This window comes from Spermophilus citellus (genome assembly GCF_964194105.1).
Source record: "Spermophilus citellus genome assembly, chromosome: 8".
NCBI classification, from domain to species: Eukaryota; Metazoa; Chordata; class Mammalia; order Rodentia; family Sciuridae; genus Spermophilus; species Spermophilus citellus.
Window position 1 is genome coordinate 2508409 of NC_138189.1, and position 122479 is coordinate 2630887.

Sequence of the window (122479 nt, forward strand, 5' to 3'; positions counted from 1 at the left end):
AGGCACAGAGAGGTGGGCACTGGCCAAAGGAAGCAAGAGAATGAAAAAGGTATCCTGGCCTAGCAAGGTCAAAGGAGATGGCTGAGACAGGCTGGAGAGTTTCAGGAGAGGTGGGAGGTGGCTGGTGACACAACCAGGAAGGGGCTGGTGGGGTGGGGTGCTGCCAACCTGCTTTCCTGCCCCTCCCCTCAGGTTTCAGGGCACAGACTCGGTTCTGCTTTGGACAGTTAGTTGGCCCCAGTGTCTCAGGGCCCACTGCTTGGCAGAGCACACCATGGCCAGTATATCTGCCAGTACCGCATGACTTGTGGAAACTCAAGGCTGATGTGCGAGATGCACACTGACAAATGCAGGCTCTGCATTTGCAGAGCCTGGTGGTCATTCTGGAAGCACAGAAGGGGAATATGAAACCTGACTTACACTCATTAGTTGTATACAGACAGTGGGGCTGAGAGTCATGGCTGTGCATTGGTGATGATGATTTAATATGCAGCCCAGGAGGCTCTACCTAGCCAGGGTGGAATGCTGTTTGCCAAACTGAAAAGATCAGAACCCAGCCACTGGGGATTCCTAGGCTCGATTTCCCCCCATATTTAGATATTGCAGTAAAAGGCCCAGTGGACTGAAAATTTTTGAAAATACTTTGAGCAGTCACTACAACTAAATGGGAATAGAATTTCTAAAGAAACTGTGATAGTGGAGGAAGAAGACAAGCAGAGGGACCAGGGGCACCGTCCCAGTCCTGGGCCCACTTTCCCTTAAGATCTCTTTGGGGTGAATAAGGCCACGTTGATCTGGACAGGTCAGGGCAGAGGGCGGAGAAGCCGGCGTAGAGAAAGGCGGCCCGCAGGCCCAGCAGTTCTGGCGACCCGGGCAGGAGCCCCCCAACCCAGAGCTGCCCCTCCCCCGGGAGGCGCACCCAGCCTCGCCCTGCCGCCCGAAGGACGTGGTCATCGCCGCGCTTCTGGCCGTAAAGACCCACAATTCCCATCTCGCTGCCCTCACTGAAAACTAAAGGCATTCCTGGAGTCGTCCGAGCGCGCGTCGGGGCGGAGAACACCGCGGCAGCGGGCGGGAGGCTGGGGAGGTGAACGCTCCGCGCCGGGACAAGCGCTCCGCCTCCGCGCGGCGGAAGTCCCGCCCCGACCCAGAGGCCCCGCCCCATCTCTGCGGGGTATTCCCTCTGACCCCGCCCCTTGTGGTCCGGCTTCCCGTCTGCTCCAGCCCCGCCCCCGCCTCCTGAGGGCTCCCCGTCCCGGAGCTCCACCCCTCATCGCCCCGCCCCTCGTGCCCCTCCCACTGGCCTGTCCCGGAGCCCCGCCTCCCAGGAGCCCCACCCGGCCAGTCCCGCCCTCCCGAGCCCCGCCCCTCGCGGCGGCGACCGTTGGCGCGTTCGGCCCGGCGCCTGAGCGGCAGCGAGCGGCGCGGCCCGGTAGGTGTGGGCCGGCGCGCCGCCTCCGCCCTGCTGTCTTCCGCGGCGCGCGCCTGGTCCCCGCCGCCGCCCACCCGGCTGTTCCTGGGCCGCCGCCCGCGCCTCCTTTGTTCCCGCGCCTCCGGGAACTCGCGCGGCCCGGGGCGCGCGGGGCCGGGGCGGCGGCCGCGGGCCTCAGCAGGGGGTCCCGCCGGCCCGACGGGGAGCGCTTCCGAGTTGGGGCCGGGCCGGGGCCGGGGGACCGGGACTGGGCCGTGCGGGGTGGAACGCGGCCGGGAAGCTGGCCGGGCTTCAGCGCTGGGGTCCGGTCCGGAGTCTCGTTGGACTTAGCGGGCGGCCGCATTGTTTGGGCAGCGGCCGTCTCCAGGGACCCAACTCTGCGAGTGCACTGCAGGAACGCAGGTCAGCCGTCGCGAGGCTGGGGACTGCGGCGTGCACCGAGGGGCTCAGTGCGGCCGTGTGGCAGAGGGGGCTCAGAGTGGGGCAGTGTAGACAGGAGGCTCAGAGTGGGTCAGTGCGGTGTGGACAGGGGGCTCAGAGTGGGGCAGTGCAGTGTGGACAGGGGGCTCAGAGTGGGGCAGTGCAGTGAGAAGGGGCTCAGAGTGGGGTAGTGCAGACAGAAAGTTGTGGAGTGTAGACAGGGGGCTCAGAGTTGAGCAGTGCAGGCTCAGAGTGGGGCAGTGCAGACAGAGTTGTGGAGTATAGACAGAGGGGTCTCAGAGTTGTGGAGTACACACAGAGTCAGTCCCAGACTTTTGGAGTGTAGTTGGGGAGCTGGCCCACTGTTGGACCATCTGGCCTCTCACCTTCCTGGTCAATTTGCCCAGGATGTGCCCTTGGGCTGGTGGTCTGCTCTTGTGTACCTCCATTTCCTCTTTGGCCTGCTTGTGAGGCTGCTCCAGGGTTGGGAGGCTCTGTCCCACCTGCAGCATGGTCCTGTCAGTTATTTTCATAGCAGCACCTTGGGGCTCTGAGGCGTGGGAACCTGTGGGAGGTGCCTGTGGCTGGGCTTCCTTCCCAGGCAGGCAGTGGCGGGCAGTTGGCTGGCAGTTCACAGAGAAGAGGCACATGCACAGGGCAGGCTGTGGTGCCTAAGGAGGGTGGCTGGCGGCAGGAGACCACCTTAAGAAAAGTCTTGGAAACCCTGAAGGGAGTTGAGACTTGAACCCAGAAGTGATGTGGGGAGGGCAAAACTGATTCTAAACTGGAGAGACTGTGTTTACATCTTTAGAAACATTGGGAGCTTTCTCCCCCTGAAAAATTGGAATAAAAATGTGCACCTTTCCCAGTGGTTTGGTGGACTAGATGAAGGATATCAGGTGCACAGGGCTGACACAGGACCTGAGTTTTAGGAGCACTTCAAATGGAGAAGCCATGCTGACTGAGGGGCAGGGCTTAGGCAGGGTCAGTGGGGCAGGTGTCCCTGCACACCTGTGGATGTTGAGGGCGGGTGCATGTGGGTCTGGGTCTTCTTTATATATATTAGTTGTAGTTGGACACAATATCCCCATCTTATTTATTTATTTATTTATGTGGTGCTGAGGATCGAACCCCTTACACGTGCTAGGGGAGTGCTCTACCACTGAGCCATAACCTCTGCCCCTGGTCTTTTTTGAAAGCTGCAAGTCCAGACTTTGCTGTGATATCTCTTGAGGCTGGAACCTACTCTCAGCCAGGTTCAGACTGTAGCCTGTGACTGAAGACAAGCAGGGAGGCTTCTGTGACAGAGAGGAGCAGAGGCAGGTGAGACAGGGCAGTGAGGTGGGCAAAACCAAGGGGTGAGGAAAGGCTCCTGACTTGGGCTGGAGGTGTGGGGGGTTGGGAGAGGGCAAGGGTTGGTGCTGGAGGGTGCCAAGGTGCATTGTCATGGGGAGGGTCACCAGGTGATGAGGGAGGCACTGCCTGGGTCCTGCATGCTGTAGGGGAGGGGATCCAGGGGTGGGGCTGGCTCACTTTTTGCCCTCTATTTTAGAGTAGGGTCTCATAGAGGAAGGGGCTGTTGCCAGCATGAGAGGCTGTGGCGCTGGATGTTGGGACGGTGTGGTCCTGGAGACGGAGGCCTGGAGGTGTTGGCTGGGTCCCAGCAAGCCTGGCTGCCATAGGCAGGGACCTATGGGAAATCTGGAGGTGGAGATTGAGGGAGTCAAGGCTGTGCTGAGTCTCAGCTCTCAGAGTAAGGAAGGAAGGAAAGTCTCAGCTTATCTCCTGGGAAGGTTGGGGTTGTGGGTTTCTGATCCATTGTTTTTTATTTTTATTGGTTTATTGGTCATCTGGAGTGGGCCAAGCAAAGCGTCCTGCTGAGAGAGAAGGGCTGTGTTAGTTGTTAGTTACCTGGAGCTTTCTGGGCAGCTGGCGCACACAACATGGTGCAGGCTTGGAAGTTTTGCGCTTCATTTCAATTTGTGGAATTCCTGTAAACATTTTGTTTACTTTGTAATTAGCACTTGTATTAGTTTGCTGTTGCTATAGTAAAGCACCACAGACTTAGTTGCTTAAAACAACAGAAACTTGTTGGCCAGAAGTCGGAGCTTGTCTCCCAGGCACTTCCCCTGGCTCTGGGAGAACCCCTCTGTTTTCCTCTTCATGGCTGGAGGCTGGCCTCATTTCTGGGCTCATGGCTGCTTTGTGTCACGTGGCCTTCTCTTCTGTTTTTCACTTTCCCTCTGCCTTGGTCCTGTCAGGATGCTGGGATTGCATTTAGGACCAACTGGATAATATAGAATCCACTCCCCATCTTAGGATCCTTAATTTATTCCCATTTGCAAGGTCTCTGTTGTCCTAAGAGGGAACATTCACAGTCTCAGGGAATCAAGACTGGGTATCTTTTTTTAATAACCACTTTTATATATTTTATTTATTTATTTTTATGTGGATTGAACCCAGGGCCTCACGCTTATTATTATTAGGCAAGTGCTCTGCCATTGAGCCACAACCCCAGCCCAAGGACCTGGGTATCTTTAAGGCTCCTGTTTAGCCCCACTCATCGCTCCTGATGCCATTTTGAATGTTCCTGTGGTTTTCCCCCTTCTGTGTGGAGGGTGCATGGTCTCACTTGCTTTCCTCTGATTGGATGGGTCTGTCAAGGGCCCTGCCACACCTGCACTGCCCTGCCCTTGAGGGGAAGCTGGATCCTTCTTGGAAACTGGTGTCCTAGGAAGATAAACCTTGTTTGGGACGCGAGTTCCAACTGTGAGGGTCCCTGCAGTGATCTGACTACTCTTTTGGGATGTGGCGGGGACCGTCTCCTTTGGCAAGCTGATGAAAACAATCTTCTTCCTTCAAAAATGAGCTCTTTCCCCGGGCATGTGCAACTTGACTTATGATTTTCAGGGAGCACTATTCCATGGAGGTGCTGGTGTGGGCTCTGGGCAGGAGCCCTGTGTGGAGGCCCTTTCCCTGCATTTTTTAAGGTCTGTGTTAAAGGAATGAGAAAGGAGCACGCGGTTTGGCCTTTCTATTTTTCTTTCCTCTTTCCTTTTCCATGGCCCTGCTGTCCCCAACCCTGTACTCTTGGGGGTGTTCCGATGTGCTCCCTTCCCCATCTTTCTCCTCATTCATGCAGTCTTGAGAGGTACACACTGAGGACAGGCACACGCTACATGCCACTTACATATATTTTTCTGTTTTCTGTGTGTCACTGAGCAGCAATTTGGGTTTTCTTTGCAGGACACTTGGCAGAAAGCTAAGTTCCTGGATTGAAAATCAAATGTTATTGTTTTGTGTCACTTGCCCCAGCCCCCAGAGATGCTGTTCTGTGTTCTGTTTCCTTTGATATCTCCTGGGCTTCGAGCTGCCCTTGTGGAATTTACTTGAGACTTGTCTTTTGCTTCCTCTCACAGGTGGAGGGAAACATTAGCTCTCTGCCCACCCTCCTTTCCCCTGTGTCCCGTCTGTATCATGTCACCTCTTTTGGTGAAGTTAGCCACCATCACCCACATCTTCATGACTCTTAAGGACTGCTCATTCCTGAGCGGACCAGGACCCTGGGGCACAGTTTTCTTTGCACATAGCCCTGTGCGTGTGTGTTGCCAGCACTGATCTGTCAGAGCTGGTTTTCCTCATATCCCCACACTAGCCACCCACTGCTTGTGTTGCTGGGAGACCCTTCCTGTTGCAATCTGTCCTGATTTCTCGGAGACCTTTGCCCACCTGTCACCTGGGGTTGCCCTATGCTCTCTTCCTCCATGTTGGGTTTCTTTCCTGGATTCCTCTTCTCTGCCTCGGCTCACTCATCATTTTGCTGAAGTTCTAGTCTTTTGATACCCAAGGAACACCACATAGATTTTTTTGTTCTTGATTTCAAAAACATGTTTATTTTACTCTCCAGTTACCTTTTAGTTTATCTGGGTATAGAATTCTAGATTGGGCTGGGGATGTAGCTCAAGCGATAGTGTGCTCGCCTGGCATGTGCAGGGTGCTGGGTTCGATCCTCAACACCACATAAAAGTAAAATAAAGATGTTGTGTCCACCGAAAACTAAAAAATAAATATTAAAAAATTTAGAAAAAAAAAAAGAATTCTAGATGGATGGCTGTCTCTCAGGATTTTGAAAGTGTTGCTTCACCATCTCAGCTACCTCCTTTCTGAATTGCTTCTTACTCTGTAGTCTGCCCTACCTTCCCAAACTCCATTCTCCGACTCTTTAAGCTGGGGGTGATTGTGACTTTTTATTTGGGCTCCAGTTGTTTGTACAAACACATCTTACCTGTGTAGCCCTATTTTTGGAGATAACTCCCTTCTAGTCCCTGCCCGATTTCATAGTGTTCTCGGACCTTTTTTGTGTGTGTGTGTGGTGCTGGGGATTGAACCCAGGGCCTTGTGCATGTGAGGCAAGAAGTCTATCACCTGAGCTATATATATCCCCAGCCTACTCTTGGACCTTTTAAGTACACCTTTGTGTCACTTAAAGGGAGACATTCTGAGAAGCAGGTTGTTGGGTGACGTGTCCTACAAACATCATAGCGTATACTTACATCAACTGAGTTAGCTACCATGTCACTTGGTGCTTTAATCTTATGAACTACTGTTGTGTAGCCTTGTATTGACTGAGACGTTGTTATGCAATGTGTGATTGTGGTTGGTTTATGTATTTTAGCCCTGGTTTGAAATTGGTGTAGCAGCATGGGAGAATGCGTGAAAATTTGTCAACTTACTAATAAACCTCTTGGCATTTTGGTTAGTAGCCAGGCCTTGGTCTTTGGCAGTTTTCTTGTTTCATACCTGGAAAGCCAAACTGGGAATTATGCTGCTCTTGCCTTAAAGAAAGCACTTCCTACAGGCTTGACTTCTAGGTCCAAAGTGGGGTCAGAGTGCCTTCCCAGGTGTGGGTGGCACTGTGCATTCTCTTGTCTTCCTTGGACACAGTCTCCTTAAGGATAGGAACTGTGGGTGGTTCGTTGCCTTTCCAGAGGCAGACAGCCCTTGGACTCTGGCTCTGTCCAGGCTTGCTGAGAGCTGAAGGGGAGACACAGTCAGTATCTTTAGATACCCTGTCTACACCTGCCCTCATCACCTGTCTTACCTTGGACAAGCTACTTTCCCATGCCACAGTTTCTGCCTGTAGGGGAGGGCAGGCGTGGTGTTGCACTCCTCTAGTCCCAGCTACTTGAAAGGCACAAGCAGGAGAAGCATTGAGTCCAGGAGTTTGAGGCCAGCTGAGCAACAGAGCAAGACCCGGTTCCAAGGGGTGGGAGGGAGGGAAAGAGGGTTAATAATAAGGCCTCAGTGGGGATTAAATGGGTAATGTGTGGAAGATGGCAGGGGTAGGGCTGACACCAGGGAGTTCTTGGAAGGCTTCTGCTGTGGTGCTAACACTGGGAGTGGGCATGCCCTCCAGGGTGCCTGGGCCTTTGCTGAGCTCCTTGGTGTCAGGGAGCTCCTAGGTGCCATGCTGTGGGAGATGGCAATGAGTGTGACTGTCCAGAGCTGCAGCCCAGGGAGCATTTTCCCAGGGAGGCACTTTGGGATGAGGTGCCAGACTGCCACTAGCCAGAGCCCTTACTATGCTAGGCACCTGGAGTCCAGCCCTGGGGGGAGTCAGAGCCACACCACTGCTGTGGACTTAGCAGTTAGCAGCTGGGTGGCTTCCTTACTGTGGGGGTTAGCAGTTGGTCCAGGAGCGGGGGAACCCCCTGAGTTCATCCCTCATATGAGTTTCCTGCATCTTTTGTCAGGAGGTATCAGGAACTGGAGGCTTAATCAGCAGAACCTACCTCATCCTAGTTCTGAAGGGCAAAGGTGTCCACAGGGTCGTTTTCTCTCTGAAGGCTTGAGGGAGGACTCTTCCTGCCTCTTCCAGCTCCAAGTGCCTCTAGGTATCCTTCGGCTTGTGCTTGCAGTTTTCCAGTCTCTGCCTCTGTCTCCACGTGGCGTTCTCAGTGAGGCCTCCCTCTGCTTCCTCTTAATATACTTGTAATTGCATTTAGTGCCATCCTGGATAACCCATGGTTATCACCACTTCTCAGGATCCTTGACTTAATCCCAGCTGAAAGACTGTTTTCAAATACTGTCACAGTTCATCCCACTACTCTGCTTGGACTGAATCATAGTGGGACAGGCCTCTTGCCTAAGGAACCTCCTCTGGCCACCCATGTCTCTTGCTCCCATGGGGTCTTGCTGTGTGTGCTGGACAAGCTCACAGCTTATCCTGCACTTGCTTGATGGTGCTTTGTATGTTTGCAAAGATCTTATTGCTATCTTGAGAGCAAGTAAGGTGCTGAGAGCTAGGGAGTCCCTTGACTTCTGAAGGCGCCAGGTGAATAGTGGCAGCACCTGTTTTCCCCTGGGATTGGTAGGGGTGACTAGGTGCAGGTGGATGGGTGGATTGCTAGGTGGTAGGTGGCCTCAGGTGAGACCCTTGTATTGATGAGGACAGCTGATTGGCATCTCTCCTGGACACTGGGCTGAGGAGAGGAGGCTGCGGTGGTGGCTTTGCCTGCTCCTCTCCTGTCCTGTGCTCACCACCATGCATTTTGTGCAAGGAAGCAGGTGGGAGGCGAGTAGTGAGATTCCCAGACAGGGGTGATGGGGAAGAGGCATTGCAGCCTTGGCGCACAGCCTTGACCCTGGACTTGCGGGAGGAAATCCTACTGCTCACACTTACACTAAAGGGCTATTAATCGTTTATCTGAAATCAAATGTGACAGCACAGCCTGTGTTTTTGTTTGCTAAATCCATCAACTCTATGTATAGTTCTGTTTTTCACAGGTCTGAAAACCACAAATAGAAATAAAGAACAAGCAGACAATGAAATAAAAACAAACAGGAAAAATTGGGATGGTTTACCTTTCAGTATTTCAAAGATTTTGAAATAGTATTTGTTTCTGGGATCAAAAGTAGCACTGTGGTGCCCTCAGCTGTAGAGACCATGTCCTGAAAAAAACAGTGGCTTCAGTATGTCTCTGTCTGTCCCGAAGCTTGGTGGTTGCCAGGCTGAGGCCCAGGCAAGTGCAAGGGGCTGGCGGGGTGCTCATGCCAGCATGGGCCCTGGCTGGCTGCGGGTGGATAGGAGTTGGGAGCCTGCTGCAGCCTTGGTGTGTGAGCCGGGTCTGTGTGCTGCAGCCTCTGCAGTGGGAACTTCTGAACTTCACAGGATTCTGAGGTCTTGGGACCTTTGTGGCTTGTGTCCTAAAGTGACCAGATCTTCTGGTTTCTTGTGGCTGACAGCTCCTGTTCTTGCCCACAGGAATGGTCCTCCCACCCTTGAGGGTACCTGTGTGTACCCATAGCACTGAAGTGGAGAGCCCTGGAGGCAGTGGTTCAACGCCACGCACAGCGAAGCATAGTGCAGGCCCTGGTCTGCAGGCAGGTGCTCAGCAGGGTGTGGAGAGAAAGGGAGGTGGAGGTGGGGGTCTCCGGGAGAGGTGCAGCTGAGCTGGGGTGCTAGGGTGCTGGGGAGGAGGAAGAGGGGTAGTTTCAGAAGTCGTGCAAATGATGCTCTCCTGCTCGTCCCTGCCTGTAGTCATTGGGCATTATGGTCTTGGCCTGTTCGTCTGTGTTCCCCAGTGGCTGCTGGACCTGGAGGTGGGGCCATTTCTGGTTGTCTACCTGGTCTGGACACAGAAGCCACTCAACAGTTTGACCCAGTGAGTGGGCAGAAAAGTCACAGGCCATGAGGAAAGGGTCGCTGTGGGAGGCATGTGGAGGGTGGGCGTGGCCCAAGGGGGAGAGGCTCTGGGAAGGGTCGATAAGCAGTGGCTATTCACCAGAGAGAAGGTGAGGACAGGGGTGGGTGGTATCAGGTGTGGCCACACTGAAGGAGAAGGCTGAGGACCAGGCCCCCTAGGCTGGTTGCCAGGGGCCCACCCACCCTCTCCCACTGGCCTTCTCTCCTGGCTCCGGTCAGAAGTTCGGCTGCTGTCTGCCTAGCGTGCGCTGCTTTTCTTGCCGTAAAGGAGACCCTCATGAGTCCTTGGTCTGTGGGAAGCGGAACCTAATGTCATTTACCAAGTGTCTTAGGGAGCCCAGCACATGGAGAGTCCTGCAGTGACTGAGGAGAGTCCCGGCCAGGCTGGGGTCGGGCTGGCCTGTGGCAGGAGCGCCTGGCCACAGTGGATGCTGGTTTACCCTGTGCGTCTGTCTGTCTCCTGACACTGCAGACGGACGCCATGTACCATCCATGCTGTATGTGTGAACCCAGTCAATATGGGGTCATGTAGTCGGGGTCTTTATTTTTCTAATCGCCAGTTGTCTTGATTTTTATTTCTTTCTGTTGGATCAGGGAGCTTGTACATGCTTGTTTCTGTGAATTAGTTAGACTTTGGATTTTGCTTGATGTAAACTTTACATTATAAAGGGTTAGAATCACTCGGAGAGATGTAAAATTTAAATGTTTTTGAACCAGAAAAACAGAACTTTGTAATTTAAGATAGTATCTTTTCTGCGAAATCTGGACTTTCTTCACCCAAAGAAAAGTGCTGGTGGGTTGGAGCTGGTGAGGCTTCCTGGATTAGTGCTGGGGTCCTGTCTCCACAAACCCTGCATGCTGGGCCTCCACCAGGGCCCTGGGCACTCGGGAGTCGGCCTCTCCTTGCCTTGGTTCCTGTGCCGCTGGCTCGCTTGACTTGCTCTTGGGGGAGGTGAACAGCAGGGAGCTGAGCCCCCTGAGGAACAAGCAAAGCCACCCGTGATGTGCTGTGGATGAGGTTAGAGGGGCCAGCTAAGCTTGGCCAGTGCTTCCGCTTTCTGTATGGATGAGTGCACCGTCAGTGTAACTGCTTCTTCGCTGTGTTATTTTCTGAATTCCACTCCCTTTGGTGTCCCTGGGCTTTAACAATGGCAAAATATTCCCAGAGAAGCAAGACCTGCTTAAGGCTACCTGTCTTTAGTTTCTCTCTCTCTCTTATCTCATTCTCGAATTCATGTTTCCAGGCTTCGTGGTTTGAGAACTGCTTTACTGTTTGAGTGAGTTCTTTTCTTTCTTTTTGGCAGTGCTGGGGATTGAACCTAGGGCCTTGTGCATGGGAGGCAAGCATTCTATGAACTGAGCTACATCCCCAGCCCCTGGGGACTTTAAACATGAGTCTCCATGCTTCTCTTTAGCCGTGGTGGGAGGATGTCTGATTGGGACTGACTTGGACAGGGCGGATGGGGCTTGCTCTGGGAGACCAGAGTTGAGGCACTTAATAAACACGTGTCCTGGCACTTGGCCTGGACTGTTAAAGCCTAAGAACTGAAAGTTTTAAAAGACCCACACAGGGACCTGCCCGGTGGGTGTGCTGCATGGAGCACTGCATGTGGTGCTCTTCTGCTGGCCTACTCCCAGACCCAGTCACTCATGTTCTGCTTTGAGATATGAATTTGTCAAGGATATTAGCCCAACCCCAAGAAACAGGGAGTAATTTCTTTCTTTCTTTCTTTCTTTCTTTCTTTCTTTCTTTCTTTCTTTCTTTCTGTTCTGGGGATTGAACCCAGGGCCTTGTGCATGCGAGGCAAGCACTCTACTACCTGAGCTACATCCCTACCCCCCAGGGGAGTAATTCTTGTTGGTAGAGATTCTCAGGGAGCTTGGTGCATTTGCCTATGTGCTTGGTCTAGGGTGTGCTGTGCATTGGTTTTCTTTTTGGTCAAATGGGATGCACACTCAGGTGGTGAGACTGAGATTGGGGTTGACCAGGCAGCTAGCCAGTAGCACATCCTGGGCCACATCTTCCACTCTGTCGTTGGTTTGTTTCTGGTGCATGCAGCATGGTGTCCTTGGTCATCACAATACAGACATGATTTTGGGGAATGCTTTTTTATTTTTTAAAATTAGAACTTTATAGTTATACATAGTAGTTAGGTTCATCCCAATAAACTCTTACATGCATGGTATCCAATTTCAGTTCATGATCCCCTCTTCTCTCCCTTGGGAGAATGCTTTTGAAAATACCCAATTATGCATTGCTACCTAGAAAGAAATACACTATTTTTATGTGTTTATAGTAGGAATGGTAGCATACCCAGTGGTAATATTCATATTTTGCATTGCAAGCTGCATGATCTACTTCTACACAATAATTTGTCCACAAAGAGCAACTGCTAGTAGCCAGTGCTCATTAGCTCACAGTGTAGTGGTCAGAGATCTCCATGAGGCCTTGGTGAGGCTATGGTCAAGGTGATGGCCAGGTGGTAGTGGACAGGAGCCCTTGCAAGCTCACTTTGTGGCTGTTGGTGGTGACAGGAGACCTGCCTCTGGGGTTGCCAGCACTGCTGTTGGCAGTCGTCCTGCCTCGTTGGCTCCTGGAAAGGCGTCTGTTCCTTGTCATGCAGGTGTCTTATTAAGGCCGCTCAGAGCCCTTTGGGTGAGGGAGAGGATGAGCAAGACAAAAGCCACAGTCCTCTTGTAACCTGATCTTGTGAGGGACATCTTATCACAAGATAAGATGGCTTCCTTCAGCTTGTTGCTAGGCCGGCCTTTACCCAAGGGGAGGGCTGCCAAGGGCAGGATAGCCCTCTTCACTGCTGGTCCCTCCCGTGTACCAAGCACGCTCCCTTGGGCCCTCCCCTGAGCTCAGCTCAGTCTGCTCAGGAGTGGACCGGTGATCTGTAGATGAAACTGAGGTGAGTTATCAGCCCACCCACCCACACCCAGAATACAGTCATGGTGGACACAGAATACCAGTGGAGACCTTGATGCTCAAGTGAGGCACAGTGGGAGGTCAACAGGAGTTGGGGTACAGGATCCTGAAATCCAGACTTGCTCGTTGGAAGTCCCTTAGACCTCAAGGTTTGTGAATAGTGGCCCCCACCCAGCCTTCTGTCTTTCTGGTTCCCCTCTCCCATCTGTCCTGCCGCCTCCTCAGAGGTAGTACCTGTTTGCAACTGAGCCGTTTTCCCAGCCTGCTCTCTGCCAGGAGAATTTTCAGAATTCAGGGGCTGCTTTCTTCTGGTGCCACTCTGACCCCTCACTTACAGCTGGCAGGGTCTCTGCAGACATGGTTTTCCCAACAACCTTATAGGTCTCCCACAGATTTCCTTGGCGACACTCTATCAGGCCAAAGCTATGCCCTGGACTCTCCTCCAGATAAGCTCTCTGCATGTGGCTCCTGCAGGGAGGAACAGTACCCGTGAGCTTCCTGTAGGCCCCACTGGTGATGTCCTTCTCAGCTTGTGCTCCTCACAGTGCGCTGCTACCCTGAAGGAAGGGCTTTCCTTGGACAAGGCCTGCTAGAGCATGAGGGCCATGGAGGCCATGGGCCATTCAGAGCAGGGGTCGGGTGGCAGAGGTAGATGACAGTAATGTGCATCTAGAGAACATGTGGACAGGAGGAGACGTGCAGATGCGCTTCCCAGGGGGATGGAAAACAGGTGTGGTAACAGGTCATCTTTGCTCAGGGTCCCCTCTCCTGTGCCGTTGAAATTCTGTTGTGTGATTGGGTTTTAACTGGGGGCTTCTGCCCTGCCTTGCTTATCCGTCTAGGGTGTCACCTGCTCCTCTGTTTCTGGGAAGGCAGTGCTGTCTGCACATGCGGGTCACATGCAGTCAGCAGCAAGGCAACCCAGTGGGGTAGGGAGCAGTCTGGCTGGCTGCCCCAGCCCTGTAGCACTCTGCTGTGTGCTGGCTGGGAGCATCCTGGGGTGGGGTGGATGGGATCCACAGCTCCCTTACTGGTTATCCTGGCAGGTGGGCTGGCAGCATCTGTTGGGTTCAGCTAGGTAAAGGGATTAGGGGTGGTGGGTGGGGTTTGAGGATAGAGAGTGAAGGTGGGCCCTAGCTTCCTTTCTTGGAGGTTAAACGTCCCTGTTGCTGTAGGCTCCTGGGAAATGTTCCCTGGTGGGCTCTCATAAGTCTTCTCGTGTTTGGTTCCCCTCCAGCCTTTCACTGTTTTCCGAGTGTTGCTGTCAACTTGTGAGCTGGGAGCCCTGTGCTCCCTGCTCCCAGCCTCATGTCCTTCAGGCGCAGGCTCTCCTATGGTGACCATGTAGTCCCCACCAACCTTTGGTACTGGGCCGTGGCCTTTTGTGAGTCTCCCGCACACAGATCGTGAGGGGTGGGTCCCCTGAGGAAAGTCTGCTGTGGCTCACAGCCTTGGAGGTCCCAGTCGGTGGTTATTGGGCGCCACTGCTTTTGGATCTGTGGCGAGGCAGCACATCCTGGCAGGGAGCGTGATGGAGCAGCGCGGTCTGCCTCGTGTGTCTGGAGGCAAAGAGGCAGGAAGGGGCTGAGGTCCCAGCACTCCTCTAAGGATACACCCCAATGGCTTCACTTTTTCTTGCTAGGCTCTACCTCCTGAAGGTTCCACCACCTCCCAGTAGCACCATGGGCTGGTGGTCAAGCCTTTCCCACATGGGCCTTTGGATCCAGACTGTAACATGGACAAAAATAATAACTTCTGACACATGGAGAGATCTAAGAACATTGCAGCCTAACTGGTTCTTGGAACACCCCTTCATTCCCTGGCTCAACAGCTGCAGATAGAGAGTACTTGCTCAGTGCAGGGATTTGCTCGGCCCTCACACACTGCTGTGGATTCTGTCTCAGTCCCTTTTCCACTGCTATAACGGAAATACCTGAGGCTGGGTGCTCCGTAAGTTTAAGAGGTTTATTTGACTCACAGTTTTGGAGTATGAAAGTCCAGGTTCGAATGCCCCATCTGATTGGCCTCTAGTCAGGATCTTCTGACTGTCATAACATGGCAGATGACATCATATGGCAAGAGAGGAAATAGGAGTGGGGACTAGGTTTGCTCTTATGACAAACCTGCTCCCCCTCCTGCCTGTGACCCATCACCTCTCACTTGGCCCCACCCCTTAAAAGACCCATTACCTTTCAATAACTTTGCCCTGTGGAGTTAGGCTTTAACATGAGTTTTGGTGGGGACAAACCACATTTAAATTAGAGCAGGTCTCTAGAAACCCTGAGGGGACCACATATGCACATGTGTGTACATCAGGGCAGGGAAGCAGGGCACTGTGATTTGAGTCTGTCAACTTGTGAGCTGGGAGCCCTGTGCTCCCTGCTCCCAGCCTCATGTCCATGTGGAGTGGGGGTGGGAAAACATTGCAGAGGTGAGTGCAGAGGAGGTGGGTGATGGGGTGTGAGCCAGTGGGCTCTCGCTTGGCTTGCTGCCTGGTTCTCACTGTCCACACACTGCCGCCGTGTGCTCTGCAGCAAGGGCCCTGGGGGCGGGCTGTTGCCTCTGTTGTTTCCCTTGTGCCTAGAAGAGTGCCTGGCACAGAGGAGGTGTTCATACTGATGTGGGGTGGATGTGGGCACAACAGCTGGCTGTGTCATTGGAACCCTCTGAAGCGCTCCTGGGCACTGAGGGCGTTGGTGCTGCATTCATACCTAAGAAGCTGTGCCTGACAAGAAGCCCTTTAGAACCACTCTGTCATCTCACATTCCAGGTCTTTAGAGAGGCAGGTGGTACTTTCCCTCCCTGGAGCATCTGGGCCCCATGGGCATGCTGGGGAACTGGGAGCTCAGCAGCACTGTGGGTGCTGATCAGGTTCTTAGAGTTGCACCCCTTGACTGAGCTACCTTGAGAAAGGTTGGTGTGATCAGGAATCAATAGGAAGACTGTTCTGGAGACAGTGTGTGTGGGCACCTGTCTGTGGCTGCTAAAGGAGGGGCTGTAACCTAGTTGAAGAATTGCTTCTGCTTCATCTGCTGACCCTTGGTGAGGGGCATGGGACAGGGTGTGGTCAAGCTGCGGCAGACCCCAGCCCTGTGCCCGCAGGGCCAGCATGGTTCAGTGTGGATGAATAAGACAGTGGCATCAGTGGGAGCTCCAGGATGAGAGCAAGTCCGTTCACTGTCTCAGCAGTTTGAGCAGGACAGGTGCAGACACGAGAGGTGAGTCGGGAGCTTCCCAGCTAGAGGTGGGCATTGCACTGAGGCGGGGGTGGAAAAGCTGCGTGTCCAGCTGCCCTGCCCTTCAGGAGCTGCTGGAGGTTGGAGGCCTGGGACCGAGCTGGACCATCTGCACTACTTACCCAGGGGGTCTAGGTGTGAGATGCCTGGGGAAGTGTGGGCTAGACCTGGTGCTTGGGGATGTGCGGGGTGTGTTCCTGCTGAAATTCCCTACCCAGTGCTTCATCCTTTGTCGTCACCCAGCAGACCCTTGGCATCTCACAGGTGGCCTCTGCTGGGGCCTGGCCTGCGTGTTCTCAGGTGACTTGTGCCCTCTTAGAAGGTCTGTTTTGTGGGACTTTTGCTCTCTGGATATAGGCAGTCCTGCCTGTTCATAGCGCTGGGAGGTAGGCTGTTAATTTTTGGAGCAACTAGTCAGGCAGGTGTTATTGGGCAACCACTGATCATTGTTCATAAGTTCAGTGGTCAGTGGCCCCCAACTGGTCTCTGCAGCCATGCAGCCCTGTTCCTCAGGAGCAACCTGCTGCTGGAGGCTTGGCAGAACTGGTGGCTTGTGCTGCTCTTCTGTCCCTGGGGCCTTAATGCAGTGGCCTGTATCCTTGCATTGCAGGGTGGGGAAGGGGTTTCATTCACTGATTGGGATTACCCAATTGTTTCTCCTCCACACCTTCTTGCATTGTCTCACTTTGAGCTTTGGGGGACACCTCATCTGAACCATAGCAGAATTCAAAAGAATGGTTATGAAAATGATCAATGAATTCCAAGAAAATAGGGAGAAACTAGTGAATGGATTAAGGAAGTCGGTACAGGAGGTGGATCTTGTGGTGGCCTCAAGATTCCTCCACCACTTTTTGGGTTTTTCTTTCTCTCAGCGCGCTCTCTCTCTCTCTCTCTCTCTCTCTCTCTCTCTCTCTCTCTCTCACACACACACACACACTCTCTCTCTCTCTCTCTCTCTCTCTCTCTCTCTTTTTAAGTCAAATGAGGCCAAATATCCTACCAAATGCTAGAAACTGGCTTTAATTTTGACTGCTGTCAGGTTCCCAGGGAGAATTCTGTATTCAGCACATAACCTCAATTTAAATCAGACAGCCCACACCTCCCTTCCCAGTTTGGGGAGCCCTCTGACCGCCTTTCTAGGTGAACGGATGCCTTCCTTCCCAGGAACTCCCAGGTTGATCCCCTTGGTCTCCTGTCTCTCTGTAATGTCCCCCACTCCTGGCTCTGGGCTGTGCCTTTTTTTTAATGTTGTGGTGCTGGTGGTTGAACCCGGGCCTTGTGTGTGCAAAGCAAGTGCCTCACCTCCTGAGCTGCACCGCAGCCTGTGTGTGCTCGTGACCTTCCTGCCCTGTGTTTGGATCAGGTGGTTTCTTCCTTGTCTGGAGGCCTCTTGGCGTTTTTGTTTTGGTCCTGGGGACTGAACCCAGGAGTGCTCTGCCACTGAGCCACATCCCCAGCCCTTTTTATTTTTAACTTTGAGACAGGGCCTCACTAAGTTGCTTAGGGCCTTGCTAAATTGCTAAGGCTGGCTTTGAACTCACCTCCTAAGTCGCTGGGATTCCAGGCATGTGCCACTGTGTCCAGCAATACTTTCTCTCTCTCTCTCTCTCTCTCTCTCTCTCTCTCTCTCTCTCTCTCTCTCTGTAGTGGGAGTTGAACTCAGGACCTCATACATGCCAGGCAAGTCCTTTACCTTCGAGCTACATCCTCAGCCCAGGATGGCCTCTTCTGGAGGCTGTGTCCTCTTGCATCTGCGTGTGCTTAGGCTGGGGAGTGCTCTCTGGGACTTCCCAGGGCCTGGTGCCTTCCTCTCTCTGGGAAGATGACCATCATCCATGGGAACACCAGGGAGGGAGCATTTGGACTCATTTGTGCTGTGTGCTGGCGGGAGATAACGCTGAGGGAGAACTGGCCTTGGGTGCCAAGACCCCCCAAGTGATGGGAGAGCTGGGCCCCATGCTAGAAGCCCACCAGAGCAGGAGCAGCAGTAAGACGGGGAGGAGGTGGCGGCAGGTGGCATGAGAAGGGCAGGGAGACTACATTTAGGAGGTTGGACAGGGTTCATGTTGCTGTGAGGAGAACAGAGAAAGGCCATAAGGCTGATGGGGTGAGAGAGTGACTTCAGAGGGAACCTAGGGCCCACTGGCCAGAAGCCCCACAGCAATATCTGCTCAGTGCAGGACTGGGAAAAGCCATGGTCAGTTCCTACAGTGTGGGGTGTCCTGGGTGGGTGTGAGGGACATGGGGTGGGTAGCAGTGTTCCTAGCTGATGCCTGGGATGCTGGATTGGGTGAAGGGGGCCTTAGAGTGGGAGAAGTGAAAGGGTCAGTGGGGGACCCTAGGACCCTAGGTTTCCTGGTGGTCACAGGAAAGCGCACGAATGGGGTGAGGCTGTGGTCACAGAGTGTGTGGCCATGAGCAGAGGACAAGTCCAGAGGTGGGAGGCTTCCCGAGTGAGGAGGCAGCTGTCTGGGCGGGGTGGGCTGCAAGGCAGGGCCCCAGCCAGGGGCAGGGTGCTTCTGGCAGAAGGCGTTGGTGTAGATGCCTGATGAGGTGACAGCAAGGGGGCAGCAGCACCAGGGTTGGAGCTTAGAAGAGACTCCTGGGCCGTGGGGAGGTGGTCCCTGAGGGTAGGAGCGGGGGACAGGCCTTGGGTGGGTGGCGTGGGGGGCTGGGAAGGGCTGGGCTGCTCTGTCTGGGGAAATGGGGATTCTGCTGAGCTGCAGAAGGGTCAGAAGCAGGTGGGGTGGGCTGGTTCTTCCCTCAGGGTCACAAGTGTCACTTGCCTCCAGGGTTTCTTGTCTGGGCTGAGAGGTCTTTGTAGGAAGGGACTGTGTTCTTCATGTTGCAGCCCCAGGCCTGGCTTAGTGACACCATTGTATGGTAGGTGGCATGTCTGCTGTTGGGAATGTGTGGCCAAGGAGCTGGTCCCCAGGAGATTTAAGAGGACTGTCTGCTGCAGGTGTTTGTGTCTGAAGGGATAAAGTGTGCAGAAGGCATTGAATATCGATGACAGTTAAATGGCCTGGAAGTGGCCTCCTCATCCCTTGGCTGAGGCCCGTCCTGAGACTTAAGAATCTGCCAGATTATCCCCTTTGGCACCATGTCCTGCTGTGTCCTGGCATCCTCCTGGTGGCCTCCTGAAGATGACCTGGTGGTCAGGTCTAGCTGGGCCAGACAGACCTGTCGGGTAGGGATTGAGATTGGGGCCTCAATAGTGCTCTTCAGGATGGCCCAGGGACCTGGGGTTAGGATCCAGCTGCTAGATGGGGTGGTAGGGGACAGGGTGGGTGGACACAGGGATGGTCAGTGTCTTCTGTGTGTGGTGTGTCCCTGGGGACAGGTGTATGTCTTCCTGGTGTTTGTGTGTTGCCCTATGGGTGTTGGGTAGATGGCCAGGGTCAGCAGCTTTGACCATTGCTGGATGGTGGTCGGGACACGGGTCCCAGTTGGAGAAACGGGCTTGGTAGCACCTGTGCTGACTGGGCCAGGCTGAGGGGAGGGACCAGGGAAGCTGACATCACCCTGTGCTTCAGGTCCGATGGCTTCTTTGCTCAGTTGACTCTTGTAGTCTGGTAGAGAAGGCATAGGCCTCCTGTCCCTGGATGAGGTAGGTGAGGCTGTGGTCACAGAGTGTGTGGCAGTCACCCTGGGAGCGGCAGTGGCCTTGGCGTATTGTGTCTGCTGTGGGTCGACTGGATTCTGGGATGTTTTAGGAGGCTGTGTATGCTGTTCCCACCCCTCAGGTGCCGAGACAGCGTAGCTTATCTGGTGGCTGAAGAGCACAGATGTGCTCTCCTGCAGGTCCCAGCTCAGTCCGACCAGGCTGGAATTAGTGTGGGCAGGGCTGGGCTCCTCATCCCTTGGCCGGGCCCGTCCTGAGATCCCTCCACCTGCCTGTCCTCTGATGGGTCCTCTGACTCCCCTCATGGAGACCTTGGGATTACATGGGGCCTCTTGAATAATCAGGGGGGTCCCCCATCTCAGACCTTCACTTGATTGCATCTGCAAATCCCGTTGCCACGGGAGGGGATGTGCATGGGCACCGGACATTAGGATGTAGACCTATTAGGGAATGTTATTCAGCTATTGCACCCCTTAAAAGATCCAGCAAAGAGTCCTCAACACACTTATTGATAACTTTACTAAATTTGTTACCTTCTCTATTTCTTCTTCCATCTTCTTTCTTTTTCTTTTTTTCTGTTCCTGGGGCTGGAACCTCGGCCCTTGTGGCTGCTGTGTCCTCTGCCACTGAGCCACACCCCCAGCCCCAGTAGGTATGTTCTTACTGATGAATACCAATCAGTTAAATGCTTAGTCCTAACATTTAAATTACTAATTTAGCACCATTTAGATATTAAATAATACAGTATTTGTAAATAAATTGCTTTTTTCACACATACATTTCAAAAAATGATTTTGTTCAGAGGTGCATCCTGAGAGTCCATTGTCACCAGAGGCTGCTCCTGAAAGCATCTGATCATGCTCTTCCACCCTCAGCTGGCTCCCAGCTTCTGTTTATGACTCTGATACTGGAAACTTTATCCCTAATCACAAGAATCCCTTCTAACAACAGATTTTTAAGTCATGTTCCATGTTGTATTCTGGAGCTTCACAACGCAGCCACTGGCTGTGCTGGTTTTAAAGGGTCTGGTGCAGTGGAGAGTCCTCCTGGCGGCTGAGATACATTGAGAACAGGTGTGTGCAGGCTGGCTCCCAGCTGGCCTCTGCACCCTGACTGATGAGAGGCCCCTGCACCTTAGCGGTCTGTGTAGAAGGTGAGGTTTATGCTGACGCCTGCCCCACTTCTGGGAGTCTGGAGGTTTGGCCCGGACCCTCCGAGGTGCCCAGGGGACCAGCCCCAGTGAATGCCCTGGACACTGAGTCTCTCCTGGGCTCCCTGGTTGGCACTTACACACACCGTCACAGCTCCTTGCTGGGGAGTCAAGCATGTCCCCAACCTCCACCAGGAGGGGACTCTGGACATTCACCTGGGCTCCTGGACTTCGCCTCATGCCGTCTCCTGCTGTGGATTTTGCTTGGAGCCCCTTTGCTGTAGTGAGTCATAGCTGTGTGTGTGCCTTTGTGCTGAGGCCTGGGAGTCCTGGTGGCCACTGGCCCTGGGTGGTCTGGGGACCCTGACGCAGGTCTGTTTTCAGTGATATGCAGTACTTTGAGTGATGAAGTCCTGCCCTGGAATAATTAAATTAACATTATATTTCCTTGCTTGTTTTGGGTGGTTGTTTTATCTCTTCTGTTGAGTGTCTTCTGTAGCTTTATAAATCGAGGTTGTTTTAAACTAATGTGTTTTCTGCACACAACACTTTGTTCAAAAAAGTTAATTGTGGGAGGATTGTGGGATATGAGAGAACATAAGTGACCCTGTCTCTTGAGGGAAATGCTTTGAGGGGATTCACGAGCAAATCAAATGTTGGGTGGAGCCATCTTTAGTGCCTTGACCCCAGGACAGCCCTGCCACCCAACGTGCACCCTTGGTCACACATGGCCCTCGGTGGCTCCTGGGAATGTGCAGCGGGGCCTGTTTCTGTCCCGACCTACATTGGGGCTAATCTGTGGAGTCCTGCCCGAACCCCTCAGGGGTCACCTCTGGGAGGCACTTCACAGCTGAAGGGAGGGTTCTCAGTCCGGCTTTTTTTTTTTTTTTTTTGGTTAGCACAATACCTTTATTTTGTTTATTTATTTACTTTTATATGGTACTGAGGATCGAACCCAGGGCCTCGCCAGCCAGGCGAGCGCTCTACCGCCACAACCCCAGCCCTCAGTCCAGCTTTGAGGTGCAGCTGCATGAACTCTGCTGCTCCCTCCTGTGGGATTCGCATGGCAGCCGGGCGGGCGTTCCTTGTGGACTCTTTCTTCCTCAGTGGTGGGGATGGCCTGCTGATAACGAGTGTTTTCTTTCCTCCTAGGGCCTTGTCTTAAGAGGAAATGTGGTAGCCTCAAGCACCCCTGAAGCATGGATCCCCGGGCTTAGCGACATGCTGTCCGTCTTGGGAGCGCCTCAGGATGTACAGGGCTGGCGAGCCAGGGAGGCGCGTGCGGAGTGTGGAGGTCGCCCGTGGCAGAGCCGGCTACGGGTTCACCCTCTCAGGACAGGCGCCTTGTGTGCTCAGCTGCGTCATGAGGGGCAGCCCCGCCGACTTCGTTGGCCTCCGAGCTGGAGACCAGATATTTGCTGTCAATGAAATCAACGTGAGAAAAGCCTCTCACGAGGACGTGGTGAAGTTGATCGGGAAATGCTCTGGTGTCCTGCGCATGGTGGTTGGCGAGGGCGTCGGCCACCTGGAGTCCTGCTCCAGTGATGAGGAGGGTGGACTTTATGAGGGGAAAGGTTGGCTGAAGCCCAAACTTGACTCTAAGGCATTAGGTATCAACAGGGCAGAGAGAGTTGTGGAGGAAATGCAGTCGGGTGGGATTTTCAATATGATTTTTGAAAATCCAAGTCTTTGTGCAAGTGGTTCAGAGCCCGTGAAACTGCAGCAAAGGTCCCTGTCGGAGTCTGCCGCCCCACGATTGGACCCAGGCTTCGAGGCACTGAGTGCCCCGCGTCCCAGCAGGCTTTCCAAGGAGGAAGTGTCAAAAGTCATCAAGGACGACTCGGTTTTCAGCGTAGGACTAGAGGGTCACGATGACTTTGGGCTGGATGCGAGTATTTTAAACGTGGCCATGGTGGTGGGCTATTTAGGCTCCATCGAGCTCCCTTCCACAAGCTCTAACCTGGAGTACGACAGCTTGCAGGCCATCCGTGGTTGCATGCGGCGCCTGCGAGCAGAGCAGAAGATCCACTCACTGGTGACGATGAAGGTCATGCAGGACTGTGTGCAGCTGTGCACAGACAAGGCCAGTGTGGTGGCAGAGTACCCAGCTGAGAAGCTGGCCTTCAGTGCTGTGTGCCCAGACGACAGGCGGTTCTTTGGGCTGGTGACCATGCAGACCAGTGATGACGGGAGCCTGGTGCAGGAGGAGGAGGGTGCCCTGCGGACGTCCTGCCACGTGTTCATGGTGGACCCAGACTTATTTCATCACAAGGTCCACCAAGGCATTGCGCGCCGGTTTGGGTTTGCCTGCACGGCCGACCCTGACACTAGTGGCTGTTTGGAGTTCCCAGCGTCCTCACTTCCAGTGCTCCAGTTCATCTCTGTCCTATACCGAGACATGGGCGAGCTGATCGAGGGTGTGCGGGCCCGGGCTTTCCTGGACGGGGATGCTGATGCTCACCAGAACAATAGCACCAGCAGCAACAGTGACAGTGGCATTGGGAATTTCAACCAGGAAGAGAAGAGTAACCGGGTGCTCGTGGTAGACCTGGGTGCCAGCTCGAGCAGGCACAGCCCGGGCAGTGGCCCTGGGTGGGAGGGTGCAGGCGGGAGGGGCTCTCAGCCCTGGGGTGTGCCCTGGAATGGGGCCTTCTGCCGTGACCCTGAGGCGGTCTCCCCATTTGAGGCTGGTCCCCAGACGGACAGGTTCTGGGACTTAAACAAGCATCTAGGCCCACCCTCTCACATGGAGGTGCCCCCAGCCTCCTTGCGGAGTTCTGTCCCTCCTTCTAAGAGGGGTGCTGTCGGTGCTGGCTGTGGTCTGAGCCAGCGGTGGCTCCCGGTCCATGTGCTCCAGGAGTGGCAGTGTGGGCATGCCAGCGACCAGGAGTCATACACAGATTCTACCGATGGCTGGTCCAGCGTCAACTGTGGAACACTGCCCCCTCCCATGAGCAAGATCCCCGCAGACCGATACCGGGTGGAAGGCAGCTTCACGCAGGCCCCACTGAGCTCCCAGAAGAGGGACTGGCCCAAGAAGACCTTTGGAATGCAAAACATTTTTGGGCCCCATAGAAATGTTAGAAGGAGCAAAGAAGACAAAAAGGTAAGCCTGCCGGGGTAGTGCAGGTCAGATACGCTTGGTGGCATAACTGGGCCTTCATATCCCGCGGCCTCTGGCAGGTGCCACAGTGTATTCGCTCCGCCTCAGGCAGCAGGCAGACTACATTGCCCAGGAGCCCTGGCTCTCCACGGCTCTCATCCTCCTGCTGCCTGGGCCCTGACGCCTGGTCAGCAAGTGGCATGAGAGGGAAGGTGACTTCTCAGCCTGGGCAAGGCCCTCCTCCTGTTCCTCTCTCTGCTGAAACCCTCTGCAGGCTCCTGGCTGGTTGGAGCCAGAGCAGGTGTGGAGCGGAGGCCTGGCTGGGGTGCCACCCTGGAGATGGGATGTTGTTCTCACACCTGAGTCCCCTCCAGCCCTTGGGATTTTCTTGTTATGAAATACTTTATCGAAGGAGATGAAGGCTCTTCTGTAGTTTTACCTCCCCCGAGAGTGACTGTGGGAAATGCTAGTGTGTCTGAGGACAGACTTTTTTTTTTTTTTTTTTTAAAAGAAAACCTGTTGTAGTCCCATGGATTTTCAACCTGATTTTTTTTCTTTTTATTTTCTAAAACTAAAATGAAATGCATGTTTAATAGGTTGTTCTAGTGGGGGTCTTGTGTTTTCCGGTCCCCGGCAGCTGTGAACCCCAGATGGGACTCTCAAGGAGGTGTCCTCTGCCTTCCTTGCAGGAGCACTCCTAGGGCTGGCCTCGGGGAAGGGTCGGGAGGTCAGGGACTGGAAACTCACTTGAGATGGGATGTTGGTGGTCTCTTGGGCACATATTTAAGAACATGTTCTCCATTGTTCTTATGTAAGCGAGAGAGACACCCAGAGCCGCCTGGCTTTTTGTGGCGGTGGTGCCCTTGCCCACATCCCAGGAAGCAGGGTGGCCTAAGCACAGGACAGTGTCGTGCTTTGCATGATTTACGGTCCTCAGGATGCCTGGGAGACACACATATCCTTGTCTGGTTAGCAAGTGAACTGACTGACCCTTGAGGCTCAGGGAGGTCAGTTAGTTGGGAATCTTTCTAGTCTGTCCCCACTGAGCCAGCTGCCTTGGACAAGTGGGGAGCAACAGCCCAGGCTGGACTGAGGCGGGAGGATGGAGTGCCTCTGGGGAGCTGGGGCATCAGTGCTGGACTCAGGCACAGTGCCCACTGCTTTACAACAGCACCAGTGCCTGATCTCACCTTGGCAGGAATTCTCTCTGCCATCAAGCAGGTGGCTTTATTTCCGTCTTACTGGCAAGGAAGCGAAGCGTCATGAATGTTGAGAGGCTTGCCCACCGCCGGGTGGCAGTTCAGTGCTGGCAAGTCACCCCCACCCCCGAAGACAGCCCTGCTGTGAAGCAACAGGAGCAGTTGGCCTGGCCACAGCAGAAATGCCCTGTTGTTTGGGGGAAGCGGACTGGTCGAAAGGGGCACGCAGCTCTCAGAGAGGAGGACAACTCCTGCTGACCCAGAGGAAGACAAAACTCCAAATTCTGACGTCCCATCCGCAGTTTCTCACAACATTTATAGGCTGTCTAGAGTCGTAATGTTCTAGTCTACCTGCTATATGGTTGTGCATGGGGTTTCTAGTGGGAAGCCTGTTTACAGAAGCAGAGTGGGATAAGGGGAAGAACTGGCTGCCCCTAGCCTGGAGCCTCCACAGGTGTGCTTACACTTCAGAGGGGAGTAGTCAGACTCCCAGGGGAAGTTATTTACAATCCAAAAGGTAGGGATGGGGTCAATCAGACTTCCTGGAGAAAGACTGGGAGAGGGGAGGGGAACTGGGCCCTTCCTTCCCAGGCTTTGGTTTCTCACCGTCACATTTTATAAGTCCACTTCAGAGCCGGGTCTGGTTTGCCATCCCACTGTGTCCAGCTGGGCTCTGCTGTACTTTCCCCATGTGTCTGTGCCTTCCACTTTGCTAAGAGGGTTTCTCATGTCATCAGTGTGGTCTATTCCCACAGCCCCCCAGTGGGGAAGCTTCCAGGGGTAATGGGGTGGCCATCAGATGGGTCCTGATGTCCCTCCAACAGGTGGTAGTGACCGGCTCATATAGTGAGGCCACCACAGATGCAGGAGAAGCAGAAGAGAAGCCGGGGACTGAAGCAAGGGCCTGGACATTGGAAGAGCAAGAGGAATTAGAGAAGGGAAGGCGGAGATGCTGGAGACTGTGGACGCGTCAGGCGGCCAGGTTTAGCTGCCATGAGTTCCTGTGGGGGCTGCGGTGGCTGGAGAGCATCACAGTGCACAGCGTAGGCTGAGTTAGTTTGGTCTAGCCAGGAGAGAGCTTGACAGAGGCTTGATCAGGGGAGGGCAATATAAAAACCGGGGGAAGGTGGGCCGCTGCTGAGGGAGGGAGGAGCTTGCTAAGGCCAGAGGCATGCAGAGGGCTGAGTTTGGAGAAGCGACCAGGAAGAGAGAGGGAACCTTAAAGGAGAAGGCCCTGGAGGGCCGAATAGAGTTCCGAGGAGCAGCATGGCTGCACGGTAGTGATTGAGTGCTGGAAGGGTGGAGGGCCTGGCTGCCAAGGAGGAACTGTCATCCAGAGCGACATCTCAGGACCACCGTATGCCATCCACCCACCACCACCAGGAAAGCAAAGCCCAGGAGGAAGGAACACCCACCCAACCTGGATGCTTCCTGCAGCCCCTCTGTTGGCAGAACCCAGCGAGGGGAAGGGAACAAGGTGGTCAGCCAGGCCCAGCTCGAGGATCAGAGGCTGGGCAAGGAAGGGAGTGTGGGGTGTCAATGATTGGTACACACCCTGTTTGGCCACACAGCATCCATGCCCCTTCTGCACACACTAGGTCTTCCATACACCAAGGTTGGCCTAGGTGGACCCCCAGGACAGGACACTCTTGGCGAGGACACTTGCTCCTCAGCTCTGCCCAGCAGTTGGCTGCCAGTTGTTGTGTTGTCCTGTGACTCCTCTGAACCAATTCTGTGAAGTGTGTTCTGTTACGTGTCCACAAGGTTGGCCAGCTCTGTGGTCAGTTCTGTGGGGAACTTCTGGCTGGGCAGCCTTGCAAGCTCCCGTGTTTAGTGGGTCGCAAGGGTACCATATCCAGGATGGCTGAGCCCCAGGCTTAGGCGGGCCCTGCCAAGGTGTTCTTTCCTTAGGCACTCTCTCTGAACCGCAGATAGCTGACCTCCGGGGAATGGGTCGGTTTGAGTTGCCCAGCTGCTAGAGTTCAGGTGGAAGGCAGAGGTGGAGACTACCATGAGAGCCGGCTCCTCCAGACTAGTGCCCTTCCTCCCTCTCCACCTGCTTGAAACACCTGTGTTAGAGGGGAGAGGAGTGCTGGAGGGGTGGGGGCAGTCAGGAGGTGGGTGTGGGAAGACTCCCCTTAATGTCCTAAGTTCTCTGTGCCCCAGCAGAACCTGCTTCTTATTGGCTCAAGAGTATATGAAACCTGTCTCACCTGGGTGGCTGGAGTGGACAGGACTGCCCTGCAGGGCAGGAGAGGGGCAGAGGGATGGTCCTGAGCTGAAGGAGAAGACACTTGGAAACCCCTGTGGGTCCCGGGGGCCCCAGGTCCTGAAAGGAGGGTGCCCCGTGCCAGCGTGAGTGCGCTAGCCTGCACTGGCTGTGTGGCCAGGCTGTGGAGGGGCAGTGTGCGGCAAGTGGGGCTCCACAGAGGGCTGCGTGAGCAGTGGGCACTCGCCCTCACAGTAGTGGAGCGTGGGCCTCCCGGGTCCAGGTGTGGCAGGCTGGCTCCTCCTGAAGCCACTCTCCTTAGAGTGTGTGTGGTGTCTCCCCATGTCCTCACAGAGTCCCTCCTCTTCTCATGAGGACACCAGTCAGACTGGATGAGAAGGCCACATCTGCACATAGTCACCCTGGGTTTGGGGTCAAGGTTCAACGTGTGGATTTGGGGGAGCACAGCTCAGCCTATCCTGTCACCCCTTTGGATTGGTTGAAGCCATGTCTTAAAGTGGCCACTGCCAGATCCTGAGTGACAGCTCTGCTTGTGTCAGCGGCAGGAGTGATGTTGGAGGATAAAGTGGGCAACGTGGGTCCTGACGGCAGTGCTGGCCTGCCCTGTGACAGCAGGACTGAGGTGCCCTGTGGTGTTCAGGCCGCACTTAGAGTCCCGTCTGCTGGAACCCCATGAGTGTGGGGAGCTGTGGCATTAAACATCAGAGAAGGACTTAAACATGATCTAATAAATAATTACAAACTAGAGGCGGCTGAAAAATGAGCTGGCCTCGCTGCTGACTTGCACATGCCTGAATGAGATCCACGTCAGATGTGATGCTGGGCTTAGAGCTAGGGATTCAGTTTGAATTATATAAACACAGGCACATTTTAACATTATGCTTTTAGCATGGCTGCGCCCCAGTCTGCTGTGTTCAATTGAGGACAGCAGGCTGAGCCACTCTGCCCCTACGCATGTTGCTATGAGAGGAAGGGAGGCCAGCGTGGAGAGAGGGAGGCCATAGAGGAGCCTGACCTGACCAAGAGCCTCCCAGGGTGTGGAGAGAGCAGGTCATGACAGCAAGCCCTGACTGGTGTGACAGTCTCAACACCCTCAGGCCATTTTTTTTGGATATCTTTATTTTATTTATTTTTATGTTGTGCTGAGGATTGAACCCAGGGCCTCCCACGTGCTAAAGGAGCACTCTACCGCTGAGCCACAACCCCAGCCTCACCCTCAGGCCATTTTTAAGTGAGCATATGTATATATGTAAATATATGGGAAAATGGGAGGGACTACTTCAGATCAGTAACAGTGGCTACCTCAGGGATCAGGGAGAGCTGGGAGGGGACAAGAAGCTCTATCTGGTATTGGTTCTGTTTTTAACAATGGGACTGTGAACATGTTTAATTTATTTAAACATCCCCTTGGAGAAAAAAAAATAACTGTTTTTCTTTTAATTCTTCTAATAAGAACAGTTGGCGAGCCTTGGCCATAGCCGTATTCCTAGGCATAGCTAATTACGGCTCTCAGGTATCCACCAGGAGAGTCCTGAGTGTACTGACAGCTGGTGTGCACTAATGGCACCGTGAGAGCGAGTGTGGAAACAGATGGTGAGAACAGTACCTGGAGAGCAGCGAAAGACCACGCCCCAGTCCTTGCTGTGTCCATCTCTGGGGAAGGGCAGCTGTGACCCCCACCTGTGTGACAGTGCTCCCTGGGTGGGGCTGACCTGCCCAGGTTTCCTTCCAGATGCCTCAGGGCTGTGTAGGAAGGGACTGTGCGTGTGCCTGCGCCCCATTGTCTCTGGGCCCTGAAGCACTTGGCTCAGAGTTCATCCTGCATAGTGTCACGGTGCCCCAGATCATGGAACGGGAGATGTGTTGGCCTCTGGGACCGTCTGGTGCCTGTGCAGAGTGCTGTGTGAGGGAGGGCATAAAGGCGGAGCAGAAGGCATGAGCCTTTGCTGACTGGAATCAGAGCGTGGGGCTCCCTTGAGGTGGGGGGAAATGAGCACAGAGAGGCGTAGGCAGAGGGTGTCCATTCACCTGGTTTCCAGAGGTGAGACTGTTCAGAGCCAAGGGGTCACTCCATCCTGCCAGAACCAGGAGAGTCTGTATTTGAATCACAAACAGTATATTAATTGGTTTTGCTGCTTCTTGAGCCATGTCAAAATGCCTTCATGGTGCAGTCTGCAACTTGATTTCCCCCACCCCCTGGTACTAGGTACCCTACCACTGAGCTACATCCCTAGTCATATTTTTTTATTTGTACCAGGTATTTAACCCAGGGATGCTTAACCACTGAGCCATGTCCTTAGCCCCCTGTTAAAAAATGTTTTTTTGCGACAGGGTCTCCCTAAGTTGCTGAGAGCCCCATAAGTTTCCCAGGCTGGCCTTGAATTTGCAATCCTCCTGCCTCAGCGACTCAGCCACTGGGGTTACAGGTATGCACCTTCACACCTGGCCAGCTGTTTTTATTTTGAGACAGGGTCTTGTTAAGTTGCCCAGGCTAGCCTTGGACATTCTAACCCTCCGCTTCAGTCTCCTGAGTATCTGGGGTTACAGGCCTAGGCCTGTACCTCTGAGCCTAGCTGCAATTGGATTTTTCATCATTCAACACAGTTTCAAAGATGAGTCTGAGGTAGTATGTGTGGCTGCAGTTTATTCTCTATGTAATACTACGTTGTGTGTGTGCCACACACACACAAATTACTAGTAATACTGTGCCATCTCTGGGGGTGGTTGTCAGACTCTTAGCTTTGTGCCCATCCGACAGTAGTGGGATGGCATCTCGCCATAGCTTTGATTCCATTCCCTTCATGGTGGAGGTTTGGGCTTCCTCTTTACTGAGGCGCCTGCTCAGTCCTCTTGCCCATTACCACAGGGTGGCCTCGTCTTCATGGGCCGTAGACACTGGCTGCTGGTCCTCTGCTGACAGTGCTGCCCATGGATTGGTCCCCAGTCTGTCTCCTAGTGTTTTTAACCCCCTGTGTGTCTTGGCAACCAGGAGTTCTTAATTTGAATGTAGCCAAGTGTGGGAGCCCCTTAAAGTTTTCTTTTGTGTCGTTAAGTAACAAACTTTTAAAAAAATTTTTTAGTCATTGATGGACCTTTATTTAATTTATTTATTTGTATGTGGTGCTGAGAATTGAACCCAGGGCCTCACACATGCTAGGTGAGCACTCTGCCTCTGAGCCCCAGCCCCGGCCTGTAAATAACAAATTTATTACTACCCCGAGGTCAGAAAGGGCTTCTTCTTTTTCCTCCTCTCAGGCAAGCACTCTATCTCTGAGCCACCACCCCAGCCCCAAGTAACAAACTTTTTTTAATATGTATTTTATTAGTTGTAGGTGAACACAATGTCTTTATTTTATTTTTATGTGGTGCTGAGGATGGAACCCAGTGCCTCACACATGCTAGGTGAGCACTCTGCCTCTGAGCCCCAGCCCCGGCCTGTTAGTAACAAATTTATTACTACCCCGAGGTCAGAAAGGGCTTCTTCTTTTTCCTCCTCTCAGTTTCTTGGACTTGATGATGCATGAGTACCGTCAGTGGGATGAGGGAAGCGCTGTCTGTGGAGGAGCAGTTGTCCAGCTCTGTGTTCGTCCTTTCCCCAGGTCCCTTGCTTGCCCTCTGCCAGAGACCCCATGAATATATGTGAGGGCTCTGTTCCCCGGTTCTCTCTTCTTTCCCGTGTGCTTTCAGACACCATTACAGCTTTCTACAAAGTCTGTGTGCCCAACAGGCAAGTCCCCCCACCCCCCACCCCCACCTCACAGTGGCTCTGCTTGGGCCACAAGCCCTGTGGGCATCCTCACGTCCACTGCAGCTCCATCTGCAGGTGAGTTTGGGATGATCGACATCTGTAGGGAAACAGGCCTTCCTCTTTGTGAAATGGTATCCCCTTGGTTTTGGTTTTCTCTGTTTTCTTTCAGAAAACATATGATTTCCATCATGAACACCCATAATTAAAGGTGCTGTTTAGGGTTATTTACTCCTAGGTACCCTACATAATTTCGCTGCTACCTTTATGAAACATTAATGCTAGCTCTCATAGTCTAAGAAGTGCGTCGGTCGTGACTTGGTGTCCAGTCGCCTGGCTGAGGGTTAGGAAGTTCCCTTCTGTTCCTCTTTGTTAATACTTGTTTTTATGAATAGGTGTTTACTGTTAGCTTTTCTTTCTGAGTAATTTTACATTCCTTGAGATGGTGTGGGTTTCCTACGTTTGATGCTAATGAGGCAAATTGCAAGGATAGTGTTCAGGTGTTAGACCATGTCTGCACCCTGAGGTAGGTGCCCTTGCACCAGGATCTTTTCACACCCTGGTGGATGGGGATATCTCTTTTTTAAAGAGATACAGACAGATTTATTTAGAAAAGCAGAGACACATTCAAGGGAGAATGTGGACCAGAGGGAGAGACTACTGGTTTGCTAATATTTTTTAAAATCTGTGCTTATGAGTGAGACTGTAATTTTCACTTTTCTCCTTGCCTTTGTTTGGCTTTGGTATCAAGGTTATAGTCTCATAAAATCATAAAATTAATTGTAGGGCTGAGGTTGTGGCTCAGTGGCAGAGCACACGTGAGGCACTGGGTTCAGTTCTCAGCACCACATAAAAAAAAATAAATGAGGATGTCTTGTTCATCTACAACTAAAAATATTTAAAAAATTAATTGTAGACTTTCTTTCCCTCTCTTCTCTTCCATTCTCTCTCTCTCTCTCTCTCTCTTTTTTTTTTTTTTTTTGGTATATTAGATATTTTATTTATGGGGAAAAAAACCAAAAACCAAAAAACAGATGCAGTAGCTCACGTCCATAATTCTAGTGACTTGAGAGGGTGAGGCAGGGGGATTGCAATTTCAAGGCCAGCCTCAGAAATTTAGTGAGGCCCTAAGGAACTTAGTGAGATCCTGTCTCAAAGTAAAAATTTAAAAAATCCTGGGGATGTAGCTCAGTGGTACAGCACTTGCTTAGCATGCATGAGATCCTGGGTTCAACCCAGTACCGTAAAAATCCCAAAGCAACTGCGCATGCACACATGTACGTGCACACACACACACTGTTATAACACATAAACATGTGAACACACACATGCAGGCACAGTCACACTCAAAAATACACAGCGACTCACACATAGGCATGTGTACTCACACACTTGTACATAAACACACTCAGGCACTCACAAACACTAGCACACACTCACAAGCACAGGTTCACACACACACATTGACACACATCCACACAAACAGTCCTAAACACATTCAGGCTCACATACACTCACATCATAACACATACTATATAATTCCAGACACACTCACAGTCTCTTTCATGCATATGCACACTCACACATATTTAGTCATTCTCACCTACACGCTAGCACATTCCTAGTCTGTCACACCCATACACTCACAACTCCTCCAGTCATTCTTATGCTCATTCATTCACATGCTTGCACATCCACGTCATCCCACTCACGCAACCAGACACACACACACTCTCACAGCCACACACAACACAGGCACATATACTTTTATACATTTACACACTCATATACTCTCAATGCACTGAAAGATGCTCTCATACTCACTTCTATGCACTCACTTTCTCCTTAAAACATACTGGTGTGCATACATGTACTTCCATTCACACACTCAAAATACACACATTCACACTCAGACACCTTCACTCACCAGTACACACTAACTCAGTCACATTCTCAAACTCCAGACTCGTGTATACTGACATGCTAATGCATCCACACACTCACACACTCCTGCATGCCGACAGAGACGCACTGTCAAAGTCACACAATTTCCACAGTGACACACACACGCATACACATACTGACACACCGTCATGCTCACATGCTCACAGGCAAACACACGCTCACACAATCACACTGTATCCCAAGCATACACTCTAGCTCAACATACCCATAGTCTCTCTCATAGTCCCTCACACACTTGCACACGGACACACTGACAGTCTCACGTGCTCACACATATCACGCACCACATTTACACCCTCACTGACACACACATACGCACACACCGATACACATAGACTTGCACAGTCACACACAAACCCTGCCACACTGTCATCTTGCATTCTCACTCTGGCTCATACACACTCTTCTAGGGTGAGTTCTGCGTCCTCGAGTCGTGCAGCCAGCTTTCTGAGGGCCAGCGCTTTCTGCCCTTTCATGGAAGCTCTTTGCTTCCCTGTGTCGTGGGTCGTTGCAGGAGCCGTAGGCAGACAGTAGATTGAGACCCTCAGGAGGGCCCAGGAATCAGGTCTGGATGAGCGGCTGGTACAGCCCGCTGTGCCCTGGCGGCCGGGCCCGGGAGCCGCGGCTGCTCCTGGCCTCCCTGCCTGAGCTGTTGTCTTGTGCTGGGGGCCAGGTGGCTCGTCTCCCTCCTCTCCCATCCTTCAGCTGGGGCGGTCACGCCTGTCTTTTTTCATCTTCAGAGGTCCTAGTCCACACTGGTTTCCGGCACACACTGATGTATTTCCTCCATAATTTAGTTTTCTGTCTCTACTAAAAGTTAAGTCCTTTCCTTTATATTCATCTTTTTCTCTTGATAGAAGGCTTAGTTTTTTTTCTCTTGTCTTCCTCAAAAAAAAGGTGATTCACTGTGGCCAGAAAACTTTCCTTCAGCAGCTTAGACGTACAACACTCCAAAGCCGTTGCTGTGCTTGTCTAGTTTTATGTTGAAAGGGCCTCTGGGTGACTCTGCAGTTGTTTTGATTTGGGGCTTATGATTTTTCCTGATACATGGAGGTTTGTTCTAACAGACTGAACTGGGAGTACTGGTTCTCCGCTACACCTTAGCCCCAAGCCTAGCTTCTGTGACTGGCCAGGGCTCTGCATCCTCGTCCTGTTCCCCAGCTGGATCCTTGCCTGGCCCTGCCTCCAGAGGGCGCTAGAGGGCACCAGGCAGGTAGAGTATCGTGGCAGCACCTCACCCTGCAAGTCAGTTCCTTCCTCTCCAGCCCCAAGGTCCTCCTTCTTCCCCAGTGGGCAGACAGGGCCCCCAGAGATCCAAGCCTGACCCAGGCCCCTCCCTGGAGTTTGGACTGTTCCCCTCTCCTCCCTTGGCTCTCCAGCCCCAGAGGAGGCGACTTCTGTGGTGTCTCGGGGCCCCTTTGCCTTCCCCACCGTCCAGCCATGCCGGCCTTCAGGTGGAGCTCTCTGCTAACACGCTGGGCGGGGGGAGGCTCCCCTGAGTGGACCTGCCTGATGCTCTGGAGAAGTAAATCTTCCAGCTTTAAATTTCACTTCTCAGATCTACTGTGTCGCCTCTCTGGGAAACCTTCAGGTGACCTGGTATCTATGTTAAGCTGAATTGTCTCTGCTTAGAGTTTATTTGACTAGTAAATTCTGATGAGTTCTATGTACTCATCACTGGGGGTGCGGGGGAGTGGGCCAGGACAGACATAGGCCTGGCCCTGAAGGGACTGTGGTCTAGGGTTGAATCTATTTGGATTAGGCATTTTGAATTCTAGCAGTGGAGGCAACAAAAGAAAAAAAATATACAGGTTACATTACATTAAAAGTTGCATTTAGGGGCTGGGGCCGTGCCTCAGTGGTAGGGCACTTGCCTAGCATGTGTGAGGCACTGGGTTGGATTCTCAGCACCACCTATAAATAAATGAATAAAATAAAGGTCCATACATATAAAAATATTTTTTTAAAAAGTTGCATTTATTAAAAGGCTTAGCCACCCAAGTGGAAAGCAGCAAACAGGACAGGAGAAACACTTACCAACAGCACAGCTGGTGTGGGTTAGCCCAGATGCCATAGGAAAGCCCCACTCCGTGATGGTGGTGAACACCCGTCTGCAGAGCGGGGAAAAGACCTGCATGGACCTTGCTCCAAAGAAGTTGTTCAAGTGGCAGTGGCAGTGGCAGGTGAACAGATACTCAGCATCACTACCCACGAGGCAAGGGCCAGTCCAAACCAGTGCAGCTCACTCCCAGTAGGATGGCTGCTGCCCCAAAACTAGGTAATAAGAGTGTGGGAGGAGGTAGAACAGTGAGAACTCTTGCGCACTGTTGGAAATGTCAGTGGTGCAGCCATTACAGTGTGTTAGTTCCTTAAAAGTAGAGCCTCCAAATGATCCAGCAATTCCACTTCTGAGGTGTATTTGGAAGCCCAAGAGCAGACTCAAGATATGGGACCGTGTGTGCAGCAGCGTCATCCGCAAGAAGCGCCCAAGTGTCCCCCACAAAGGAATGGAAATACAATGTGCCCACTCTCCCTGTGGAGCACGATTCAGCCTCAGACAGAACATCCAGAGGCGTGCCACGGCAGGGTGGAACTGAGGACTTCACTGAGAAGGATAAGCTGTTGAGGGACAGGCACCTGATTCAGTACATCCCAGGCCCGGAGTCCTGGAGCCCATGCGGCAGATAGCATGGTGGTTCGCAGGGGCTGTTGGAGGTGGTGGGAGCTAGTGTTCAGGGAACAGAGCTTCTGTTTGGGAAGATGGGAAGCTCTGGAGACGGAGGGTGGTGTTTGAACAGCCCTGTGAAAGTGCCTGATGCTACCCAAGTGATCAAGATGGCACATTTTGTGTTATGTGCATTAAATGGCAGATTTATAAAAGTAACTCAAAAAGTACAGTGCAGTAATAGAATAAGATCTGGGAGCCAGCCACGGTGGCACACGCCTGTAATCCTAGTGGCTTGGGAGGTTGAGGCAGGAGGATCCCCAGTTCAAATTCAGCCTCAGCAACTTAGTGAGGCCCTGTGTCTAAATAAGAAAGAAAAAGGGTTGGGGATGTGACTTAGTGGTTAAGCACCCCTGGGTTCAATGCCTTGTGTCCCTCCACCCCACAAAAGGATCTGAACTTCATGGCAGACCAGCCGCCCTCCTGGGCCTTGGCAGTTCTCTGTGTCTTCTGTTCTCATCTGTTTCCTGAGGGTTGGACTAGCTGGTTACCTGGTCACTTCTTGCCCTGCATTGGGGGGTTCCAGGGGAGAATGTGTTGTTGGCCCAGAGAGGGGTTGATGGTTTGGCCCCAGAACAGCGGGCAGGGGTCAGCAGACCCTTACCCCATTTCTAAAAACGTTTCATGTGGGGACCTGTCAATTTAAGAAAACAACAAATAGTGCCATTTTTACCCTGTAGGTGAAGTGTCACTTCAGTCACTTGCACTTGTTCCCAGAGTTGATTTAGCTTTTTGTAGGAATGTCTGTCTGTCTGCTGGATTGTTAGATTTTTTCTTTCTTTCCATTTCCAAATCTCACAACCTGTCTGCATGTAACTGGGTGCAGGCTTCCCCCTGCCTGCACTGGGGTACAGGTCCCCAAGCCGATTGCAGCAGGGCAGCTTGCAGGTGTGGCCATGCTGTCCCAGGCAGAATTTCCTGTGTAGTCACCTGAGTTTTAAAAATTAAGCTTTTTCTTATCACAAAGCCATGGGTTAATTACCCACTCCCCTAAATGCAGAAAGTACTGAATAGCTATATAATTTGTACAAAATAGACTCATTTCGTACAGATTTTGTAGCCTTTTCTGGTTAGCAGTAGGCTCGGGATGTTTCACATGTTATTACTTGTGCTGTGACAAAGCCATCTGCATGGCTGCTCGGCTGACCTTGGACTTGGGTGGTCCTCTCCAACAGCTGTTGGGCAGTCAGCCCCCACATTGTTCAGCTTCATTAAGCCACTCAGCACCTTCCCCTCTGTCCTCTCAGCAAGTCCTGGGTGCTGAGCACTGTGCTGGGCGGCGGATTTAAGAAGGGAACAGACAGAAGCTGAAGCCAAAGGTCCCTGGGGACCTGTCAATTTAAGAAAACAACAAATAGTGCCATTTTTACCCTGTAGGTGAAGTGTCACTTCAGTCACTTGCACTTGTTCCCAGCAGGTATGTGCAGATGCTGGCAGTGTGCAGTCTCGGTGGTGGGCAGGAAAGGCAGAGGAGGGGGGGCCCTGGGGAGTCTAACCTAGACCAGGGTCTGCAGTCTAGTACAGGAGGGGACGAGGGTTGAGGGCCCCGGGAAGTCTGTTTGGCAGGACAGGCCTTGCAGCCACAGCAATAGCAGAGCATGACTGGAGACCCACAGATATGAGTGGGTGGTCAGGAGGGGTTAGGCCAGCCTCGAGATGCTGGCCTTTCAGATCAGATATATTTTTAGACCTAGAATGAGCTTTAGGCAAGTTTTTGAAAAATAAATTTCTCTGACAAGTGTTTCTTGAGACTCTTTCACATTCTTTACTTGCCAACAAGGAACCCAGCAAGGTGGCCTGGCACGCGGGCTGTTGCAGTACGAGGGCAGGTGAGGTGTGGACCTGAGCTTGCACATGGACACGGCCCAGGCCGGAGAGAGTGCTGGTTCCCTAGCCAGACTGTAATGCCATGTCCATAGCAATGCTTTCTCAGTTGTCACACCAGACCCTCTGTGGCAGGTGGCCCAATGTGCCTGCCATCAGGAGCAGACACACGATAAAGACACTTCTGTGCCTGCACTGCAGCCACAGGTTCACTGCCCCCAGCAGGAGGCAAGAATCCACGTCAGTGCAGACACCCAGCCTCCAGGGGCCTGGCAGGAAGGGTTCCCCAGGCTTCAGCTTGGAGATGCTGCCTGTGCAGGCTGTCCACTCCTCAGCTGGGGACACACAGGTCTTCCTGTGCAACTGTGTCTTGGAGTGAACTTGACCTGGCCATGGTTGTGGGGTGCCCTGTGGTGCTCAGCTCTACCCTGGCCCCTGCTGGTCTTTCTTTTGTGCTGCCTGTAACTGAAGGGAAGCCCTCTGGGCAGCTGTGGCTTTCTGGAGGGCTCTCCTCAGAGTTTGGCTGTGGAGGGTGAAAAGAGGGTGCTTCCCCACCCTGGCAGCCACAGCCTCTGGGCCTAGGGCCCCTTGCCTGCCCAGAAGATGGTACTGCTGGCCCTCCCTGCCCTCCAGGGCTGCCCCCCTACCTTCCCCTTTAGGGCTGCCCCCCCAGCTGCCCTCCAGAGCTGCCCCACCTGCCCTCCAGGGCTGCCCCCCACCTGCCATCCAGGGCTGCCCCCCACCTGCCATCCAGAGCTGCCCCCACCTGCCCTCCAAGGCTGCCCCCCCGCCTGCCCTCCAAGGCTGCCCCCCCCCCCCCCGCCTGCCCTCCAAGGCTGCCCCCCGCCTGCCCTCCAGGGCTGCCCCCCACCTGCCCTCCAAGGCTGCCCCCCCACCTGCCCTCCAGGGCTGCCCCCCTCCAGCTACCTGCCCTCCAGGGCTGCCCCCCTACCTTCCTCTTTAGGGATGCCTCCCCAGCTGCCCTCCAGGGCTGTTCCCCACTTGCCCTCCAGGGCTGCCCCCCCCAACCTGTTGTCCAGATCCTCGCCCCACATGCTGTCCAAGGCTGCCCCTTACCCCCTGTCATCCAGGGCTGTCCCCCCCCCCCCAGTTAGCACTCCCCGCCCCTCCAGCTGCCCTTTAGGGCTGCCCCCCCCCAGCCTCCCTTTTGCCTGCTCTGCCCCAGGACACATCAGCTTCTTAGGGAGGTGCTACCTCTGGTTCCCTCATGGGCTCCACTGCAAGAGTCCTCTGTGTTCCTGTGGCATCTGTCACAGGAGGCTGTCTGTGGCTCCTCTCTGTGTGCCCAGCACATTCTGTCACTCTTTCCATGGGTCAGCATTCATGTGTTTCCCCTGGCTGGGACCTGGTGTGTGTTCAGGACCTGCTGGTCGTGGATGTTGGTGGGTGACCCAGCATGGCGGGGGCTCTTTCCCTGTACCCTCAGGTGAAAGGCGTGTGCCTGTTGGATCCCATTCCTGTTGGCATTGAAACCCTTCTGAGAGAAGAGCCTCGTGCCCTCTTCGCCCTGCTGTTCTCTTGCAGTCTGTCCCCTCCCCTCCTGTTTCCTCCTGCTGCTCTCTGTTCACAGTCCCCCACTGTTGGTCCATCTTTGTGCTCCATTCTGATGGCCTTTATCAAGTGTCCCCACAGTGTGGCCTTGCTTTGCCTGTCCCTTGCTCTGCAGCTTGTCTGACTGCTGCTAGGATTTTACCAGTGAGTGTGGGGACAGGGGATGTGAGAAACAGGTTTACCTGTCCCCACCAGCCCAAAGAGCAGACTGAGAGGCCCGAGGCAGAGCAGAAAGCAAGCTTTACTGTCCGTCTTGCAGGAGTGGCGCTGGGGGGGGGGGGGAGCAGGACACCCAGAGCAGTTACATCCTGCTGTCTCCTAGTGCCCTGTGACCCTCCCTGGTTTCTCGTTGGCTGAGTACCATGGGGTGCACAGTCTTCCTGACATCGCCTCGTTTCCTGTCTCCTTTTGGGCTGTTTAAGGAAATATAACTTTAGTGTTCCCATCTCCCTGCTCTCTTGTGGTGGAGAGTCTTCTGGATCTAGTGCCTTTGGCACGGATACAGCTCTCACTTCCTTACTAAGTTACCATTTCTTTTTTTTTTTTTCTTGGTGATTATAGCATCTTTTTTTTTTTTTTGATTGTTCAAAACATTACAGAGCTCATGATATATCATCTTTCATACATTTGACTCAATTGGGTTTTGAACTCCCATTTTTACCCCAAATACAAATTGCAGAATCACATCGGTTACACACTCACATTTTTACATAATGGCATATTAGTGACTGTTGTATTCTGCTACCTTTCCTATCCCCTACTATCCCCCCAAGTTACCATTTCTTAATAGAGAGAGCCTCTCTGTCGGTCAGGCCTTCTGGTTGTCAAGGGGCAGTTGAGGGCATGGACTTGGGATCTGCCACATCCACAGGCTGTGATGCTGTTGTATGAGTTAACTGCTGTACCTCTCCATTCTGTTTCTCCTCCAGCTGCCTTTATTACAGCCCAATTTTACATTTAAGGCTAAATACTGATTCCTGAAAATGGACCACCAGATTTTCTATTTCTTGGAGGGGGTGGGAGGACTTTATGTGTAAGGGTAGGGTTTCTGTGGTGGCCTCTAGCCCTGGGCTGGCTGAAGGGATATGAGGACAGGAGTAGGGGTAGGGACCCTGAGACACCTGGCATTGGTGGGCTAGAGGTCCTGGTAAAGAGTGTTGGGTGGGACACTAAGGAAAGAAGGTGGGAAGGCAGAAGCTGGTGACTGGGGACACTTGGCATTGAGATGACCAAGGAGGGCTGGGACAAGTGTGGGGCTGGGTGGTCATGTGGGAAAAGGACAGATCCTGACACTGAGGAGGATGGAGGCTCAGTGTGGGGGTCGTGCAGGGGGTCTGGATCTAGACACCAGGAAGAGCATTGGGGGTAGGGGGAGCAGAGCAGGAGGTGGGCTGTGCTCTGGGGTGGGGCGCATGGACCAGGGCAGGTGGACCGTGGCAGCACGTGTTAGGCGAGCGCTCTACCACTGAGCCACAACCCCAGCCCCTCAGCTTTATTTTTGTTTGTGTAAAATGTACTAGTGAAGCTCACCCTGGATGGCCTCAAGTCTAGTTACACCTTGACTCCACTGTCCTGTGCAGCGGGGAAGAGCTGAATGTCTGCTCTGGAAGGACCACCTGACATGCCTTTTTTTGTTGCTGTTGTTTAGGGCTCCAAATTTGGACGGGGGATTGGGTTCACCCAGACTTCTCAACGAACTTCTGCGCGGAGATCGTTTGGAAGATCCAAGAGGTTCAGCATCACGCGGTCCCTCGATGACCTAGAGGTAGGTCAGGTTAATTCTTCTTGCTCAAGATCCTGAAGCCAAAAATCGGCCTTAGAGATGCGTCCTTCCGTCCTTTGGCCTGCCTGGACCTCCCCCTCCTCAGTGGGAGCCACGGCTTCCCAGAGAAGCTCCCCAGCGTTGCTTGACCTCTGCTGTCCTGGAGGTGCTTGTGAGCATCCGTGGCCCTCGGCGTAGGAGGCACTGTGTAGACAGGAGCTCGTTTGATCCCAGGAGCCTGCCTGGATGAAGGAGTTGGTCCTGAGGGCATACTGTTCTGGGTGGCTTTTTCATCTTTTATTCCTTTTTTTTTTTTTTTTACAAATAGTGAATTTTATTTTTGGAGAGCAATTTCAGTTTTACAGAAAACTTGAGCACAAGTCACAAAGCCTCCACCCCCACCCCGCTCCTGTCCTCAGGGCACCAGTTTACATGGTTGTGTAGGAGGGGTGCATGTGTCACAGCAGGTGCAGAGCTGCTAACTAGGGCACAGGGCAGCGATCATGCCTTAGCAGGTGTGGACAGGTGGACGATGCAAACCCACCTGGTGGCAGGGGCAGGACATGGCCCTAGACACTGTATGCCTTATTCCACCACTTTTAAAATGCTGCACTGTGTTTTCAAGACTTGCTCACCCGGCTTTAGCTCTGCTGCTGTCTTGTGGCCTGGTGTGGCATTCTGCTTCAAGTGCATGCAAAGCGCTCTCCTGCCCAGCTCCATGAGCACACAGTGGCACTGTGCCGGACTGTCCCATGAAAGGAAGGGCCGGGCGAGGGGCACGGCCACATGCTTGCCCCTGTGGCTGCTCTGACTCGCTGTTCAGGGAGGAGGACAGGGCTGTTGTGTGCTGGTGTCCTGTCTTCCAGTGAGGCTTTCTGCCAGGTATGCTGTCTGGGAGACAAACCAGACAGACCCAGGTCCCTGCCCAAGAGAGGGAGAAGCATGTGTGTGCAGCTTTGCTCAGCGTGGAGAGCCGCAGGTCACTGCGGTCACTGTGGTCACTGAGGTGGGCTTCCACTGCTCGTGTTTCTCACACCTCAGAGGTGGTCACCCAGGCCTGGGCCCTGACATCCTCAGTGCTAGAAGGAAGTGAGTGGGCTGGCTGTTTGGGTCTCTTGCCTCCAGTCTTGGGAAGAGCCCAGCTGAGGCATGGTCCTCAGTGCCCCTCCTCAGGCAGAAGCCTGGGTGCGGAGACTCTGTTGCTCTCAGGCTTTCCATCACCTGTGCCACCTCTTTTTTTTTTTTTTTTTTTGTGGTACTGGGTCTTTAACCCAGGTGTCCTCTACCACTGAGCCACATCCCCAGCCCTTTTTTTCAATTTTGAGGTAGGGTCTCACTAAGTTATTTAGGGCCTTGCTAAGTTGCTAAGGCTGGCTGTGAACTTGGGTTCCTGGCTCCGCCACGCCGCCTTCTCTGCCACCTGGAAGTGGACCAGAGACAGCGGCAGAGAGCTCTCTGTGGGCCTGTTTAGTGAGCAGCACAGTGCAGAGTGACCCGAGGTCAGAGGAAATTCAGAGAAGTCATGGCTGGACAGTAACAATGGTCAGAATAGCAGTTTATGAAACAGGAAACTAACCAACTCAACTTACAACAGACAAAAGAGGATTACTTCCCAGCTGGTCTTATGAGGTCACCATAACCTTAGTACCAATCTGCTGAGACACTAGAAGAAAGGAAAATTCAAGCAAGCTCACCAACAGTAGCCTTGAGAATCCTAAGCCACACATTAGCTAGTGGAGTCCAGCAGTTTACAAAAAGGGGAACAAACACCACCTTTATTCTAAGGGTATAGTGTTTTTGAATATCTGAAAATCAATCATTATAACTTACCACATTAGCAGAGTAAGGTAGGAAAGGCCTGCTGTCAGTAGAGGCAGGAAAGACACTTGATAAAACTCCGAACCCACTTGTGGCGCAACAAACAAAACGTGATACAGCAGAAATGAGGGCCTCTTTTAGTCTGAGGAAGGTGAGGGAACCCATGGCCTGTGTCCTGTGCAGTCTGTCCTTGGAGAGCAGGAGCAAGAGAAAGGCGTCTGATTCACCTTTCTGTTTAAATTTTTGTGGGCCGTCCTAGTTAAATGTCCTTAGAAGGTAAAAACAGTAGAAGCCTAAAAAGCTTGCAAAGAGGGCCGGGGCTAGGGCCAGCGGTAGAGTGCTGCTTAGCACGTGGGAGCCCTGGGTTCGATCCTCAGCACCACATAAAATATAAATAAATAAAATAAAGGTATTGTGTCCAACTACAACTAAAAAATATTTTTTAAAAAAGCTTGCAAAGAATAAATGAAAATGTTTTTCTCAGGTGATATGATTGCAACCTAGAAAACCCAAATGTGTCTGTAGAGAGTAGTGAGTGAATTGAGCAAGGTTGCTAGACATTTGGTTTCTTTTATTGATGCCTGTGGTGCTGGGGAGGGACATAGGGCCTCCTTCACACTGAGCCCGCACTCTCCTGCTCAGCTGTGTGGCTGCCCTGGAGGTGTGGTTCATGTATAGGAGCCAGTTATGAGTACAGTTAGAAAACGAGGGTATGCATTTTAGTCAAAATACCAGCAGGCATTTTGTGGAACTTAAGAAAATGACTCTAAAATATTCATGGAAGTGAAAACAAAATATCATTGAAGTGTAAAAGGCTGAGAGTAGCCAAATATTTTTTTTCTACTTTTGACTCTGGTAAAGTACACAGAGCAGAAGTTGCCATTTCAACCATTGTAGGTGTGCAGTTCAGTGCCCTTAGGCACGTCTGCCGTAGGCACTGCCGTATCTGTCCATCTGTACCACTTTTTTTGTCTTGCTAACTGGAATTCAACCCATTACACAGGAACTCCCCTTCCCTCCTCCTGGCACCCCGCAAGCCCTCTACTTTCTGTAAGCAGAGATTTTGACCATGAGTAGAATCCTGCGGTATTCACCCTTTTATTTCACTTATGCTAAGTGAAATAAGCCCTCAATCCGTATTGTGGCATGTGTCAGTTTCCCGTAAGAATTTAAATTTCTTCCTTCAGCTGGTAATATTCCTCCGCAGGGAAAACTCACTCTGCTCATCCATTTGTCTGCTGATGGATCCTTGGTGTTGCTGTGAACTTGGGTGTCCAAATATTCCTGCTTTCCAACGCTCAGCACATAAAAAAAAAATAAAATAAAAGAGATAATATCTTGCATTCTATCAGATCATGATGGAATAAAGTTAGAAATCAATAATAAAATAAAAATGGATGCTATTCTAACACCTGGAGATTGAATAATACATTACTGAATGACCAGTAGATATTGGAAGAAAACAGGGATGAAATAAAAAATACTTAGAGGTAAATGAGAATAGTGATACAATATATTAAAGTCTCTGGGACACAATGAAGGCAGTGCTAAGAGGAAAGTTCATTGCATTGAGCTCATTCATTAAAAGAATAAAAAGTCACCTAACATTACATCTCAAAGCCCTAGAAAAAGAACAAATCAACATCAAAAGCAGTAGAAGACAGGAAATAATTAAAACAGAGCTAAAATCAATGAAAATTTAAACAAAAAAATCCAACAAAAAAATCAACAAAACACAAAGTTGGTTATTTGAAAAAAGTAAATAAAATTGATAAACCCTTAGTTAAGCTAATAAAGAGAAAGAGAGAAAACTCAAATTACTGAAATTCATACAGAAAAAGGAAATATCACAACGGACACTACTGAAATAAAGACGATGATCAGAAACTATTTTGAAAATCTATACCCTAATAAAATAGAAAACATTGACAAATTTTCTGGAGACATATGACCTACCCAAATTGAATCAGGAGGACATAGAAAATTTAAACAGATAAATTTCAAGCAATGAAATTAAAGACACCATCTCAAAAGCCTACCAACTAAGAAAAGCCCAGGAGCAGACAGATTCTCAGCTAAGTTCTACAAGACCTTCAAAGAAGAATTAACTCCAATACTTCTTAAATTATTCCATGAAATAGAAAAGGAGAGAACCCTTCCAAACTCATTCTGTGAAGCTGTATTACCCTGATACCAAAACCAGACAAAGACACATCAAAGAAAGAAAACGAGACCAATATCCATAATGCGTCTACATGCAAGAGTTCTTAATAAAATCCTGGCAAACTGCATACAGAAACATATTAAAAAGACAGTGCACCATGATCAAGTGGGATTCATCCCAGGGATGCCAGGTTGGTTCAACATATGGAAGTCAATAAACGTGATTCATCACATCAACAGACTTAAAGACAGGAATCACACGATTATCTCAATAGAAACAGGAAAAGCACCTGACAAAATTCAGCATTCATTCATGTTTACAACACTAGAAAAACTAGGGAGTAAGAACATACCTCAACATTGTAAAAGCTATATCCAATAAACCCAAGGCCAACATCATTCTAGATGGAGAAAAATTGAAAGCATTCCTGCTAAAAACTGGAACAAGACAGGGATGCCCTTTTTCCCCACTCTTCTTCAGCATAGTCCTGGAAACCTTAGCCACAGCAAACATACAAAAGAAAGAAATCAAAGGGTATTGAATAGGAAAAGAAGAACTCAAACTACCCCTATTTGCCAATGACATGATTCTATATTTAGAAGACCCCAAAAATTCCACCAGAAAACTTCTAGAACGAATAAATGATTGAATTCAGCAAAGTAGCAGGATATAAAATAAACACCCAGTGGCTGGGGATTTAACTCAGTTGGTAGAGTACTTGCCTTGCATGCACAAGGCTGCCCTGGGTTCAATTCCCAGCACCACCACCACCACCACCACCATAAATAAATAAATAAATAAATAAATAAATAAATAAATATCACCCATAAATCAATTGTGGGTGATGAATCGATTGACATAGAATTTAGAAAACTATCCCATTCATAATATCCTCAAAAAAAAAATATTTGGGAATCAAGCTCTCAAAAGAGATGAAAGACCTCTACAATGAAAACTACAGAACACTAAAGAAAGAAACTGAAGAAGACCTTAGAAGATGGAAAGATCTCCATGTTCTTGGATAGGCAGAATTAACATGGTCAAAATGGCCATACTGCCAAAAACACTATACAGATTTACTGCAATTCCTATTAAAATCCCAATGACATTCTTCATAGAAATAAAAAAAAAAAAAACAGGCATGAAATTCATTTGGAAAAATAAGACATCCAGAATAGACAAAGCAATCCCTTAGCGAGAAAGTGAAGGAGGAGGCGTCACAATACCAGAACTTAAATTATACTACAGAGCCTTAGTAACAAAAACTGCTTGGTGTTGGCACCAAAACGGACACAAGATCAATGGTACAGAGTAGAAGACACAGACAAACCCACATAAATGCAGTTACATCACACTGGACCAATGCACCATAAATGTAGACTGGAGAAAAGACAGTCTCTTCAACAAGTGATGCTGGGAAAATTGGAAATTCACATGTAGCAAAATGAAATTAGATCCCTATCTCTTACTCTGCACCAAACAACTCTAATAAGAGTATCAAGGACCTAGGCACTATACCACAGGCCCCGAGCTACTAGAAGAAAAAGTAGGCACAGTTCTCTACCATGTCAGCTTAGGAACTGACTTCCTCAACAAGATTCCTAAAGCACAAGAAGTAAAACCAAGAATTAATAAATGGGCCCGGTGTGGTGGTGCATGCCTGTAATCCCAGCAGCTCAGGAGGCTGAGGCAGGAGGATTGTGAGTTCAAAGCCAGCCTTAGCAACTTAACAAGACCCTAAGCAACTCAGCAAGACCCTGTCTCTAAATTAAACACCAAAAAGGGATGGGGATGTGGCTCAGTAGTTAAGCACACCTGAGTTCGATCCCCAATACCAAAATAAATAAATAAATAAATAAAATAAAATAAAATAAAAAGAATCAATAAAGGGATGGTATCAACTAAAAACCTTCTTCACAGCAAAGGAAACAATCAAGAATGTAAAGAGAGAGCCTACAGAATAGGAGAAAATTTTTTTCAGGTGCACCTCAAAGCACTAATCTCCAGAATATACAAAGAACTCAAAAAACTTAATACCAAAAAAACCCCACAAATAACCCAATTAATAAATGGGCTAAAGAACTGAGCAGACACTTCACAGAAGAAGAAATACAGCCGCTTAACAAATATATGAAAAAAATGGTCAACATTTCTAGCAATTAGAGAAATGCAAATTAAAACTATACTGAGGGGGCTGGGGCTTAGTGGTGGAGCATTTGCCTAACACGTGTGAGGCACTGGGTTTGAGCCTCAGCACCACATAAAAATAAATAAACAGAATAAAGGTAACGTGTCCATCCACAGCTAAAAAAAAAAGAAAGAAAGAAAGAAAGAAAGAAAGAAAGAAAGAAAGAAAGAAACAAACCTATACTGAGATTTCATCTCACTTCAGTCAGAATGGCAATTATCAAGAATACAAGTAACAATAAGTGTTGGTGAGGATGTGGGGAAAAGGGTACAATCATACATTGTTGGTGGGACTGAAAATTGGAGCAACCACTCTGGAAAGCAGTGTGGAGATTCCTCAGGAAACTTGCAATGGAACCACCATTTGACCCAGCTATCCCACTCCTTGGCATATACCTGAAGGACTTAAAGTCAGCATACTACAGGGACACAGCCACATCAATGTTTACAGCAGCTCAATTCACAATAGCTAAGCTATGGAACCAACTTAGGTGCCCTTCAACAGATGAATGAATAAAGAAAATCTGGTATATATACATAATGGAATATTACTCAGCTATAAAGAAGAATTTCGAGTTTATGGCATTTGCCAGAAAATGGATGGAACTGGAGACTATCATGCTAAGTGAAATAAGCCAATCCCAAAAAAAACAAAGGCCAAATGTTCTCTCTAATATGCAGATGATAATATGCTATAAGGATGGGCAACAGGGAAGAATAGAAGTTCAAGGAGAAGACAAAGGTGAATGAAGGGAAGGGGGTGGGATAGGAAAGACAGTAGAATGAATCAGACGTACTATATGTTCATATGTGAATACACAACCAGCGGAACTCCCCGTCAGTTTCAGCCACAGGAATGGGAAGTCATGCTTCATGGATGTATAATCTGAGTACATTCTGCTGTCATGTATATCTAAAATGAGCAAATTAAAAAAAATATGAAACTAAAGAAACAAATGTCCCTGCTGTCAATTCAAGATTTTGGGGGGACCTTCATACTGTTTCTTCCTAGGTTCTGCCATTTGCATTCCCTCCTGCAGTGCATGAGGTTCTGCCAGGTCACATCTTGGCTGATGCCTGTCATTTCCTTCTGTTTGCTAGTTGCCACCTGCATGGGTGTGGGGTGGCCTCTCGTTGTATTTTCCTAATGACTAATAATGTTGGGTGTCTTTCCTTGTGGTTACTGGCCATTTGAACATCCTCTTTGGAGAAATATTTATTCAAGTCCTTTGCCCACTTTTAATCAGGTTGTGGAAGCTCTTAATATATTTGAGATATTAATCCCCTATCACATATATGTTTTCCAATAGTTTTCTCCCTGTCTGTGAATTGCCTTTTTTACTCTTTTGGTATTTTTTCTTTTCTTTCTTCTTTTTCACAGTACTGGGGATTGGATGCAGGGCTTCTGTTATGCTAGTCAAATGTTTTATTTTTTGAGACATGGTCTCACTAAATTGCCCAGGTTGGCCTTGAATTTGTACTCCTCTTGCCTCAGCCTCCTGAGTATCTGGGATTACAGATAAGTGTCACCATGCCCGGCTGATATTATCTTTTGATGTACAAAATTCTTAACTTGTTATGAAGTCACAAGGAAAATTATAAAACACCTTAGATAAGTAAAAATGAAAACACACACACACAAACACAACCCACGAAAACTCACAGGACGCAGTGAAGGCAGTGCCAGGGGAGACTCACAGCTATCCATGGGGATGTCTAGGACCAACCTAAGGAACTGAGGAAGGAGGAGGGAACAAAGCCCTGAGCTAGAAGAAGGAAGGAGACCATCCAAATGAGCAGAGAAAACAGAAAATCAGTGAAACCAAAAGTTACTTCTTCATAAAGATCAACAAAAGTGACAGATTCTTAACTAAATGAAATAAGGGAAAAAAAGAGAAGACTCAAAATTACTAAAATCAGAAACAAGATGGGGACGTTATTACCATTCTATGGAAACAAAAAGAATTATAATACAAGAATAAGAAGAGAGTGCTGTAAGCAGCTGCGCCATGCTGCATGGAATTGTTCCAAGTGCAGCCTCAGCCCAGGCGGGGCCCCGGAAAAGTGGGTCTAATCAGATGCAGGGCTCAGGACGTGCTGGCAACTGCCGCCCTACGCCTGCACAGGGCTCCCTGCTTCTGCACTGAGCTGGAGCCGGGCAGAGCAAACGGGTGCTGGGCTCCAGGCTGTGGTGGCTCAGGGAGCAGTGTCTGCTGCCCTGGGAGCAATGCGGGTATGTGTACATGTGCGTGTGCGTATACGTGTGCGTGTACATGTGCGTGCGCGTGCGTGTACATGTGCGTGTGCGTGTGTGTGCGTGTACGTGTGCGTGTGTATATGCGTGCGTGTACATATGCGTGCGTGTACATGTGCATGTGCGTGCGCGCGTGTGCGTGCACGCATTTCCCTGGGCCGTCCTGAGCAGCACTGCTGCAGGGGTCTTTGGCCGCTGGCTCCCTTCCTCTTCCCACCTGCTCCTATATCACGTGAGGGGTTGTGCACCTGGGCTGCACCACTTAGGAGGGAAAGAGAGGTCAGTGTTGTTATCCTGCCCTTTCCCTCGTCAGGGCGCAGCCGCTGCTCTAAAGAGAACAGTTTGAGAGATTTTTTGATTTTTTGCTAAGATCAGCTGTTTTGAGGCTTAGCCTCTGGAGCCCAAAGTCTTGCTGTGTGTAGCCTCCTGGTCAGTGGCCTCCCAAGGCTGGAGGCAGCTTGCTGACCAGTGAGAAGCATGAGGGCACGACAGTGTGACAGCCCGGGGCTGGGGCTGGGGCTCAGTGTTACAGCTCTCACCTAGCACCTAGCACTTGCGAGGCCCTGGGTTCGATCCTCTTCAGGCCCTAACAGTTGGTCAGGCTTGGCAGGAAACATCCCGAGAAGGCTGATGGTGGCTCTGAGGGAGCTAAGTGCTGGCCCCAGCCAGGATGGGGGCGGGGGAGAACGTGAGGAGCTCTGCACGTGAGGCCTGAGCAGGCCTGAGGGGTTGGGGACAGTGATGCAGCCTGGGGTCAGCAGGAAGAGGGCCCAGGCCATCCCCACAAGGGCTGGGACAGGCCCGGGGTCTCCAACTCCCCTGACCATATTGCCCATGGTTTGAAATGTGACATTCTTAGGTGCTGCCAAGCGCTAATAATTGTGGTTCTGTGAACTCAGCACTGGTCATACTTAGCCCCATAGCTGTCCCGTCACCCTCTGAGGCCTGGCTCTTCTCAGGGTCTCTTGGGCTCGTGATCCCATTTGTGGTGGTGATAGAGGGTGCGAGCCATGTCTGAGGGCAGCCTGTTGTTGATGAAAGAAACTCCTGCAGGGTCTGCTGGGGTCTTGCCTTACACAGTGGGAAACTGAGGCAAGGTACCCGTCTGAGCACCGAATCCAAGGCCGTGCGGTGTGGGAGTGGCAGACGAGAAGCAGCCACAGCCAGGCTGTTCCTGCTGTCCTCCCAGGACTCCCCGGTGCCTTCTAACCTCCTGGCATTTCATGCTGTTCCTGGGCATGGCAGTGATGCTCGGCCCAGCTGAGGTCCTGGGCTCAGCGGATTTGCTCCCCAGCAGTGTGCAATGGACAAACAGACGTCACAGGAACAGGCCGGCAGTAGCAGTGGGGAAAGAGCAAGGCACAATGGGGAGGCAGCGCCAGCTGCTCTGGGCCGTGGGTCACACCCAGCTCTCTGCTGAGAGGGAGGCCTCGCAGCGAGCCACACTGCCCAGGGAGTGGCCAAGGCAGAGTGTAGGATTGCCCACAGAGCCAAAGGTGTCTCCGTGGCCTTTGCTCCGAGATTTGCTGTCCTGGTCTCAGCCCCCGTTGCTTCTGCAGGAGGTGAAGTCGGGGCACAACCCAGGCCCTCAGCTCCCGACTGCTCTGAACTGTTCAGTAAGCAGCCCGGCCCCTCTCTCTGCCTGGTGAGATGTTTCTTTGGCTTCAGACACCACCCACTGGCCAGGCCTACTGTCCCTAGGGGAAGCCCACATCCCAGACCCGATACATTTGAGGCCCCTGCCTCCCATGTCATCTAGCCCTCACTGTCTTGGTCCTTCGTGATCTGAGGAGTTTATGTTCACTTAAAACCATGGCACCCTAGAGCATTGTGCTGGGAGGAGCTGGGTGCCTCTGTGAGTGTGTGTGTGTGTGTGTGTGTGCACATGCAGGTGTGTATCTGGTGCCAGGTGCTGGGCAGACTGGCAGTGACGGGCAATGGGCAGCAGGGGGCGCCCAGGCCTTGCGCATGCCTTGGTCAGAACTTGTCTAGGTGCTGGCTCCAGGTGTCGGGAGCAAGGGAGGAGCTGGAGGTAGAGAGGGGGAGAGGGAGGAGTGAGCACAGGTCCCAAGTGGACTGCTCTTGTCTGCTCTTCCTGCCCAGCAGCCAGAAGCCCGAGCACAAAGCGGACAGAACCCTGGACGAGGCCCAGGATGCCATGTGAGACTGCGGTGGCTTTCCTACCCCCTGGCTGCTCTGGTTCCTTCTGTCCCTGTATCCTGTTCACCTCTGGGGCTCTGGGCAATTAGCAGCCCATTCTCCGGCAATGAATCTGCACAGACATTTCAAAATGAGCTCTTCTTTGCTTGTTTCTTGAATTTATACTTTGCTATTTCCAGGAGAATTAACTTAGAAGTTACATACAGTCTACGCTTTACACGGGAGATTAACTTAATTTTCTTTAGTCTGGCTAGCCTAGAGGCATGCAGTAGGATTTCTCATTGCTTTGAGTGTTTTCTCATTCAGTGACTCTTTGCTGGGCATCTACTAAGTGCCAGGCATTGTTCTGGATCTGGGACACAGTAGTGAGCAGAACACGTGGGACCCCTGCCTTGTGGGCCTCCTGGTCAGGTTGTCGAAAGTGGGAGGTGGAGGTACAGGCTTCTGAGCAGCATCAGGCTGGGCAAGTGATGGGGTGGCCTCCATCCTGCTGGGCTGCCCCTAGGGAAAGGAGTAGGAGGTCTGTATCACCAGCCGTGCGGATGGTGAGGGGTCAGACTGACTTATTTCTTGCCATTTGTCCAGTTGGTGACACTCAGATGAGGGATGGAAGGTGGGACATTGGGGAAATTTGGGGACCACAACAACCATAGAGGGTCACAGCCCAGGCCCTTGGCTGAACTGCTAGAGGCTTCCTGGGGTAAGAGCAGAAGGGGTCCAGGACCTGCACTTGCAGACAGTGCTTCCTGAGCCTCTTCTGCTCCCGTCCTCATCAGCCTCCTGTAGTCCAGGCCCTTCCTCCACTTTCCAAGCTCGGGGCACGTCTTGGGCACAGCTGAGTGTGTTGAGGTCTGACCGTCCGTCTCACAGGAGATGAGCCTGTGTCTGGGGCCACCTGTGTGTCCCTGTATCTGCTGCTTTCTGGGCTCATCACCCCGCTTTTTTTGCAGTATGGGAGTTTAAATTTAGAGGTGCTTCACCCCTGAGCTACATCCCAGCCCTTTGGAGATAGGGCCTGCCTAAGTTGCTGAGCCTGGCCTCAGACTTGTGATCTTCCTGCCTCAGCCTCTGCAGTTGCTGGGATGACGGGCAGCTCTTCGTTCCTGCTTGTTTGGATCCCTTGAGTAGAGCCTGTGCTCATGCTCCCTGTGGCCCCCCTGTGCCCGGGAGTGGGTGAAGGAGCCAGGAAATCCCAGTGAGGCTAGGGCACTAAGGGGACAGGCCCTGTGTCCAAGGTTGGGGTGGGGTGGGGGAGGCAGGGGAACACTACAAGGTGTCCAGAATCCAGGAGGTGCTCCTTGGCAGGCCTAGAGGCCCCGTGCTCACAGGACCCCTTGTCTTCACCAGAACTTTTGGCTGGCCAGGCCTCCTGCTGGCCCTGGACACTTCTTGTGGCTTCTCACTTCTGCTGCTCACCCCTTCCCACCTGTGATGCTGTCACTTCCCCCCTCCCTGTGGTTTTGGCTTCACCCTTGGCTCAGAGCTTTTCCTACCCCCTCATTCCCTAGAGCCTGCACTGGATTTCCCTGCCCAGGACAGTCCCTGCCTGGGGGAAGGCATGGGCATAAACAGCCTCTAGCCATCTGGGTGCTAGTGAGTGCTTCCTCTGCTGCGCGTGTGTTCTAGGTGCTCGGGGAGGGGCGGGTGCTGGGCCCACGCGTGCTGGCTGGGTCTGCCATATGGCGGCTTTTACTCCTTGGCCTCCAGGTAGCTGTGTAGGAGGCAGCAGGCTGAGCCGAGGGTGAGAATGACTCATGCTTTCTGGCTGGTGCCTGGCCCGCTTTCTGTGAACCTCTCCCCGTCTTGTCGAGGCCCATCGCCACCACCTCCTAGGGTTCTGTGCCGGAACCACACTTGGTTTGGGTCTGTGCGGGGCTGTTCGGGGCTCCCGGGGCTCAGGGTCTGTAGCCAACCCAGAGAAACACACCATCCCCACATTGGGGCAGGAGGGAGTCAGGCTGTCTGCTATCAGCTGCTCCTGGGCTTGGTTTCCAGCAGGCTGCTGATCTAAATAAGCAGGATGGCTTGGGGCTGCGGGTGTCACCTCCCTCTCTCCTAAGACTGTCCTCACCCAGAAGAGGAGGGGGAGGGTAGTCTCCTAGGGCAGCTGGGGAGGAAAGGAGAGGGACTTAATCCTGAGGGACCCAGGCTGTCTGAGGGCAAAGACTGAATCACATTTCTTGCTTTTTAGCCCTTGGTCAAACCTGCTGGGACACAGGTTCTTCTGTCTGACATGATTGAAATGAGTTAAGTTTATCACTCAAGTGATCCTCTGGGAGGCTTGCTCCTGAGGCCCTTGCTGAAGGTCTTCCTGTGCACACTTGCTGCTCTGGCCTGGGTGGGTGTTGGTCACTGGTGGCTGTCACCAGGGGCTGGTGGGCCTGTGGGGTCAGGATGCTGCTGTCATCTGCTCTGGCCTACAGGCCCCTATCTCCTCCAGAACTCTATGGCCTCTCAGAAATCAGAGAGGGAGACGCCTGGGACTGGTCGCAGGTCCAGCTGACCCCCATGAGGACCAACCATTGCCATTGCAGACCCCCAGCTTGCTTTATCTGTGTGTGTGTACGTGTGTGCAGGCGTGTTTGTATGCTCCTGTGTGCACTGGGCAGGGAGCTGCAGGGGCTCATGGAAGGGGAGGATCTGACAGGAGCCCGCCAAACCCCTCAGGCTTGGCCAGAGGCCCTTGTGCATGGATTCAGCAGGGGATATCCCAGCCTTGGGCCTCCTGTCGGGGTGGGCCGCAGTGTGGGGGGTTTACAGTATGAACTGGCTTTCACAACTTGAGGCTGCCTGTGGGCAGGGAGGTGACATTGTCCAAGGGCCTGGGACCTGTGTGTGGCAGAGGCTTTCGCCACCTGACTGCTGTGTGTGACACAGGCCCTCTGGCTCCTGGTGCTTACCTGTGAGGCCCTGCCAGGGAAGAGAGCTCCAGGCCACTCCAGCTGGTGGGCTGGTGACAGCAGAGGTGGCGCCCCCTATAAGAAGGGAGCAGCTTTGCAGAGGGAGAGGTGAACCATTTGGGCCATTTCTGCCCCGTGGCCACATGGGGTCTGGCAGAGGGGAACACTGGCTGTGGAAGCTGGCTCCTGGTCTGTCCTCTGTGAGCCCCTCTCCCCTCTCCTCCTGTGCTCAGTGAGTGCTGCTCCCCTGTCTCTGCAGCTCTCCTGGAGAGCTGTCTGTCAGGGGCGGTTTGAGCTGACGCCTCTTCGGGTCTGTGATGGTCACCCTGGCAGGCAGCTGCTGCAGGTTTCTGCATGGAATGGTGCGCACCGTGATGTGGATTCGGCTCCCTAAATGTTCGTGCTGGGATTGAGCTTTTCTCTCATGGCAAAGCTCAGGTGTGGTGAGGTAGGTGCAGGGTGCACCTGGCTGGTAGCCTGACCTAAATTCAAGGCCCTGTCCCAGCCCATAGGCTAGTGGCACTGCCTTGCCACTCCTCAGGGTGCACCACGGAACAGTCTGGGTTTGGGGGATTGCTAGAGCCTGTCCCGGCCAGACCCTCAGGCCCTGCGTGGAGAGGTGTTGGCAGTAAGGAGGCCCTTGGCGCAAGCACCTCCCCTGGAGTCCCGGGAGAAAAGGGATTTGCAGGACACCCAGGTGCTAGAAGCAGTGCTCTTTCTGTACTCCTTCCTTCTTCAAGCCAGGGTCCATCACAGCTCTTAGTTGTTGAGATGTGTGGGAGGCGGACAGTGCAGCTGGCTGCTCTAGGTGGCGTGGAGGTTCTCAGGAATGTGCTGGGTTCCATTGGCCGCCACTGAGGAAGCGGGTGCACATGGAACAGGCTCATAATAGAATTGGCGGCGATGGTAATTAAGGTTGCAAGCCGCACCGCTAAAAAGCAAATTCTCTGCAGCTGTTGTGCTGACTGAGAAAATACCCCTATCGGCCAAAGTGCTATTCTTCTGATTTGGTAGAGGAAATACTTTAAAAATGATCTCACAGCGTGATTTATATAAACGGCCTTTTTTCTATGCATGAGACAATTGAGATAGCGTCTGAGTCCTTGCAGACCACAGCTTCCTCCGTGTCCCGTTGCCATGGGTTACGGAGGGAGCACATGGAACTTCAGCAGAGACGTCTGAACTTTACTGACATGCACAGGCATGCTGCCGTGTCCAGGGGTGTATTTTAGATCTGGGTGCCTGACTCGCTGCGGAAGTTTTCTTGTCTTGCAATGAATTTGGAAAAGGGGTTGTCACATGAAGCAGACATTTCTACTGACCAGCAGGTAAGATTTTCCAGCTGTTTCTTGCCATTTAAACAGGATTGTGGTAAGAAAGCTTGGCATCCTGGTTCTGTTTTATTTCAGCCTGTTTTGTGAACAGCAGCTGTGGAATTTCCAAGTGACTTTAAGTACAAATTTGCAACTGCTTTTCTCATGTCTGCATTGTGGAGCTTGGAGAGAGCACTGTGGAGTTCACGCAGGGCTGTAGGTCCCTGGCCAGAGCTAGGTGCTCAGTGGGGTCCAGCCTCAAGCCCTGGAGCCCAGCTACCAGTGCTCTATCAGCCAGCAGAGTGTCAGTGTTGTCTCTTTCCCTCTAACAGATTTGAAAGATGTGAGCGAATTAATTTTGTTGAAATGTTAAATTCCTAAATAAATACATGAAAGTCATCATACTCTTTAAGTTACTACTTTGTAGCTTACGTTTTTAAGGCGTTGAGTGCTGCATGCCGTATATTCCTTACTAGCATATGCGCTTATGAAGTTGAATGTGGTATAAAGTGTTTTATAAGGCTTGAGAGCAAATAAAAAAGTAAGAAGAGTAATTTCATATAGGGCTGGGATGTGGCTCAGTGGTAGAGTGTTTGCCTAGCATGTGTGAGGTACTGGGTTTGACCCTTAGCGCCACATAAAAATAAACAAATAAAATAAAGAGGCATTCTGCCATCTACAACTACAAAAAAAATTAAAGAATTTTTTTAAAAAAAATTCATGTGTAGAAGGTTTTCACCAACACTGGGTACCAATTTTAAATTCCTTTTTTGGGAATTGCTTAATCTTGATATTTTCTCCTAACATCTGATTCAGGTCTTCTGCAGAGATACAAAAGAGAAACTCCTAGTTCAAAAGTGACCCATGTGGGTGTCGGGTGTAGGGAAATGAACTGGCCCCTTCCCTGTAGGCGGGGAGTGGGTCCACCGGGCAGGGTGTGGGTCAGCTGGTGACAGTACATGGGCTCCTGTGGGCTCTGACTGCCCTGTACCAGTCAAGCTGCCTTCCAGACTGGTCCTTGGGCAGGAGGTGGGTGAGTTCCCTTTCACACTGGGTGAGAAAATGAGGTTTGGAGTTGACCATCCTTACTGGACCAGCTAACCAGTGAGCTGTTTCTACAAATGTAGGTAGAACTTTCGTTTCAATACTACATTAAGGCAAGTTTTATACAATTTTGTTATTTATTTCTAGTTAAAAAAATAGCCACTGAAAATCTGCCTTTGTATTTGCCTATGTAAATGATCTGGACTGCCTTTTAAAATTTTCGCAAATGCTTAAACCAGCAAATGAGCTAGTTGTTCATGTGAGCGTGTAAAAATCTGGCTGCTAAGGTCCAGGTTTAAGCAGCAGACAGTGGCTCCCTGCTGTGTTGCTTTCCCGGGTGGCTGATGTGGCTCTGCCTGCCTGACCTGGTGGTAGGGAAGGGGCCAGGTCATCCACTGCACTGGCTCTTTGGTTCTTGAGCGACCACAGGTGCAGGGAAGTAAGGTGGAAGGGACTGTTGAAAGCAGCTCCTGATGGCTGTTCTGTGGTCCTAGGTGAGTTTCTCCTCCCTCCTTGCCTCAGGGGGCTCATCTTTGAAGCTGGGGCCAGGTCTGCTGGTCAGACTCACTGGCCGCGGCTTCCCACCTTGTGTAGATTGAAGACATACATGCCCCTTTAGAAGAGAGGGAGCCATCATGATTAGCTGCCAGTCCTGGCCTCTGCAAAGGACTGCTGGAGGGGACATTAATACCCATGGCCCAAGAGAAATCTGAATTGTCACAAGAAAGCCCCCGATTTCGCCTGCACTGAACCTTCCCAGCAGTCCTCCCACTGTGGCCAGCTGTCCAGGAGTGGTAGAGCTCCAGGCCCAGCGTTGAGTGGGCTGAGGCAGGCACAGCCCCGGGGGAGCTCCCAGCCTGTCCTCCTCTGCTCTCACCCGGGACTGGTGGTGGGTGGGTGGTCCTAGGCCTGGTTTGTTAGTGCCCCAAATTGTCCTTCTCCTCACTCATGAAGTACAAGCCCCGCAGTATTGGATGCTGGGTAGAGGTTGGTTTTCAAGGCTGTCTCGGTGTTTGAGGCATATCAGGTATAATATTGGAGTGTCTTGACCTTTGTCGGCTTGGGGAGGTACCTTGGAGTGGCTAGAGTGTCAGGAAAAGAACTTTCTAGGGTCCAAAGAGTTTTTCCCCCTATATGCATTGGGTTTTGTAATAGTGTGAAAATAGAAAGGGGTCATGTTGTGGAAGAGAAGCCGACTGTTCTTTTCTAGGCGGTGTCTTGGAGTCTTGTCTCCTCAGGCAGGTGGACAGGACTGTGGAGGTAGCCATGCCAGGGCTCCACCTGGAGATGGGGCTGCTGAGTCCCCTGGGGCAGCCATGGCCATGCTCACCACACAGAAAGCGGGCTTTGAGGCCTAGGGAAGGTGGATGGCTGGCATTGGAAGGGGTGGGTCGTGCTGGAGCCTGGGGAAGTGAAAAGGTAGTAAGGAAGGTGGAAGGAAGGTGGCCTAGAGAAGTGGGCTTTTCAGATGTCTGCATGAGGGGCTGAGGCTGGCAGCCGTGGCTGGGTGGCGTGGAATGGTGTCGTGCCCCTGGTGGGACGTGAGAGGAGCGGGGCAGGGGCCCTTCAGGGGCCTGTCGCGAGGTCTTTTTGCATTTGACTGAATATCTCTTCTTCAGCCCATGGCTTGGTCACCACTGCCTCTCCCACGTACTGTCCTGCTGCGGCTGCTGTGGCCTAGAGCTGTGGGACTGACAGTGCTGAGCTGAGGCCAGAGCACCGGGACTGAGGGTGTAGTTGGCCCCAGTGTCTGTGTCCTTGCCTGGGGGGTGCAGCCCCCCATGCATCTGTTGCCCCAACTCTACCTGTCTGTTGTCAGAACAGTTTGACTCTGGTCTCTGTTGACCCTGAAACCAGGTCACCTGTCACTGCTCCTCCTCAGCTTCTGCAGTGGGCACCCTTGCCCTGGACCCTAGACCTGTCCATCTCCACTTGGACATCCCAGAGTCTGGACTCGTGTCTGGACTTCAGTTTGATTCCTCCCCCATCTCTGAAGAGGGCAGAGCTGGTCCTTTGGCATTGGCCCAAACTCTAACAGTCCCTGTCAGCAGACTGTGGGTTTGACCTTCAAAATCTACCCCACATTTACACTTTCTCAGCGCTTCGCGCCAGCCTCACCCACACTCTGAGTGCCCATCTTGCACCCGGAGACCACGCTTCTCAACGGCCGCCTTCCCTGCCTCCCCAGCTCCCATTGGTGGGACTGCCCCTGCTGGGCTCCAGTGTTGGCCGTTTGTGCCTAGAGTCTCAAGAAGGCCCTGTGTGGAGCTCGCTGGTGCTCAAGGCACTTTGTGTGTGAGGGAAGCTTTCCCCCTTGGGTTCCTCACATACTGCCCATCTCTGTGCGTGGAGGCCACCCTTGACCTGTACCTCACAACCTCCAGAACACTGGCTCAATCCTGGACCCAGCTAGAGTTGCTGGGAAGGGGTCAGAGGACTGCTTAATGGGAGGGAGACTCAACTCCCGCCTAACTGTCTTGGAAGGTTGGCATAGGTGCTGGATCCTGGGCCTGGGCCTGGACCTTACCCTCAGGGGCGCAGCCTCAAACCACAGGCACCAGCAAGGGCAAGGAATGCCATTTGCACAAAAGGGCTGCTTCCTGCACAGACGCTGTAGGTGTCTAGTCTCCACAGCTCTGCTGTGGGAGTGCAGCCTTGTGCTGGGACCTCGTGCAAATGTCCTGAGGCCCTGCTGCAGTTCTCCTCCCCTCCCTCTGCTGATTCTCATCTTTGTCAGCCTGTCAGGTCAAAGGACTGTGCATTCTTTGTTTCAGCTAAGAATTGTTGTCGAGTGAACAGCACTTCAAAGCCAAAATGTTACACTGAATACCAAGCCTTCTTGTGGCACGTGTCACCATGTCAGTGTCCTTTGGATTTTTAAAAGTTTCACAGTGAATTAGCTGAGGCTTCACCAAGGGCAAGAGAGGAATATTTGATATCATGTTCTTAGAAAGATGCTGTCATTGTGGGGTTTGCCGTGATTTAGTTTCTTCTGATCTTCTTGAAGGGTGAATGCTATGGGGGATGTGTGCGCGCGTGCGCACACACACGCTTTTCCCTCCACTGACTGCCATGGTGGCCAGGCCACACTGGCCACTGCAGTGCAGACTCCACCTTCACACCTCTGTCTCATGCTAACGTTTGTCACTGGGTGGCCCTAAACAGAAGTTGGTGTCTCTGGGATCACAGAGTTCTTTCTTTCTTTATTTTATCTTTTTATTCTAATTTGTTATATATGACAGCAGAATGCATCACAATTCATATTACACATATAGAGCACAATTTTTCATATCTCTGGTTGTATCCAAAGTATATTTACACCATTCAGGTCTTCATACATGTACGTAGGGAAATATTGTCCATCACAAAAACTGACAAACCCTTAGCCATGCTAACAAAGAAGAGAAAACTCAAATTTCTAACATATGTGATGAAAAAGGAAATAACACAACAGACACTACAGAAATATAGAAGATAATTAGAAATTATTTTGAAAACTTGTGCTCCAATAAAACAGATCAAAGACATCAACAAATTTCTAGAGTCATATGATTTGGCCAGATTGAATCAGGAGGATACACACAATTTAAACAGATCAATTTCAAGCAATGAAATAGAAGACTCCATCAGAAGCCTACCAACTAAGAAAAGCCCAGAACCCAATGGGTACACACCTGAGTTCTATAAGACCTTTAAAGAAGAACTAATACCTATACTCTTCAAATTATTTCTTGAAATAGAAAAAGAGGGAGCACTTCCAAACTCATTCTATGAGGCCAGTATCACCCTGATACCAAAACCAGGCAAAGACACATCAAAGAAAGAAAACTTCAGATCAATATCTCTAATGAACACAGATGCAAAAATTCTCAATAAAATTCTGGCAAATTGCATACAAAAACATATCAAAAAGTTCGTTCACCACAAGCAAGTATGGTTCATCCCAAGGATGCAAGGTTGTTCAACATAAGGAATTGAATAAATGTAATTCATCACATCAATAGACTTAAAGATAAGAATCATATGATCATCTCAACAGATGCAGAAAAAGCATTCGACAAAATACAGCACGGCTTCTTATTCCCAACACTAGAAAACCTAGGGGTGACAGAGCTCTTATTGTGAACTTTCAGGCTTGAGCCTGGACATGTGCCTCCTCCCACTTCTTCCTTACCAACCTGTTCTCCAGTTGTGTCTTTGCTTGCTTATTAAAAGAGAAGTTGTGTGTGTGTGTGTGTGTGTGCGCGCGCCACATGCAAGTGTGGGGTGAGAACAGGAAGAGAGCGGGTGGTGACTGCATTGTGGGCTGAAAACTCCAAGTGTCCTGGTACCAGGTCAGCCACACGGTGCAGCCCTCTGTCCAGGCTCCTGTGAGGTCTGTGGAGTGGCCCTTCCTGGATACCACCGCTAAGCAACACCAGAACTGCTCTGTGGGGACAGTCGTCATTTTAGTGGTGGGGACTTCCCCAGGTAACCAGGCGTGGCTAGAGGGTAATAAGGAACGCTTTCCAGGGGACATCAGTGGAGCTGAGTCTGGGTGGCAAGCTTGCCAGGCCAGGGTGCTCCATGCTGAGGTAGGGGAGATGCAAACTACAGAGAGGGTTGGGTCCTTCCCTGCAGTGGCCATCAGAGTCCTTGGACGCCACCTATGATGGGAGTCACGTACCCTGATGTACACACAGATGTGCAGCTTGGAAACAGGGTCCAGAAACAGCCCAGACCCTGGGATGTCCCTTGTGTTTTCCTTCTGTTATTTGATTATTTGATATGCTGCTCAAGACCCTTCACACTGATGGGATGGTTCTTAGAGAAGTGTAGTTGGAGCTGAAGACTGTGTGCTCAGGGAGCCAGGAGCAGGCCCTGTGCAGAGTGGGTGCTCAGAGGGCAGGAAGGGTGCTTCCTAGCAGCTGTAGGCACAGGCAGGCCCCTCCTCAGAGGGCCCCCCCAGAAGCCAGCAAGGAATTACTTTGACTGTAAATGGTGAAGGGTTAAAAAGTCGCGCACAGTGACACACACTTAAAATCTCAGAGGCTTGGGAGGCCAAGGCAGGAGGATTGTGAGTTCAAAGCCAGCCTTAGCAATTTAGCAGGGAACTAAGCAACTCAGTGAGATTCTGTCTCTAAGTAAAATATAAAAAAGGACTGTAGATGTGGCTCAGTGGTTAAGTGCCCTGGGTTCAATCCCCAGAACCCCTGTGCTGAGCACAGGTGGGACGGTGCCCCCTATGCGGGTACCTGTGCTCACCACCATCTCGAGAGACAAGTGTTCCAGAATCCATATTTTAAGAAGTTGTGTTGAACTTCAGCAAGTCCTACTTATTCTTTTGAATGTGTTTTGGAAACTCTGGGACTCCCTGAATCTCTGCCACTCTGTACTATGTCCCCTGCCAGCTAGGCCCAGGGAAAGCGTAATCTGGTCAACATTTGCCGTGTTGTTGCTGGTGACAGGGGTGGCTTGGGGATGCTGCCTCCTCTTCCCCGTTCTACCCTGCTCTCAGCACTTGCTCCCTGCGCAGTGCTGTCTCCTCCCTGAATCTCAGGTGCCTCCTGCCTGCCCTGTGCCCCTCATGGGCACTAAATATTCACCCACATCACTTACCTGCATTCAGATTGCAGCCCCTGAGATGTTTCTTAGCTGCTTTTCCTGTCCTGGCCGCAGGTGCTGGCGTTGGGAGCCCCTCAGGGCCACTCTGGCACTTCTCGTGCAAGGACTTGGTTGTTGGTTTGTGTGAGGCACAACCTGTCACTTCCAGGTGTGTTCTTATAAATAGAATAAATATTAGACATGAAACAAAGGTAATTAGATTAATGATAATTGTGATTATTTCTTTGCAAATCAACCTCATCAGGAAAAGCTGTCACCTGTTTCTCTGAAAGTGTGTGACCTTGGGGGGCACAGTGGTCTTGTCCAGGTAACATTGAAATGTGTCCCCACTGATTTTCCAGATGAGCACTTGGTTGATATGTAACCAGCTGCCAGGATCGAGTGGTGAGCAGGGAAGTAGGAAGCCAGGAGAAAAGGGCCAGCGCCCGCCAGTGGTCCTCTGGCCTGTTCATGTGCCTTAGGAGCAGTTCCTGCAGAGCCTGTCTCTCTTTCTTCAGGTGCTGAGTGCAGAAATCAGGGTGCTGAGGAAGACTGCCACGGGGTGGGGGATTACCTGTGACCTCTAGTTCTTACTGCCCACAGGCGAGTCCCTAGAACAGAGTGTCCACCAGCCCACGGCTCCTTGGAGGTTCGGGCTTGAAAAGTGCGTTTGGAATGTCTACGCGGGCTGGGAGAGGGAAGGAAACACCTCATGGGAGGCAGAGGCAATGGCCCAGAGACTTCCAGTCTCCTGTAAATTGCCAACAAAGCTTAGTGACCCCTGAGCTCTTCTGGTGGCATCCTTGGTGTTCCCTGAGGGCTCTCCAGGGCTGGCTGCCTGTCCTCTTGGGCTTCCCTGGAACCCAGCTCTGCTACTGCTCCCTCCTGCAGCCTCCCTGGCCTTGGGCCTCCTGCTCTGACTTGGTGTGACTGGTTGCCACCTGTGCTCTGCTACACAAGCTCTGTCCCCTCTCTCTGGGTCCCAACCCTCTGCTGCCACCAGCCTGGGCTTTCCAGCACTGTTTTCTGATCCCCTGACTTGGGCTTCAGCAGCTGCAGCTTTTATCATGAGACTGGTTGCCCTTCAGATCTGCCCCTTGCTTCCCATTTTGGTTGGCTGCTGCTCTCTGTGGTTTCATGGTTATCTAAGTCCTCACAGGTCTCTCCAGTGTCTGAGCTCTGCCGCTGCTCTACTGACTCTCCATCACAGGCTCCCAGGTGCCTACTTCCATGGGCCCAGAGGGCTTTCCTGCCAGAGTGCGTGTGCTTGCTTGCTGCCTGGAGCCGCATCTCTGCCCAGGCTGTGTGTCTGATGCCCAGCTTCCCCCGCCCTCACCTCTGTACTGCTCCCAGCTCCTGTCCTCCTCACCTCTCAGGGGTAATCTGACTTTTTAGGAGCAGTAATCCATTAACAAGCATGTTTGTCTCTGCATTGTCTTTTTTTCTTTTTTTCTATAAACCTAAAACCATTTGAAAAAAATAGATTACTTTATAAGAAGTGCCTGTGGAACATCACCTTTATCTGTGGCACTGCTTGGAATGCCTCCTGCAGGTTATGCAACTGTTTGCCAGTGCTACAGCTCTGTCCCCCTCCCGGACCTCTGGTGGACACCACATGCCCATTGCCTGTCAGCACTTTGTTCCTGGCCTCTCCTGGGCCCCCAAGTGCCCTCTGATTCTGGGTGTGTGTGCATGTTTCCTTGCCCTCTCTGTTTAGCCTTCCAGACTCGCAGAACCTGGGTTTAACACAAGTGGGACAGGAAGTGAACCACCTCCTTATTTGGGAAGTTACATTCTAAGTCTACTTTCCAGTGTTGACAGTGTTTCTAATTGGTTGTGGCAATACACATTTCCTTCTCCACCCCATGGGCACAGTTTGTTTGCTTCTGGTGTCATTCAGGGTTATGCTGTGGTGAGGAGTGGCCCATGGTGGGCATGGGGCAGGGTAGGTTCTCAGACATGTATGTGGGTGCCTGTGAAGCAGGCCACCCACCCCTCAGTGGCCCCACTGCTCACTGACTGGGCATGTGCTCTTCCTCTGTCCTGTCTGACAAGAGGAAAGCTGGAAGTAGACACTGCCATGTGCAGTCAGGGGCCAGGACTCTCTGGGTGAGGGTTGGGCCTTCTGGAGCACCAGCCTCCTCAGATGCGCCTGCCTGCCTGGCCGCCTTTCCTCTGAGAACGACTGGCAGCTTTTGTCATTTGAATGTCTGTCCTTCCTGCAGCACCCTGGAGGGCTGACTTTCCTGCCCAGCTGTCCTTGTTCCTGTCCCTTTAAAGTAGTCCTCCTTGCCTCCAGCCTCACAGCTCTCCCTTCTCCTTGGAGGCTTCTCCCTCCTGCATGCAGTGGCCACTCTCCCACACCCTGGGGGGGGGGCAGGACACACCTCCTTCCAGCCAGCACCTGGGGGGTCCCACCACCTCTGGCCAGGACCTGTCCCACAGGGAGTTGGTCCTCCTGCTGGGCTTGGAGGGGGACAGTGCAGGCAAGCCCCACCCTGCACAGAGTGGACCTGGAGGCCAGTGGGCACTTGGTGGAGCCTCCTCCATGAGTGTGTTAATCACTGAGCTCCACACCCAAGTGCAAATTGTCGTCACTGTGGCCTTTCCCCAGACTGTGATGTCAGACGTGCTGGGATTTGTTCTTTTCAAATGGAAATGACGGCGACTTCCCTCTGCTGGAGTCTGGCTGGGGCGGAGCTGGCTGGGGAGGTGGGAGCCAGGCTTGACTGGTGGAGCCGGCCGTTGGGCTGGTCTCCACACCTCTGGGGACAGGCCTCCAGGAGCCAGCCGAGTCTTCGAGTCTGCAGGCATTGCTGTTCCCTGAGTGCTATCATGCGGCCTCATTAACTCATGTCTCTCTCTCTTTTCTTTCAGTCTGCAACTGTGTCTGATGGTGGTAAGTCACGATTTTTGATGTGTATTTTTATTTTTTAATGAAAATTTTAAATCTCAAAAATGTATTTGCCATTTGATGCGCTTAAGAAAGATGTTTTCTTTACCCTTCCTTGTCTGCCTGTGGGAAGCTGTCAGTCCTTGCTGGGGGCCACTTTCAGGTGGCTGTGGCCTGTGTTCCCGGAGTGACTGGCAGATGGCTGCCCTGGGCTGTGCGGCATCGCATACCTGTATGACAGGTTGAAGCATGCTGTGCTGCTTCCTGGCCATACAACCAGCTGTTGAACCAGCCAGTTAGGATTTCAAAGTGCTTGCTGAATTTGAGCAATTCTGGAAATTTGACGGAGACTCAAGTCAGTAAATGCCCTTCTAAGGAGAAGTTTAGTGGATGAACTGAGAACTGGGTAAAGAATCGAAAACTTGCTTTCTGTCTTGAAGTGGGATTTTTTCACTGGGATAGATGCAAAAAGGAAATAGCCAGAAATGTCTTGTTTCACTTAGATGTCTCCAAAGAATCCTTGTAATTTTAGTTCAATGATTTTTTTTTAACTCTCCAAAATTGCCTGGAGAGCTTTGCCCCAGCCCCCTGGCTTCCTATAGTACTTGTAGAAACCCTCATGCTCACTTCTGCTGCTGTCTTCTGTGGTCTTTGAGAGTGAGCTGCTGATGTCCCCACAGGTGCCCACACTTTATTTTCACCTCTGTACTGCGTATGATGACAGCACAAGCTCTAGCTCTGGGATAGGTGTGGGAGTGAGGACTGTGAGTTATAGAGGAGCTCCATGAAGTTTTATGGAAACTTCTGGTTGTCCTTCCACGGCTTACTTCACTCCTGGGCCTTAGAGAGGGCTGGAGGGCAGAGTGTGAGACCGGAGGCAGCCCCTGTGTGGTGCTGGTGGCCCAGGCCTGCTGGGGGCACTCTGTGGGAGGTGCGGAATGAATGTGTCTTGAATTACAAACGTGCTACTACCTGGAGCCAGACCAGAGGGGTCCCAGAGCTCATGAAAGGAGTTGTGTTTCCTGTGTTCTGTGCAGTGCTCTGAGTCATTTAATCAGCCTTAAGCTGGGGGTGGGAAACTTCCTTAATACAAGAAAAGAGGCAGCTGTGTGGCTAGGCTCTGGCCGCCCTGGGTCCTCCAGCTGCACCCTGCTCTGCTCGTAGAAGACACCCATGTTTGCAGGGAATGTATAAACTAGAGAGGCTCCTGAGCATGTCCAGTTCAGTCATAATAAGCTTGTTCACCTCTTTGTCTACGGACAGAACCCTGGGAGTTTCGCTACAGCATCTTGCTGTAACTTTTACAAGCTTCCTTTTCCAAGCGTGGGAAGCCCCTGGCTGCTCGTCCCTGTCCCCCCCCTCCCTAGGCCATCTCTGGGGAAGTGGTGTCCTGGCTGGTGATTCCCCTGGTGGGCTCTGGCCAGGGAGGACAGAGGGCGACCATGCCGGGGCTTCAGAGCAGTGGTACTCAGCCATATGTTTTACTTCATAATACTTTCCCACCTTCACTTACTTTTCTGATTGTAAGAGTGTAAACAAAGTTGCCTGGTTCAGAGTACCTGTGAATTTCACGAGGACTTATTACCTGCCATTGTTCCAGGTAGGGACACTAAGGCAGAGCAAGAAGTTGATGGAGGTACAGATACTGGGGACACTGCTGGGGCTCAGGCCTGAGGAGTGCTGCAGGCAGCCAGGCCCTCTGCCCTCTCTGCCCTGGTGCTCCTCACCCTCCTCCACCTGCTGGGCTTCAGGCCCTGTCCCAGTGCCACCTCAGCCTGGCTTGCTGCGGTGTCCCAGAGGCCCCCACAGGCATACATACAGAGGGCTTGCAGAGAGGGCCAGTGGAAGGAAGCGCTGAGATATTTTTACAGTCCTCGTCGGTGGTAGATTGGAAGCTCATGCAGGGGGCCTGGGAACCGCAGTATCATACTGCTTCTGTGGGAAAAATGTGTTCCAAACGCCTGCAGGGGCTGGGAGCAGCCATACAGGGCCTGCTCACATGGCAGGGCAGGGCAGGGCAGGGCAGGGCAGGGCAGGGCGCTGCTGCCTCCTCACCGCTGGCTGTGGTGACTAATGGAGTGCCGGCCACACCAGCGAGAGGACTCAGGTCTGCCCCCTTGGGCCCTGGCCCATGTGGTGCTTCCTTTGGCCCTCCCCCAGCTCCACAGCTCCAAGGAGTCTAAGGAGGTGGACAAGGCCTTTCCTGCAGTCTTGTCAGCAAAGGGGCCTTCAAGGGCTGTCTCTGGGGCCAGAGACCACCTGGGGAGGCAGGAGAGGAGGGGTCAGAGCAAACTGCTGCAGATTCTGGCTCAGAGAAGGAAGAACCTTCTAGTATTCAAAGGCTTCCCAGTGATCTGCCTTGTGGGAAATTATCCAAACAGAAGGTGAGGTCAACCTAGAGGAAGGTCTCAAGTTAAGAACATGTAAACTGTGGGCCGGGTGTGTGGGCCAGCCAGGGGCTGCAGTGGCCTAGCAGCACCAGGCTCTGGGCCGGACTTGGCTCTGCAGGTAAAGAAGAGAGGAAGAGAAATGGGGAAGGAGGTGGAGGGCCGCCCTTTGTTGATTCGAAGAAAAACCTTCCGATTCTCTGATTTGGGGCTTTAGCACACAGCGCTGGATTGCCATGGAGCTCAGTCTGCCTCGAGGGCCGGGGCTCAGTAGATGGAAGTGGCTTTCAGGGGACCATGGCATGTCCATGGGACATCTTTGTCTAACCCGTGCAGTTGCCTGAGCTTGCCTTCTGCTTTCCCTCCAGGCCTGCAACCCCACAGTCTCCCAGCCTTGGTTCCTGGGTCTGGGCTCTGCCCAGCCACGGTGCTTCAGCCCTTCCACACAGACCTCTGTGTCTGCCTCCCTGTCCGGCAGTCCATCCACCGACCTCTGCAGTCTCCCCAGGGCTTTTGCCTTTTCTTGCTGGGGTGCAAGTGTCCAGTGGCCCCTCAGACACCCAAGGTCTTGCCCTTCCCACTGCCCCGCTCTTCCTGTCCCCAGAACCTGCTCCCGCCATCTGCCGCTTGCTCTGAGTTGTAGCCCACCCTGCTGTCCTCCCAGCACTATTGGCTGCAGCCCCCTCTAGATAGTGGCCTCCATGAGGCAGGTCAAGGCTGGCCATGGTGCCAAGTGCAGGGGCAGCACGAGAGCTGTGCTTGAGGACGACTGTGCTGTGGTCAGCCAGAGCGTCCAGGCACCTCGGGTGGGCGGTAGCCTCAAATGAGCACAGGTGCAGCTCCTCTGGCTGGATGGAGTCTGGGGTGCTGCCCTGGCCCTCCTGGCCATGGCACCTGTCTTCCTCCAGGTGGCTGCTGCGGCTCAGTTGAAACCTTTGTTTCCACTCTTCCTTGGCTTTCCCTGCTTTTGCTCTTGTCTTCCTGGACGGTCAGGACAGGCCCTCTTCCTGGCTCCTGGGCAGCTGTGGCTGTGGTGACAGGGCTTGTTTGGTTTGGTTTTGAAATGGAAGCTTAGTGGGAATGGAGAAGTTGATGGTGGGCATGCCGTCCTGTTTTCATCCCACCTACTCCTAGTGTTCCGGGCGCGGCCAGGGCTCTCCTCCAAACTCCCGAGCAGACCTGATGGGGCTGAGCCACCTCTCCTGGGAGTGGAGAGCCTCACACTCCAGGTCTGAGCCTGGTGACTCCTGTCAGGTGCCTGTGAGCAGTGGGGGTCAGGGTCTGGACAGGTGTGGGGATGCACACTCCCCCCAGGCCTGGCACCCCTTCTCCGTCCCACAGTACAGCCCGGCTCCGTCCTGGCCCTCCCTGGGGCCGAGGCTGTTTTCCAAGTGCTTTATGTTTCCAGTTTAGCTTTGGCTTTAGAAGTGACTCATTGTGCTAGGGGTTTGAGATTTGGAGGTCTCCCCTTAACTTGTGTTGCTATACCCAGACAGCCTCCTTGGGGCCCTTGGTTGTCCTTGGAGTGACCTGATCGGCCCCACTCTACGCTGGCCTGAGTTCCATGCTGGGCTGTGGGCTGAAGATTTGGGCTCCACAGGAAGCCACAGCCCCAGGCTGAGCTCCAGAATCTGCGAGGGGTGCCTTCCTCTGAGCCCCAAGGCTGAGGAAGTCCTCCCAGCAGGTCCCTGCTGCCAGCGGAGCACCCTGGGGTGGCAGGCCCAGCACCTTCAAAGATGGCTGGTGGTGGAGGACGGCTCTTGGTGCTGGAGTGCCTTTGAGGGAATTAAGCTGTGTTCATCTTTGAAACATACAGTAGAGTATTATAGTCACTGATATTTTGGGCAAGTGACTCTACATTCTGTTAAATCATGAAAGACAAAGGGAGATATAAAAAGTTTGGGAGCAGCACCATGGCTGTGTATATAGCATTACTTAGTGAATTCACATTTTTTTCTCATTAAAAAAACAGAGAGCCTAATTACACACTTTTCAAAAAGTGTCTGCTAAATAGCAGAGATGGAATGTGAATTTGTAACACATCATGTGAAAGCATTGTTTCAACCCGAGCCCTGTGTGTGGCTCCCTGCATCACGTTCTTCATGGTTGCTTCTGGACTTCTGGACGGCTCAGCACGCTGTGGCCATCGACAATGTGACGGTGTGCTCAAGTCAGACGGGGTTTCTCAGGGAAGCATGGAGGCCTCCTGGCGTCTCATTTCTTTGTAGTTATGCAAGATTTTGGAGGGAGTTTTTATTAGTATAGTTATATCATGAAAGCATTTTTTTCAGGCAAACAGACTTTTAAGAGTAATAAAGCCAGTGACCATGTGGACATCTCTCCCTCCCTCCCATATGTAATGCCTGCACATTGGGCAGGATTGCTTCAGAACTTGGTTCTACAGCACTAGAGTGACTGTGGAGTCCCCTCCTGGCTTCATTCCCCATCCTCCCTAGAGACCCCACCTGGATGCAGGTGTGTACCCTCCCTTCTCCAAGGGTTTATTAGTTGAATTCTCTTTCATGAAGCTTAGGCATAAGAAAAGTTGAGTCCTGGTCCAGTGTTCCTGGTGTTAGAGGTGGAGAGGGCTTCTGGGGGACCTACCTTGGAGTGGTCAGAGGAGGTGCTCAGGTCCCTGGGCTCGGCCTGGTTCTCAGTGCTTCTAGCTCTGGGCCAGGACAGGAGGCACAGACTCCAGGATACCTGCTGCCCTGCCAGCCTCTGCTGAACTGGGCATCTCTGTCCCCTGCATGTCCATCACTTATCCCAAGAGTTCCTTCTGTGTTGGTCAGTCTCCCAGGTGCTGGGGTAAAATGAAGGCACAGGTCCCCGCCTTGCTCTCCACTCCACTAACTCGGGCAATGGGCCTCTGTGCCCAGTGCAGAACCTCCCCCAGGGGGACAGCCCTAGGGTTTTTCCAGTTCCTCTGGAACTGAGTCTTGGCCGATTTGAATATGTCAAGTGTAGATAACAGCTGGAAAGGAACGGGGATAACAAATGTCTAATTAGAACCCTTAATTTATGTCATTATGCAAATTACACTTCACGTAAATGACACTAATTTAGAAAGGCCTTTCTTCTCCCCTTGTTCATGCTGCTGCCTTGTTCCGACACTCCAGATGCATTCTTTTTAGAACTTTTCTTCAAGCAGTGAAAACTTTTTACTGAAGAATAATTTATGTACTGCAAATTGCACGCACCGTCACGAGCACACCTGCTTCAGCCCCCAACAAAAGACAGGGCCCCCCGAGACCCCACTCCTTTAGGGGATCACTGACCTGAGTGCTGGCACCAGACCTAGTTTTGCCTATTTTTTTAACTTAAACAACAACAACAACAACGATGTTGCATTGCATGCTCTGGGGGGTGGCTTCCCTTATTTGGCCCTGGGCTCATGGGCTGTGTGCTCATGTGTCAGAGAAGCTTGGCACCTGTGCCAATGTCCTGTTCAGTGCACCAGTGTTCACTGTGTGCGTGCCTCCTGGTGGCTCTGTGTGGTCAGGCTGCCAGCTGCACAGGTCTTGGTGGGCATCTTTGGCATCTTTGCTGTGGTCAGCTGGGCCACCGAGTGGTGTGGTGCAGCAGGGTGCCGGGAGGGCTCCACCTGAGGCTGGCACTGTCTGTGCCCACTGTGGCTGTTCAGATGTGGTTTAGGTCTGCAGTTCTCTGAGGACTAGTGAATTTCCACATGTCTTGCCATTGACTGTTCCCCATTCAAGGCTTTTGCTGGTTTTCCTGCATAGTGTCTGTCTTAGGGATTCACAGAAAATTGAAAAACATAAATTCTGAAAGTGATTTTTGTGTTGAGTTCACGTAGATAGATAAGCCCTGCATTTGGGTTAAATTCACATTGGGGTGCTGTTCTGTGGCTTATCTTTTATTAAAATCTTAGTGTTCTTTCCATGACCAGAAGTTCCTAAATTACCCACTGATGGTTATCCCTTTGAGCAGAGCTGTTAGGCCTTTCTACAGCATTCTTTGCCCTTCCCAAGACCACGAAGGTAGAACTACTACTGCTTCCCCGTTCACACGTGAGCTCTGGATCCCCTGACGTGGGTTCCTGTGTGTGGTGGGAGGCAGGGGCAGGGTCACGTTTTCATGTGCATCCAGTTGCTCAGCAGCTCCCTTTATTGGAAAGATGGTGGTCCTTCCCCACTGACTTGAAGCTGCACCTTGATCAAGTGATCTGTCTGTGGGTCTGTGTCTGGCCTTCCTGATTCATTTGGTTGGTGTGTCTGTCTATTGTCAGGACTTCTTTCACAATCACTGTCACTCTGTGGTGCATCTGGCTACCTAGTGTGGAGCTCTCGAGATTGCTTGGGTCACTCCTGGCCTGTGCATCTCCTTACAGATTGTGGATTCTGTTTTCGAGTCTCTGGCAGCCTCTGACGTCATCTGCTTCTGTGAGCTGGTTGAGGTATAGCCCTTTTGGAATCTATGTGTGGTGCTTTTACCAGAATTGTCATCACAAGCTGCAGCAGCCACTGGCGTAGTGTGGGAAGCCGTTCTTGCGCGATTGGGCACCTCCCTGACTGGGTGTGAGGCGGTCCGGCTAAACTTTGTCAGCACTAATCCCCACCCTTTCTAGGTGCGAGAGCCCATCCATGTGGGGGTGTGGCTGACCATTGACCCTGAGACCAGTCACTGACCCTGACCTTGGAATGCTGTCCCCCTCGACCTTCATTGGATGGAATTTTCCCCTGAATTTCTTGTTCCCCATTAAAAGGCCATTCTCTGGCGTGCTCTCTCTCTCTCTCCTGCTAGTCTTGTGTAAACCTCGATGCCCCACCGGGTGGCTCGAGGTAGGAGCCAGAGGGAGAGCCGTCTCAGACCTGGCCAAAGAAGAAGGTAAATTGAGTTCATGTGTGTTTATTTTGATCTCACTAGTTAACTTCTATGCTTAGAACCTCTAGTATGAAGCTAGCGTGCTGGTCGCGCGGTTGAGCGTAGGACAAATGGGTTTCTAAAATTGTGTAGTTGGATATCCATAATCTTCACTATGTAGCCACTCACTGTTTTGCCTTCTGCGGATCTTGAGTCCTGTCCCCCAGGAGAAAATACTAAATTTGACTTGGTTTGTTTGCCTGTTAAACAAACCATCTCTTCAAGATGAACGACCCCTGTAAGCACCTGACCCCAGCATGGACTGAGTGGACTTCAGGCCCCGTGTCACCCCCCAGTAGACTCTGGATGTGGAGTGAGAGAAGAGCCAGCAGTGGGCCAGACTCTGCAAGGACTTACTTTAAGGGCACTGTCACATCAGGAACAAGTCTATGAGAGGCCACAGAAGACCCCGGGTGACGGAGGCAGAGGGTGGTGGGAGGTGGTGCAGGCTGCAGAGGAGTGAGGGGGATGGTGAGGCCGGCCAGCTCCATGCCAGCCCTAGCCTAGTGTGGAGGTGGGAGGGACAGGAGGGCAGTGGGCAGGAGCCTGGGCGAGAGTGGCTGTGTGTCTGTGCTCAGATGGGCCACTGGAGCCAAGCAGGAGGGGTCCCCAGTTGGGCCCCAGGATTTTGGAGATGCTGTGAGAGGGTGGGGGCTGCTGGGTCTCCGTCTTTGCAGAAATGAGAAGGACTAGGATCAGGTGGGGAGAGATGGATGTGGGCAGTCACCAGGATTCTGCTCTGGCTTGTCAGTTTTAGATGTTTGTCACTCTGTGTGGTGGCTGGAGACTGGCTGTCATTCTCTGCCTGCAGGTGTAGGTTGAGGGTCATCAGACTATCAGTGATGTGGGATGTGCTTGTATGGTGAGAAAAGGTGAGTCTGAGACCTGTAATACATCTGGGAAGCCTGGGGTGTGGTTCAGGGTAGAGCGCTTCTCTAGTATGCATAAGGCCCTGGGCTCGTTCCTAGCACGGAGAGAGCGGAGAGAAGTGGGAGAGGCCTGGAAACCAGAAGACAGCCGAGAGGGGCAGGTACGAGCATAAGAAGACTCTGCGTTCGAATCCCAGCTCTGCTGTTTGCTGGTACATGCCTCAATGCCTGCCTCTGGAACACAGGGGCAATAGGAGCCATCCTACCCATCTGTGAGAATTGAAAGCATGAATAGATGCAGGTGCTTGGAAACATGCCTGATGCGGGACAGCTCTGTAGGCGTGGCTATTAAAGTGTTACTGTGGTTGTTTTAGTGCATTTCCAAAATAATGGATGGGAAACAATTGCTAGAGAGCATGGGGTGGGGGTGTAGAAGAGAGCCTAAGGCAGGGCCTGAGAGGATGACAAGATCAGCAGATGGGAAGAGAGCACAGAGACAGGCGGGTTAGGTTGTCAGAGGAGCTCTGGGTGTAGGGGCGCACGCTTCCAGAGCTGATCCATGAGGATGGCAAGTGATTAGCAAGGCCCTAAGTAACTCAGCAGGACTTGTTCTCAAAATCAAGAGGACTGGGGATGTAGCTCAGTGGTGAATCGCCCTTGGTTCAATCCCTGTTACCAACAAAACAGAACAAAAAAGAGTCTCAGAAATCCAGTCTTACAACAAAGCAACACAAGAAGACTAAAGATATTAAATGAAAGAAGATATAACAGGGAGATATGAAAAAAGAAAAGTGGCATTGGAATATTACTGTCAGAATCATTCGGAGTGAATGAACAGTCAGAGAGCCAAGGGCCTGGCACAGGTGGGAGGCAGGAGGGGCTGCCCCAGGGCACACGCAGGGGCTCGGGATACAGAGCACAGAGCACCTAAAGGCCAAGGAGCAGACAGGGAACTTCAGTCTCAATGGAGAACATTAAAGACAAGTGGAACACTTGCCAAATTTAAAAAAAAAAATACTTATAGCAGGCAGATCATTCCTTCTGATAGCAGTGTGATTAAGTAGACACCTGTCCCGCAAAAAGATAACAAAAAATATCCATACATTTGAAAGTTAAAAACCCATACATCAATAATCCATGGTCAAGGACAAATTAAAATGGAAATTCTAGTGCAATTAGAATTGCTTAGGAATTATAGCACTTCATTTCAACACCAGTGGAATATAGCCAAAGCGGTTTTCAGAGAAAATTTTGTAGACTTAAATGTGCGTATTAGGGGGAAAGCTTGAAAATACAGAAAATAAGCATTCAATGTAAGGAGGCAGGAAGCCAGGCACGGTGGCCACACCTAACCCCAGCACCTCAGGAGGCTGAGGCAGGAGGGTCCCAAGGTAAGAGAAACCTTGTCTCAAAATTAAAAGTGGGATACAGCTCAGTGGTAGGGCACTTGCCTAGCATGTACCAGGCCCTGGGTTCCCCAGTCTCCAAAAAGAAGAAAAGAGAGAAATTAACAGAATAAACACAAAACAAAAGATACGTCGTTGGCAGTTACAAGTAAGAAAATCAGGGAGAAGACAAGGACAGTGCTGACTGTCCTTGGAGGAAAAGTGAAGTGATTAGAAAATTCTGTGAGCTACTTCCTGCTGACGCACTGATGGCCAGAAGGTCGGACGGCTTACAGAAAAGCAGCTCGTCAGCCGGCCCAGGAGGCAGATCTGACGAGGCAGCAGCAGCCAGAGGCCTCCCGAGGCTCTGTGCCCAGGCCAGGCTGGGGACACTTGACACTGCAATAAAAAGCAGTCCAAACCTAGTGCTTCAAACAAAAGTTCACCTCTGACATGCCTAGTGCAGTTTGGTTTTTGGTTCATTCCAGTGTTTCCCCTCCAGGAACCAGGCTGTTGGAGTGGGTCTGGGTGGCATACTTGGGCTCTGGGGTGACGTGGCAGAACAAGACAACGGTCCCCAAAGTTGCTGCTCTGCAGGAGCACATGCCACCACATGGTGTGCAGCCTGGCCTCAGAGCCGAAGGCGGGATGAGCCCACCCTGGGGGGCAGCAGGTGCCTTGAGCTTTGCCTTTGGCCTGCAAGGCCAGAAGCTCTGCTCTCTCCAAAGCAGGCTTGGACTGAAGCTTGGTGGTGACCAGTGCAAGAAAAGTAAGTTACTGCCAGTTTCACTTACAAATATGGAAAATTCCTGAATAAAATATGGGAAAATTGAATCCACCAGTGTTTTTAAAAAAGTGCATTCATAGGAACCACGGGTTGTGTGAGGAAGGCAGATTAGGAAATTCTCCATTTTGTCCCCATGAATTCATTCAACAATTATTCCTACTCCATTCTGAAAACTGCTGTGGACACTGGGGTTATGTGGGGAATAAAACAAAGTCCCGCCTTGGGGAAGGCTCTCTGGAGGGTGGAGTGTCACAGGCACAGGAGCAGGTCCTCACGCTGCAAGGGGGTGGGCTAGGTGATTCTCAGAGCCCACGGTCAGGTGTCAGGAGCACTGCTATGAGAGCCAGGAACAAGAGTGTCCCTGTCTCAGCAACCAGCTAGCTCTGCATGGTGGGCCTGGCCAGTACCAAAAGACAGGAACAATATGCATATGAACTTTAATCTTGGAAGGGAAGAAACTAAATAGTTGTTATTCATCAGCAATATCATCCTCCAGCCACAGGATCTGAGCCGGAAGGGCTCGCAGAGCAGACCTCAGCGGGAGCACGTATGACTTTCAGTGTGAAAGGACATTTGGAAGAATTAGCACCAAGTTAATAAGCTGGGTTCTCTCTGGGGGTTTTAGGTAATGGTCAATGGAGATTTTAGACTCATGTTGCAGCTTTGGTACACATTTATGAAATACTTTCTATCAAAGCTGCAAGACACATGTAGTTTGAAGTCATGTGCCTCTCGGCTTGCACTGTCTTGCCAGCTGGAGTCTAGAACTGATGATCTTATTAGCTGACGTTATTGAGTGCCCTCTGTGTGCCAGGTCTTATAGGAGTCTGTACATCTTGCACACTTGTACACTTGCACACATACACATCTTGTACACTTGCAGCCTGTGAGCACCAGGTAGCTCACTTGCAGCCTAGTGAACAGTGGCCTTCTCACCACGTCCCTGTGAAGTCAGCAAGTTGTTATTACCACTTGGTCCTCACACAGCCCAGCAAGTCAGTGTCCATTATGACCACATACTACAGGAAGGCCGTGTGACCTGCCCACCATGTGGCCAGGGAAACTGGGCAATAGAAGCCAGTGGTTCCAGAGATGAGGCTTACCGCTTACTCATCTCTGGCTTCCTAGTGGCACATCCTGCTTCAGGCGCTCACTCCAGAGAGTCCTCATGAGGGGTGCATGGTGTGGGGAGAGAGCAAGCCCTCAGGGATGGCACCTGTCTGGGCCAGCTTCCTACTGGGGAAACATCAGTCTCGGGCAGCAGGACCTCATGGGACCGGCAGGCAGTTAGAGTTTTGGAACCCCAGATTAGGACAAACGACTTTTAAATTTGATGTTTGGTATTGGGAGCCCTATAAAAGGTACCGACAGCCAAGCACAGTTGTGCAGGTCTGTAATCCCAGCTACTTGGGAGGCTGAGGCAGGAGGGTCTTGAGGTTGACCAGCCTGGGCCACATGGTAAAACCATGTCTCAAAAACAACAACAAAAGGCACAAAGATAACATTGTGTTTTGTTTTACACCTAGCATATTAACATACGACCTTTATTATTGAAATTATGTGAAGTCATAACCACCCCAGAAAACCCAGGCCCCAGGAAGGCCATAGATAATGATGCCACCGTTGACTGGTTGTACAAGCACTGTCTGTGCCTCTCATTGTCACCTCTTTCATCTTGAAGGTGTGGCCTCTATAAGTGTGGCCTTCCTGCAGTCCTTGCCAACCCGCCCTGTGGGGTGCCATGCAGGCGCAGGTCTTGAGGCCGTGGGCTTAGTCACCTGTGCTGCGGCCACCCCTGGCTCTGGGGCAGTGCCGAGACCACTGTCAGTCTTCCTTGTGAGCCAGCATTTGGGTGCCTGTGTTTCTGCAGTGGACAGTGTCCCTCCTCGCCCCCCCCCCCCCCCCCGTGGAGCAGGCCGTGCCAGCAGGGCTCAACTCCCCGGGTTGGCCGTAGAGAGAGAATGAGAGAAGGATGTCTTCATGAGCCTAGCTCACTGTATTCATGGAAATGAAAGAAATGGATTTCATGAGGGACCCACCCAATGAATAATGCAGTTCTTTTCAGTTCAGACCAGCAGACGTGAATCCAGTTGGGTCTTATCTTTGAGAAATGTACCGCATCCTCCGAGTGCATCCAGGGCCCTGTGGTCAGATGCCACCTTCAGTCAGCGGGCCACTCATGATTGCAGATGTTGGCTCCAAGCCTGGGATTCCAAAAATGCAATGTGACAAGTGGCGGGTCCGCTGTCTCATTCCCTGCTTGACACTTCCCACACTGACCCTTTTCGGTTCCCGCTCTGCCCACTCTGGCAGCCTCCGAGCCCACGGCATTGGCCCATCTGCTTGCCATTTCACTCTCCAGAAGGGCTTCGCCGCGTTGTCACATGCCGAGAGTTTGTTCTGCTGGGCCCCACAGGACGGTCATAAGTCAGATGGTTCTGGTGCGGTCCAGGACAGACCCAGGGTTTAGATTTCGCCCGTTTGGGCCTGTGGTGTCTCACAGCATGCTGCTGTGGTTTTTTTAAGCGTTGTGTGGTCTCGTATCCTCCTGCAGGGTTGTGAAGTCTGGCCAGGGTCTGGGGCTGGGTGGGAAGGGCTATGGGGCACTGGGAAGCTCCCAGGGGAGTGGGGAGCTGCCCTGCTTCATTCCGTCACTGTCCCGACCTCAGGCAGTTAAGAGAGTGTCCGAAGCCTCAGCAGCTTCACTGGGAAATGGGCAGTGGGAATGAATCAGAACTGCAGTTTCTGAACTGTGTTCTGAGGCTTTTCTGTTCAGTTACTCTCTGGGCTCTGTGATTACTGGCAGTTTTGTTCAGGTGAGTTGCTGGGTGGCCTTCCTGGGCCTGCCCTGACTGGGGGGTCTTCCTGTGCCCTCCTTCTGCTGGGTGAGCCTGCACCTGTGCCCTCACCAGAATTCCTGAGGCCGTGGGCTTTGGGAGAATGCCTTGCTACGTAGACAGGAAAAGCATCCCACAGTCGGTGACTGGGGAGTGCAGAAGGAACTCTTAGCCCCAAAGGGTGATGTTGCAGGAGTATGTAGCAGGATTTGGGTGTGTAGTTGGTGAGCTTGGAGCCCGGGGAAAGCTCAGGGGACTGAGCAGCCAGGACTGCCCTCCCCACACCTCCAGGTTTCCATGTGGAACTTGGGCAAGGTCCAGAAGTCCACGTCCAAACTGGCCAGCAGGAGTGTGAAGGTAGGAAGGTGGAACACATCTGCTGTGGTGTTGTATCGAGACGCTGGTCCAGGGTCCTCCTTTTGTGCTCCAGCCCTGAGTCCCCAAAGTGTTGGCATCTCCCCTGATGACATGTGATGTGGTGTGAAGGCTCAGGGCTGGGAGGGTCACCTGGGACCTGGGCTCCACGGGGCTCTCCCAGGGCTGAGTGTCGCCACCTTGGCCATCCTGTGGCAGGTATTCACAGCCTGCCTCCCCGAGGCCACCAGGCTCCCCCAGCACCAGTGTGGACTTGGCAGTCTTGAGCAGATGGCAGGGCTCTGCAGCTCTGAGAGGTGTGCCTTTAGGCCTGGGCGCTCCGTTCCTGATCTGGAGAAGGGTAAGCAGGTGGCCACCCTGGGCAGCGGCTTTGCTCTGGTGGCGTGGCCAGCAGCTCTTGGTCACTTTCTGTGCAAGAGTGCATCACCCAGGGTGCAAGGGCCGCTTCCCTGCGGCGTGAAAGGGGCTGAGGTTGGGCCAGTGTGACTCGAGGCTTCCAGCAGGGTTACATAGGGGTAAACATGGAGACATGCGTGTGTCCCCTCAGCCTGCCCCTGGGGCCTGGAGCAGTGAAGCCCAGCGGCAGTCTGCCCACGTCTGGTATGTAGAATCAGGACCTGGAGGGAAGACCAGCCTCTGGGCTGGAGAGGGAGAGTGCGGTGGACTCCAGGCTTCTGCTCTGCTGCCCTCACAGAGCACAGCCATCACTCCTAGGCAGGACACAGGGGCCGCCTGAGGCGCAAGAGAGAAAGGTATCAGGAAGTGTCAGCCGCGGATGAAGTGAAGTCCGTGGAGTCCATGCTGGTGTAGTGGACTGATAACCAGGACCTTCCTGCTACAGAATCAGGCTAGAACAGAGGAGGAGGAGAGTGGTGGGGGACCCTCAGAGAAAGCAGACCATGGACAGGCTGGCGAGCCACAGCTCAGGTTTCCACGGTTGATCCCAGGTTGGGAGCCCTCATCACAGAAACTTGGGACAGAAGGAAGTCTTTCAGATATCAGAATTTTTTTAATATTAATTTTTACTTGTAGGTGGACACAATATCTTTATTTTATTTTATTTATTTTTTTAAATGATAAGATTCTTTTTTTAAATTTTTTATTATTTATTTTTAGTAATTGGTGGACACAACATCTTTGTTGGTATGTGGTGCTGAGGATTGAACCCAGGCCGCATGCATGCCAGGCGAGCGCGCTACCGCTTGAGCCACATCCCCAGCCCCTTTATTTTATTTTTTATGTGGTGCTGAGGATTGAACCCAATGCCTCACATGCTAGGCAATCACTCTGCCTCTGAGCCACAGACCACCCCAGCCCCGGATTTCAGATATTTTTAAAGTTTTGGAATATTGCCTGTCCGTAACAAGAGAGCCTGGGGAGGAGCCTAGAGATGATTTCAGACAGTGGGTTAGTGCATCAGCACCTGAGTATGCCCCATCACGGGACGTCAGGTGTGAACTTTTCTGCTTGTCCCTGTTTGGGTTTTTGAATTGTTTCCCATTTCAGATTTGGGAACCAAGTACACTTGACCTGTATTACAAGGGAAAAAATGGGGCACTAACCATGTGCTGGAGCAGTGGCCCCCAGTGTGATAAAGTGACATCAGGCTCCTCCCCAGGAGAGGTGGGGAGAAGGCACAGCTCCGCTTCTGGGTGCTCCTGCAGAGTCACAGGGAAGCACTGGACGAGCCCAGATCAAGACTGTCTTGAAAGGTCACTGGTTCCCCCTGAGCTCTAGAACACAGAGAAGGGCTGGGAGCGTACCCTGGTGAGGCCAGCCGAGCACAGGCGAGCTGTTGCTCCACGCTACCTGGTTTTACCTGACTGTGCTTGCTGCGCCCTCTCAGGTGACTCTGCTTCACTTGTGTGGGCCTCCCAGCCTACAAGACCCCTGGGATCTGTGGCACAGGGTGCAAGGCCCCAGAGCAGCAAGGGGCAGCCCTAAGCGGGGCAGCCTTAGATCCCAGGAGCCATGAGTTATCTTCAGGTGCCTCAACTGTTGCAGGGGAGAGACGAGGCAGGACACCAAAGATAGCAGGAAACAGTTTTATTTGGCTGCAGCCAGGTTCGGAGGGCAAAGCTTTCACTGTAATCCATCAATCCCCCTAACCGCGAGTTCAGGCAGTTTCAGAACTTTATACCCAGTGTGTAAGGGGGGGTGGGGTGGGGTGGGGTGGCTCAGAAGTTCACAGTCTACAGAAGTTCACATAGAATCCCCCTGAGCCCTCTCACCAAGTCCATCAGCACATGCCTTTGCCCAAGAGTGGCCTCATGGTAAGTGCCATCAGACACCGTGAAGGAAAAGCAGCTTTTTCTTTCACTGTTCTGGGCAAGTTAACCCTTCAAGGACAGCACCTGAGAAGGGGGAGAGCTACTTCTCCCCTTTCTTCCCTCCCCTGCCAGCTGTTACCATGGAGCCCAATCAGTAACCTCTTCTCTGTATCTTTGAAATGTAAACATCTCTGTGAAGCCCCAGCCCAAGGCCAGAGGCCTAGTTAAAAAATCTGTCTTTCTTAGCACACTCTGCATTTGTGAACACACTCCACAAACTATTATACATGTTGTTATTTATGTTAGATAGTCCATAAATGCTTGTGAAAAACTAGTAAAGGGCATTCAGCACCTGGGGTGCTGATCTCTTCCAGGCTAGTGGCCAAGGAAGACAGCATCAGGAAATAGGGAGTTTGACTACATTGAACTCCTTTGTAGAGATTCTTGTGCTGACAGTCCTGAAATCAATTTTGGGGAAGATTTCTGGAGAAGCTTAATTAAGGTTTTCTGTGGAGGTGGGGGTGCCACTACAAAGGTACAGCTGAGCAGCGCGTCCTCTGGAAGGGAGGCTGATGGAGCCGAGCTTCACCGGGAACCTTTGCAGTGTTGTTTCCATAGGAAGTGTGGAGACTGGTTCAGCAGCTTTTTACCACCACCCAGAGCTGTTTGTGGAGCAGTGTGCAGCTCAGTGACTGGCCCTGGGCCAAATCCAGGCCAGTGCCGCTCTAGAGAGTAAAGGCTGATTGGAGCACAGTCACCCTGCTCTGGAGTGGACGGCAGGGACCTCGGCCCAGAGAATGGGAAATGGCTCTTACTAGACCCTTCACAGAAGAAAGTCGCCAAGCCCTCACCTGCGGTGTTGCAGGACAAGCCCTGACCTCGGAGACCCCAGAGCTCCTCCCAGGGATTGACTGGGGCCTGGGTGGTGAGGACAGAGGCATCAGAGGCGACCCTGTGCGGCTTGTTCCCTGGGCAGTGCTGGCCCTGCAGACTGTCCTTTGAGAAGTGTCTGTCACCCGGCCACTACTCGGCACACGGTGCTGGGGAAGTGTTCCCTTTGGTGCAGGTGCTTCCTACCTAAGAGGACACATGCTCCTCAGACCACGAGGGATCAGGGATCATCTTCTCATGGAAAGATGGATTTTGTGATTATTCAATTTAAGATATTTTAATATAATATACATACAGAAACGAGAGTGTGACACCTCGCCGTGGAGAGCTGTAAGTGCTTCTGTTTCCTGCTTTGCTGATGGTTTTGTGGAGAACAAATTACTGAAGGGGGCTCCCTCCTCCGTGTGTGGGCCGACGGCATGGTCACTGTCCCTGTGCTCCACCATCTTAAATAATTCAGGCTGGGCTGGCAACGCCTGAGGTCTGGAGTGAATTATGTATGCAGGTTTCTGAGGCTTTGTGTGGTGGCTCGGCCTCCTCTCAGGAGCCCTGAAGGGCCAGGGCTGCCTTTGTCAAGCTGGCTGCCTGGAGCCCTGGAGAAGCTGCAGTTACCTGCCCACCCGGGAAGCTGAGCTAAGGAGCAATGTCCCCTCGGGGGTCTCGAGCTTTGCCCTGGGCTGCGGGGGCTGTGCCGGCCGGCCCTGGCATGGACTCTGAGGGGTGGTTTGCAGTGAGTGGCTGGAAGTATTTGGTTAAGTGGCATCACAGTGGCTCTTATCAGCTCTACCCAGGTAAAACCCCTTGTCGGTCTGTCACTTTGTCGTGGTTGTCAGGGCAGGCTGGTCTGCGGCTTCCAAGAGCATTAGCTGGGGCGGGGCCTGCAGGTGCGCCTGTGTGGTGATGGGCTTGGAGCTGAGGTTCGAGCATTCCTGGTGTTCAGGTTAGGGTGAGGGTGACACCCTGGGGAGATGGTGATGGGCTGAAGCACGAGTTGCAGATTAACTGTAAATTGAATCAGACTCGCAACATGTAGCCTGCATGTCTACCCCAGTGTGAACGTGGTAGCTTTTCTGGTTTCTATAGATGTGAAGCAGGCTGTAAGACTTTCTTCTCAGGACAGCATTTCTTTTCTAGACTGTCAATCGAAAGCAATGCCCACAGTGAGAGCGGACACAGAGCCTGGCGGGCACTGCACGTTCTGGGCACAGGCCTGCTCTCCCTGCCTTGGGAAGCAAGTGCGTGCTTCCACCCCAGGCTTGAGCCACCCTGCAGTCCCAGCGGGTGCCGCCAGACGTGGTGCGCGAGCCCCTGGTCTTGAGTGAGGGTGGGAAGCCTGGTGTTTCCTTGTGCCCGACTGCTGCTTGGTGCCCCAGACGGGGCCTTGCATACAGGTGCACTCCCTTCCGTGGGGCGAGGACAGTTGTGGACTGAAGTTCACAGCTAAAGTGGGCGTTGGCCAGGAGGCAGCTTGGTGTTGTGGGCTGAGCCACGTGGCGAGGAGCTGGGGACTGTGCTTTCACCACCGGCTCTTCTGAACTCTTCTGTATGCACAGGTACCCATTTTGTCCAAATAGACTAAAAAAATTCAGGATGAGCTCTTATGACTAAAGGAATTCTGCAGGAATTTATTTATTTATTTTTTACAAAGACATTATTCTCTTCAACTGATAATACAGAAAGACAAGACAGTTTTCTTTTTCCTTTTTTTTTTAAGAGAGAGAATTTTTTAATATTTATTTTTTAGTTTTCGGCAGACACAACATCTTTGTTTGTATGTGGTTCTGAGGATCGAACCCCGGGCCGCACGCATGCCAGGCGAGTGCGCTACCACTTGAGCCACATCCCCAGTCCCCTGCAGGAATTTATTATTGGGGGGGGGGGACTAACTGCCTTTGACTTCCCACTGAAGCCCGTGGGATCCTGGAGATGCGGCCATCGGCTCAAGGTGGCCAAGCTGTTGCCCTAGCTCTCTTCTTACCATCTCCCACAGGCTGCGGTGCTGGACTTGAGGCCCATGCCCTGTCGCAGTGTCACATCAGGGGGATTTATAGGAGTAGTTGCTTGGTGACCGTGCAGGAAGGTTGGGCTCAAGGCCTGCTTGGGCGGCTGCTCTCACCTTCAACAGCACTGGGGACTGGGGGCACCTGCACCTGCACCACAGCCCTCACCACAGCAGACAGTGGTCCTGTTCGTGGCAACTAGGTGACTGCTTGCTAGGCAGGTGCCCAGCCTCCTGTGTGTGTCTGCACCCTTGGGTGCTGGCCTGCACCCTTGCACCATGTCCAACCTGGGAGACCCCAAGGGCAAGGATGGATGCACTCAAGAATCTGTGCAGATTCCACACTATGGGGTCACTTGGTGAATGTGATCCCAGAACACCCGGGGATTAGTGGTTTGCTTTTTCCAAAATGTTAGTTTCTTACTCAGTTAAGCTTGCAAAGTGTCAGTATTTATTTATGAGTCATAGAAAGTTATTAGAGTTTGCCAAATCTCATGAAAATGAGGTGAGTTAAGATAGGGGTTCCCTTTGACCTCAGTATTGAGCCAGTCTGTGTTCATTGATTCCCAAACAGAGCACATCCTGCAGTCTGCACGGAGCCACGGCCAGCACACCCGAGGTGGCTGGGCTTGTGTCAAGGGGTGTGGACAGGAGCCCAGATAGAAGAGGGAGTGGTGGGTGCTGAGCTGCTGGCAGGCGGTATTGGGGGCTAGCTGGGAAGGGCCAAGGTTCTGTTGTGGAGGCTCCAGTGCCCTCCAGTAGCTGTGCCCATGAGCAGGGAGGTGGGTGCTTTTCAACAAGACACGTTGCTGGAATCGAAACGACTTTCGTTTGAGGAATGAAAGTTCCATTTGCCTTTGTAGGGTTTAGCTGGGCCTTCTGCAGCCCACTGGGCCAGCCCTCACTCATCTTCCCCTGCTTCCTGTCCAGGCCCCCAGCACCTCAGCTGGGCCTGTGCCTTGGCAGCCTCGAGCTCACCCTCCACAGGAGCTAGAGGGGCCTGTGATGAACACCAGTACTCCCTTGTTTAGGGTGACACCCCACTGCCAAGGTGCCTGGTGTCACCAATGCTTCTGCTCCTGGTGCATTGGCCCCTGAAGCCTGGTTGAAACCCTAGCCATGTACCACTTTCTCCTGCCACAGGGCCTTTGCGTGAGTGCACTTGGAATAGGAGGCTCTTGCTGGCTCCCCAAGGTTCCCTTCTGCCCCTCCTCAGTTCTCAGTGCAACCTTTATGGCCTAAGAGAAGCAGCTGGAGGGAAAGTGTTGGGGAACTCACACCGTGCAGAGTGCTTTAAACACAGTGTTGCATTTTGTAAGGGTCACCTCATTTGTCAGCACAAAACACTGAAAGGTAGGTGGTGCCCTCACCCCCCTTCTGTGTGGGGACCTGAGCTGCTGCAGGCCGTATGCCAGCAGTGTGTGAGTTCTGGTCCGACTTTGCTTTTGGGGTTCTGGTCACACCTCTTCCTGGGTTGGTGCTCATGGAGCCCAATAGAGACTGGACACCACTGACCCCTCATCCTTTGTGTGGTTTTCACAGATTTTATTTTTTTTTATAAAAAGTAGTGTGTGCCCACAGGTCAGGATTTCGACAGCAGTGTTCTCGTGGTGGGTGCCTCTGTGCGGTGCCGGCATTGGTTTTGTCCCTGGGTGTGGTATCCAGGCTGCCCTGGCTGTTCATGCCCTTGGATGCCTAGCAAGTACCTCTGGCTTACATGCCAGCTGGGGTGTGGGGACATGCTTCTGTGGGGCTTGGATCAGTGGCCCCGGGTGTCAGCTCATGCTCCCCAGCATGCAGGCCGGGCCTCTGTGCACAGCCTGGCTGAGCCTGCTCTTGGCCAGTCGGGTCTGTAATGGAATCCACCTTAACATACCATGATGAGGTCCAACCTGTGTCATGCATCCAGGAGCCTTTACCTGCTGCGTGGCTGGCTGCTCCCCTGTCTCTGCAGCTTCACACCCATCCTCAGTCCGAGCTGTGGCATTTCCATGTGCAGATTCAGATGCCGGCACTAGCACCTGGCTCGGGTCTTGTCTGAACAGACACTGTGCCTTCCCCCCAGCGCTCTTCCCAGCCGGTATTTCACACCGTTTCCAGGTTCTCCCCCTCTCTCTCTCCTTCATGTCTAAGTTGTTGGGCCACTTGGGTTGGCTTCAGTGCCTTGGAAGGACGGAATATAGCTTGAGTTCCTCAGATATGGCCTGTTTCCCACCCCTGCCCCCAAACATGGCCCTCCCACAGGTACTGTGTAGTAGTGGCACGTGGTAGTGGCAGGTGGAGCCGGCCTGCCACATGGCCTGCTTGCTTTGTGCCTCCGTCTTCCCACGTCTAGTCTTCCTCAGGGGTGGGCACGTGTGGCCTATCCTGTTCTGATACCGCATGTGCATTTGCTAGACAGGGGTCCAATGTAGAGGGCTAGCCCCTGCCAGGATCCCAGCCCCAGAGAAGAGTGGGGGTGTGCGAGTGAGTCTGAATTCGTATGTGTGCTGTGCCTGTGTGAACTGCAGAGCCTTCTGTGTCGGGGAGTCTGGGGTGTTGGGACCTTTTAAGCAAGGCAGAGAGGCCAGCACAGTAACAGCCCTGCAGTGCCCTCGGCTCCCAGCAGTGCTGGCTGCACTGATGGCACCACCCTGCCACAAAAGTGTCCCTTGTGGTGAGCCCTGTGTCTTCCAGATGAGCCGCCCACAGCTTGTGTGCCATGTCCTGGCCACAGGCTTTCCTTCCTGTCCTTAGGCACTCTGGTGGCTAATGCTACATGGATATTTATCTCAAAAATAGCATGGATGACATGGTGGTTAAAACATGAAATTGTGTGAGTTCTGGTCCTATTACATAAATTCTTTTGAGCCTTTTCTGCAGCAGTGTGAATTACGTGACTCCTCTTTGACTTTTCTTTTTTCTCATCTCACTGTTGGTTGAGCTCTGAGCATCTTCTGCCAGGCGTGGCCTGCGCTGCTGCACTCACTGCTCTGCAGACTCAGCTCTGGGGCTGGAGGTCAGACCCCTGGCTCTGCTCCTCACCAGAGGGTGTTTCTCTGAACTCTCCTCTCCACAGCAGGGCCTCCCTCAGGCCCTTCAGGCCCTGGGCTGAGTGCCCAGCGGGGTGGCAGGGGTGGCAGGCATGGCTGATGCCCTCCACTGTCTACAGATGGGCCATGCAGAGAGGCTGGGCCTCACCACTGCCCTTGCTTCCCAGATCTCCCGCCTCTCCTCCCACCTCTGGATGGTCCTTTCTGGTAAGAGCAGTTCAGTGGTTGACTTGGAGCTCAAGTCCATTACTACTCCCTGGGAATTCCTCTGGTGGCTTTGATTGCGTGGCCGGCCAGCCCGGATGGCCTACCCTGCATGGCAGGTCGAGGCCGTTGTCGTTCAGAACAGATGAAGAGCCACACGTGAAATGATGACATTTCGTTAGACTGTGAGAACGCTGTGCCAGGTGCCTGCATTAGTGGGCCTCTGCCAAACGTGCCTGGGCTCACCTGACAGGACAGCGCCCCATGGAATGCACCCTGCCTGTGCAGAGGGCACTTTCTCTGGCAGTGTGTGAGGTCCCTGGAGCTTCCGCGCACACAGGCCCACGTCCCTCCTCTTGAGCTTAGGTTGTGCACTTGGGGAGAGGACGTTGCCACACTGCTCCATCAGGTGGACAAGGGGATGGACAAGGGCTTTCTGGGCACCTTCCACTTGTGATCACCAGTCATTGAGACATCAAGTGACATGAAATTGAATATGCAGATCTGGGCATTGTGGAAACCCCAGGGTTTTCTACGAGTGCAGCATGCATACAAGTCCCAAGCTGCAGCTGTGTGCGTGGTGAGCATCTGCCAGTCAGGCTCTGCTGCAGGAGTCCCAGCGTGCTGGCCAGGACCTCACCTGGGGGACTTGGCCCTTGCCCCTCCACTGTGATTGCTCCATGGTGCCTCTGTCAGGTCCGACCTTGCCATGTGCCGAGAGCTGGGTGTGTGTGCATTGTGTTGTTTAAGCTATTGCTTCTCCCTCTCCCCCATGGTCGTGGTTTGTTATTGTGAGTGTGTATGAGGGTGCGTGTGCAGCCCGAGAGGCAGAGTGCATTCTGTGTCTAGTGTCCAGGTTGCAGATGCGGAGCATGTTGTTGACTGAACGAGTGTTGTAGAGAATAGAGCTGGGTGCAAGTGCTGTGGCCCCCTGGGTGGGGAGCACTTCTGGGCAGGAGCAGGGCAGGGGTGCAGGTGCACCTGTGCTGGTCTCGCAGAGTTGACGGGTGCTGACCTGAAGGACTGCGTCAGCAACAACAGCCTGAGCAGCAATGCCAGTCTCCCCAGTGTGCAGAGCTGCCGGCGCCTGCGCGAGAGGAGGGTCGCCAGCTGGGCTGTGTCGTTCGAGCGTCTGCTGCAGGACCCTGTTGGTGTTCGCTACTTCTCTGTGAGTAGGGGCATATGGACTCCTTGCTGAGGCTGCTTGGGTGGGACCTACCACCCAGGGCTTGGCCAGTTGCCTCAGATCCCAGAGAGCATGTCACCCTGTAGGTCCTGAATGGCCCCCTGCATGCGTCTCCTCAACCTAGCCCAGGGTGGGCTGGACACAGGGAGTTGGCCCAGCCTGCCTTCCTGCCCTGCCCTCTGTCCCGAGGCCCTCAGGGTCTGGGGTCTCCCCTCCCTGTCTGAGACATCTATAGCAATGGGCGTTGGGGGCTTCTCCGAGTGCGTGGAAGCCAGGTGCGTGCGGCTAGGTGCAGTTATGAAGACACCTGTACTCCCCAGAAGGTCACTGTGGACCAGAGCCACTGTCCTTAGTCCTGAGAGCTCCCCAGTTTCTTCTTGAGGGCCTCGGGTCAGTAGCGAGAGACCCTGCAGCTTGCTCAAGGGCAGAAGGCAAAGCAAGAGGACACTGGGAGAGGCCAGACCAGCCCTGAGGGGGACATCCGGGTGGGTCTGCTCACCTCTGCTGTTTTTCTTAGGATTTCCTAAGGAAGGAATTCAGTGAAGAGAACATTTTATTCTGGCAGGCCTGTGAATACTTCAACCATGTTCCTGCACATGACAAGAAGGAGGTGGGTCTGCAGGCCAGGGCCTCACAAGGGTGGCTCCAAGGGCTAGCTCGGGCCTGGCCCGAGCTGCTGAGGAGGAATGTTTTCACAAGAGCTGAAGAAAGCCACTTCTTTTTCTGAATGAGATTTTAAGTATGTGTGATTTTTAATTTGCCTAAACACGGTTTGCACAAATGCCTTGAGCTGCAAGCTCTGCCACAGACTTTGTGCACCCCACATGTTGCAAAGGGACGTGGTTTAAAAGGGAACTTGAAGGGACACTTGGGACAGTGCCCTGGCACCCTTTTCTATGTGGCTGAGGATTGCCCTCACTCGGGGGCCTTGTGTCTGCTCCTGACACTCTCCTGTTCCCACTGTGCCAGGGTATCCTGGATGACTCCCACTTGCCATCCTTGGGGTGAGGGTCCCTCCCAGGGGAGCTGCTGAATCTTGGCACCCTGAGCACAGCCACTCGAAGCTTACAGGGAATGTGTTCTGTGGTTCTCACTGGCCTGCCTTTATTCACTGCCTCAGGCAGAAATACTGGTTGGGGCCCATGAGCATGGGTCTTGGTCCCAGGGCTCCTGTGGCCTCAGGAGTGCTGCAGGGAAATGGTGGGAGGCCTGGGGAGCGCCGTGCTCCTGCTCAGGCTCTGTGCCATCTCAGCTTTCCCACAGGGCCCGGGAGATTTTCAGTAAATTCCTGTGCAGCAAAGCCACCACCCCTGTCAACATCGACAGCCAGGCCCAGCTAGCCGACGACATTCTCAACGCACCTCACCCAGACATGTTCAAGGAGCAGCAGCTCCAGGTGATGTCGCGGGGCCCTGTCCAGGGATCCCAGCCAGAATCCCAGCCAGGCCAGAGGCAGGAGCTGCAGCTCTCGCCAGGGAGCTGCTGACAGGCCTGGGTATGGGTGGGTAGCTTTGACCCCAGGGGAATTCAGGTGAAAGTGGCTGGTTTCGTTTGGGCTAAAGTATGAAGCTTGCACCGCAGAGGCCTGGCGCTTATGCCTAGGCGTGTGTGCGTGCACAGGGAATCACATGCTCCGGGCTGATGCATCCAGACACCCCTTGACTGAGGGCAGGGTCGAGGCCTGGTGAACCCATGTGGGTGAAAACCACCAGTGCACCCCACCTACCCAACATCTGTGCTCGGCCACCTGGTACACCATGGATTCTTGGTGTCAGCCTGTGTTGGTGGGGGCAGAGTGGGTGCTGCAGCTTGCTGCTGCCACCCAGTGTTCAAGAGAGGACCACACTGCAGGCACTCAACCAGGGGCGGATCCAGACTGGAAGTAGGCAGCTTGAGCCCACCTTACTGGAACACAGCTCACCTGGCATCATCACGAAGGCAAAGCGTCACCAGCCAGGGGCTGTCTGTTGACCTTGGTTTAATTTGGGGAGAGTATGTGATAAGACCCAGGGCTACCCAGCTGTATGCTCTGCTGCCCCTGCCGGAGGCTGTGCTGTGGGTTCGCCAGAGTGACATCCTGACTAGAAGGAAGCAGGTCTTCTCCAGGCAGCTCTCCCTCTGTGGGATCCCCAGCTGCTGGCTTCACATGGCTTGTTTCAGAGGGAGGAAGGAAAAGCTGTCTTGTGAAGAGAAAGAGTGAGCTCTGCAGGAGAATCAGCCTGGATACCCTCGGGCCTGCCGGGTTGGGCTAAGATGCTATCCTTCCTGAACAGGGCCAGGTGGTGGGTGCAAACCCATGGCCACCTGGGACCTGGTCAGGGACGAGTATTCAGTTCCTTCTTTAACTGTGTGGCATTGCATTTGCTCCCAGATTTTCAACCTGATGAAGTTTGATAGCTACACTCGCTTTCTGAAATCCCAGCTGTATCAAGAGTGCATCCTGGCTGAGGTGGAAGGCCGCGCCCTCCCAGACTCACAGCAGGTTCCCAGCAGCCCTGCCTCTAAGCACAGCATCAGCTCCGACCACTCCAGCGTGTCCACTCCAAAAAAGGTGCTGGGGCCAGCCTCAAGCCACGGGCGCATACCTGTGAGGGGCTGTTGCATAGGTAGTGGGAGTGAGGCTGTGCCTGCCTGTCCCTTCACCAGCTGGAGACGAGGTGATGCTGGCCCCAGGGCCGAGTCACGTGCTGCGATGGTGCAAGGACTGCCCCTTGACCTGCAGAGATGTAGATGTCTCCACAGAGTCCTTAGGCTTACAGCTCAGGCTTCAGCCCCTTTTGCACTTCATGTAATATTAAAATAACTTCGCATTGTTTAACTGAAGTTTCCATTTGCTGACAGTTAAGTGGGAAGTCAAAATCAGGAAGATCCCTGAATGAAGACGTGGGGGATGAGGACAGTGAGAAGAAACGGAAAGGGGCCTTTTTCTCTTGGTCAAGGAATAGGAGCACTGGGCGGTCCCAGAAGAGGAAGGAGCATGGGGACCATGCCAACGGTGTGTGCACGTCCAGAGGGCCTGCAGCTGCTGTCCCGGGGATGCAGCCCTTGTGCCCCACAGTGAGAGGCCAGGGTGGGGGTGCATGCCTGGGAAGGGGCCAGACAGGGAAGCAGGCTAGCTCCGGAACTTCCCAACTTCTGTGTCCCTCTCCTGCTGCTTCTTGCTATCAAAGTGAGAGGTGTTTGTTAGAAAATTTGGGAAAGATCATCAAGTAAGAAGAGAAGACAAGTGTGCCATCGTTTGTCCACCCAGGGGCAGTTGGCTCTCTGCCCAGGTCTCTTTTAGGCTTGTGTTCCCAGGTGAGCATGCGCCTTCTCCGTATGTTAGAGATGTGAGGCTATTTAGGTGTCTGAAGCATGTCCCAGGCATGGCTCTTGGTTATTGTAGACCTTATAAAAGCTTGCCCGTTCCAGATGCTTTTACCTTTGACTTTTCTGATACTGATGAGAGTCCTGTGCTGACTGGAGGGTGAAAGGCAGGCTCATTAGTGCTCAGCCGCCTCAGAAGCCCAGGCTGCTGCTGGTTGCGGGCTACGCTGTGTCCCTAGCGCCGTGGGCCGGCAGGCTGGGAGCATACATGCTGCAGGCAGAGAGAGGTAGAACCGTTGGTTCCGGGCACTGAGGAGGCCGAGGGAGCTGGGAGGACTCTCTTCCCTGGAGGTTTTAGAGAAACATCATTTTTTCAGGGATGAGGATCCGGCCTGAAGGAATGGGGCTGACACTAAGCATTTGGTCCCTTAGTTTAAACTGGGCAGTAAACACTACAAGTGACCCCAAGAACAAGACAGGGTGCCCAAGGGAGACAAGCAGGAGGCCCCGACCTCCACAGCTGTGCCAAGCGGCTGGTGCACTCGCTGCCTCTTCCCTCAGAGCAGCTGCTGGAGCTACCCTCACTCCTGTCCTTTGGGAGACCCTAGCAGGTGGGGGCCTGGCCAGCCCCAAGCTCCTGGTCATGCTGGCAGGTGGTCTTTTCAAAGCAAAGGCAGTGAGACCTCAGCAAGGGGCCACCTGTGGGACGGATGCTGTCATTAGGAGGGGCTGGGGCTCCCGAGTTCCTGGGAGATGGGGACTGTGGGCCCCATATAGTGCATTACACACCTGGTAAGGCCCATAGAACCATCTGGAAAGGTCTTTTAAAATCCCGATGGCTGGTACTCCCCAGAGTTCAGACGATCCAGTTCAGCCTCAACAGGGCCTGGACAGAGCCTGGAAGTCCACTTTGGGGTGGGCCAATGGCTAGGAGGTCACTGGGACCTGCTGTTTTACTGATCTCTAGCCCTGACCACCCCCAGCCTGACTCAGGAGTAGGCCCAGGTTTTATTTTTTTTTTTTTTTAAAGAGAGAGTGAGAGAGGGGAGAGAGAGGGGGGGGGAATTTTTAATATTTATTTTTTAGTTCTCGGCGGACACAACATCTTTGTTGGTATGTGGTGCTGAGGATCGAACCCGGGCCGCACGCATGCCAGGCGAGCGCACTACCGCTTGAGCCACATCCCCAGCCCTAGGCCCAGGTTTTAGAAGTCCTCTCTGTCCAGTTATCTGGTGCACAGGTTAGCCTAAGAGATCGTCAGTGCTGTTAGCCACGGTCCATTCTTGGCTCTGTAGGACTTTGCAGAAGATGTGGACTGATCACTGATAAGAAGTGGCCATCAGCCTGCTATCTTCTTTTGTCCATGGGAGTTTTATGTAGGCCCAGGAATGGCCCTTTGAGAGCTGCCTATCTCTGCATGTGACTGAAGACACACAGCCTGCCATGACTGGGGTGTGAGCTTGGAGCACACAGGGCGGTGCAGGGCACAGGGCGCAGGGGTAATCCTGCACAGCTGGGGGGCTATCTCAGCCCAGGCTTTCGCCTCTGTGAGCAGGAAGTGCTGGTGTCCCTTTCTGTCCTGTCACCTGTTCAGCCCATGGGCAGCAGGTGGAGGTGGGGTTTCTGTGTGTAGTGAGGAGGACACACCTGTAGCTTTGGGCTCATCTGAGTCTGTTTCCCTCATCAAGATTCCCCTCATGCCAATGGAGGCCTGTGCCGCCGTGAGTCCCAGGGCTCTGTGTCGTCATCAGGGAGCCTGGACCTGGTGAGTTACCACCTCCCCTTGCCTCAGGGACACAGGCTGTACCCACCAGCTGATGGATGAAGTGTGTCTCATGAAAAGCCTAGGGATCACCTCACAAGCTGGGCACATGGCAGCAAAGAGCAGCTCTCCCAACCCCGGGTTCCTGGGTTCTGGAGGCAGCGTGGAAGACAATTTGGTAGATGGGGAGGGGTGCTTCTGAAGGACTAAAACCCTTTGTTCTAACTTAGTTCACATATGTTGAACCCCCACGTGGAGCAAACAAGCTGCTTTGAACCCAGGTGCCCTGCCGCCATCCTGTTAACTCCAGCATGCCTGTCTGTGCCGCTGCCTGCAGGGTCTCCAGTGCTTCTGCTCCCCCAGCCCACCCAGGGAGCCAGGCACAGCCGGTGACCCCCACTCTAGCTGTCTCTCACTCTCTGCTGCTGTGCTCCTTCTGGCCCCGGGTTCCAGTGTGGAAGGTGCTGGTTGCATGGGTTAGGATCTGCTAGCTTCTGTCTGACAAGAATTTTGGGAAACCTTATTGGTTGCCGCATCCTGCCATTCAAAATTGTCAAGTGGAATTAATTAATGTAGACTGTCATTTCTTCTTCAGTTACACTAAGTACCATTTAAGGGGTTTCCAGCCCTTAGTTAACTGTTGCTGCCACCTGGATAGTTCAGAACAAGAATCGTTTGTTACTGTGCTGTCTGTGGGTCAGTTGGGTGGTCCTGCTGACTAGGTTTGCCTCATACGAGTCTCTGGTCCCCTGGCCTGGTGGCTGGTGTCCTCATTCTGACCCTTGGCTGGCCATGGGACTCTATGCTCACCATCATCCAGCAGCCAGCCCAGTCTTACTCCTGTGCTACTCCCTTATCAACACTGTGGGGTCTCAGGGACCAAGCGTGAGCCGAGCAGAGCGGCCTCTGGAGGCCTCGACTGGCATTGGTACTGCCAGCCCCATCTGCCAGCCCAGGATCTGGGGTGGCCACGCTCCTCCTGGAAACAGCTGAATGGATATAGGGAAGGGCACTGTTCAGAAATGGTCCCAACTGGCCCATTTTCTGAAATAGTGCCTTGGTGAAAGGGACTCTGAGGCCTTGAGGCAGAGCTGGTGATGATGAAGTGGCATCAGGCCAGCAGAAGGACGCCTGCGGGGCACTGCTGATGCAGAGGGTCTGAGAGACCTGGGAGGGCCAGTGCCGTGCTCAGGTGGCCTGTCCTCATTGCTTTGGTACCATGAGCTGCCATGTGGCTGTCTGCTTCCTGGTCAGGATGAGATGTGGCCAGTGACCCTAGCTATGTGGGGCTCTGTGTCCGCACAGGACAGTCTTGCTTAGATTGGCAGCCTGTAAAGTGCATTGCCCATGTTCTGAGAGGTGGGTTCCCTTCCTTCCCAGTGATCAGAAAACCCAGTAACAGTGGGGTTGATCTTGGGGATTGCATGTGTCAGAATTTCATGTGGGACAGACAGCTTGTTGGGTCCCTAAGCCAGGCTGGGATCAGCTCCAGGAGGTTCCACTTGCACCTGTGACTGACTTGCCTGTTCCCTGCCCCATAGGCAGAGACCAGCAGGACCTCTGCACCTGAGAGAGACAAGGCTACCAAGCACTGTCGTGTCCACCTCCCGGATGGGACATCCTGTGCTGTGGCCGTCAAGGCAGGGTTCTCCATCAAAGAGGTCCTCGCTGGACTCTGTGAGCGACATGGCATCAACGGGGCTGCTGTGGACCTCTTCCTGGTGGGCGGGGACAAGGTACAGGCCATGTGAACCTGCCAATGGGCTCCTCTACGTGCGTTTGGCTGTCTGGTTTCTCTGTGTTGGGTGGGCTTGCTGGGAGTGGCTGCATGTGACACGGGGCTGGCACCTGGAGAGAGACAGCCTTCTCTGTGCAGGGCTATTTCGAAGCTGCCCTTTCGTTCTGCTGTGTGCTCCCCTCTAACTGTGGTCTCTTTGTTCCAAGCCGCTGGTGCTGCATCAGGACAGCAGCATCTTAGCCTCGAGGGACCTGCGCCTAGAAAAGCGTACTTTGTTTCGGTAAGAGAATGATGCATGTGCCATTTGGAGAGTCCTCTGGTTTTCAGGACTTTCCCCGCATTGCCAGCCGTGCTGCTGGCCTGGGCTCTCCCCCAGTGGATGTGCGATTGTCCTGTGACAGGCCATGAGGACCGGCAGGTGCTGACGATGGCGGGTGGGATGCAGGTGTCCTGCAGATGGGCTGCTGTGGCCCTAAGACGGCAGAGGGCAAGGGAGGCAGGCACTCTCTGCCTGGTGGGTGTGTGAGGTGGCCAGACTGCACCGCAAGCTCTGGATGTCTGTGCAGGACGAGTTCTGTGACCCCTGCTCAGCCCAGCTCCACAAACCAGAAAGAACTGGGCTCCTGCATGGAGGAAGGTGCTTGCAGCAGGCTGGGCCAGTGGCTGGGCCTGCCACAGTGTCATGGTTCTGCACTGGTGCTCCCGAGGTCTCCCAGCAGACACGGGTGTGAGTGCTTTATGAGTGTTTTCATGCTCCCTCCCCAGGCTGGATCTCGTTCCAATTAACCGGTCGGTGGGACTCAAGGCCAAGCCCACCAAGCCTGTCACAGAGGTGCTGCGGCCAGTGGTGGCCAAGTATGGCCTGGACCTCGGCAGCCTGCTGGTGAGGCTGGTGAGTGTGGCCTGCTGTGGCCTCCGGGGCTTGCTCCTTGGGGATGAGGGCAGAGCAGCATGTCTCGCCTCAGCACTGTCTTCCCTGGTCAGGGGACCATGCCCTGTGCTGCTCTCACTGAGTGGAGATGCCTGTTGTTTACTTGTGCCGTGGTCATTTTGGAAATGTCTATTATTTGTCCTGTGGTCTTGCTCCCGGAAACCATAATGAGAGGGACACGCACACAACCATGTGCAGATTTGCCAGAAAGCAGAGCCCTCCCACCCCACCCAGCTGCTAGGCCAGCCCTCTGCTAGGCCTCAGCGCACTGTCCCAGTTCCCGACTGCCCCTTACAGACAGGAAAAGGTCCACCCACCCCATTGTCGTGTGAACGAGGTTAGGGAGAGGAACTCTGGGCAGCAGGATAGCAGTGCCCCTTCCCCAGCCCACACCAGTCCCGTCCCCATGGGCACTTACTGGCCAGCAGCGGAGTCAGTGGTCTGGCTGTGCGGTGCTGTGTTGGCTGAGTGCTGTGGTGTGGAATCTGCCTCTGTCTTTCAGGCAGTCAGTACAGGGCAGGCTACAGCTGGAGCTTGGGGGCCACAGGGCACTGGCCGGCCCCTCCCGAGCCCATAGTCAGCCCCAACATGCATTTGATACTCTCCATGCTCTCCTGACCGAGGGGAGTTGAAAGTGCCGAACTTTAAGCTCAAGTGTTCTTTTTTAAGCAGGGGTTTTGGTGAAGGAAAAGAGCTCTGGCCAGAGACAAGAGTTGGGGTCTATGGAGTCGGAGCTGCTCCTGTGGTTGCTCGTTGCTCTCTGCTTTGCAGTGAGCACATGCTGCTTTCGGCACCCCTCAGGACAGTGTGTGGGACGGGCAGAGTGGTTCTAGTCACATGGAGGCTGTGAGTCGGATTGAGACCTAGGCCAACTGAGATCAATAGCCGGGAGTGTTTTTTGAGTACTGGCAAACCTTCCAGCTGCGGAAGGAGGTGTTCCAGCATGCGCCAGAGGTCTCCAGTCTCCCCTCTAGTGACTGGTGGGCAGAGCCACATGCCAGCTCCTCGGGGACTGCACTTCCATTTTCACCCTGGCAGACAGCCCTGACCCCAGGGCCAGCTGGCGTGAGAGGCTGTCAAGAAGCAACTATCTGGGTCAGAAGCAACTATCCCAGAAGCTCCGATCTGAGTAAATTATTCAATGCACCATCTCTGCCTTTAGAATGGAGAGAAGGAGCCCCTGGACCTTGGCGCCCCCATATCGAGTCTGGATGGACAGAGAGTTGTCCTGGAGGAAAAGGACCCTTCCCGAGGAAAAGGTGAGCACAGGCAGCAAATCACCAGCCTGCTGGGCCCAGCCCACCGCCCAGCTGCTGAGCAGCTGTGGTCTCTTAATGCTACCCCCGATGGTGTGCACTGGGGCTGAGGACCTCCTGAGGGCCTGCGGACCTCCTGGGGGCCTGTTGACCCCAACATGGCAGAGGACCCTTAATGCAGTATTTCTCATACGGAGACTGGTTCAGCCCCACGTGGAGCAGGAGCAGGACCAGCAGGAGGAGGCCCAGTTGCCTGGGATGCAGTTTCTCAGCTATAGGAAGGGGTGGCAGTCCCTGCCCCCCATGCTCATGTGTCAGAGCACTATAGCTAGAAAGTACTAGAAGGTGCTCTCTTCCTGGGAGGCCTTAGTCACTCCAAAACAGGAATGCCGAGGGCCATGCAACCTGGTCTGGGCCTCTTGGTCCTTCACCTAGTGCCCTGATCGGGGCCTGTCCCTCTGGCCCTATACAGCAGGGGCTGAGGCTGGCTCTCCTGGCTTGTCCTACTGTGGTGGCCCATATGTGCCATGAGGCAGGTGTTCACAGAGCTCTCCCCATTGGCACCTCAGTGCCAAAGGCCTCTCTCTCTCAGACACCTCAGGAGTCTGCACCCCTTTGGAGAACTGAGGAGTCCTCAAGGAAAGCTACTTAGTCCAGGAGGGCAAGGCCTGCTTTGTAGCTGCTGCAGGCAGAGGAGTGGCCCAAAGGACTGTCCAAATGCAGGGACAGCAGGGAGCCTGTCTCCTGAGGAACTTTCTAGAAACTACGGATGCTCATCTGTGTGGAGCAGTTTGCTTTATACACAGCTATTTCAGGCAACTGGCTGTGCCTTCCTCTCTGGGGCTTGGGCCTAGGTGACTCCCACAAGGCTGCATCTGAGGTGGGTCACATGGGGCCTGGTGCAGGGCACTTGTCCCTGTCCCACTCCCACTTCCTTGCCCTGAGCTCTAGAGAGTGTCATGTCCCTGCCCCAGCCCTGGAGCCAGGTGGGCTGAGTGCTATGTGCAGCCCCCGTAGGACAGCCACCAGCCTTGCCTGGCAGGTTCTGCACCTCCCCCCAGGGCTAGGCACTGTGGGGCCTGTGGCATCTGCACAGCCGAGCCTCTGGGGAGTCGTGTGCTCATGAGGCTAAGCAGGGAGCAGGAGAGCAGTGTTCCAGGGGCACTGGGGCCATGCCCAGTGTCACCGTCTGCCCACCACTCCTGCGTTAAGAGTGTTCATGCCAAATGGCATACAAAATGAGGTTTCAACACTACTCTTCCTGAAGTCCCCTGTTAAATTTGCAGAGAAGCCATGCGGTGCCCTCACCCAGCAGCAGTGGGAGGTGGTGGGTCTCTGGCTTTAGCTACTGGTTAGATGAGGGGTATGAGTGCCTTCTGGCCTCTGCAGCTTTGGTGTGGAGGGTGCAGCCCAACACTCACCTCTTACCTTCAGCTTATTCTGCAGATAAGCAGAAAGGTGTGCCCAGCCGAACGAGCACGGCAGTGAACTCCAGCCCCAGAAACCACGCGGCTATGGTAATTCCCCACACGCTCGGCCCTGCAGCCCCCACCCCTCTCAGAGGGGCAGCTCTTAGCTCCCACCCCACTGCCACCGCACCTGGCCCCTCCTCTCCCCAACGAGCCCCCTTGTCACCCATTAACCTGGTGGAGGCTCTGTGCGCAGGGTTGGCACCACACCTGGGGGTCTCCTCCTGGCCCTGCCGGGCCTGGCTCCGCCCCTGTGAACAGCAGGCTGGGTTTCCCCTCCTGTGGGGGGTGGCTGGGCCTCACTGCTTCTCGTTCTGTGACCTGCCCTTGCCCTTGGTCTTCGGTGGTGTGTGCAGCTCCGCCCCAGCGCACTGCGTCCCTCCGAGCCTTTGCCTTATGACTGGTGAATGATGTGTTGTCATGTGTTGGAATGTGAGTAGAACTTTGACTTTCCTTCTAATGCAGGGAGAGGAAAGAACACTAGGCAAGTCTAATTCTATTAAAATAAAAGGAGAAAATGGAAAAAATGCTAGGGATCCCCGGCTTTCAAAGAGAGAAGAATCTATTGCAAAGATTGGGAAAAAAAAATATCAGAAAATTAATTTGGACGAAGCAGAGGGTATGTGTACTTTTTAAAACTTGCACGTGTTTTAGTAAATGCACTACCAGTTTCTAGTACAGTCACCAAGCCCACTCTGCCCTGTCCACAGCTGGCGACTGCAGACCTGTTACACTGAGGCTTGTGCTATAGTTTTGTTGAAACCCCAGTTTTCAGGCTGAGAGCTAGGCCTCCCATGGAGTCAGGGGGCCCTGCTGTGCCCAGCAGCACCGACTGCGCTGCAGCCTGCTCCCCCACAGCCTGACCCCTGACATGAACCAGGGCCCTATCTCGGGTGGTGGAAAATTTGGCATCAGGGGGCCATGTCACTGAGGGTCACCAGGCAGAACTGGATGCCAGTGAAAGGGAGGTGGGGGTGCCAGTTGGGAGGGCCATGGGCTTGCTGACCTCTGTTGGCCAGTGGAGGCCCTGAAGAAGGCAGCCCACCCCACCCTGGGCCTCCAGGAGAGGTGCAGGCGACCCCTGAAGACAGACTGGGAGATGAGAGCCCTGGTGGACCTTGTTTTTATTCCCAAAGCTCCTAACAAAGGGAATCACGGACAGCGGACCAGTACTGCTGTTGGGACCTGAATCGTAGTCCAGGGAGTCCTTGCTAGTCAGCTGGCTCGTCCCAACTTGCTGTGAGTCCAACCTCACAGTAAGAAAGCAAAAACAGGACTCCTTCGGCCTCTGTGGCCACCAGGCAGAAGACACACACCCTTTGAACGTGTGCATTTCTGAGAATTATGGAAATGTGGAATTTTAAAAGATGTCTTAAGGTTTACAAATGCAGAGTATAATTTAAATACTAGAGAAAGCTCAGTTCAGAAATCCTGTTTTTAAAAGGTGAACTTGAGTTACAATGAAAATCCAGCCAGACAAAGAAGGGTCTGTGGACCCAGTGACTAAGCCAGGACTTCCACAGAGGCAGGGCAGGTGCAAGGCCCAGGGCACCCGTCTGCCCCGAGCCAGCTTTGGGCAGGACAGGGAGGCTTATAGTGCCTTCTCTCCCATGGCTTAGAAGCACTACCCTCTGCCCAGAGGTGGTGACCCTGAGTGGCAGGCGATTTGAGGGCCATCCATCCCAGCCACCCCACTGGCTGTCCCACTCTTGGTCCGGGGGTTCAGCTGTAGCTGGGGCCTCTTGCTCTGTTGTGCCTTCGTCTGGCCATCACTTCTACCTTGTCCTCAAAAAGGAGCTGGGTGCAGGTGTCAAAGGGCCCTGGATGTTAGCCAGAGACCCACAGCCAGGGCAGCACTGGCTGCCCCTCCTCCACCACATACGCAGGAAGCGCAGGCTCTGTGTACTCAGGCCCGGTGGACAGCTTGGTCCTCAGGGTACGGAGCTGCCTCCACATCCTGAGAAGGGCTCTGCTGCCAGCCGGGCCTTGGCCTCAGTCCTGCGAGGAGGCAGCACTGTGCGCTGGCCTGCCTCGGCCTGCAGCGCCCTTGCGGGTGTGCTGTGCTGTGGCATGCTTCCGGGGAATCTCTCTAAAGAGGGCCAATGTGGATTTTCTTCCAATAGAGTTTTTTGAGCTCATTTCCAAAGCTCAGAGCAACCGAGCAGATGACCAGCGTGGGCTGCTGAGGAAGGAAGACCTGGTGTTGCCTGAGTTCCTTCGTTTGCCTACTGGTTCTGCAGAGCTCGCCCTCTCCACCTCAGCCCCGGCCAAAGGCTTTAGCAAGAGACCCGTGGCGGGCTGTGGCCAGGAGCGAGCAGTCCAGCCTTCCGGGAGCTGGGAGCCAGCCCAGGACTGCAGCGACAGCCCAGCCACCAGCCCTGGCTCTGCCCAGAGCCCCAGCTCCACCCATAGCCCTGGCTCCGCCCACAGCCCCCCTGGGGTCCCTGGGACTACTGCACCTGGACAGAATACTCCTGGAGAGCCCTTCTGTGCCCCCCAGGGGCAGGAGGGCACTACGCAGATCTGGAGGAGGCAGTCAAGGGACGTAGAGGCTGGGGACATCCAGACCGTGGAGGATGAGCATGTGGCTGACCTGACCCTAATGGGGGAGGGGGACATCAGCAGCCCCAACAGCACACTGCTGCCTCCATCCCCTAGTCCCCAGGACACACCCGGACCTCCAAGACCAGGTACCTCCAGGTTCTGACCCCTGCACCCTGGTGCCATCCTGCTTGCTCCCCCCCATGGTTCACTCGAGTGTTCAATAAAAGGGAACAGCCGTGGTACGCGGCCCTCATTTAATGAGATGCTCCGTGGGGCGGCCCTCTCCTCATGGTTTTGCCTTCTGAAAGGAGACACTGGGGCAGCAGTCGAGGTCTGCACTTGACAGGGTGGTCACCGAAGGGTACACAGTCCCTCTGCTCTGCAAAGGTGCCATGGGAGCAGCAACCCAGGTTCAGTGACACCCAGAGCAGGGCTGGGACTTCTGTTAGTAAAATCTGCAGAGCTGGCATTTTTAGTGTTTCAGTTTCAAGATTAAAAAAAAAAAAAAAGTATTGACCTTGAGCCAGAGAGCAAAGGCCCTGTGGCTCACAGGAAGACCAGGGCTCTGATAAGCTCTCAGTGGGCAGGCCGGACACCCACCAGTCCCCTGAGCCAGTTGGCGCAGGCGCCCTGCTTCATAGCGTTGGCCACCCTCCCTCAGCCGGCTGTGCCTCAAGGGAGGCGTGGGCTGGAGTGTGGAGGTGAGCAGCTCGGCCTGCTGGCAGGACGCCCCACAGCTGCCAGGACCAGGCTGGAGCCAGCAGGGGGTGTGGGGCCAGGCCTGGATGTGGTGACATGTGCTCACACCCAACGCCTCGATTGTGGCCTGTCCTCTGGGTTCCTGCGCCCCAGGCTGGATACCCAGGATCAGGTCTGCCAACTCCATGGGCGCCCAGGGCAGTCTTCATGCGTGTCCCTTCTCCACACAGCCGGGTGCTCAGGAGGGCCGCACGCTGTGGGCTGGGCTTCACGACGCCTCGGGCGCCAGCTGTCCTTCTGCTCTTCTGTCTGTCTGCAGTCCACCTGTGTCTCCTCTTCCAGGAGCAATAAACTCGAGGTCTCTTGTCTGGTCTGGCTTACAATTCCTTTCTTCTTTATTTGAAAATGTGCTTCCACTTTAGAAAACTGCAGAGGTAGTTTAATCTAGGGAAAGTATTACACATTTTGAGACATTAGTGGATTTGCCTTAGCAGACTAGCTTTAAGAAGATATCATTCACTGAACAAAATTCCTGAGCACCTCACATGTGCCTGCGAACACAGCCTGGTGACGGGTGGGAGTGGGCTTGAAAGTGAGGAGGAGCCTGGTGGGCAGTGTTCCTCTGCCAGAGAGCCCCGTCTCCACCTCTGCCTCTTGCCCTCCTTGCCTGGGGGATGGAGAGGCTGAAGTTGTCCAGTTTGTTCCTGAAGCCAGAAGCCAGACCCACCCCCAACTGAATGTGGAACCTCTGCCCTCCTCTCACACCTTAGCCCCTGGCCTGGCTGCTGGGCTGCCTCTGCGCAGAACCAGAGCACGTGGTTTTCCCACTACACAGGGCCGTTGGCCTGGGCACGATGCAGCATGGTGCCTGGCCAGACGGCTGCTGCTGGCTTATCCCTGGCATTTCATGGCAGAGGGCAATGGGGGTACAGTCGTGTAGAGGGTGAGTCCCTAGCACCCCGGGAGAGAGGAACCCAGGGTGATCCTCTGGCTCTGTCCTGGACATGGCAACAGCAGGAGAGGATGTGTGGGACTTTGGCCACTGTACAGAGGTCTGTAGCTCCCACCAGCCTGTCCGAGGGTTGCTGGACAGTTGTAGGCATTGATGGCCTGCCTAGTCTTCCTGGAGGCAATGACCCTGGTCTGCAGGGCCTAGGGGTGCTGGGGCTAGACTCCTCTGTGGGAGAATGCCCTGCACAGAAGCCTGTCCCTGTGGTGAAGGAAGCCCAGTGTCCTCAGCCTCCCGATGGGGCGTTCCTCGCTAATTGTGCCAGGTCAGTGGGGGAGGTTGCAGAAAGGCCAAAGAAAGTGCCAGGGACAGCAGGGGACACGTATGATTTGCCGGGGAAAGCTTACAAGAGACCAGTGACTGCTCCAGGAGTTCAGTGGGGCCGGCTGACAGCACCGTGTCCCTCACAGAGCTTCACCAGGCAGCCTCCTCTCCCTCCCTGTTGTTGGTAGCTGGCTGGACAAGTGGCATGTGCCCTCTCCACATGCCCTCAGCCCCACGCCCGGCCTCACTCGGGGAGGGAGGTGCAGAAGCAGTGACGTCATAGCATGCGCCTGGCAGTGTGCGCGTCTAACCAGCACCCCAGGAGCGGCTGGGCATGTGAGACATCGCTCTCTGTGTGGCACTCCTTTGCCCTAGTTCCCGTACACAGAGAAAGCCATGTCCTTCAAGATGACATGTGTCCTGCCCTTATTTTCCTTAACTTGACTAGGTTTGGAGAATGGAAAGGGGCCTGCAGGGACGTGGTGTTGTGCTGTCTTCTCAGGGACAATGCAGGCACCTTACTCACGAGCAGCATGAGTCCGCTAGCCGCTCTGACTCCATTGCTCAGGTCTAGAGGTCCAGGCTCCACCGGGTGCCCTCACTGATTCTAACTGCTGTGACTCCTCTCAATGACGTGGTGGCCACGATGGACATTCAGGGAGGGAAATACAATGTGGCAGTGTGGCCACGTCCTCAGGACTCCCACCTGACCCTGTCACCAGGGGCAGGCCACCTGCATGAAGACAGGCTTCACTTCCCTGCAGGCGTGTTGTCTTCCAAATAACCCAGGCCCCCTCCTTGCCCCAGGCTCTGGAGCAGATGTCAAGTGGAAGCCGGGTCGGAGCCCAGCTTGGCACTCCAGGGTACTTGGGCTGGCGTGTGTGCACATGGTGTGTCTGCAGAGCATGTGTGTGTGTGTGTGTGTGTGTGCGCGCGCGCGCGTGCACACGCACGTGCACACACCTGTGTGGTGGGTGTGTGTGCCTGGGTGAGTCCCTGTGGCTTTGCGAATTTTTATGTCCTGACACAGGAAACTCCAAATTACCCGAGTCACCTCACTGTGGGGAAAAGCCAGGAGTGTCCCTTGCTTAGAGGCCCGGCCTTGATCAGCCGTCTTGGGTCCTGCGTGGAAGAGCTTTGTTGAGGCATTCACGAGGGCGTGTGGGCCAGGAGCACAGGGCCGCAGGCCAAGTGCTAGGCAAATCTCAGAAGGCTGCCTTGCTCTTGGTGTTCACGTTGGCTTCTGTGGCACTGTGGCATTTGTGTTGCCTGCGCCCCACTCCAGCCCCACGACCTTCCCATCAGTGTCTGCCTGGTTTCCAGCAAATGCCCCGGGGCTGCTGGGTTGTGTGGCCCAGCTTTTCTGGGCTTATGACCCAAGGCACTTTGACCCAGCGAGGTGCAGGTCTGTGGTGGTGGAGGCTGAGTCAGACCCACTGAGGCACCTCTTTCCCGGAGCCCACCCCACTCCCAGGTTCAACCTCCTTGGGGTCTGGCCCCTCATGGCCACCACCCCACCTGCCCTTCTCTCCCAGCACCTCGGGCCCCAGCAGAGCCCCAGGTCATGTCTCTGAGATCCTGTGGCTAAGCTCCCCACCAGGACTCTCCACGTGTGTACTCACCCCCCAGCAGGGACTAAGGCCTAAGATCAAGGTTCAGGGGTCATGCCCTCACCCTGGGGCTGGAGGTGTGGCCGGGTCCCTCTTTGCCCTCCCCTTGCCTCTGCCTGGACACCTCCCTGGCCCAGCTGCAGCTTCAGGCTGACTGAGGCCTGCGTGAGATGGGCCTGCCTGGCTTCAGCTCTGTCCGGAACTTCTGAGGGAGGCCCTGTCCAGCCACTGTCCCCAGGCATTGTGTCTCAAGAGAGGCTGGTGGCCCCTGACAGCCACAACACAGCTCAGACCTCACCCCCCCAAGCTGCCACTGGTCTTCAGTGGAAGAGGTGGCCATCTACCAGACTGCCAAAGCACTTCCTGTACCTGAACTCTGCCCAGTGGCTGCTACAGGACTCTGGGCCCAGGGTCTGCTGGCCCTTCCTCCCTCTATTCTCATGAGCTTCTTCAGCCATGGCCAGGCCTCCTGCCCATTCCAGGGGCTTCCCCATTGATTCTTAGGGCTGACCAACTGGCCCATCCACTGTCCCCAACCCCTGGCCTGGGTTGTGACAACCTGGTCCCTAGCTGCTCCCACCACAGCTCCTCCACCTGCCCTTCAGACGTCCAGGATGATCCCAAAGGGAAAGACCCAAATCTGTGAGAGGCCCACAAAGCCACCTGTCCCACTCCATGTGCTCTCCAGAATAAGCTCTTCTCAACCCTGAAACCTGCCCTCCCCCTCCCCCATTGGCTCCTGTCTGTAGCCCCTCCCCGGTGTGGGTTTGCTGGGTGCCCCCTCAGCTACCCCCACGCCCTGTCCACCACACCCTCTAGCTGCAAGCTCACGTGCAGCTGTGGATCTGCCCTGCAAGTTTGCTGAGTGAGCAGCTCTAACCCAGCCCACTGTCACTGTCACCATCCTGGGCTGGGCCTCTGTGGAGGCATGCAGACAGCTTGGAAGTCCTGAGCCAGAGTAGGGATTTAGTGGCCACTCTCTCCCATGGGGACTGCAGGATCTGGCAGGCCTCAGTGGATGGGTTGCCATGGGAGGGACCAGGAGGGCCAAGGGACAGATGGTAGGGTCCCTAGCCTCTGGCTCCCTCTGCTGGCCCTTCCTCCCTCTATTCTCATGAGCTTCTTCAGCCATGCCCAGGCCTCCTGTCCCTTTCTAGCTGATGGGAACACCTGGGACAGGAGGTGACAGGACTAGTCTGTGCAGATGATTAGGAGCATGGTGGCAGAGTTGGTGGCAGTGTCTGGGGGAAGGGAGAGTCCCCTGGGGCAGTGGGATGGACAGCAGAGTGGGACCCCTGGGAGAACCTGGCGGGTGGAGGGCTCAGCCTGCACCCCAAGCCTGCCTGGCCCTGCTGTCTGCTGCCCGAGAGGGCCCAGCTGTGGGCCAGGAGCACTGGGCTGGGGAGGGGTACTTGAGCTCTGCCAGCCCAGGTACAGCCCAGAGCCACAGGCAGCCCACGTGCAGGTGTGCTTGGGCAAGTGAAGAGGGTGCCCTAAGGGTGTGGGAGGGCGCATCTAGGCTCCTGGGGCAGCTGAGTGGCAGCCACAGGCTGGGTCAGCTCAGGGCAGGGAGACATGGAGGTGGCCTGCAGGCAGGAGGAGAGGTCCTGTGGGCAGTGTCTGGGGGAAGGGAGAGTCCCCTGGGGCAGTGGGATGGGCAGCAGAGCTGCCTTGCTCTGGGCTTTGGGAGTGTGGGGCAGAGGTTCTGAAGGGATTGGCACCAGGAGGCAAGGCCACTTTGGACGTAGCCAGCTGCCAGTGGCCCCTCAAGCCCCACGGGGTCCTGTTGTACCTGCCTGGGAGCACTAAGGAGCCCAGTAGCCAGCAGGCCCTGGCACCGGCTGGTGGCTGAGTCAGGCAGGGGCTGCTACTACTTAGGTGGGCAAGCTATGGCTGCCCCTCCTTGTGCGCACTTCCTCTGTCCTGCAGGAGCTCCCGTCCTTGCCGACAGGTGTCCTCCCATCCTAGCACAAGGACTGCCCTGGGGTGGAGGGCCTGTCTTCCAGGTGGGCATGAAGGGGAGAGCTGGCCTCCTGCTTTGTGTGGGGACCAGGCTCTCTCAGAGCCCAGCAGTGCTCTAGGCAAATGCCATGCCCATCCTGACCCTATAACCTGGCATTTAGATCCATGGGCTCCTGGGAGCAAGCAGGGGACAGGTGGGGCAAGGCTGGATCCCAGCTGGCCCTAATGGAGTGTTTATGGAGCTGGCTGGGAGAAGCTTCTGGTCTCTGCCATGCCTCCCTTGGGAGCAGCTGGTGCTGGCACATGTGGAGGCCAGGACAAGGCTCTTCTGCTGCCTCCACTTGTCTGAGAGGACTGGTTGGGCACCTTCAGAGGGACACCACGCCCTCTGCCCACAGGCCAGGACTTGCTCTGCGAGGCCATGTGGAAGTTTCTTCAGAAAGCTTGGGGCTGAGGGAGAGGTGGGGTGCAGGGGTGTGGAGCAACCTGCCAGTACAGACCCTGGAACTGGGGAGGGCTCCCAAGGGCTCACCTGTGGGCAGGAGCCTCCCCCCTTAGATGAGGAGAGGGTCGCTGGGACTTCCTGGGCCCCACCCCATGCAGCGCCCCCCTGCCCACCTTCTAGGGTGCTCAGTGCAGGGAGCTGATGCCAATCTCAAACTGAGTCACACTCCATGAACACCATGTCCACTTGCCTGGGGACCCACCCTGGAATGATCACATCTCCATCCTTGAGGGACAGCCAGATGCCAAAGAGTAGCCCCAGGGTGAGGTGGCTGGCAGGAGGTGGGCCTGCCTGCCTCAGGGGCTAGGAGCTTCAGGGGCAGTGTTGGGCAGCCAGGGCCTGCGGGGGTTGGGGTAGGAGCCAGACTGGGACCCACTTTGCTGAGCAGCCTGAAAGAGGGGCCTCAGCACGGAAGGAATGATCATGTGGCACAGGGCAGGGTCGGGGGATGGGTAGGCGGCTGGAGGCACTGGGAATGGTCGAGGCCACTCAGGACCAGAGGCGTCTGTGGCAGTGCAGCTGGCCCAAGGCAGCCAGGCCAGTCGACACCCAGATGGCCTGTGAGCTGCCTCGAGAGTTCCTGCCCTGCGCTGTAAGGCCCATGGGTGGAGATGGTCCTGGCCTCCCCACCCTGAGAGCAAGCCCTAAGGACAGGCCCCAGGTGGGAGTAGACAGCTAAGGCAAGGTGACAGGGACCTCAGTAGGTGGCTTGGCCCTGTCCTGAGCTGCAGAGGGGTGAGGGAGGCTGGCGGGTGTGAGTTTGGGAGGTGTGATCGGGCAGGCAAGGCAGTTCGGGGGCTTCTCGTGGACACAACTTTCCCACTCTGCTGCAAGAGGTTGATTAGACCCAGGGCGCAGCCACCTCTGTGTCATCCGGAGCCCTTTCTGCCACAGCAGCCCACACTAGTGTTTTCACCTCTCCCCCTTACAGCCCTGGTGGCAGGCAGTGTGGCATCAAGGACACCGCAAGAATGAGGTGGCGCCATGGAAGGTGCCCAAGGCAGAGCAAACCATGGCCACCCAGCAACATGGGCAGGGTGCAGGGGTGCAGACTGCAGGAAAGGGCCCCACGTGGCCTGGCACAGACGAGGGTGGGGTACAGATGTTGGAAAGTCCTGAGACAGACGGGAGGCCATGGCAAGGACTGCCCAGGGTCCCAGCAGCACTGGGGCCTCACTCCAGACCAGCCTCACGGTCACGGCTTCTTGGCCGGCTGCTCCACACCGTGCTGTCTGCAAGGGCACCAACCTCACTGTCAGCAGGACCTGTGGGCGTCGTGGCTGGGGACAGAGTGCCGGCAGGTGGCACCTGCAGACCAACCTGGCACTGAGGATAGTTAGCTCCTGCCCCTGGCCCAGAGGCCCATGATTGGAGATCCCCTGCCCCTGGGGTGGCTCTGGGGGGATCTGTGTCTGTGCAGGGCCATCGGGCAAGTCCTGAAAGCCTAGGGCTGGTCCAGGCAGGTGACAGCCTCTCTCCTCCCTGTGACAGGAGGCAGGGCCCGTGGCAGCCGAGGCCTCCCGGTCAACAGGACCATCGATGTGGACCTCGTCACTGGTGTGGCGGCCAGGCTAGACGGTGACGTGCTGGGGGCGAGGGTTGGTGGGCCCCTGATGTCAGGACGCCCTGGCCTGAGCCCCATCCCAGGTGAGCCGGCCAAGCCCCCAGCTAGCACACACCGGGCCACCTATGTCTGAAGCTGCCCCTGGTCCCGTGCAAGCTACCCTGCCCTGACCTCCACACACGTGGACACCACCTGGCCCAGGACCTCTCAGGGGTACCTGGAGCGTGTGCCCCTCAGCCACTACACCCTCAGGAGCCAAATGGGGAGAAGGCGGGACCACCTTGTCGCCGGGCCTGGCCTCAGACACCTCCCACCAGCCCAGTGCTGCCCTCTGCCTCAGATTCTTCCCAATAAAGCATTTTGAAGACCTGCCATGTGTCGGCTTCATACTGAGTGCTGGGGACAGAGGTGCTGAGCTTGGGGAGCCCTCGTTCCTGTGGGACTCCAGAAGCATACGCAGGAGATATCTAGGAGGTGACAGAGGGCCCCAGAAGACAGTGCCTGGCAGTGAGGAGCAGAAGGCCCTCCTGCCCTCTGATGTGCAGAGAACAGAGGTCACTAGGGCTCCAGGTGGAGCCTGTGACACTGAGGGGCAGCCTTGCCACATCAAGTTCCCTGCCCTCTGCGTGCCCCACTGCCCAACCCAGGGTCTTTCGTGTCTGTCCCTCCCTCCCCTCTTTAGGGTGACCGCTGGTGGAGCCAGGGCTCTTGTGGGAGCTGTGCTCTGCTGACCACTGAGGTCCCTTTCTTGGCACTGCCCCCACCATGGCACAGCAGGGACCCTGTAGCTGCAGGCCAGTCTCATGTCCTTAGCTGCACTTGGAGGGTGCCCAGAGAGGGCTGTGGTGAGCCAGCTGAGCTGACGCCTGCCTGCAGAGGAAGCTGGACAGTGCCGGGCAAGTGGGGAGGCCAAGGCTGCAGAGAGTCTGGTTGGAATCGAGACCCTGTGTGGCAGGAGCCCAGGAGGAGGGAGGGCCAGCCACAGGGAGGAGTCAGCAAATCCTAGAGGCGCAGTCCAAGGCCCATCCTGCACACCATGCCAGAGCTGGGCGATCGTACCGGTGCCTGAGAGCTCCCAGCAAGGCCTCTTGAGTGGTTCTGGGTGTTTCCAGGGAGTGGCTCCCAGTGGACAGCACTCTGGGCAGGGGTCCAGGAGAGGCATCAGAATAGAAGGTGAGAGCCTGGCACTTGCTGTCCCCCATCCACTGTGCCAGGCTGGGTCTCACCAGTGTTCATTCTTCCTTCTGCACAGATGGGAAAATGGAGGCTCAGAGAGCGTGGGGCTTGGGGTGGACCATGAGACAACTTCAGCGCCAGGCCAACCCCAGGTCCAAGGGGGAGTCTGCCTTCCTGCCACCCTTCTGCCAGCGGAATCTCTGACCTGTGGGGAGCTGCAGGCACCTTGCTGGCTGCTCAGAAATTGCAGAAGAGGTTCCAGAGGCAGCTCTGCCCGCAGCCCTTAGTCACGCGCTTGTGGGGCAGGCCCCCTCCGCCTTGTCCCGGGACCCCTGGTGCCTGGCCCAGGCCTGAAGGGCTGTGCTGGGCCCAGAGACACCCAGAGACAGCCATGCAAGCAGCCCAGGGGCTGGAGGAAGTGCCCACCCTGTCCAGGAGGGGGCAGGAGAGACCTGTGCTGGGGTCACTGTTTGCAATACTCAGCAGGGTGTATGACCCACCCTCCGTCCCTCTTTTGTGGTGTGGGGAGAGGGTGCAGGTCCCTCGGGCTGTGTGTGGCTGGCCACGGCCCTGGACCTCAAAGCTCATGAAGAGTTCACCAACAGGAGAGGCCAGCCCCCCGCAGTTTGGGCCCAGCGCTGGCCAGGGAGTCCCACAGCGCCACCTGCCTGTCTGGGGAATGCTTCTTGAAGGGACCTTAATCCAAGGTCCCAGGACAGTGTAGGGCCCAGGACCAGTACAGGATGAGGCTGGTGGGGCAGCCAGCCCCTAGGCAAAGGCAGGGGAGTTGGTGGCAGGATGGAGGTGGGGACAGAGCTCCCTCTCCAGTGCCGGCACATGGGAGGTAGCCAGGGTTAATCATTCCCGCATGGCCTTGACCCCACCTGGGCTGACCGATTCGCTCCCGCCTCCCGCTGCCCCTCTCGCCAACTCAGGAGGAGCCATGGGGCGCTGGGCCTGGGTCCCCAGCCCCTGCCCCCCGCCTGGGCTGTGTGCCTTCCTGCTGCTGCTGCTGCTGCTGCTGCCTCGGGGGACCCAGCCCCAGGCCAGAGGGGTGAGCGCCGCTGCTCCCAGGCAGTGTGGCCAAGGGCTCCCTGTGCGCACCGCAGGCTCCTGGGCTTCAGCCAGAGGGACGGCTCCCCGGGCGGGGGAATGGGCTGGGGCCCAGGTGAGGGGGGGGTGAGAGTCGGCCTTCAGGGCTGAGGTGGAGCTGGAATAGCCTGGGGCACTGGGTCCCTGAGCTTGCTGTGCTGTTCCTGGAGCTGGGGGTCCCTGTGTGGCCTGGCCTGGGCCCCAGTGGGTCTCGGCCCCTCCCCCAGCCTCGGTAGGTCCCAGTGTTTGAGGTGGGGAGCGAGGGGCCTCTGAGGGGCTCCGGCTGCTCCTGTCCTCCCTAGAACTGACCAGGGTTCATCCCTGAGAGGTGGTATACCTGGGCTGGGATGTAGCTTGAGTCCAGGATGGGGAGGGCACAGGCCCAGAAGAGACTTCAGTGTCCCGGGGCCCCAGACCCTGCTCCACTTCACTTCCCAGCACAAAGCGGTCTCAGGACTGGGATCCCCCTACACCCTCTGGTTTCTGGTTCCTCCTAGGATGGCACAGAACCCCCAGGACCTAATGCCACAGCCCCCCTTGGGGGCCCCATGATCCCTGTGACCCCCAAGACCCCAGCAACAAGTGCTCCAGAGACAGAGGTGGAGGCAGAGGGACCCCAAGGTGGGGAGCGCCAGTCCCCAACCAGGGTGGCTCCCTCCCGCAGTGGCCCAGGGAGCCAAGGTGGGTCGGGAGAGGAAGCTTCCCATGGCACCTGGTGGTTGTGGACATGGGTGGGCTGGGGTGGGGAGCCCTGCAGCAAGGACTGGAGCCCTGGCCTGCCACCCCTGCAGTGCTCACCGAGGCCGGGCAGCCCTGCAGGTTCCCCTTCCGCTTCGGAGGCCGGATGCTGCACTCCTGCACCCTGGAGGGAAGCGCCCGCAGGAAGTGGTGGGTCCCAGGGGGGCGGGGGCTGAGCCCCCCCCCCCCCCGGGTCTGGCACGCTGGAGAAGAGTGGCTGGAGCTCTAGGCAGGGCCAGGAGGGGTGGGCCTGTGGCCTGGACCCACTGACCCCCAGCATTGCTTCCCAGGTGTGCGACCACTCACAACTATGACCGGGACAGGGCCTGGGGCTACTGTGTGGAGGTTGTCCTGCCTCTGGAGGACCCAGGTGGGTGCAGGGTGTGGGGTGCGACAGCCTGACCCCAGCTAAGAGGGGCTGAGGTGGGGTGTGTGAGCTGAGGGTGCCAGGGTCCCAGTGCTGAGCGGGGGTAGGACCAAGGGAGACAGCTGAGCTGGGCAGGGGTCCTGCCTAGTGTGGAGGAGCGGCTGCAATTTGACCCTGGAGATGGCTGCCAGCCAAGGAGCCAGCCGCCCTGGGTCCAGCGTGGGCACCTTTTCAGGTAGGGCTTCGCCCTCTCTGTGGCTGGGGCGCCCTCTCGTGGCAAAGGCCAGCCTCTGGCCACAGACAAGCCCTGGACAGACGTGGGTGGGGCCAGGTGGCCCAGGGCATGAGGCTGGAGGTCTGGGGCTCGTGAATCTCTGGGGACACGGCAGGGGACCGCGCTGCCTGACAGTGTTGGTGCCAGCTTCTAGGATGCCACGTGCCGAGCCATGGGGCACCTTGCCCAGGTGCCAGGTAGAGGGCTGGGGAGAAAAGGGAGGCCTGTGTCCCACCTTGGGGACCTGCACCCTCAGGACCCAGAGGGAGCAGCTGGAAGTGGAGGCCCACCGGAGGCCCTTGGCAAGCAGCGGAGTCATAGAGGGACCCCGAGGACTCTTGCCCTCATCACAACCTCTCCTGCTTGACCATAGCTGCCCTTGAACCCTGTGCCTCCGGGCCTTGCCTCAATGGGGGCACGTGCTCCAGCACCCAAGACCCCGTGTCCTATCATTGCACCTGCCCCCTGGCCTTCACTGGCAAGAACTGCAACATCAGTGAGTAGGCCCTGGGGGCCCGGGGGCCAGGGGGCCAGGGGGCCATGGGGGCCATAGGGGTCATGGGGGCCATGGGGGTCATGGGGGCCATGGGGGTCAGGGGGCCCGGGGGGCCCTGGGGGCCATGGGCCTGGAGCCAACCAGGGAGGGTGGAGAGTGGTTGGGGGGCCCAAGGTGGGGTCCTGCCTGGGCTGTGGTCCAGGGAGTAGGGACTCACTGTGTGGCCCCCAGGGAAGTGCTTCGACGAGACCCGCTACGAGTACCTGGAGGTGGGTGACCGCTGGGCCCGCGTGCACCAGGGCCACGTGGAGCAGTGTGACTGCGTGGACGGCCAGGCCCGGTGTGAAGATGCCCACCACACAGGTACACCGTGGCCAGCTCTGGGCCGGCCTGGGCCCCACGGTGAGGGTCAGCCACGTCCCCCGACAGGCCTTCCTTCCCCACCCAAGCAGAAGGGACTTGCCCAAGGCCACCCAGCAGCAAGGGCACAGGAAGGACCCGGGCCCTGGCCCCTGCAGGAGCTCGAGGCTGGGCCTAGCTTCTGGGCCCTTCTGCAGCTTGCCTGAGCAGCCCATGCCTGAACGGGGGTACCTGCCACCTGATCCTGGGCACCGGGACCAGCGTCTGCGCCTGCCTGCCAGGCTATGCTGGGAGGCTCTGCAACATTGGTGAGTAGGTCTGGCCCCCTGCCCTGGGAGCAAGCCTGGGGGTGGGGTCAGGGAGGCCCCGCTGTGGGTGGCTTCACACCTGTCCTGTGTGGGAGCGTCATCCACACCTGCTGTGCTCTCAGTGCCCACAGAGCGCTGCTTCCTGGGGAATGGCACTGAGTACCGTGGCGTGGCCAGCACTGCGGCCTCGGGCCTGGGCTGCCTGGCCTGGAACTCCGACTTGCTGTACCAGGAGCTGCACGTGGACTCGGTGGGCGCTGCCGCCCTGCTAGGCCTGGGCCCCCACGCCTACTGCCGGTCAGCACCCGGTGGCCACCACAGGCACCTTGCTCTGAGTGGGTGGGTGGCTCCCAGGACCCAGCTGGGACCAGCACTGCCCAGATGGCCTGATAGCCTCTGCCCAGAAGCCTGCCCTCAGGAGGCTGGGCAGAGACGCTCTGGCTGGGGTCTGCGGAGCGAGCACCGTTGCTCTGGGTGTGAGGAGCCCCAGGCCTGGGTTCCCAAGGGTTCCCCTATCCCAGCCCTCTCTGAGTGGCAGGGTGACTCCTGTGCCCTGCAGGAACCCGGACAAGGATGAGAGGCCGTGGTGCTACGTGGTGAAGGACAACGCGCTCTCCTGGGAGTATTGCCGCCTGGCCTCCTGTGGTGCGAGGGTGCAGGGCACGGGGTGGGGGCGGTGCTGCCTGAGGCCCTGAGACAGGAGGTCAGGGGACAGGTTGACCCTGGGGGCGGCTCCCAGTGGCCCCATGCCCCAGGACTGCCCTCTGGGGTCTCTGGCTCTCCTGGGGTCGGTGGTGGTGTCCCAGGCTGCAGGGGAGACAGGAGCACCCGAGGGTGCTGGCCACTCTGTGGCAGATCCTGTGGGCGGTGTTCTCCTCCCACCCTAGAGGAGGAGACTGAGGCTCAGAGGGGGCCCATGCCCAGAGCAGGGGTGGGCTGAGGAGGCCCTCCCTGCCCTGGGGAACCCTGTGGAGGTGACCTGGTGACCTCTGCTCCAGAATCCTTGGTCAGAGTCCAGCCCCCGCCCCCTGAGGTCCTGGTGACCCTGCCAGAGCCAGCCCCGGCTGGACGCCCAACCTGTGGCAAGAGGCACAAGAAGAGGACATTTCTGCGGCCACGGATAGTGGGCGGCTCCTCCTCCCTGCCTGGCTCCCACCCCTGGCTGGCTGCCATCTACATAGGGGGCAGCTTCTGTGCTGGGAGCCTCATCCACACCTGCTGGGTTGTGTCTGCTGCCCACTGCTTCTCCAGTAGGTGAGTGGCCCTGGCCCCAAGCCCAGCCCACAGGGCCACGAATCCCAGCCATCCCCCATCCCCCACCCACATCCCACTCCGCCATTCGCTGCTCCCGCACCCACTGCCCGCCACAGGACCGCCACGCTGGCCTCCATCCCATTCCGGTCCTATCTTGCACACTCCTACTACCATCACCACGCCACCTGTCCTGGGCCTCCGTGGGCCTTTCCACCTGTCCCTGCCACCTCACTGGGACTTGGCGCTTGGCCTCGTGCTGAGCGCTGAGGCTCCAGAGACCCCGGCGTTATTTGGGAGGCCCTGGGACAGGGTGGAGGGCTCCTGCAGAGGCACCAACAGATACGTCCGGGCCTCCGGGTAGACCCCCCGAGCCCAGGTCCAGGCAGGGTTGGGAGGAGGGAGGGAACGACTGCCTCCTCCTATTGCCAAGGTGCTTGAGGGGCGCCCAGCTGGTAGGGACAGGGCAGTGACAAGACTCTTTGGAGCCTCCCGGAATCCCGCCGGACAGGAGAAGCTCTGGCCCACTCTGGGCTCCCAGCAGCCCTCCTGCCTTCCACCCAGGGAAGCTGACCAACCGGGGAAGGAAAGCCCGGGTCCCACCGCCCAGCCTGGAGGGCAGGAGGGAGCAGACAGGCCCCTTCTCACCTTGTGCCCTGCCAACAGGGTCCGGGGGATTGTGCAGGTCCTGTCCTGAAGAGGAAACCTGAGGCCCAGACAGTCGGGGGCTGACACGGGGCCTGGGCTCTGTGTCCTCCAGTGGCGAGGGGCGTATCTGGGACCCCACAGGCCAGGTCCAGCTGGGACAGGGCCTTCAGTAGGACAGGTCTCCACCGACCTGGGCAGTCTCAGCACATTGGCCTGGGTGCCCGCGGGTGTCACTGGGCTGTTGGAGATAGCACAGCACACTGTGGCTCCTGGGCCCAGGCCTGGGGTGGCTGCGACCCCACCAGTCCTCTCTCCAACTCACCGTCCAGTGGACTAGCGAGGGCCACTGCAGGCCTCTCCCTGGGGCTGTGGGCCGCACCTCAGCCATGGCTGAGCAGCCATGGCCAGCGGGGCCCAGTTCCAGGTGGGGGTGCTGACCAAGTGGCCTGAGGAGAGGTCTAGGTCTGTGTGCCACCAGGACCTCCAACCCCACACAGTCCCCCCAGGGAGAGCGTCTCGGTGGTGCTGGGCCAGCACTTCTTCAATCGCACCACAGACGTGACCCAGACGTTTGGCATCGAGAAGTACATCCCCTACTCCCTGTACTCGGTGTTCAACCCCGGTGACCATGACCTTGGTGAGCTCCGTGGCGCAGCAGGGTGGGTGTTCTCTGTGCACCCAAGCCAGAGCAAGGACAGGGCAGGGGCCATTGGCCGGGCAGACACTGGGGGCTAGAGGAGGAGGGGTCTGGGCAGGGCAGCCAGGGTGCCTGTTGTGGCCTCCATGGCTGGAGGGAGCCTGGCCTGTGACTCAGTCCATCCTGGACCCCTCCTAGGCTGACCTCTGACCTCTCTCCTGCTCAGTCCTGATCCGGCTGAAGAAGAAGGGCGAGCGCTGTGCTGTCCGCTCCCAGTTTGTCCAGCCCATCTGCCTGCCCGAGCCTGGTGTCTCCTTCCCCCCTGGACAAAAGTGCCAGATCGCAGGCTGGGGCCATGTGGACGAGAGTGAGTGGGGGACTGCCCAGAGCCAGCCCGGGGGAGCAGCGGCCAGCCATAGTGAGCTGGCCCACGCTGAAAGCGCCGTGCCCTGCAGATGTGAGCAGCTACTCCAGCTCTCTACGGGAGGCACTGGTGCCCCTGGTCCCTGACCACAAGTGCCACAGCCCTGAAGTCCATGGTGCCGACATCAGCCCCAACATGCTCTGCGCGGGCTACTTCGACTGCAAGGCCGACGCTTGCCAGGTGAGCCGTGCTGCCCAGTGGGACTGGACACGTGGGGTTGGTCGGCCTGCTTGCCCCTTGGAGCTCTGAGCTGGAGGGGTCCGGGACAGAACTTACACCCACTGGGCTGGTGGCCAGCACCCCAGGATGGCTGGCTGCCTGGCCCCTCTAGAGAGGGCAGGTGTCTTCGGAGCCCTGTCCTCAAACGTATGACAAGAGGCCTCAGGCCACACCAGTAAAGCTCAGGTTCGCCCAGTGGCTAGGGGCGCCACAGGATGTCAGTTGCCCAAGGCCACCCATGGTCCTTTGCCCAGGTGTCTCTCAGACGTGCTCATTGCTCAGGCCATTAACCAGTAGCTAAGGTCTGTCCCCTCCGCGGCCTGATCCCGTTCATGCTCAACAGGGCCATCTTGGGAGGACTGCTCAGCAGGCCAGGTCCTAGGTGGGGAAGCAGCCCCAGGCCAGATCTCTTCTGAGTTTGCAGGGCTTAGTGTGGAGAGGGGTGGGGCTGGGCAGGGACACATGGTGCCGAGCTGTCAGGGAGGGCTTCCTGGTGTGGGGTGGGTGCCCTTGTCCTGAGAACCGCACAGGCCTTGAGGGCAGCAGGGAGCATTTCAGGTGGTGGGAGAGGCAGGTGCCCACATGGGGAGTGCTTCTGGGCAGGAGAGGGCAGCCAGGTTGAGAGTGTGCTGCTGGTGGAGGTGAGGGGCAGCCGGCAGGCTGCAGGAGGCAGTGGCGAGGGGGCTCCCCTGGACTGGCAGAGCTGGCCCTCCGGGGGCCTGGGAATGAGGTGACCTGTATATGAGGTCTCTTCCTCAGAAATGCCCTTGCTCTCTGTCCCCATGCTGCCAGACAGCCTTCTGGGGCAGTTCTGTCACCAGCAGAAGACACTTCCTGGATTCGCACCCTGGGGGCCTTTGGGTGGGGGTGTGGAGCTGCTGCTCCATGTCCCTGAGCCAGCTCCCAGCCACGTCTCTGCCCAGGGTGACTCGGGTGGGCCCCTGGCCTGTGAGAAGAACGGGGTGGCCTACCTGTATGGCATCATCAGCTGGGGCGATGGCTGTGGGCGCGGCAAGCCAGGCGTGTACACCCGCGTGGCCAACTATGTGGATTGGATCAGTGACCGGATACGGCCTTCCAAGCGGCCTGCAGCGCCCTCCTGAAGCTCAGGACAGCCGTCCTTTCCCACTGCCTGCCTCACTGACAATAAAGACCTCTCCTGGCACCTCCTCTGTGACTCCTGCCTCCCCGGCCCTCTTGGGCCACAGCTTGGGCCAGTGGCTGCAGATGGGGTGACCTGGGCCAGCAGCCAGCAGGGTCCTCAGTAGAGATGGGAGCCTGCAGCCCCCAGGAGGGCCTGGCCCCGTGACCCAGCAACTCAGGCAGGGGATTAGGGCCCGGGCAGCATCCAGGCCACACCCACCACAGGGCCAGCTGCAGACAGCTATGTGGTCAGGTCCAGGCACCCTGGGTGGTTGCAGGGCAGCACATGGGAAGCAAGTCCAGGCCTCAGGCTGTGGACAGGGGCCTGAGCCAAACAGCGGGGGAATGCTAAACCCCCAGGCAGACAGGGCACAGCTGCTGGACGCCTTTCAGCTTCAAGATGGCAGCCTGGCTGGGTTTCCTTTGGCTGTACCCCTCAGAGGGAGAGGGGAGAAAGGGACCGTGGGCAGGGCTTGCTGCCAGGACAGAGTTCACAGGAGCCAGCCCTGACTCCAGCCAGGCAGGACGCCGAGGCTCATCTGAATGGAAGGAGGAGGTGGGCCGGAAGCCAGAGAGGGTGCTGGGTGAGGGGAGGGCCCCAGGGGCTGTGGGGAGCTGGGTCCACCCCAGTTCCCAAAGTCCTTGGCGTTAACCCCCCCTGTGCATGAGGGGCAGGACAGTGAGGTTCCGTGGAGCAAGTCAGGGTGGGGTCCACGTGGGCCAAGGCCAGGCTGAGGCCCACAGACCCCTGGGAATGGAGCCAGAAGCCAGGGGAAGGCCAGTTTCCTGCCCCATACCTGTGGCCTTGGGAAGGGCAGCAGATGGCTGTGCTCAGGGCACTGCCTGGACCAGGTTTGCCACGGGCAGTTTCTCCCAGTGCCCACTGGTGGCCTCCCTCCCTAACCCTTCCTTGCCCTTGCCAGCCTCCTGTGACAGGCAGGGCCTCTCTCCTGGCCACCACGGTGCCTGGCCTACACCTGTGGGGTCTGCACACCTGCCCCTTCTGTGCTGCCGCCCGGGGGCCGTCCCCCGCTGTGCTGGTCAGACTGCACCCCTCACTCAGGCCACCGGGCAGGGTCCTCAGGGGGCTCCGCACTGGGCTGCTACTTGCCCGGAGGGCTCACAGGGCCACAGCTAGCTACAGAGGGAGTGAGGCAGGAGCAAGACCGTTCAGCCCTCTGCTGAGGCCTCAGTGGGCTGGACGTTCACTGCCCTAGGAAGTCAGAGTCTGAGCGAGGGAGAGCGCTGGCCCTGGGAGGGCGGCAGCGGGGCCAGTCTTGGGGCCTGGGCCTCCTGGGCTGATGAACATGGGCTGCAGGTGACCCCGCCACCACAGGTTGGCCACGGTCCTGGCGGCAGCCAGAGTGATGAGGGTGAGCATGGTGCTCCCAGAGCTGCACAGTGGGTGCTCCTGCCCACAGGGTGCTCTCCTGATGTGACTGCTGTCCTCCAGTCAAGCCGAGTGGGCTGAGGCAGGTGACTTCCCAGTGGTGAGTGGCTCTCCCACACTGATGCCACCACAGGCCCAACGCCAGGGACCCAATCAGCATCCACTTGATGCCTCCCTGTGACTGGGCCTTGGGACTGACCAGCACCAGTGCCAGGGGGCTATAGTCTCTGTGTCCGGGGGGCCCTGGGGAGCCAGCAGGAGGTCAGAGGAGGCGTTTCCTGTGCCCTCGGTGCTGGGGCTGGACTGGGCCCTGGGATCGTGTGCCATCATCTGGTTCCAAGGCCACTGACCGGGCCTATGTTTGGAGGTAGTCTTTACACAAATGAGGTCACCAGGGTGGGTCCTCATCCAGTCCCACTGGTGACCTCCTAAGGAGAGGGGATTGGGACACAGACACTTGGAGGAGTCCCTGGGAGGGTGTAGGAAGGAGGTGGCACTGTGCAGGCCCAGACCCGGGGCTGCATATGCGATGAGCCTGGACACCCGGAGCCCAGCCTCTAGATCTGGGAACCCTCCACTCACACGTCACTGCAGCAGCCCCAGCAGACGAGTGCCCAGTCTGGCCGTGTCCCTCACTGAAGGACACTGCTGTTCTCTAGACTAGTGGCCTCCCCCAGCGTCCTGGTACGGCCAGTCTTCAGGTCGGGTGGAGGTGCCTGCTTCTCTTCATGACTGCCCAAGGTCACTAAGCTGTCCCTGTGGCCCACCTGACCATGCCTTTGTTGAAAAGCCTCTTTGACAGTCCCTCCATGCGCCAGCCCACTGGGGCCCTGGAGGACACAGGAGACATCATTTTTTCTCAATTCTTAAACCTGCCTGTGTTGAGCTTGGGGGTTTGCATCTGCGTTTAGGAGTGAGAGTGACCTACACTCTTACGTTCTTGGAGTTACTGTCACCAGGCTCATGTAATAAGACTGAGAGTTTCCCTTTCTTAATCAAATCCTCGGCGATTCTGTGTGAGGCTGAGGGTCCTCTGGACATGGAAGGCACCATGCAGTTTCCTGCCTGGCGTTCTCTTTACAGGATGTTGGAAGCTACTCATTCAGAGCTGGAAGGAGTTCTGGGCCATGGCCCTATGGAAACAGTGACGGCTGGGGATTTCATTTCTTCTTGAGCTCGTTAAAGGAAGTCATATTTTTATGAATTTGTCTCATTTTTCACATGTATTACCATAAAGTTGTTTATGTTGTCTTAGGCTGTTTTCTGTCGCTATCACTGATTCCCGAGACCCAGTAATTTTTGAATAAGAGAGGTCTATTTAGCTCAATGTCCTGGCAGCAGCTCAGCAGCTGGTGAGGCAGGGCCTCCCCCAGCGAGACGGGCAACTGTCGCAGGGTCTCTTCTTCCTCTCCTTATGAAGCCACTAAGGCTACGCGGCCTGTGCTCTCGGCCTCACCTCCCCTCCTACCTCCCCAAACACGGCAGCCCGAGTTCTGAGGCTGGCTCCACACATGGACCCCACGGGGGCTGCTGCCCCGCCAGGCTGGCTGGCTGTGGCTCTGACGCTTGGGAACACAGCTCGGGGCTTGGTTTCCAGTGGACGCTGATTGGGTCTGTTGGCCTTGGGCCTGTGGTGGTGCCAGTGTGGGAGAGCCACTCGCCTCCTGGCTGGGACACAAAAGGGGAAGCAGGGGCTGCGTCCCAGTGACCCTGAGACCTGCACCTAAAGGTCCCAGGGCCGTGTGGAGCTGGAGGGCAAAGGGGGGCTCCTGGAGCAGAAGCCAGGCCCGGGCAGGGGATGGGCAGCGAACCTGGGTGGAGTGTGCTCCATGTGTGCGAAGTGACCACAGTGACGCCCACACGTTGCTCTGCATAATCAATATGCACCAATAAAATACTAAATTAAAAAGGTGCACCACACCCAGCAGTGCCCAGGCTGGGAAGCAGGCCTTCAGAGGACCGTCCACCCAGCCGTAGTGGTTGTCACAGCAGAAAAGAGCAGGGGTTTGTTGGGGGCTGGAGGCCACTGGGGTGCTGGTGAGTGTGGGTGCAGCAAGCTGCCGCAGGCTGCTCCCTGCTGTGTCCTTCTGCAGCCGTCCAGCAGGTGCAGGAGGGAGGGGCTCAGGGGTCCTTGTGGTCCCAGCAGGTGCCAGGCTGTGGGCTGGGGTCCACTCAGGCCTACGGCACCCCTGCACTCAGGCTGAGGCCAGAGCACTGACAGATGGGGTTTAGTTTTTTAGGTGGGGGGCCACTGGTCATTCTTCATCTCACCAGGTGACCAGGGGAGAGTGGACAATGGCACGGGGTGTCTCACGGCCAGGTGTGGAAGTGGTGGTCATCATTTCTGCCCACTCTCCACTGGCCAGAGCTGTTCACATGGCCCTGCCCAAGGAAGGGCAAGCAAGTGGGTAGACAGGGGCACAGTGCCTGCCCTGGTCAGCTGGAGATGCCCGCACAGCAGCCTAGCCTGGTCCTCCGGATCCTCCTCACGTGTGTGAAACCATGATGACTCTGGAGGACTCTCAATATGCGCTGTCCCTGGGCTCATGGTGGCCATGTCAGCCCAGGGGAGGGAGCCGTGGCCAGGTGAGGCTGGAGGTCCAGGGTCTGGGGAGTTCCACAGCTGCAGAGCCAATGGAGGGCCGCAGCGCCCTGCAGCCGTGGTCTCTGTGGCAATGTCCCCATCTGTAGCACCTGGCAGTGGCGCCATGGCTGTGGGCTCAGGAAGCAGGGTGATCACCACCGTGAGCCTCTGTGCAGCGTGCAGGGCTGGGCGGCCACCCTGTCTCAGGGTGTGACCTGCGTTTTTGCTGTCCCCTTCCTGAAGCGGCATCTCTCCGGCTTGCACACTGTGGTTCCAGAGGCCCGACACCTGCCAGCCAGCTCCTGGGGCAGGAGGGCTCCACCACGGGCACGATGCCTCGCTCCGACAGCCGGGCCAGCTGGGCAGGAGCCAAGTCAGGGTCGCGGGGACCTTGGCCCCCAGGGAAAGGGGCCAGCCCTCTTCCTCCTAGCAGGTTGCTTCCCTGCTTGGCAGAGCCCTGGCACCACAGCGCTGTCCTCTGGGCCACACGGAGTGGGGGAGGGGGCTCTGTCCCCATGGTGCCTGCATTTCCGGGGCCAGGGCACAGCAGGTGCAGCTGCCAGGCGTGGCTGGGGCCTGAGCCAGGGCCAGCACTTAGGAATGCAGCAGCCGCCGCCCCTCCCTGCAGGGAAGAGCAAGTGCCAGGCGCCCAGCAGCGGATGTGTCCATGGCTACAGCCCCCATCCGGCAGCTGGCCCTGCAGGGC

At 54.7% G+C, this 122479-nt stretch overlaps 1 protein-coding gene across 1 annotated transcript; it reads left to right on the forward strand.

The window, feature by feature from the left end:
* The first annotated feature begins 1356 nt into the window (after positions 1-1356).
* On the forward strand, positions 1357-117878 carry HGFAC (HGF activator). Its single transcript, XM_081303144.1, has 19 exons — positions 1357-1432; positions 21653-23606; positions 40512-40628; positions 64926-64947; positions 108594-108749; positions 110778-110896; positions 111432-111615; positions 111726-111822; positions 111963-112042; positions 112687-112809; positions 113041-113172; positions 113367-113477; positions 113600-113774; positions 114037-114122; positions 114476-114731; positions 115874-116013; positions 116240-116380; positions 116469-116617; positions 117580-117878. Exons 2-19 carry the CDS (start codon positions 21750-21752, stop codon positions 117757-117759), a joined length of 4125 nt encoding a protein of 1374 aa, XP_081159270.1. The 5' UTR covers positions 1357-1432; positions 21653-21749; the 3' UTR covers positions 117760-117878.
* Positions 117879-122479: the final 4601 nt, after the last annotated feature.

Bases quoted from the DNA above. Each gene is read 5' to 3' on its own strand.
- HGFAC (XM_081303144.1), top strand. From the start codon at position 21,750: ATGTACAGGGCTGGCGAGCCAGGGAGGCGCGTGCGGAGTGTGGAGGTC. The intron at 113,478-113,599 runs GTGAGTAGGTCT...CTGTGCTCTCAG, and splicing joins TGGGAGGCTCTGCAACATTG to TGCCCACAGAGCGCTGCTTC. The intron at 116,014-116,239 runs GTGAGCTCCGTG...TCTCCTGCTCAG, and splicing joins CCCCGGTGACCATGACCTTG to TCCTGATCCGGCTGAAGAAG.